Source organism: Osmerus mordax, chromosome 24 (assembly GCF_038355195.1).
Source record: "Osmerus mordax isolate fOsmMor3 chromosome 24, fOsmMor3.pri, whole genome shotgun sequence".
Classification (NCBI taxonomy): Eukaryota; Metazoa; Chordata; class Actinopteri; order Osmeriformes; family Osmeridae; genus Osmerus; species Osmerus mordax.
The window spans coordinates 747,983-869,878 of record NC_090073.1 but is presented as its reverse complement, the minus strand read 5'-3'; the positions used below and the strand labels follow the sequence as shown (position 1 = coordinate 869,878).

Below are 121,896 nucleotides of genomic sequence, written 5' to 3'. Positions count from 1 at the left end.
TTATCATGTAAGCTTGCTATTAATAACAGTATATTGTGTGTGTCAGGTTAATAGATGTTCGGGGTCAGGAGGAAGTACTGGCTAAACGGTCCTTGTCATGACTACAAGGAGAGCTCCAACTATGAACTCTCTAGTGTGAGAGTTGTCATGTGTTGGGAGCAGTGAATCTTTTTCTCTGAGACTGTTGTAACGTCATTCCTGCCTGACTGTCACAATCTATGTTTACATTCTTGTGCCCTATAAAAGATGGTCCTCCGGCTTTCGGAGCGGAGAGAGACCTGGTTGAGACCTAAGCTTGGTGTTGTGTTGTCATTTATGGTCAGAAGACTGGTTTTCTCTCCCAATCTGCAGATTGATAAATACATATTAAAATCCTGAACTTAACTGAACTTAGTCACTCCGTTTATGAAGACGGACAAAACACTTTCTTCATCATTATGTACCCTTAGTATAGTTAGTCCTCATATTTAAATTTAAGATTCCTATATGTTTAATGTATGCACCTTCCTGTCAAAGCAAATTCCTTGTCTATGCAAACTTTCATGGCGAATAAAACCCATTCTGATATATAGCCTATTAAAAGAGCATTATTACCATCGCAATGACTTTTTTTCATATTCATTACTATTGAAATCAAAACATTTACTTACTTATGCATATTAATCAGTGTGAACTGTTTGTTTTTTTTAATAAAATAAAAATGTCTCTGGCATTGTTCAGAGGGCCGGTCCAAATGCGTGGGAGGGCTTTATTCGGCCCGTGGGCCGTAGTTTGGGGACCCCTGCACTACGGCATACAATGTCATGTATGGTCATAGGCAATTTTACAGCGGGTGCAGGATTATTTAATAAAATAACTTTTTATAACCCTTTTAAATAAAATTTAAATTATATATAATTGAAATTAAATTATTTTAGAACGTTAAGTTATGTCAGAGTTGTATGTTCTATCATGGTTTGTTGTACTCTAATGATTAATTAAACATTTTAAGATCTACTTTTAATTTTGAGCATGTTTTTTGTAAGTAAAAAAAAAAATGCACTTCCCTTTGCAGCCCCAGTTTTTTTAACCTAGAATCGCGTATGATTACGGGCACACCATAACACTAAATGCAACATAATGTCCACATTGATTACTTTGTATGGTAATCTTGTAGTGAGATGTCAAAAGTATGGTTTGGAGTCTGTCAGCACCAACATTTTTACTTATATTTTGGAAATCAAAGTTTACAGCCGGTTCTCCCATTCTAAAATCGCTGCGACACGACAATCAACAAAAATGCTGCAAGACACCAGATGGCTGAGCGGTTAGCAACAAGCACTTTGTAGAGATGGCTTCCAGCTACAGTATTATGTCTCTATCGTGCTTTCAGACCCTTGTTGACCCTACATTCTCCCTCCCTCCCTGATGTGTGATGGTAGGACTCTGAGAAAGGGACAGACTCTTGTGGACTGGACCATCATGCTTCCAGATGTGGATGAAGTCCTCAGAGAAGCCCCAAGGCATTTACCCACAGCTCAGCAAAAACCTGCCGTGAGATATTCTAGATTACACTATGCTATATTACACTACACTAGATAACAAGATTACGATATATTTGGTGGCCAAGCAGCGAAGCTGCGGAGCCACTTAATTGTTTCTACCTTTTCTTATTAGGATTCCTCCGTCAGGAGGAAACCTATTGTTATTGTTAGTTTTATTAGAGTTCCTCCAGTAGAGGGAACCCTATTGTTATTGTTGGCTTTTTTATTGTGCAATGGGAGTCAATGGCAGCCCCTAGACCAGAACTGTAAAAAGTTGTGAAATTTGGCATGTTGAAACTGCAGAGCATTAGTAACTACCATACCAAACATGGGCCACTTAAGACAGAAGGTGGCGCTACAGGCCACGCCCCAATTTGACAATTTTCAAAGTGATGCCATTTGCATCCCATTTGTCCCAAAATTCTAGCCTGACGTTGTCATACTCATAATTATAGTCATAATATGAGTCTGATACCGCTCCGCTGGGCTGTGAGTATGGGGCGTGTTTCGACCGAACTCGGACAAAAAATGCCGGGGCCAAGTTCGGCTGGCACCCAGGCTACCACTTTTTAGGTCATTTAGTACAATTTAAAGTACACTTAGTGTATTTGAAGTTTACTTTTGAATACTGTAAAGTAGCCTGTGTAGTGCACTTTTAGTTTATGAAGTATACTTCAAAAGCACTTTCAATTACATTTACATTTATTCATTTAGCAGACGCTTTTATCCAAAGCGACTTCCAAGAGAGCTTTACAAAGTGCATAGGTCACTGATCATAACAGCAAGATAGCCAAAAAACATCGCGAGTAGCCAAAACATGAAGCACACATTGTGAACAACCAAAGTAAGTGCCAAAGGGAAGAACCATAAGAGCATGTAGTTAAACAAGTTACAATTAAACAACATGAACCGCTATAAGTGCAAGTGTACCTGTGAAAAAAAAAAAAAAGCAAGCAACAGTAATAAAAACAATATATCACAGCGAGAACAGAAATTTAAAACAGTTACCACTAACCACAAGAGCAACAAGTCTCTAAGCAAGAGTCATTGTGATCTTTGAGGAAACTAACATCGGGTCAAGCGAACCATTCCTAAGTACCGTTGTACTCCCGGAACAAGTGCGTCTTGAGCCTTTTCTTGAAGGTGGAGAGACAGTCAGTATCTCTGATGGAGGTGGGGAGTTGATTCCACCACTGGGGGGCCAAACAGGAGAAGAGCTTGTGTTGGGACCGGGCGGTCTTGAGAGGTGGGACCACCGGGCGGTTGTCTGAAGAAGACCGTAGGTGACGGGTGGGGGTGTAAGGCTGCAGGAGAGACTTGATGTAGACGGGTGCAGTCCCGTTCACTGCTCGGCAGGTCAATACCAGGGTCTTGAATCTGATACGGGCCATGATAGGTAGCCAGTGGAGAGAGATGAGGAGCGGGGTAACATGGGAGCGTCTGGGTAGATTGTAGACCAGGCGGGCCGCTGCCTTCTGAATCCTCTGAAGAGGGAGGGTTGCACATGCTGGGAGACCAGCGAGCAGCGAGTTGCAATAGTCTAACTTGGAGAGGACAAGTGCTTGGACTAGCAGCTGGGTGGAGTGCTCAGACAAGTATCTCCTGATCTTCCGGATGTTGTAGAGGGTGAATCTACACGACCGGGAGACCGCAGCAATGTGGGCCGTGAGGGAGAGCTCGTCGTCCATGGTAACCCCAAGGTTCCTGGCAGAGGATGAAGGGGTCACCGTCGCAGATCCCAGGGTGATTGAGAGATCGTGGGAGATGGAGGGTTTAGCCGGGATGATGAAGTTCTGTTTTGGCGAGGTTCAGCTGGAGGTGGTGCTCGGTCATCCAGGCGGAGATGTCTGTGAGGCAGGCCTCAATCCTAGCTGAGATCCCCGGATCGGTCGGGGGGAACGACAGGTACAGCTGCGTGTCGTCAGCGTAGCAGTGGTAGGAGAAGCCATGGGAGGTGATGATTGGTCCAAGTGAGGTGGTGTACAGAGAGAAGAGGAGGGGTCCAAGGACGGAGCCCTGTGGGACACCAGTGGAGAGCTGTCGAGGTCCTGACAGTTTGCCTCCCCAGGAAACCTGGTAGGATCTTCCCGACAGGTAGGATGAGATCCACTGGAGTGCAGTGCCAGTGATGCCCATCTCAGAAAGTCTGGCGAGCAGGATCTGGTGGTTAACCGTATCAAACGCTGCAGAAAGGTCCAGCAGAATGATGACGGATGACCTGGAAGCCGCTCTGGCAGACTGGAGGGCAGTGGTGACTGAAAGGAGGGCAGTCTCTGTGGAGTGGCCAGTCTTGAAGCCCGATTGGTTGGGGTCAAGCAGGTTGTTCTGAGAGAGAAAGTTAGACAGTTGGTTAGATACAGCACGTTCAATTGTTTTTGAAAGGAAGGGTAGCAGTGATACCGGTCTGTAGTTCTGGAGGACGGCAGGGTTAAGGGAGGGTTTTTTGAGTAGAGGGGTAACTCTAGCCTGTTTGAAGGCAGAGGGGAAGGTGCCAGAGGTAAGAGAGGAGTTTAGGACATGGAGAAGAAAAGTTATGATGGAGGGGGAGATGGTTTGAAAGAGAGGGGAGGGGATAGGATCAAGGGGACAGGAGGTGGGGCGATGAGAGAGAATGAGGTCAGAGATTTCTGCCTCAGACAGGGGAGAAAAAGAGTTTAGACATTTAGTTGGGTCAGTCATGGAGGGTGAGAGGGTAGGAAAGGTGGGTTTAGGGAACCGACTGCTAATGTCGGCGACTTTTTTCTCAAAGAAGGAGGAGAAGTCGTCTGCTGTCAGGTTGGAGGGAGGGGGTGGGGGAGGTGGGTTAAGAAGGGTGGAGAAGGTAGAAAAAGGTTTGTGGGGGTTTGAAGCGGAGTTAATTTTGTTCAGAAAGTAGAGGGTTTTAGCACCAGTTATGTGAGAAGAGAAGGATTTGAGGAGGGAGTGATACTTATCAAGGTCCAGACCACCTTTGGACTTGCGCCATCTCCTCTCGGCTGCCCGAAGGGTGGACCGTTCTTCACGAATAACATCCGTAAGCCACGGGCAGGAGGGAGAAGATCGTGCAGGCCTGGTTGACAGGGGACAGAGAGAGTCAAGTGATGCAGTTAGAGTGGTTAACAAGGTGTCTGTGGCAGTGTTAGTGGGGTGGGACGAGAACTCGTCAATGGGGGGGAGGGAGGATGTTACAATAGAGGAGAAATGGGAGGGGGATAGGGAGCGGAGGTTGCGCCGGAAAGTTACAAGGGGAGGGGAGGTAGAAGGAGTGAGATAGAGAATTGGATAAAGTAGTGATCAGAAATATGCAGTGGGGTTACAGAGGTAAAGTCAGTGATACAGTTACGTGTCAGGATGAGGTCTAGCTGTTTGCCTGCCTTGTGGGTCGCCGGTGTGCTCAGCAGCGTCAGGTCGAAGGAGGTCAGGAGAGACACAAAGTCGACGGCCTGCGTTCCTTGGAGGTGGATGTTGAAGTCCCCAAGGACTATCGGGGGTTCCATCATCCGGGAGGACGCTGAGGAGCATGTCCAGCTCCTCCACAAAGTCGGCTAGCGGGCCTGGTGGGCGATAAAGAACAATTAAGCATGCTTTGATAGGATCAGTTAGCATCTCATAATGGTGTTCAAATGATTTGGCAGTAACAGGGAGTGGTGTGGATGTGTATTTAATATGTGGGGAAAGAAGCAACCCTGTCCCACCACCCCGCCCGGTTGAGCGGGGTGAGTGAGTGAAGGAGTGGTTGACGGAGAGAGCAGCTGGAGTTGCAGTGTTCTCAGGGCGGATCCATGTCTCTGTCAGCGCCAGGGAATGAAGAGAAGCATGAGATGCAAACGCTGGGATGAAGTCTGCCTTGTTCACAGCAGACTGGCAGTTCCAGAGCCCTATAGAAAGAGGGCAGGTGGAGAAGATCTGGATAGGTAGTGAAGGTTAGAAGTTGACCGTATATACTTTGTGATATATCTACGTCTACGAGTAGTGTAATGAACAGGAATGCTGGAGAAACACATGCTAGCTATGAATATGTTCTAGGTAGAATAGAATACAAATAGGGTGATGCTTATCAGAAGAGGTGATCCGCCTCGCAGGCCGTCCTCGGTGGACTCCCGCAGGTAGACTCCCTGTCTTTGTTCGACCGAGTCTTCGTGCACCGAGGCTGCCAGACGAGGCTGCCTCTGCAGTGCTACTCGCCTAAATATGCTAAAGATGCAGCTGACAATGGCCCTAATTATGTAAACAAAGCCAGGGTCTCACTCGGCGGCAAGTACCCTGAAACTCGATCTCTAGCTAGCTACCTATTGACCAATTTAGCTGCTATACCCTTACCCTCTGTCCAAGAGGCAAAGTTTTAGCAAAACACAAATGAATGAAACAAACTCTGGTTACTTACAGTCAGATGGCAGTCACGAAGTACACTCAGTAAGACACTATTCGCTCTGAATCTGATTACAGAAGTCAGGGCTGATTTAACCAAATTCTACAATGGCCCTAATTATGTAAACAATTAATGTAAGTATTTCAAGAAGTAAACGTAATGTCCATTTATGATTTACTAATATTTAAATGTTTAAATATCCCTCAAACGCCGCCAATCTTGCGTCACTTGACGAGAACGGGGGCCCTCGCCAAGTGACACTGCAGATTATTAGCTGAAAGAAGATATTTCCTGAGTATGCACTCGTGTTGTAATAATCCAGCTCTTCTTATCAAACGTAAGTCATTTAACTCATGGTTACAATGTTAAACCAGCACAACAATGACAATTGCCACGCAACAAAACAATACATTGTAAGCAGACACATAAAAAAAACGAAATTCATGAAGTTACATTTGTATTTCGAACAAACGGCAAACTTATCAGCAAATTCGAACACTATTTATCGCCTTGCATCATGTGAATTGACCAGCCAATGAGCCACGCTATCTTCAATTTTTCACGTCGTTATTTCGTTCTTCAGTCAGTTTGACAGTATAACCTTCAAATGCATAATGCAACCCTTCTGTCTGCTTCTTTCTCAAGTAGCTTTTTCGTTTTTCCCATTAATACTCTGATAATTATTAGCATAGTATAAGTGTATAGGGCTTCAAAATGTTTTGGCAGTAATTAAGGTTACAGCTTCAGCAGCAAAAAAAGATTCAATGTGCAATGCATAATAGATTTTCCTCAACATGAATAATTAGAATATACAAGATGGATCTAAAAAATGTAACTTGTAATGTACTTTTGACTTTTTGCTGTATAAGAGGGATAATGCCCGACGAGGTGTCCAATATCACCTAATAATGGACGATGCGGAGGCCATTATCAGGTGATATTGAACACCTCGTCGGGCATTATCCCATACTTATACAGCAAAAACATGGTCACTTTTTTTACAAACATTAATTTGTTTCCATGCGTTTTGCAAAAGAAAATCTAACGTTTTTCCGGCTTTCCTTTGGATGAGCTATTAGCCCGAAAGCTAACATTATGCTAGCAAGATTAAAAGGCAATAACATTGTGTACGGTTGACACAGTAAATATAATTTTACAGTATGTTTGACAAGAAGATTTGCTAGTTAACCAGCCATGTCACTGTCCCAAAATCAATATCAAGATTTTCACGAACAAAGTATCGGCCATATACTAGTACTAGGCTACAGTACGGCTGCAGCCTCTGGAGCGAGTTGAATAGAAAATGGATGTGAGATGACCGCATCAAAGTTGACATTCTCCAAACAGTAATTATAATTTGACAGTATGTTTAACAACAATACTAGCCAGCTATCGAGCCATGTCATTGTCCCCAAATAAAATCAATATTTTTAAGAAGAAAATAATAGGCCATGTGTCGAGTTGCGGCTACTGTCGTGTTGGCTGCAGCCTGTCTGAAGTAGATTGACTAGAGAGGTGAATAGCGAATGGGATGTGAGATGAGCGGTTACGTGACACTGACATAGTAGATTCAGAAAAGTAACATTTTTCAAATAGGTTAAAATAAATATTCAAGTCACTCATTGTTGTAAATACAAGTTGGCTTGTTAGTCTTTCAAAATTGTAAATGGAGGCTTTGACGTTTGTGTTGTTATGGTTACTTATTTCAGACACTTTGTACAGGCTCATGATACTATGTAGCCAGCGCAATAATTTAGAACGGTGAAAAGACAGTTTTGCTGCAATTACGTAGTAGGTGTCTGTTATCACCCGATAATGGACACCCCTGCAGCCAATCAGAATCGAGTATTCACCCAGACCATGGTATAATAAAAGAAAACGTACATCCTACTTCAGAAATGTATATATTTTTTGGTTTCTAAGCATACTTCTTATAAGTATATCAAAAGTGAACAATTTACTAAGTATACTTCTTAAAAGTAGGGCTGCACGATTAATCAAATTAATCACAATCACGATTTCGGCTTCCCACGATCAAATTCGCGTGATCGAGCGATATAAAAAATGCGTCATTCCGTTCATAGAACTCTCCGTATTAAAGTTTTTTTTTTTTTTTTGGCAAAGCCAATCTAGCGCTCCGTAAACCAATAGGTGCGTTCGGCTGCGGCTGCATGAAACGACCAGCGAGAGTTGCTGCTTACAGTCGGGGAGGAGTTATAAACTGCTCCGTAAAGTCGGAAATGTTGTCATTTTATGTATTGGGCTATGTTAAACTCTTTCTCCAATCTGCAGGCTGCAGCCGGCTGCGGCGCTGCATGAAGTCGAATACACCTACTGTCTGATCACGTGCCTCCATGATACATTAGAGTTGTTCCCTGCCCCGCGCAGCTTAGTTTCTAGATGTAGACAGTCACAGAGGACAGAGTAATGTGAGCAGTCAGTCATAAGGCTTTAAACTATCTTAACAAAGAAAACAAAAGAATGTCTAACGTAGCCGAGGGCCTTGTCCCGAGAATCGGATCGTCATCCATTGTGTGGAAGTATCTTGGGTTCAAGGCAAGTGACACAAAACAAGAACAGGTCATATGCAAACAGTGCCGTAAAGCAACACAACGAACCTCTTTAACCACTTAAAAAAACACCATAAAGTTCAATACGATGAATGTATGAGGGCCAAGAAATGCGTTGCAAAGACTAATCAAAACACAATATCAACTGAGGCATCCATCGAAGCGAGCCTCTTTAGCGCATCACCATACCCATCTACCTCCCAAAGACACAGTGAAACAACTAATGCAGTCGCATTTCATTTGGCCAAAGTCCGTCCGTCCGTCAACTGCCGCTTGGTCGGGTTGCGGGGGCAGCAACCCAAGCAAGGAGGCCCAGACTTCCCTCTCCCCGGCCACTTCCACCAGCTCTTCCTGGGGGACCCCGAAGCGTTCCCAGGCCATCCGAGAGACATAGTCCCTCCAGCGTGTCCTGGGTCTTCCACGGGGCCTCTTCCCAGTGGGATGTGCCCAGAATACCTCACCAGGGAGGCGTCCAGGAGGCATCCTTATCAGATGCCCGAGCCACCTCAACTGGCTCCTCTCAACGCGGAGGAGCAGCGGTTCTACTCTGAGCCCTTCCCGGATGACCGAGCTTCTCACCCTATCTCTAAGGGAGAGCCCGGACGCGCTGCGGAGAAAACTCATTTGGCCGCTCGTATTCGCAATCTCGTTCTTTCGGTCACTACCCACAGTTCGTGACCATAGGTGAGGGTAGGAACTAGTGGTGGGCATAGATTAATTTTTTTAATCTAGATTAATCTCACTGTTATCTTGGCGTTAATCTACATTAAAATGGCTCATTTGAATTCCGCCGAAGGCATTCAGAATATGTGTGCTACCCAAATAATGACTAAAAGTAAGTATTTGAGAACGGGTTTCTCAAGCCAGGTGGCGCATTAGACCAGGAGCTCATCTCCTGTTTCCAAAATGCATCACAAACCGCTTGAGACAGCTGTTCTACTATGATAATTGGTGATGAAAATAAATTATGTTCAATAAGATGTACTTGTGTTTATTAACTGTTTATTAGATTAGTTAGCTTGGCTGATAGAGCTGTGCTGACGGGCTTGCCTCGGTTGCACTCAAACATCGTAGTTTGACGACGACTCTTCCCCTGCGCTACATCAGTGCTTGGCCCGGCATCTTCCGCATTAACTAAGGGATGCTTTGCGTTTAGGTGGTATTTGAGAGTGGAAGAACTCCTACAGTAAACTAATTCCGCATAGCACAAGGTGCAAACAACCTTAGTCTTGTTGAGGTTTCCATTGGGAAGCTTCTTAAAAATACATTTTCCCTGAAGCAAACCAGGCGGCTTCATAGCTGCATCCATGTTAGCACGTCACGTTTGATGTGATAATTTCATACACAAGGCATACACACAGGTTCGAAGACTTGCCCCTACAGTGCAATTCGGCTAGGTATACATCCGCGCTAAAATATCAAGGTGAAAGTCATCATAGCTTGCGTAGTATAGACCCAGCTCCCAACCCTATTTTGAGAATAGATTAATGGCGATCTTTTTTTAATCGCGCGATAAGAGTCTCACTGCGTTAACGGCCCACCACTAGTAGGAACGTAGATCGACTGGTAAATAGAGAGCTTCGCCTTTCGACTCAGCTCTTTCTTCACCACGATGGACCGATGCAGAGCCCGCATCACTGTGGACGCCGCACCGATCCGCCTGTCGATCTCGCGCTCCATTCTTCCCTCACTTGTGAACAAGACCCCGAGATACTTGAACTCCTCCGCTTGGGTAAAGATCTCCTCCCCGACCCGGAGATTGCACTCCACCCTTTTCCGGTCGATAACCATGGCCTTAGATTTGGAGGTGCTGATTCCCATCCTAGCCGCTTCGCATTCGGTTGCGAACCGCTCCAGTGAGAGCTGAAGGTCACGGCCCGATGAAGCCAACAGGACCACATCATCTGCAAAAAGCAGCGACCTGATCCTGAGGTCACCAAACCGGACCCCCTCCAGGGCTCCAGACTAACTTTTTCCCTTGGTTGCACTAATAAATAAAATAGAATGTGCTACTGTTTAAAAGTGCTTCCCTGAACTGAGACCTAATATTTCATGGCTCAAAGTCTTATAGCGGGTCCCCCCTTGCTGTCGCATGCCCTTCAGATGGCCAACACCTGTAATTTGGCTTTCTTGGCCTTGGCTAAACCAGCTTGCCACACTCTCCCTAGAATCAACATCCTAGCTCCATGGGTTAGCTCCATGGCCCAGCTCCGTAACTCAGGGGTGGGCAATAAATTTTGACAAGGTGCCACATGAGAAACCTGAAATGTGTTGGAGGGCCGCATCAACGATAACTTGAACTTAATTCTGCTCACTATTCATTTTCCCCCATTGTAAAAAGCAGTAAAGTATATATTTTGATTAGCTGTTACTGGTTATCAGAAGAATAAGGATATTCTGTAAATATTTATACAAATATTTTACATGTTGGTCAACTAGGAAAAGACTATCGAAGTAACAGTAAAAACTAAAATAATCATTACATCAGTGTTTCATTTTATTTGTAACTAGTTAATCTTCACCAACACTGAAAAGTTGTTTTGCAGTATGTTAAAGATATGCAATTGATAAACTTTATACAAAAAGCAATACTTTTTTGCAGTTCATTTTGTTATGTGAGAGGAATCCAGTGGGCTTGAACAAGTGCATCGAAATCTGGCTGAATGTCTGAGGTGGATATGCGAAGGACAGCTGACAGGTGATGATCCGAGTGTGCAATTTAACTATCAAACCATCAGCCCGCGCCCACTGAATCAGTCAAGTTCTTATGTCCGTGTTAGTTTTTTTTCTTGAGTCCCTTAGTGCCGACTCAAATTGTAATCCTTCAACACAGCGACCTGTTCTCCAAAACTAAGAACACAGCTTTGACTTTGACCTCAGTAAACAGATACTTAGAAGTCCATGTCTTGTTAAAAACTCTTCATTCTGTATCAACCTTTCGTTTTTCATTTTCGAGGGCTAACCACCTAACTCTCCTGTCGGTGAGGTTGCGCAAGCGCACATATGTAAATTGCCTGATCACTAGTGTTTCAGGACGACATATTTACAACCGCTCAATACATTTATTTATTTTAAATTTTTGATTTACCTCACGCGGGCCGGATTGGAACAGCCTGTGGGCCGGTTGTGGCCCGCGGGCCGTACAATGCCCAGGTCTGCCATAACTGATTCTCTGGTGCTCAGGTCGTAATTTCAATCACACAGCACGGAGCAGTGTAGGCCTACAGGAATATCTGGACCACAGCCAATCAGAGGCAAAGACCCGCCCCATCTCTGTCTCTGATTAGTTTAGACCACGATATGATCCAACCATGAGTGCGAGTTCCGTCAAAGAAGAAACAAACGCTTTGTTCCTGGAGAGGCAGCGGATGCGAGGAGGTTAGGTGCACCGGTGCGACCTAGTAAACATTTTAGTCTCACCCGTACAAATTTTTGTCGCATATGCGACCAAATTGGTCGCACTCTAGAGCCCTGCCCTCAACGCCCTGGCTGCGCCTAGAAATTCCATATAAGTTATGAACAGAATCGGTGACAAAGGGCAGCCCTGGGGGGGGAGTCCAACCCTCACCGGGAACAAGTTTGACTTACTGCCGGCAATGCGGACCAAACTCTGACACCGGTCATACAGGGACCGAACAGTCCCGATCAGGGAATCCGGTACCCCGTACTCCCGGAGCACCCCCCACATGAGTCCCCGAGGGACACGGTCGAACGCCTTTTCCAAATCCACAAAACATGTGTAGACTGGTTGGGCGAACTCCCATGCACCCTCCAGGACCCTGCCGAGGGTGTAGAGCTGGTCCACAGTTCCACGGCCTGGACAAAAACCACATTGCTCCTCCTGAATCCGAGGTTCGACAATCCGACCGACCCTCCTCTCCGGAACCCCTGAATAGACTTTCCCAGGGAGGCTGAGTGTAATCCCCCTATAGTTGGAGCACAACCTCCGGTCCCCCTTTTTAAAGAGGGGAACCACCACCCTGGTCTGCCAGTCCAGAGGCACTGTCCTCACATTACGTTTGGGCCTGCCAGGCCTGACCGGCGTCCTCCCCCACCATCGTAGCAGATCCTCACATTACGTTTGGGCCTGCCAGGCCTGACCGGCGTCCTCCCCCACCATCGTAGCCAACTCCCCACCAGGTGGTGATCAGTTGACAGCTCCGCCCCTCTCCTCACCCGAGTGTCCAAGACATTTGGCCTCAGGTCCGACGACACGACTACAAAGTCGATCATCGAACTGAGACCTTGGGTGTCCTGGTGCCAAGTGCACATATGGAGACCCTTATGCTTGAACATGGTGTTCGTTATGGACAAGCTGTGTCTAGCACAGAAGTCCAACAACAAAACACCGATCGGGTTCAGATCGGGGGGTCCGTTCCTCCCACTCACGTCCCTCCAGGTCTCACTGTCATTGCCCACATGAGCATTGAAGTCCCCCAGGAGGACGAGGGCATCTCCGGGAGGAGCGCTTTCCAGCACCCCCCCCAGAGACTCCAAAAAGGGTGGGTACTCTGAGCTGCCGTTTGGTGTGTAAGCACAAACAACAGTGAGGACCCGTCCCCCCACCCGAAGGCGGAGGGAGGCTACCCTCTCGTCCACCGGGGTGAACCCCAACGTACAGGGGCCGAACCGAGGGGAAATAAGTATTCCCACCCCGGCTCGACGCCTCTCACCAAGGGCAACTCCAGAGTGGAAGAGAGTCCAGCCCCTCTCAAGGAGACTGGTTCCGGAGCCGATGCTATGCGTCGAGGCGAGGCCGACTATATCTAGCCGGAACCTCTCTACCTCGCGCACCAGCTCAGGCTCCTTTCCCGCCAGCAAGGTGACATTCCACGTCCCTAGAGCTAGTTTCTGCAGCCGAGGATCGGACCACCAAGGCCCCCGCATTCGGCCGCCGCCCGTCTCACACTGCACCCGACGCCCATGACCCCTCCTGCAGATGGTGAGCCCACTGGAAGGGGGTCCCACGTTGCCTCTTCGGGCTATGCCCGACCGGGCCCCATGGGAAAAGGCCCGGCCACCAGGCGCTCGCCATCGAGCCCTACCCCCGGGCCTGGCTCAGGGGGGGCCCCAGTGACCCGCGTCCGGGCAAGTGCAACTGGGAACCATTGTTATTTTTCTTCATGGTAGTTTTTTTTTGAGACACTCTTTGTCTGGTCCTTCACCTGGAACCTGTTTGGGCCTTTGGTGACCCTACCAGGGGCATAAAGCCCCCAACAACTTAGATCCAGGATCATTAGGACATGCAAACCCCTCCACCGCGGTAAGGTGGTGACTCAGGGAGGAGCATTTGGCCAAAGACGTACCAAATAAAAACGGTGACAAACGAAGGCTTAAAATTCTTGATAAACGATACGTGATCCCCTCGCGCAATTATTTTTCCAAGGTGGCACTACCTGCGATGTACAGAAAACGCAGAGGGGAAATAAAGAGTTAATGTGGTGACCTGCCTTCGCTCATCCCTCAAGACAGAAAATGTTGACAGGCTAGTGTTTCCTTATAAAAACCTGTAAACTAGTCTTTTCTCCATAGTTCTGAAATGTTCTAATTTGGTTACATTCTGTTATGGAATATTTGTTTTTTATTGATTTTATATTTTGAGTTTTATTCACATCCATTATGCAGGGACAATGCATTGTGATGATCACATTTGTTTTGGTTAAAATCAACAAATAATCATGATAATTAATCGTGATCTCAATATTGATCAAAATAATCGTGATGATCATTTTGGCCATAATTGTGCAGCCCTACTTGAAAGTATATCAAAAGTGAACTAAAAGTGTACTATCCATTTTTAGTACACTTATAGTATACTTTAATATACTTTTTTTGTAAGGGGAGCCATCTAGCTTGCCCTATTTAACTTGTTTGCTAATTGTGGAGGACGGCAATTTTTAGGTAACCAGTACACGTATGTATAGCTACCTGCTGTCAATTATAATTTGCCATAGCCTTACCTTCAAATGCTTCTTCAAGTTTGAAGTTGAATCTTTTGACGCAGACAGCAGCTTCACCCTAGGCAAACATAGCTTGCATTGAACTGTTATGTTTTTGCCTTTTTTTTCCCGTTGAAACGCCGGGAGAAAAATCCAGTGTGTTGGTGCGACATGTTGCGTTGTTGTTAGGCAGCCATGATCAAAGTTTTAACAAGCTAGTAGTGTCTGTTAAGCACATGTGAAAATGTTGCAATTAAAAGGATAAATGTAAAAAAAAAAAAGACTACTCCCAAATGTCAAAGTAATCTTCAATATTTTTTGGAAGTATCTGTAATCCGATTATTATTTTTTAGCCAGTAATGTAACAGATTACAGTTACAATTATTTTGTAATCAGATTACAGTAATCCAATTACTTGTAATCCGTTACTCCCCAACCCTGGTTGAGTGCCAACTTGGTACCGGTTGTGACATCACTATTGTGAAGTTTGAGTTATTGTGATGTATGTGGTCCTCTGTCCCTTAGCTGTCCTGGGGATTGAAGCTAAAGAAGAAGCTAAAGACTGTGGCTCCCCACCTTGGCAAGTTCAGACCCAGTGTCGGCCAGTGCTGCCAGCAGTGTACCCCTGACAGCCTTGTGAGTGAGCGAGCGAGATGGAGTTGGTGGAATATAGAGGGATGGAAATGGTGGAATAAAGATAGAGGGATGGGAGTGAGAGGGATATCAAGGATATGGAAAGGGATGAAGAGTAGAATGTGAGTAACAAGTGTGTGTTTCAGGGCAGGAATTATGGACAGACCTCTACTTCCCTGGGCTTCCAGAACCTTTTGAGTGTGAAAGAGACGCACACCAGGTAGAATGGTGCAATACTACAAAGCAAGTTCAACATAACCAGGATATCGTTTTTTTTTGCTGGGTTCGCTACACCTACCAATCACACAGTTCAACTTTTTTTTTGTCAGGTGCAGAGAACAACACAAGTTCAGACTGGGCACTGAAATTCTTGGAAAATCACACAGAAGTGTGATTTTCACAAGCTAGCTATTAGGGCTGTCAACGAATATTCCATATTCAAATATATATTCGAATAGTGGTTAAAAACAGAAATTCGAATGTGAAAATTAATATTAGAATGTAAAAAAAATAAAACACAACCGCGGCAGCAGCGGCGCGTCTGTCTGCTTTGCAGGTGGGCGCGCGCCTCAGCGTCATTGCTGACAGTTGACTTGCGTGGAAGATGGCAGAAAGTGCAGAACCCATCTTGACCGCAGCAAAGAAAGTGATTGTAACCCCAAAAAATCTAAAGAGTGATGTCTGGAAATATTTCGGATTTTGGTCAGTTGATGGTAAACTTGTTGAGCCTACAGCTAAAGTAGTGTGTAAGCCAGAGTTAGCTTACCATTCAACAACTAGCAACTTGAGGCTACATCTCCATGTTTACCACAGCACAGCTCACTCGGAGCGTTCAATGTCGGTTCTATACTGTAAAACTTCAATTAATGTTAATAATATTTGTTTCAATCACTGAATGAAGCCTGCCATATTTGGGACAATAATCGCGATTTTAAATTGCTTGCACAAAACTCTTGATCAGAACTCGGCATTTGTTTATTGTTGTCGTTCATTTTACACCGCTATGCGCAGAGAGCGCGACGGTGCGGGGGAGAGAGAGAAAGAAAGAGTGCGTGTGTGCGAGCGAGAGGCCAAGGTCTGCGGTCTTGGCCATTAGTTAATTGACTTCTTTTTGTGTAGGTAATATGTTGTTAAATATGTTTAAACTTAAATAAATTAGGCCTACCTACAGTATACAAGTAGTTGTATCTCGTTGTATTAATTTGTCCTGTTATTGACGTGCCTAATGGGCAACCAGAAATTCGAATATATTCGAATATGTGTTTTTTTTAAAGGGAATATTCTAACGTCATTTGAGCAATTTTGACAGCCCTACTAGCTATGAACGTTTTCACGTGGAAAGGGTGGTGTTTGCACTGCATCAGCGTTGCTCAATGCAAGCAATACCACCCCAAAGGGGGCGATCAGAGAACGTCGGTGGGGCATTGCAAAATATGGGGGCCGTTGAAGTCTTCTTGGGGGGCGTTTGTATGACCTGACTTGCAACGCACACACACCTTTGTCCTTTGATGTAGGTACAGAGGCTGGCTGGTGAGAAGGCTGTGCTATGTGCTGTTTGTCAGGGGACGCAGGGTGGAGCCCAGTACTGCTACTGACAGGCTGGACAGAGTATGGAAGAGTGACAGGTAAAGGGGGGTGGACCCTGGAACAGTGACAGGTGAGGGTGCAAACTCTGCAAGAGAACAAGTGAGGGAGGGGTGGATTCTGGAACAGTGACAAGTAGGAGGGTGCAGAGTCTGGAAGATATGAGTGTGTATAATGTGTGGGTGTGTAAAAAACCTGTGTTTTTCAGGGTACAGAAGGCTCTCTCCATCCCCCACACACCCTCTATGTTGGAAGACATTCAGGAGCCATTTACTCGTCTCTCCCCTTACCACCTCCTCATCAACACCTGCATCTACCCACCTCTTCTTCGGTATGCGTGTGTGTAACATTCGCCATACAACCTCGTCATTAGGAACTAGCTTATACATTCTGAACTTAGGAGATTTCATAGATGGAAATCATATTCAAGCTTATCTTCGGATTTTCTCTTTGTGATTTCCATCCTATTTCTGTCATGAAATAGTGCCTTTGTCATCCTCTTTGAAGTCTGTCCAGTGTTTCCCACAGATTAGAAAGCAATTTGGGGGGTGGGGTGGGGGGGGGGGGTGGTACCATGTCAGACCGGGGGGGTTCAATATAATTCCTTCATTAATCATTCTTTACACAGAACTTTATTATATTAAATAATATGAATCACACGCCCAACCCAAATTACACATTTAACACCCTATACAAAATTCACACCCCATTCAAGTCCTATCTGCCAGAAACGGAAGAATAGAAATGTGTTCCCTTATCCTGAGACCTGCTTTCTTACCTGCCTGTTTCTACATCTGTTTGTCCACCTCACCTGTTGCTTCAGCTGGCTCTCTCACAGCAGCATGTTGAATGCTGTCCTCCTCTCCTACTCTTTCTTCAATGCCTAACGAATCTATCTCTTTCTCTCCCTGACCCTGTTTTTCTGCTTGAGCAGCACTGGTTGAAGCCTGAAAATATTTCTGGGGAAATTGTGGGGTGTAGTAGTTACTGCACTACTGCAGAAGTGTAGTAGTTAGCTAGCTCTACAATTTACCGGGGCTAGGTCTGAATCTATGAGAAAAACGGAGCTGCCAGCTGTAGGTATGTAGCAACGCTAGTGCTAAATAACTATTTAGCTGGTTGGCTCCATGACGCCGGTAAGTAGGGCACGTGAGATTACTCACCAAAAGAACAAAGAGGAACCCACTTGTCTAGCAGATTAAGACATGTTCATAGGTACCTAGCGAAAAGTAACCTCAACTTTCCTAGACTTTAAGCTATGGTACTAATGCTGAGGGCTCGCTGATATCGCTGTCTGTCTAGAACGGCGTATCTATGCGTCGTTGCTAACGTGTGCTGACGTTGTGACTGTGTGTCTGTGAGAGAGACGTGTGAGTGACCGAGAGACAAAGAGAGAGCAGGGAAAGAAAATGCAGCTGAAGGAATACGCTGCGTGTTTTAAATAGCATAAACAAAATGTTAAAAAGAATAACGAAACGCAATATGTGGCGGCCGGTGTTGATTCTGTGGCGCACCGCCACAAATTAGTCTGTGTGGGAAACACTGCTGTCCATCCTCCTTGTGCCAAGTCTGTCTCTTACTGTCTCTTACTGTCTCTTTTTCTTCCACCCTCTCCAGTTTAATAGGCTGGCTGGTGCTGAAGCTCCTAAAGTGTGTATTCTGTAGTGTTCAAGTTAACCTGAACCACCTGGCTTCCCTACAGAGAGCTGCACAGCAGGTACACATCACACACACACAGTCTCACTTGTATGTTTTAACACGTCTAGAGCATGATAAGAGATCTGAAGTGTGTGTGTGTCTCAGGGTTGCCCCCTGGTGTACGTATGTGAGCGTCAGAGTGTAGTGGATTATGTCCTGCTGCCCCTGGTCCTGTTCTGCTACAACCTTAGGGTGCCGTACACGATCTGCCCTCTGCAGATACACACATTCTGGATACGGTACCTGTGCACACACCACCTCCTCTCTCTTTCGTACACACAGATACCACACCACCTCTCTCTCTTTCTGTCTCTCACTCAAACGCACACATCCTCTCACCCACACCACCTCTGTAACACACAAACACATCCTCTCTCACACACACACACCTTACTCACACACACACGACAACTTTTTTCTCTCTCATTCACACACACCCACACCTCCTCTCACAAACATCTATAGCATTGTAAGGTAGTTGTTGTTCCTGTCTTCTCAACATGGATAACTTGTTCCAACAGGTCTGTCCTGCAAAAGCTGGGCGTGGTTCTCCTCCCTATTGGTGCCAACAGTGAAGAGGATGCTCATATTAACAGCCTCCACTCACCAATCATGACCTCAGTAAGTCTGCCTCCGTTTGTGACAGAGACCTGAACACACACCAATACACAGAGGGCAAGAGCCTGGTACAACCCTACACCCTGACTCCAGGTCCCTCTTTGCTCTGCAACACTGACAATGCTGCTGCTCTTTTGGCTGGGATGGACTGAGTTGATAGTTTATTGAATGTAGCAGTGAATTGTGATGGGGTCTGTATCGGTAGCTGTTCCTTTGTAGTTTGTGTCAAGGTCTGCTCCTTTCAATAAGCCTAGCAGTTGTTTCACCCTCCTCCTCTCCCCTGTTCCCCTTCTCTCTTATCCTTCTCCTCTCCCTTCACTCCCCTGTTTATTCTCCTGCTGCTCCACTGGTTATCCTCTCCTCCTCTCCCATTGCTTTCCACCATTACCATCCTCTCCCCTGCTCTCCCCCATCCTCTCTCCTACAGGTGTTGGGGGAGCTGTTGTGTGAGGGGCAGGCCGTGAGTGTGTGTGTGTCTGGGCTGAGTGGGCAGGGAGGGCAGTGGTTGGCACGACTCCGTCAAATCATGCTGGAGGGGGCTGTGCCCACTGTCTGCCTGGTGCCCGTTGGCATCTCTTACGACTGTGTTCCCCAGGACAGCACAAAGGTATGGAGCTTACAAACACACTCACACTCATACATACTCCCACAAATACTCCAGGTGTTCCAGGTGTGTGGTCTGTCTGCAGTAAGATGTGTACATGTGCCGCAGGTGTAGGTGCTCTCTGTAGTGAGGTGTGTGTGTGTGTTCCAGGTGTGTGTGTTGTCTATAGTGATGTATGTGTGTGTGTGTGTCCCAGGTGTTTATGCTTTCGGCACTGAGATGTGTGCACTGTCAGCAGTGAGGTGTGTGGTCCGTGTGTGTGTGTGTGTGACGACGGGCAGGAAAAATTGGACAGACCTCTACTTCCCTGGGCTTCCAGAAACTTTTGAGTCTGAAAGAGACACACACCAGGTAGAATGGTGCAAAACACACAAACACCTGAGGCCTATACTACAAAGCAAGTTCAACATACCCAGGATATCATTTTTTTAGCTGGCTTCGCTACACCTACCAACCACAATCACACAGTTCAAGTTTTATATTGTCAGGTGCACAGAACAACATAAGTTCAGAAGACGAGCAAGAAGCGGATTGCCTGTAGTCAGGGTTTCCGCGGGGTCTTAAAAAGTCTTAAATTCTGAACTTAAAATTTAAGACCTTAAAAAGTCTTAAAAACGGCTAGATTTTCATCCGAGGTCTTAAATGTAATCTAGTCAGGTCTAAAAAAGGTTTTACCCAAGTCACACACTCACTCACACACTTTCTCTCTCTATTTGAGGGCAAGTTTGTTTGACCCTATTTTCATTTTGGGGATAAGGCACGTTGTTGGGTGTGGAAGGTTACTTATGTGATTGACCTATGTGTAAAATGGTAACACTTTAGAATAATGGTCCGTTGTTAACAAGTAGCTATGCAGGAAGTAATAGGTAGTACTACATTAACACCGAATTTAATACTATTAACTAACATGGAACCAAGATTAACTAAGCAGTAAGTAATAGCAAATTTATGACAAAGGTAGTTCCTTGGTAGGTATTTGGTTATTACTAAATAAATATATCCTCTTGAGAACTACTTGTGAACTATGACCAATTAAGAAAGAATAACCAATTAATTACTAATCACAAAAGTAACATGTCTAAAAAGTTAACAATTTGGTTGTTTTACTCTTAACATGGTCATAACTTTTCAGAAGCTTGTGCCTCAAATGGGTTCTTTGTGGAAACCAGTTTATGAATATTATATCCCCCCAAATACGTTAGCTACAGGTTGAGATTGTGACTACTCTTACCAAAGGATGGACGTATGTTCTCTGTTTATTTCAAACTTAAACATAGTATAATACAAATAATGATAACTTGTTTAACATTTTTAATTAGGAAGTGATGCTGACACGCTCATGATTGGATTAGTTTACTATTATGAGCTCTTAAGTGTCAGTTCAATATGTCTCAGACTCCAAAGACCTACCTTTTATGTTACAGTAGCCGCCTGAGAAGGACATCTCTTTAGGATATGAATATAAACATTGATGTTCTCTTGTCAAAAACAATTTGCATCCTGCATTTATGTTGCGATAAGCGTAAAACCACATCTTCCAGATTAATGTTTGTTAGAATATCACTAGTGCCTCACAGAAATGTATGCCTGTACCGTATGTGTCAAATATAAAATTAGACTTATTAGACTTACTTGTGAAAACCAGTATAATTCCTCACTAATTATCATGCGTTACCTTGTCATCCTGCAGGAACTACTTGTGATGTGGACCATTATTTTAAAGAGACAAACATGTTAACTCCTCACTAATTACTCAAGCGTTACCATGTCATCCTGCAGGAACTACTTGTGATGTGGACCATTATTTTAAAGTGACAAACATGTTAACTCCTCACTAATTATTCAAGGGTTACCCTGTCATCCCGCAGTAACTGTAATCTGGACCATTATTTCAAAGTGAAAAACATGTTAACACGTCACCTTGCAAGATTTACTACATAAAACAACTGCAATGATTGGGTAAAAAAAGAAAAACCTACATAATGCAAAAATGCACATGGGCATGCAAGAATAAAGAATTTTGTAAAATATGTCTGAATGAAACATTTTTTGTTTGGCACAATGATGAAACCTAGCATTTAAACAAAAAATTCTGTATTTTGGAATGAAACATACACATTCAACAAACTGTGATGAGAAACTGAATCAAACATAATGGCTAAACAAGTATTATAGTACATGGCTAACCCTAACCCAAATTAACATATAGGCCTACTCACTCTGTAATGAGTGAGTAGTAAATATCCAGCCAAATACTGGATATTTACCATCCATAAAAATGTGCCAAAGTATTTCGCGCTCCAAACTCACTCATTGACGTTGCACCAGAGTATAGGTTTAGGGAAAACATGACATGGATTTCAGGACAAATAGGTTTCGGTAAGCTAAATCGACTGGATTTGGAAAATGGACCGGCCGGGATTTGATATTTTCTGAGCTGCAGAAAGACGTAATAGCAGTCACATCGAAATTGCCCGCATAATCATACAGTATGATCAAATATTGGGGAGGACGTGTCCCATAATCATACAGTATGATCAAATATTGGGGGGGGAAGTGTTATAATGTTAATATTCATAAACTGGTTTCCACAAAGAACTAATTTGAGGCACAAGCTTCTGAAATGTTATGACCATGTTAAGAGTAAGAAAAAACACAATTGACATTACTTTTGTGATTAGTAATTCATTGTTTATTATTTATTAATTGGTCATAGTTCACAAGTAGTTCTCAATGAGGATATGTTTATTTAGTAATAATCAAATACCTACCAAGGAACTACCTTTGTCGTAAATTAGCTATTACTTACTGCTTAGTTAATCTTGGTTCCATATTAGTTAATAGTATTAAATTCGGTGTTAATGTAGAACTACCTATTACTTCCTGCATAGCTACTCGTTAACAACGGACCATTATTCTAAAGTGTTACCTGTAAGGTAAAATTTATGCTTTTTCAATGACTGAATTCATTTAAATAAAATGTTTTTTTCAGAATTTCTTTGATTTGATTTGAATTTTGGTAATGCGTTGTGTAGGTCTTAAATTTCGATCTTTATGGTCTTAAAAAGGTCTTAAATTTGACTTACTGAAACCTGCAGAAACCCTGGTAGAGAAGTTTTATATCACGTTTTGTGTGTATATAGGACAATTAATATATATATTTTGTAATTATTTTAGGGGGAGGGAGGTCATTTTCGGGGCCGCCCTGCCAAAATGATGATAGGGGAAACACTGAAGTGTGTGCAAGGTCTGCAGTGAGGTGTGTTTGTGTGCCAGGTGTGTGTGCTGTCTGCAGTGAGATATTTGTGTGTGGTCTGCAGTGAGGTGTGTGTGCGGTTTGCAGTGAAGTGTGTGTGTGTTCCTGGTGTGTGCACAATTTGCCGTGAGGTGTGTGTGTGTGTGTGTGTAGGTCTGTAGTGATGTGTGTGCTGTCTGTGTATGTGTGTTGCAGGTGGGTGTTCGGTCTGCAGTGAGGTGTGTGTGGTCAATGCTCCAGGGCAGATACAGAGGCAGTGTCAGGGTCCACTTTTCCCAGCCCTTCTCTTTCCAGGTGAGGAGCCTTTCTCTACAGAACCTTGTAGATTTGTCTTTTTACGTTTTACATCTGATGGTATGGATTGTGTGTATGTGTGTGAGTAGGAGATGTGTGAGTCTGGGAGGTGCAGATTGGATGGAGGGCGTCCCCTACATAATCTGCTGCTTCCTGCCATCCTAGAGAACAGGTAAATCAAATATCAGTTAGTTAAGAGTGAAGGATACACACACTTGCCTGCAAACACACACACACACACAAACTACTGATCCATCAACACTTTATCCTCCCATCTTAGTATCTTTTGTTACTTGGGCTTCAGGTCCTGTTGTAATATTGGTTTCTTTAGACAAACACAGCTAAGCAGCCTTAAAGATCCCATGACTGTTTTTGCTGTTTTTGGATGCTTTTATATAGGCCTTAGTGGTTACCTAATACTGTATCTGAAGTCTCTTTCCCAAAATTCAGCCTTGGTGCAGAATTACAACCACTACGAGCAGTCCCACAATGAGCTTTCCTCAGGATGTGCCGTTTCTGTGTCTGTAGCTTTAAATGCTATGAGGAAGAAAGAGGCGGGGCTAACTGCCATGCTTTGGTCGTTTGCAAGCCATAATGTCACGCTTGCACGGTTGTAGCAATTGTTTTTCATTGGTGGGCCAAATTCTCTGTGCGGGCAAAGCAGAGAAAGGGGAGGTAACCTTCCCTATTGTGACGTCACAATAGGGGGATTTTCAAAACCGAGCGTTTGAGCTCTCATTTTCTTAAAGGCGGAGAAGAATACCCAGGGCTTGGTTTACACCTATCGAAATTTCTAGCCACTGGGGGACCAAAAGGCAGGCTAGGGGAACTCATATTAATGTTAAATAACCTCCTAAAGTGAACATGTCATGGGACCTTGAATAATGCTCACACACACTCACACTGAAGTTCCACTTAAGCCTTGAGAATACCTCTACATACACATTCTTGCTCATGCGATGCAAATTTTGCATTTGATAGACCGGAACCCATTAACCAGAAACCATTAACTAGTAAATTTGTAAGAAAAAAACTCTGCCCTCACACACGTATGCTCATGCTTATGCGTACACGCTGAGGTTCCGGGGAGGGTGTATCCCAGCAGTCCAACTTTGAGAAGTAATTTGTATTCACACACTCGTGGACAATTGATCAGCTTCACAGAGGTCACAGTGGGAGCTCAGCACCACTTAATATACTTTCTCTTCTCTCTCCTTCTTTCCTCCCTCCCTCCTTTCTGTGCAATCCATCCAGAAAGGAATCCATATTTGGTCAGAGGAAGTTGTCGTGGGTCCTTCCTCCTCAGTACATGCCTGAGTTGAGCCAATCAGAGCGAGAGGTGGGCATGACCCTCACCCTCCACCTCTTGTACTGTAAGTCTGCAAGGTTTGATACTCTCTCTTTCTCTTCCCCCCCTCTCTCTTTCCCTTCACTTTCATTCCCCTTAACCTCTCTTTGTTCCCTCTCTCTGATATGTGTGCTATCTCCAGTGAGGTGTGTCATTGTGTGTTCCAGGTGTGTGTGCTGTCTGCAGTGAGGTGTGTGTGTCCGGTGTGTGTGTATGTGTGGTCTGCAGTGAGGTGTGTGTCTACCGTGCTTGGATGTGTCTGTACAGTGCGTAGATGTCTGTGCTGTCTGCTGTGATGCGTGTTCCAGGAGTGTCAGGGTTCTTCCTTCATTGAAAAGACTAAAGGCCGAATTATACTACTCCGACTCCGTTATGGATAGACGGACGGAGTCGGACGGATTTGTTGAATTTATAGTACACCGAAGGCTGTGGGTGCTGAAAACAATTCACCGCCAGAAGAGTAGGTGGCACTGCACTGCGATGCTAGCTAGGTTATCGAAAAGTCTGAGCAAATGTACAAATTAGCCGTTTCATCAATAAAATAAGCACATTTTCAGCAACTACACTGCCCATTTCTCGTCACATTTGAATTCAAATGCTGATTTACATGTACTGTTTAGCTGAAATATGAATTGTAAAAACTTACAGCAATGGCGGTCAAAGGATTCTGTTTGTCACGGCAACCCCACCCTCGCCCCTGACGCAAGCGGTTCTTAATACGGACCAATCACAGCCAAGGGGTATCCGTAAAATGACGGATAGTCAGGAAAATCAGGAGGTGCACATAGAGCTCTCCAAGGGGCTCGGAGAGGGCGTTCCACATCGGAGAGGGCGTTCCCTGTGTCCGTGTCAACTGAGTAGTATAAATCGGCCTTAAGGCGGCCAGCCTAAGGCTTTTCTAACACTGTGTTCTAGCAGAAATGGCGCAAACACACGACCCACCACTTAAGCCTATTTTTGAGCCAGGAAAAGTGTGTGCTGTCTGCAGTGCAGTGTGTGTGTTCCAGGTGTGTCTGTTGTCTGTAGTGACCTCACTAGTGTGTTCCAGGAGTGTCCAGTGTATGCGTTGTCTGCAGTGAGGTGTATGTGTGTGGTCCTGTGTGTACTCCCCCTCCTGACCATCCCTGATACCCTTCACAAAAGCAGTGTCATCAGAGGAAGGGGGACAGTATACATTATCTTTCTTTTCCCCCTTTCTCTCTCTCTCTTTCCTATTGCTTTCTTTCCCCTCTCCCTCTTTTCTTCCTTTCTTACCCTCTTTTAATCCCTGATCTGCTCAATCTATGCCATGTGTATCCTGTACAGAGTAGATGTAAACACTTGTTTCCTGTCAATAGCTACTACTTCCTGTATGGCTTTGATGTGCACCAGCCTAATGTCCTGTCTTCTGCTGCACAGACACCGCAAGGTACCACTCTGTGTGTGTATGTGTCCAGGGTGTGTGTGTCTAAGCAGTGAGTGTTTGGGGACCTTGTCTTGGGTATGGGTGAGAGTGAGGGTCTTGGAGAGAATGAATGTGGGTGAGTGTAAGAGTGAGAAAGAGGGTCTGGTTGAAGGTGAGGGTTAAACATTGTGCCCCCCTTTCCCCCCCTTCAGGGAGTTAGTGTGGAGACTCTGTGTCGGGACCTGGTCTGGCTCATTGAGGAGGTCCTGTTTAGGAACAAGGATGTGGGCTTTGGGGGCAGTCTGGTCCATGTGGTCCACCATGCACTTACTCTGCTCCAACCCTGCCTGCTCCTCACCAACTTTCCCTCCAGGTACACCTGGGTGTGTGTGTTTGTATATGTGATAGCATTTAGTGTGCTGTATACTTCAATTCAGTCAAGTCCCTCACATTTTGAGCTAACATTTTATTGGAATGGAAATAGGTTTGACTTTGGCGGAGTGGTTCTATCTAAGGGGAAAACTCCCTGCCTTTGATCAGCTAACATAGCACAAGTATAAACAACTAGAGAGGGTACAATTTCTGGGGAAATTGTAGGGTGTGCTTGCTTGCGTCGGTTGCACAGGGGTCCGTTTTTTAATGACATTTTTACAACTAATATTTCTGTATATTTTATATAAAAATGCATAGGGCCTACTTATTATTTATAAAGATTACATAGATTTAAAAGCATCTTTTTTTGCTGCTCATTTACAACTCAAAATACGAGTTAAGTGTAGAATGAAATATGACGTCTTTTCATTTCCCCTGCAAGAGGCAGCCTCATAGCTGAATCAACGAATAAATTTGGCAGACCGGTGTAAAAATTGACCTAATCTCTATGAGTTAAACGTCCTTTTAAGTTTTCCCTTCTCGTGATATTTTCAGGCATTTAGCCTACTCATATTGCATTCATTCATGAATAAAGAACCCCCTTTGAAGATTATTCTACAACGTTACCGGCAGTAGAAGATGGAATCGCGATTCAAACATTACCATCTGCTAACTGAAAAATGCCCCCAAAAACGTAAATAAGCTTGACATGTATTTAGTGGAAAATCGCTCATTCATAAAAAGCTCACTGGTAGCGATCATTGTCAGTAACAACGCAAAATGCGATATAGCCCTGTGTGGAGAAGCTGCCCCGGTAAATTCTACTACAGTACAGTACTTGACTACTGCTGTGTTGGTCTTGGTAGCGATTGCGTTGGTTGAATTCGATTTAACGTTCCCTTGTACGGTTTAGGCTGAAATTAATTATTTTCATGAACAGATTGACAAAGTTTAGGCTGTGGCAATGAAGTTCAGGTTAGTAGTCAGATAGTTTCACCTATTGAAAGACTTGATTTAAGTAAGGGGAGTGCCGAACATGTTCTGTCGCCGTTTGACTTCCTAAACAGCTGTGTCGATGTTTTTGTAGTGGGTCTCGCGTAGGCTACAGACTACAGCGTTGCAGTGAGCAACACTGGTTTGAAACCACAGGTAAAGATAATTTCACCAACAAATCGTTTACTTGTAATGTAATGTCATAGTAAATCCTACAAAGAAAACAAATGTATTTGTGAGGAATGTTTATTTTAACGATTGAAAATAGATGCATCATAGACCACTGTGGTATGTGTTGCCCGGGCAACAGAGGCTAATGTCATGATGCTAATGCTTCAGTGAAATAGTAGACTACCGTTTCCGAAAGTAGATGTGGGCCTACTTCCTTAATAATATCAGCTAATATTGTACATTACATTTCATAATTGTGTTTCACATCACAAAGTAAAATGAGTAAATAGTTATCATCCTGGCCTCTTTGCTTGTGGCGTTTCTGCAGCTGCCTTGCAGTAAAGCTATAGTTATCCTAGCTATCCCCCAAGTTAACAGATGCGAAACGAATGTTCTGCTACAGGTAGTCACGCGTGTTTTCGTGACATAGTGACGTTAGTAACGTCAGTGACTGTGGCTAGCAAATTAGCCACCGTTAGATTCACTTTTCACCACAAAAACGCAATTTCTACTTAAACCATGCAACGGAACGTAAATAAAAATACAACCAACGCAATCGCTAACAAGACGAACCTTTTGACACCGCCGTTGTGTATGTAGTCCAAATATTGACTGATCCTTAGGGGGGCGAAAATAAATAATAATAATAAATAAATAAATAAATATATATGTGAGAGAACAAAGGTTGTGCCCTTGCCGAAGGCAAAGCACACCCAATAACAAGTCAAGAACTGTAGAAAATGAATGCCTCAGTGGACAGGAAATCACATCCAACTTAGTGTTTTGCCATTTGAACAAGAAATTTAATGGGTGTAGCACAGAGAGGAACTGATCAGCAAATAACCTCAGTAAAGGTTCTCTCAACTTCCTAAAGTTGAGAGAAGAATAGAAAAACCTCAAGAGAAGTTTAGTGAGGGATCCCCTCCTCCAAAGATGGTTGGTAAGGCAAAAATATGCAGACTGTACTTGGAGACCATTTTTCCAGTAGATTGAAACACATTTAACAACCTAGTTTGGCATTTAAGAACGTCCAGTAGAAAAGATACAGAAAGACCATATGAAGGAGGAGTGGAGGGTGGCAGCAATTGCACAATTTGCAGGTATATAGCTAGCAATGTATGAATAGTAAGAATGTGTGTCCTGTTCCGACAATGCATGCAGTATCTGTCGCCTAAAGAGGAAGACTTATGACCTTAAATTAACACAACTGCAGGGATTGTGTGAGTCTGATGTCAGCTGATGACAGGATGGGCAGCACCAGTGCCATATCAGAACTTCAGATATCGCAAATATCGCAATGGAAATAGAATGGGAAATCTCTCTGCCTTGGAGTAGCTAGCATAGTACACATGCATACAATAACAAGGCAGGGAGCATATATATAAATATATATTTATATTGGATATAAATCCTCCAAAATACAAACCACACACCAGAGAAGTATTCTACGTGGAAAGGATCTTATTATGTCCCACTGGGTTACTAATGAAGAAAATAAGGTGGTTTCAGAATATTCTCAAGGTGATGTTAGCATTATGTGGTTGTGTATTCTTTGTGTATCAGGGCACTACAATGGTCGCATTTGCGACCATTTGACATGCCATTGCGACCGTAATTTTTAATGGGTCGCAAATGTATCATATTTTGTGCTTACCTTAGGTTTTAGGCAATATGCTATGATTTATTATGAGCATTTATTAAAACAGTAATGTGTGTTTTAAGAACACGTTTTAAAACGTGCTCTGAGCATTAGGGCTGTCCCCGACTAAGATTTTCTTTGGTCGACCAAGACTCGACTAAACACTTTTGAAACTTTTTTTTTTTTTCTATCAATGTCACAATGTTTTTCATCAAACCCTTTTGTGTGATGTTTTACCTCACTAAATAATATGAAAGAAATACATACGTAAGAAGGGAGATTGACAACTAGACAAACATAAATGTACAAACATTTTCCCGATCTGACTCAATGTAGCTGCTGGACATTCCAGCTATAAAATAAGCTAATTACTAATAATAAGTCTCGTGTCACCAGTCTTGTTACCAAATGCCGATTATAATACAAAATGCCTGATTGTAAGAGATAATACATAATAACCAATGTACTACAAATTTAAAATATTGTTTGTTTAACATGCAAATCATCAGAGCGCGCTGATCACTGCCTGAAAACGTGCAGCATGCAAACTTAAGTAGAAGCTGAGTGGGGAACTTTGCAACAGAGAGATTTTTTTGTCTTGGCCGGAGAAGATAATGTCATTCGATTTGGATGTGATTCTTATAATAGGCATATTCATTTTTCAACCCAGTGCGTTAGCATGAGCGAAGTAGGCCTAGGCCAACTTACGTTTTTCAGGTGGTAGGCTATAGAGCCCGACCGATAAAGGATTTTTAAGGCCGATACCGATCCAAATATTTGGTGATTTAAAAATCCGATATTCCGATATCGGCCGATATAAAAAATATTTTAAAATCCAGAAACGCGTAACAAAACAAACTGATTTCCCTAACAGTAGTTATTTGTAGTTTACATTTAGTCACTTTTAGCGTTCCCCGAGGCAAGTAGGGTTAAGTGCCTTCCCAAGGACACAACGTCATTTGACATTGCCGGGAATCGAACCAGCAACCTTCTGATTAATAGCCCGATTCCTTAACTGCTCAGCCATCTCATGTACAGAAATGTACATAGGAGCTCATGAAAGAAGAGCTTTAGGTTTTGAATAACTGTGTGTATATGATATATCCAAAAATGTAATATAATGGTAAAAGTGTTTGCAACATGAGAGAAATGTTCGCTTTTGAGACGTGTTTGTGATATTTTGAATGCAGTGCTTCATTTTGCAAGAGAAGCGAGGCATTTTGCATTTTGTGTGTGCAGTTCTTGGATTTGTGTGTTAAGTTTTGAAAAAAAGAGGACAAGTAAAAAAAAAAATGTGTAAGCATCTGAAAAAAACTAACACCTGCAGGGATTGTGTGAGTCTGATGACGCAATGCGCAGTTTGCGTGCCATGCTTGAACAAGCTTTGCCCATTTACATTCAAATGTTTGTCTTTCTCCCTCTTATTCCTCTCCTCCTTGTTCTCATTCCTCCCCTACCTCTCCTCCTTCATTTCTCCATCTAGGAAAAACCCCCTCATCACCCCTCACCCCTCCCTCTCCACAACCCTCACCTTGACCTTCTATGCCCAGAAGGTCACAGCAACCTTCATCCTGGAGGCAGTTGGAGGTGAAAAGGACTTATTGCTTCTTTAACAAATATCTCAAGGCCCCCACAAAACCAATTGAATAAACTTGTGTCTTTAGCATGTGCAGTGTCGGCCATGCTGTCGGAGGTGGCAGGCAGTGAGATGGGCTTTGGGACCGGGGAGAAAGGTCAAGAAGTCGGAGAGGATCTGGAGTTTGACGTGGTGCTTTGCCAAGAAGAGCTGACAGAGAGGGCTCTGCAGCTCTGTCTCCTACTGCCACCTGGGCTGCTGCCTGTGAGTGGACACACACTCTGTCTCGACATAAGAACAAGACAAAGTTGAGCAGCATGGTGTCTTAGTGTCTCTTTCTCAAATAGAAATACTATTCCTTTATATCTGTCACTCTCTATCCCTCTGTCTATCTTCAGCCTTGTCAGTCTACTCATAGTTTTGCTCTGGATGCAGTTGACAGTCTGGTGCGTTGTGGAATCCTTGTTATGGAGGAGGTAAGTCATAGACACAACCTCTCTCTCACACACACACACACACACACACACACACACAGAAAACTCAACATCAGCATGTTGCTGGTGCATGCTCCCTTCTTTGTGAGCAGGTTCCCAGAGACACACCTCTGTGTGACTTCTGGACCAAGCGGAGTCCTCAGACCTGGAGCTCCTCAGACAACCCTGACAGTGACTCTGACCATGAGGAGCAGGACTCTCGCTCATACAAGGTACTCACACACACATGCAGCTTTACACACACACAGGCTTCAAGATAAACACTCACATGCTTCTACAGGGTAGTCACACGCTCTTACAAGATGCAAACACACTCAAAAGGTGTACACGCGCATACATGCTCCTACAACCTAATAGACACACAAACATGCACTTCTACAAGGTACAGTACACAAACACACTCATACAAGGTACACACACAAACTAACACACACGCTCCTATATGGTACACACACTCAGACTTCTACAAGTTCATACACACGCCCCGACAAGGTACACACGCTCCTACATGGTACCCATGTAACGTGTTTTGTCTCAAGAATCAATGAAATGCTGCTACAAGGTACACAAAGATACACATGCGCTCCTACAAGGTACTGTACACATAAACACTCTCCTAGAAGGTACACATGCACACACGCTCCTACAAGGTGCACATACAGACATATGCTTTTTTTTTTTGGCTCTCGACGAAGGCGGTCGCATTTTTCTCTCCTCCCCTCCCTGACCTTCCCTGCTTGGCTGTGTCTTGTCTTGTCTCAAGATACTCTCTCATCATCACTCTCCGAAACTAGAAGCATGGAATTAATTAGCTGGTCTCTCTATGCTATTGACACCATCTTCTCGAAGAGAAGCTCAGGTTCGGGGGAACCTGAGCTTCCCCCCCCCCCCCCCCCACCGACATCTGTGGTTTGGTCTCTGCCCGGGTCATGACCAAGGATGTCTCCTGGCCAACACAACAACACAATCTGCATAGGGAGAATCGGACTGATTGTGGCCTAGGTCGAGGGCGCCAGCCCAGACCTACTCACACATTAACTTTCACCTACTACAGATATCACCACCACCCCACCCCCATCCAACGCCTTCGCCTGCTTGTTTCCCCAGGGTGGCTGGCGGGTCTGTGTCCAGCGCCTACCATGGCTGCAGGTCCACATGCTGCTTGTCTACCCCCCCCCACTCCCCGTTGCAAGTCACGTGTTTTTGTAAATGTTGTTGTGCTTATGTGCTGAGGTTTTTGTCTGTTCCCACACTGTACTCCTCTAGGAGCATTGTCTGGGTGTTGCCTTTTTCTCTCCTCCTCTCTCCTCATGTTATGCTGTAACTTTCTAGTTGGTGCCGAAAATGGCTGCCTAGGTAGGCTCTCCTGCCAAAGTAAATTCCTTGTCTGTGCAAACTTTCATGGCGAATAAAAACCCATTCTGATTCTGATACATGGCACACAAACACTCATGCTTCTACACAAACATACAATGTACTCACTCCCTTCTGCATGGTGTACACACTCATGCTCCTACAAGGTACACACACATGGTACTTACACACTCTCCTACCTGGTTTGGTGAAAAATATGTACTATGTCTTCAACCAATTCTCAGTTTGAAACAGCACTGAAACTCAACAAAGTTTAATGCAAAGTGTTTATTAGAATTCAGAGTGACAGAGATTCCAACAAACGTGAGCAAAATCCCGGGATCAGACTGGATTTTTTCTCCGGACATTTCTCATATATTTTCCCAATTATTTGATGATGTTCTGCAATTGGTACAATACTTGTTGGTCACCGAATGATTTATGTATTCTTACCCTGCTGGTTTCCTTGTCCTAGGGAGATTCAGATCAGGTGCTTTTTGCATAGAAAACTCCCATTGTTAGGCCTGCTCTGGCCTTGAAGGCCAGCTGCTAGGTTCTGGGCATAGGGCCATAAATGAGCCACATGAGATAGCTGCGTTTTCTATGACAGAAGCATATACTCATAGTCTTCTCTCACACTCAGCCCTTAATCCAGATCTTTACATTTTGGGCTTAATATGTTTTAGTGGCAATAATAGTCAACAGCTTTGCATCTGGTTTTCAGTAATATAGCATATGCTAAAAAGGTGATTAAGAGTTTCATTTTAAATCATATAAATCCATAATCATTACCCACTTTCATTCACAGTATGTTTTTTTCCCACAACAAATGTGCCTGTGCTTAAGCATAATATCCTTCTCCACTCCTCCCTAGGTCAGCCAGCCCTCTCAGTGTCCAGAGATGCTGTTTTTCCTCTGCAGTCTGCTGTCTGGCCAGCTGAGGGCGCTTTGCTGGGCCACAGAGGGACTGCACCTCCTGTACACACCTCTACCAGGTGAGCTGTGTGGTTTTGGATTTGTGTGTGTTAGTGTGTGTTAAACATGTCTGTTTTTTCCAGAGCCAGTGTGTTTGACTCGGGTACATTCCCATCTGTGTGAAACAGCCGAGAGAGTGAGAAATCACTACGGTGAGGCCACACACATACACACAGAATGACACTAGATCACTCTGACATTAAGCTAAAGGAAAAACTTACTGCATTATTTCAAGATGTGTGTCTTTTCCTACAGAGTGCTGCTCAGAGGAGGTGGCATGCACCACAGTCAGAACACTGATAGACCTTGGGGTGAGTCATGATGTGAATGGGAAAGAGACAGCAAAAGTGAAGACTAGAGGGCGCCAGTGGTTCACCAAACCAATGCGTGCACCAATGTAGGCTGAGGCCTTGCACCGGCCTGGGTTTGAATCCGGCCTAGGCCCTTAACTGCATACCTTCCCCTCTCTCCCTCTACCCGAATTTCCTGTCCTCTCCAAAAACTCAGTTTCTGTCATAAATAATCATTTTTAAAAAGCCAGAAATGCCACCAACAATATATCCCCCCCCAAAAAGTGAAGATTAGAGCTCAGGCGTGTGACATGGCTTTCTTTTATTGTATTCAATGTGTGTGTGTGACCAGGTCCTGGAGGAGCAGCTCCAGGGAGGGAGAGTGTTCCTCAGGGTCAGTCTTCTCTTCCAGCAACTGGACAACCAGCAACAACTGCAACGCTTTATCTCACAGTACCTGTTTGACTAACTCCCACACACACCACTCTCACATAAGTTCATATGTACTGTGTACCACTAACTGATAGATATAAACCCTAAAGACATAAGACGTGTTTATTATTGTCTCTGTTTACCTCAAGCGTTCCCGCTTTGGACCAGAAGGGGTTGTTGTCCCATAGTTCCAGCATCATGATAGTATAGTGGGGCCTGGTTACATTACTAATCAAACTTTCAGTTCAATATTGAAACAGAAAATGTCAATACTGTGGAGCAATACTGTGGTCTGTGGAGTATCCATGCAGAGAAGGGCCGTTCATGATGAATGATGCTTTCATTTCCTCATAATTGGACCCAAGAAATGTTTGAAAAGTGATTTAAGTTTTGTAAACAGTGTTGTGTGTTCGGTTTATCTTGTTGTGATACCGTGTTCAACTTTGATTAAAATCAGTTTTCATCCAGTGAATGTCATGTTCAATCAGTCATCCTTTAGCCCTCATTCCTGGAGGTTTATTTGTTCCAGGGGAGGGTTAGGGTTGATCAGGGTTAGGGAGGAAGGTATGAGAGATGACTGGACCTTTTCTCAGTTTATCACTAGTCCTGTTGGACTGGCAGATTGGAATGTTTCCTACAACAGTGGGTTTACTCTGAAACACCACTACCATCTAGTGTTGCTCTGAAGTACACACACATGCACACACCGTATCAATTCATATATACAATGATGAAATATTTAATCATTCAAACTATAATTGTTTCAAAGAATAATTAGCTGTTTTCTAAAGACAATACTGCATCTGTCACCTCTGTTGTTACAGGATGAGGTGGGCCAGTTGCTTCACTTGTCATCTGACTTAGTGGTATTTAGCATCACAAAAGAGCTTAATCAGCCTCGCAATCAATGCTGTCTGACAATGGACTCCAATCAGTGTCAGACCACGGTGTTCCGTATTGCCCCCACCTGGTCGATCTGACACTCAACCACATCTCCTTTCTAGAACACAGAACACAAAATAACTGATTATAGCCATTTTTGTCTTTTTTTTCTTTCTCAGGTCTGCTCTAGAAAACAAAGACAAACATGGGCATGTGTATAATCATCATTATATTTTTTTCAGTACAACCCAGTGGTGTATTCCAGAAAGTGGATTTAACAAATTGTGAACCTAACCCTGAACTCCGAGTAGATTTACCCTAAAATGGAAAACGGACTTTTCGGTTCCAGAACATTTACATTACGCCATTTAGCAGACGCTCTTACTCAGAGCGACTTACAGCAAGTACAGGGACATTCCCCCCGAGGCAAGTAGGGTGAAGTGCCTTGTCCAAGGACACAACATAATTCTCTCGGCCGGGAATAGAACCGGCAACCTTCTGATTAATAGCCCGATTCCCTAACCGCTCAGCCATCTGACCCACGCACATGAAATTACAGTGCAATTAAAAAATTATATATATTATGTTAATTCATTATGCAAATTCGGAGGGGCCCCCAAATCAATTCTGCTTAAGGCCCCATAAAGGCTTGGGCCGGCCCTGTCAGTCACACAGTAACTTAACAAACTTAACACATAGAGAAAGCAGGCGATCTGCCAGCCCAATTTATGAGCGGGCAGAGCGGCCCACCGGGAATTCTCCCGATTGCTTGCATCAGCAAGGCACACATTTCTTATTTTTTATTTATAATTTTCCCACTCTTAAATATTTTTTTATGAAATTCATCCCCCTGGCTATCTTGACACTTAAAGGTCTGACACAGTTGAGTCATTATGGTACCTCATGTTGACCAGTAGACTGTGCCACAAAAAGTATTTCCAGTGACAAGGGAAGCAAGTTGTAGGGGGGGGGGGGCACATTTCGGCAAGCTCATATCTTCTACTGCTCAACATGAGGCCTTCAGAATCAACAGAGCAGGCTCCCGTGCGCGTAAGTGAACGGAGACAGTCAGTTGCGATAGCCAATCAGATCTCGAGTCTGCGACACCAAGGTCAGCAAGAAGGTCTAATGCGGAATTTGACATGTACATGTCCTGTGATTGGCTAAGCACTCGTGAAAGCCTGAAAGAGGGCAACCTTTAGCAAGGCAATCCACCTAGACAGTAAATAAAACACTTGAAGCCCTCGAAACGGGAATACTAAAAATGACAAAATAAATTTGGATCATCTGCAATTTATAATGCAAATAACGTGGCACATTGGCGCAGCTGACTGAATTGACTTCAGTCACAGCTGCGCCAACATGTTCAATTGTTTTGCTGTTGCATATTCTCAAAAACAAATGCAAATAATCTGTTTACTTTGATTTTCAATTAATAGTTTGTTTCGTTATCGTCTCGTTGGTGACTTTTATGAAACGGCGACAATGCGCAGTTTATTGCACAAACTTGTTTAAGCTCACATAGCGTACTTTTGGTAGACAAACTTTGTTGACTCATCTCTTAAAATCGCCTTTTATTTTTGAGTTTTGACAGTATCCGTGATCTTAGTTTTCCTAGTCTTAATTGTGCAACCTTATTGATTTGAAATGCTCCAGAAATTAAGTGTTGCTCGATTAGCCTATATTCAGTTGATGTAATGTGTAAGTGTGATTCTGTATGGATTCTCGAGCCGTGGTGTCATATTGATGGTATTATGAGATGTATTAATTTAGGTAAGTATGATGTCACTGAAGGCCTAGGCGTGAAATGCAGGCCCCCCACTGGTTCTGAGTGCACGTCCATGGTGTGTAACATTAGCAGTGTAAGGGCAGAGAATATTTAAATAAAATCAATGATGGAATGTGACGTGAAACGGAATGAAAGCACATCTAAATCGCAGTCTTAAAATCCTCTCTCAATTTAAGGCAAAGCGGATTTTTGGAGATCTGTCGGCTGAACCAGTAATGGACACCCCATGTATGCTAACTTTATCAGGCTCAGAAAGTGGGATAGGTAGAAATGCTGATTTTTTTAAAGGAAAACCTGCCAGAAAGCAGGTTAGGTTCACAGTCAGTTACCAAGGACACTGACCCACAGTTTGCGTTTGCGTTCTCTTTCTAGAACGGAAATACCCAGATTTTGCCTCATTTCAGGGTTAACCAACTCAAGATTTTCACTAAACCCTCTTTCTGGAATACCCCCTGAACAACAAGGTTGGAGAACTAGAATCACCTTAAGAAAGACTGGAGGATTCCGGAACACGCCCACACCTGGGGGGGTGCCAGTTAGAAACACATCACCTGGGGACAAGGTCACAAACCTGACACACACAGACACACCGAACCGTGAAAGAATGTAATCACACAATCATCTATGTCTATCAGCCAAGTTTTTGTTGAAACCCAGGTCCCAGGCCAACAGCTTACTGTGAAACCCAGGCCACCAGCTTCTCTGTCCTGAAGATCATCTGGTCCGTGTTGCTGTCCTGGACGGTTGCTCCATTAACCAGGCAACGGATCCCCAGCATGTGAGGGTCTGACCAGTATAGACATCACAGCATTGTACAGTACAGATGCAGACCTTTGCTGTAAAGAGCTTGAGTAGATTTATAATTTCGTCTAAAGTTTCAGGTTATCTAAATCCATGTTTCTCAACTGGTGGGTCCAGACCCAAAATTGGGTTGCGAACTGGTGTGCAGAGGGACGTGTGCTTTGGCTCCGTCAAAAAACCTAACTTTTATTTTAATAAGTTACTGAACCTAGATATTAAAGAATGTTTTATAGGTCATCCTGAGGTCACTCAGCCCCCCACATATTCCGAATGAACCCAAAATAGTCTCAATCATTTGTGCTTCGTTTGTGCTGGTTTGTGCTGTTACAATTGTCGTTTGTGCTGCAGTGGTATTTTGTGCTGCAGGACGTAACCAGCCCCCCCACTTGCTCCAAACTGATTGTACAGTATAGTCGCAATCCTTTGTGCTGGTTTGTGCTGCAATTATTTTAGTTTGTGCTGCTGTCATTTTTTTTATATTAAAGAATAGGTAAAGGCCAATCTGTTGTCACGCTTCTCCCATGTGCTTTCTTGTAATTGTTAACACTTACGTGAATGCACATGGGAGAAGAGTAACAGCACAAACCAGCACAAACGGAGCACAAACGATTGTGACTATTTACAATCAGTTTGGAGCAAGTGGGGGAGCTGGTGACGTCATTGCCCATAATTAAATGTCTAATATAAAAAATACCACTGCAGCACAAACGACAATTTTAATGGCACAAACCAGCACAAACGAAGCACAAACTATTGAGACTATTTTGGGTTCATTCGGAATATGTGTGGGGGCTGGTGACGTCATCGCCCATACTTAAATGTCTAATAAAAAAAATACCACTGCAGCACAAGCAACAGTTTTAACGGCACAAACCAGCACAAATGATTGAGACTATGTTGGGTTCATTTGGAATATGTGGGGGGCTGAGTGACCTCAGGATATAAAACATATATATACCTATAAAACATTCTTTAATATCTAAAAAATGAAAGCAGCACAAACTAAAATAATTGCAGCACATACGGAGCACAAACGATTGAGACTATTTTGAAGATGTTTTGCGTTGGGTGGGGGGCAAACTTCACGCAGTTCGCCCGCATTCTTTAACATAAATGTCAAGGTGTCAATCAAAGCTGCAGCGCACTGTACTGTACACATTTTTTGTGAAATAAATTTTAATGGTTCGGAAATGATATCATTTTGGGGTTGTGACTTAATTGCCAAGGACAAATGTGGGTCCTGAAGTTAGACCAGTTGAGAACCACTGATCTAAATCAAACTATTCCTCCCAGTCTTCCTATACTTTTCTTACCATTCACAGCATCGCTTGTCACTAAAGCAGGGCCAAGAGGACAGAAGCTGTCAAATGTTTTTCCCAGCAACCACTGCTTCCCGTTGCGTTTCATCTGCCAATCACGAGCGGTGACGTCGTTAGCCACGGTGAAGCCTGCCACAAATGACATGGCATCCTCCTCCTTGGGGGGGATCAAAACAAGATAAAAACATTGATCTTGTTTTGCTAACACAAACTTCAGCTGCCCCTTTACAATATCCAGTGACATCCACAGAAAAAAAGGATGGCAATAAATATATAAATATAGCATCATATGTAGCTGAATCAATTTACCTACATCAATAAATAAATAAATGTACTTATTTCAAAATGGCGTTTTTGTAAAGACAACATTTATTTATTTCATGGGACTTTTATTTCCTAATGCCACATTTATTTATTTTTTGAGACTTTTATTTCCTAACGTCACATATATTTCTGTGCTGTATTTATTTCCAATCTCACATGCAAACGAGAGGGGCGTGTTTATCTTCAGACCAATGCAGCTGCACAAGATCAAAGGCAGATAGGGACACCAGAGCCTGTCTAAAGGAGAGCCTGTTCACTCCCTATTAAAGGCCATATGGCAGGTTTATTTTTCCAACGAATTTGCGCCATTTGCTTGTTGGTAATAAACATTTAAACTGTTATCCATTGTATTTGATGTTGTTGGGTCTCACAAACCTGAATAAAATACAAAAAAGTCGCTACTTTTTGCAATGATTCTTCTTTCCCCCACAATGCATTGCATTTTTTTGTAGGGCAAGTGGAAGAGAAATGTACTTGCCCCACTGGACAAGTTTAAAATCAAACTAAATAAAATGCCATGTTACTTGCATTGGCCAACTTGCAAATACTGAGGATAGCCTACCTAACTCAACCAGTTGAGTTAGCCAATGTCGTTAGCGATGCTAGCTAACGTTAGTTTGCTAGCTGTATATATTACATTTACATTACATTTAGTCATTTAGCAGACGCTCTTATCCAGAGCGACTTACAGTAAGTACAGGGACATTCCCCCGAGGCAAGTAGGGTGAAGTGCCTTGCCCAAGGACACAACGTCATGTTGCATGGCCGGGAATCGAACCAGCGACCTTCTGGTTACTAGCCCGATTCTCTAACCGCTCAGCCACCTGACAGCCATATAACATTTCACTGGATCTTGCAGCTGTTTGATTGACTGAAATTATTATGAAATGTTATGTCCTACTAGCCATTTGCCTACTTTTGCAAGCCACAGTATTTCCAAGCCCTGATAGTGTAACTGAGAAGACACAGTAAATAATTCCTCTTTCAAGTAATAAGCCCCCGTTCAAGAGTTGAGCATTAAATTAGCTGCACGGTCTGTGGAGATATTGGGACGAATCTGCAATACAGTACATAACAGAAAGTGTTTCATTCTGCATAAATTGTGTAAATGTTTAATGTAACAACACCTCAATTGTTATCATTCGTATAATATTACAGCTCATCTTCGTTGGTCAAAGGCACAATCTTTACCCGGACGTGACTTTTGTGCATGGAAAAGTGAAACGTAAATGTAGGCTACTTGTCCAAAGGACAAGTGCCTCAAAAAGTTAATGTCAGGCCCTGAATGATCACTGTCACTAGATATAAAGAAAACGTTGACTTTCACTCGGTGCTATTCACTGACAGTAAAAAAAAAATTGTACATGTGCACTGCTGTTCGTAGACTAGCTCCAGAGCTCGTTGCTGCATTGCTAAATGATAGCAACTCACCAGAACTCTTCACCAATTCTCCACTCATTCTCCTCGGACCATCCATTTAATTGGCTTTAACGGCCATCAGGTCTCGGCAATTCCTCATTTGCCCTCTCATGTCTACTTGGTTCAAAATGATACGGCTGCGGGCCATCATACACTTTAGTGGTTTTTGCCACCTCTTCTTCATCCCAGTCAGTACTAGTTCTAGTACTAGGCTGAGGCTACTCTCCTCCACGACTCCCCAACGTGACATCATCGCCGATTTGCGCTAATATGCTAATGCCTACACCAAAAACGTCAAAAACTGGTCTTTAACACCATTTGGAGACACCATTTGGAGATATTTTAAATGATATACATATCTTGAGTGCTTCATGTACCCATTAATCAACAGTAGTGTTTAACCTTCCATATGGCCTTTAAGCCCCATTGTACCAAATTTTGTTGCAGTTACAACAGAGTTCCACTGGGAGTGATCGCGGTCCAGTGCAAAATGAATGGGAGTCTATGGAGCTAAACGGCTACATTTGTCTCTTTTGCCTGATTGTCGTTGACAAATCTCAGATTTGATTGTTTGCATGTTCAACATGGATTATAGGTTGAAAGTTGAATGAACGAGTACTTATGTCCTTTCGATTTCTTACAGGGTGAGTCGTTGTTGCCCATCACACGCTAGCATTCTGCTAATGAATGCTGATTGGTAAAGGACTGACTACGACCAGAGATCCCGCCGAAGCGGAACCAGAATGTCAGAGCATTATCAACATTAGCAAGTCAAAACTCTTTCTAGCATGTGTATTGACCATAGACTTCTATATTAATAGACACAGCTAGATTTTTCTTCCAAGATGGCATCCCCATTCATTTCTATGAAAAGTGCTCAGTGGCGCAGTGAGGCAAGCGCGAGCGCGAAATGGACCGTGCCATCTTTCCAGACCGACTCGTCTGGTCTTGTGCAGAAGCTTGTTCCTAGCTCCGCAACTCATGCATGCTTGCAACTAGCTGTACACGTCATACTTTGCGACAACCAGTCGCAAGCTTGTGAGCTGGAGCTAAGCATAGATATATATACATTTTTTTTTTTACATGTTCAAAATAAAGTACTACTACTACATGACTCAGACTTACCATATAGCTTATGGCTACATTGTTCTTTTTGCTTCGTGTTTTTAGTTTGACTGCTTAAGTAGCATATTGTGTCGGATTACAGAAACTGTAAACTTGAATATCTGGCTCTGTCGTTGTTCTATCTCGGCAAAGCAAGCTAAATTAAGTTGAGAAAATCTCAACTCGAATCGCGTTGCTACCCACAATGCACCACGCAAGCGATTCGCCTGGCTCCATTGAAAATGAATGGAAAGCATGTTGTAGCGTCGCTCGCGTCGCTGCAGTGTGAACGTTAGCTCACACGCTCGTGATTAGTTGTCGCAAAGTATGACGTGTACAGCAAGTTGTGATCGTTTAACCCTTGTGCTGCCTTCGGGTCACCCAAAGGTTCATAACGAACCATCGTTGTGTTTACCCAATACAAAAACAAATAATTTTCTTTTAACCTTCGCAATGTGGGGGTCTGAGACAGCCCAACGGTTAAAAGAAAATGCTTCACTTTGTTTTTGTATGCGGTAAAGTTGTCGCAATACGACGGTGGGTCACAATGACTGATGGGTCAGAATGACCCGAAGATAACACAAGGGTTAAAGGGGTCATTGATTGCAGAACCGAATTTACCTTGTCACAGTTGAATAACGACAGTTCAGTGGGTAAAATGGACATACAGTGAACCCCAAAGTCCATTGACACCTCTTTCCTGTGTAAATCTCACAATAAAAAAATGTAGCTGTAAAATGTTTTTGCCTTTTTTGGCTCTGGTCAGTAGAATGTGTGATGATTAAGTTTACTGGCAATGGGGCTAACGTTATTTCATGTTCCTGACTGTGTTTCATTCAAATAAATAACCCATATTGTCATGTAAATCTACAATTCAAGATGCATGTTTGTCCAGATCTATTTTTCAGCAAGATAGCTGGAGCTAACTGAAGCTGAGTTGAATCACGATAGTTTGTTTGCTAAGATGTAGTGCTAACGTTACCCACCTAAGTCGTCGATCCTGTTTGCTTCGACAACAGAAGTGGAAACAACTAACGTAATCATTTCAAATGATATCTAGTCAATCTGTTGAAAACAGTGTTGTGTAGACACAATAGATTTATTTGTACGTTTTTATTGGAAGTCTCCACCTTCATGTTTCAGTGAGTGTTGGCCGTGTTGTGTCTTTGCTCCGCAGCTTCACTCGTTGTAGACCAACCAATCAGTGCACAGCTCATATATATGAGCATACCATAAAAGGAGAAAACCTAGAGTTTTTTCCCGGGACAAATTCACTGGAAGCATCAGGGGGCATTGAACAGCACCCGGGCCATTTTCAGCCCAACCAATGTTACATACCCTATTCAGAGACCTTAAGGAACAGTGTGAAATACCCCCAAAAAACATTAAATCGCCCCTTTAAGAGCCTCGGAGCATAGTGAGCCAATGTTCTGCGCAAGACCGGACGGGCCGGAAATGGAAAGATGGCGCGGTCCATTTCGCGCTCATGCTTGCCGAATTGCGCCATTGAGCACTTTCCATAGAAATGATTAGGGACGCCATCTTTAAAGATCCTGTAAAGCCAATTCCATGATTTGAAGTACATTATATACGTGTGAAATTAGTTCCTGAAAGCATGTGCAAAGCACGAAAACCTTGTCACACTGAAATGTGGAGTAAGACCGTAGAACAGTTTCTCTTCCGTTTTCAGATCAGGTTTTAATGGGCGGAACCAAAAAATTACCTATCTACGTCATTTTGACCCATCTACATAAGATCACTGAATGGTTCCTCCTGCTGTACTGTTATTGTAGCCTACATCAGCTTGCTAGCTAGCTAGCTTCAGGATGTCTCCCTCCACCCGCAACTGCATCTTTCCTGGATGCAAGAACTTCAGCTGCGCTGCAAAGCTATTTAATTTCCCTATTGATGAGGAAAGGAAAAATAGGTGGATTGATTTTGTGAAGAGCCACGCTGATGGAAAGCTTCGGATAAACTCCAACAGCTGCCTCTGCAGTGACCATTTCACGGCGGATAGTTTTAACATGGACCAGAGACAGACGGGGTTCAGGGACACACGGCTTCTCTTGCAGCGCGGAGCCGTACCGAGCATCGCCCTCCCGGCCGTTCCTCCTCCGGTCGCACCTGGACCATCCACTGCCGCCAGCAGTTCATCACTCAGTTCTGTGTGCTTGTTATATTATACTAGATAACTTTTCCAGAGGTATCTCTGCTATTAGTTAGTGCAAACCGCTAACTTGATATTAGGCTACTCTGTGTAGAATGATGGTATTTTGGTGAAATGGTAGCTAATGTGCTAGAAGTAGTTGGAGAGCTCACTGTCTGCTGTCTCTGGTGTACATTTTTACTACTGTGTTACAGCTCAGGAGAACATTTCATTTATATGCATCTGTATGTTTCACTCATTGAACAAATACATTCTAATTCTATACTGTTATGTTCGGCTTGACGTAGCGTCCATTATCTGGGTGGTAGGTAGGCAGTGAGGGGCGTAGCTTCAGCTCCTTCAGGCGACACGCCCCCCCAGTCTCAAGCAGAGAAGAGTGCTGATTTTCTCAAGATTTCAAAGCCTAATTTAACATACTTGTCGAGTTTTTTTTCATTCGAATTTGGATGGGTAGTTAATAACACATTCTTCTGTGGTGTGGTGAACTTAAAACTCGTTTTCAATTCCACTTTACAGGATCTTTAAAGAGCAGGCTCGCTGTGTCTACTATATATCATGGTGTACTTGTCTTTCTACAAGTTGTTGTGGGATAAACCTGTAATTTAAATGAGAAACCTTGCCAGTTGATGGGGTGGAAGTGATCTTGGGGAACACCCTGGCTGGAAACCAGGTTTGGCCTGCTCTACCATCTTCCCTGGAGGTTACTTCTACGCCAGAAGGGGGGGAGCCCATCGCGTGTGGGGACCCAGTGGTGTTTCCGGTCTGCGCGGTGACATGGGCCATGGGCCGTGCAAATGCTGGAGACGGTGAGGTTGTTGTCGATACATCAGAGTCAGTTTCTTTCCCTGTGCCTGCTTTCCCTTTATCTGTTTCTCGCAGTGAGCTGGGGAGAGACCAGAAGGACGATCTTACACTGAAGAAGTTGTTTGACCAGGTTCTTCCCGTGGAGGACATGGAGAGTTCTGGCCAGGGGTACTTTATTCGGGAGGGGTTGTTGGTGAGAAAATGTCTGCCTCAAAGTGATAATTTTGTGGGAGAGGCTGTATTTCAGATTGTGATGCCGGTAAAGTTCAGGGAGGTTGTGTTGCAGGTTGCACATGATGACATAGCGGGACATTTAGGGGTTAGGAAAACCTACGACCGAGTATTGAGGTACTTTTTCTGGCCCCGGTTGAAGACCACGATTTCGGCCTATATAAAGACCTGCCATGTCTGCCAACTGACTGGTAAGCCTAACCAGACAGTTAAACCTGCCCCGCTGTATCCAATCCCTGCAGTCGGTCAACCTTTTGAACGATTGATCATCGACTGGGTTGGTCCCCTGCCCCGTTCCAAAACCGGTAGTACCTATTTGCTGACGGTGATGTGTCAGCCCACCAGGTACCCTGCTGCGTACCCTCTACGTAACATCACCACTAGGTCGGTGGTGAAGGCGTTGACCCAGTTAATTTCCATTTTTGGCATCCCCAAGGTAATACAAAGCGATCAGGGTTCTAACTTCACCTCTAGCATGTTTTCTGCCATCCTAAAGCTTCTCAGAGTTAAACACTCGTTGTCTAGCGTGCCTACCATCCACAGAGTCAGGGGGCCCTGGAGTGTTTCCATTCTACCCTGAAGTCGTTACTGCGAGCGTACTGCTTGGAAATGGATCGCGACTGGGAAGAAGGTTTGCCATGGTTGTTGTTGGCAGCTAGGGAAGTGACGCAGGAGAGCACAGGTTTTAGTCCAAACGATTTGGTATTCGGCCATGCCGTTCGTGGATCCCTGGCTGTGTTACAGGATGATTGGAAAGCCTCTGGGCCTCCAGTGAACCTGCTGGATTTTGTAAATGGTTTTCGGCGGAGGTTGTATGAAGCTGGGAAGATGGCCAAGGTGAATCTTGAAGCCTGTCAAACTAATATGAAGCGTCTGTTCAACCACCGTGGTGAATGCCGGGAGTTTAGCCCCAGTGATCAGGTACTTGCATTGTTACCGGTTGTAGGGTCTCCTTTCCAAGCCAGGTTTACTGGTCCGTACTCGGTGGTTCGCAAGGTTTCGGATCAGAACTACCTGATCACTACACCATCTCGGAAAAGGTCAATCCAGTTGTGTCATGTCAACCTGTTAAAACCTTATTACGTCCGTTCCTCTCCTTTAGACTCCATACCAGAGGTGAAACCCGTGGCTTTGGCTGTGGGGGTGGCCGACTCTCCTCCTTTCCTGGCAGGGGGGGTTGAGGAGGAGTTGTCCTCACCGGATGACTTTGTGCTCAGAGGGAGACTAAGGAACTCTGAGTCCCTTTTATCACTCCTTCAGGGTTGTACTCGTACACCGTTATGCCGTTTGGTCTGCGTAATGCCCCTGCAACCTTCCAGTGTCTGATGAACAGGGTTGTTTCCGGGCTGGTCGGTTGCGCGGTGTACTTGGACGATCTGGTGATTTACAGTAACACCTGGAATGAACATTTGCAGCGGATTCAGGCTCTGTTCCTACGCTTAGCGTGGGCGAGGCTTACAGTAAACCTGGCCAAGTGTGAGTTTGCCCAGGCCACCGTGACTTACTTGGGGAAGGTGGTTGGCCAGGGCCAGGTGCGTCCCATACGAGCTAAGGTACTGGCCATTGACCAGTTTCCTTCTCCGGTCACCAAGAAGGAGCTGGCCAGGTTCCTAGGGATGGTGGGGTATTACCGAGTGTTTTGTGCTAACTTCTCCACCGTAGTGGAGCCCCTAACCCACCTGTTAAGCTCCAAGGTTCAATTAGTGTGGTCCCCTGGTTGCCAGAGAGCTTTTGAGGAGGTTAAGTATTTGCTCTGTTCTGCCCCAGTGTTGTCTGCTCCCCAACTGGACCGGCCGTTTGCCTTGTATGTGGATGCTAGCAAGGTGGGGGCGGGGGCGGGAGGCATCGAGTGTCCAGTCAGTTTTTACTCCAGAAAGTGTAATTCTTACCAGTTGAATTACTAAGTAATCGAGAAGGAGGCATTGGCGTTGGTCTGGGCGTTGCAGCATTTCGAGGTTTATGTTGGGACGGGTCCTTTGGTTGTCTACACTGACCACAACCCACTTACCTTCTTACATTCCTTGCAGAACCAGCGGTTGATGAGGTGGTGTCTGTTTTTGCAGCCTTATCATCTGGATGTCCGCCATGTGAGGGGCTGTGAGAATGTGTTGGCTGATGCGCTGTCCCGCGCGCCTTGTGCCTAGGTGACCATGCCGTTTCTGTCTGTTTTGTCCTTTCTGCTCCTGTGTTTTAGGACATGCAGTAGGGGTGCTGTGGTGGGAGCCATGCGGTTGGATTGGGCCTGGACGGACTAGGGGCTGTCCTTGGGACACCGGTGGGGCCTGGGGACCCTGGGGGGGTCCCTCTTAAGGGGGGGGGGGTTTGACAGCCCTCCCCTTTCCTGCGAGCCCTGCTGATTGGGTTGATTGGACGCACCTGTACCCAGGCTTCAAGTACCTGCTCCAGGGATGGGGGAAGGGGGCCTGAGCTGACCCCCAGTTTGATAATGTGTACTCTTTGTCATCCACCATGGGAAAAACATTAAACTATTGCTAGCCGTCCAGTTTTGCCTACGTCTCTTTTCCGATTGCATCCGTGAGCCAGATGTAACATATACTTTTTGTTTTGGCATGTTTTGTGATAGTTTCTGTATAGGTTAATAGACAAATTATAAATTTATGAACATTTGGCATTTGACCCAGGTTCTGTATGCTAGCTAGCAACGTTCTTCATTCCAGTTACCACTTTCTTGTTGCTAGCAGACAAATGATAATGTAAATTGTATTGTATTTTGCATGCGCAGATTTGGAAGAATTACACCTGTGAGACAAAGTAATTTGTTTTTGTGCGTCTTCCACTCAGGTATGTTGCTCCAAATATGAAATTAGATAAGTTGTGTGTTCTGATGTATTTGTCATGTTTGAAGGAGATTTGTATTATTTCTGTAAACAAATCATCCTGATGTGAAATTGAGCAGTAGTTGTAGACCTGACTGCACAAGATTCTGAAGAATTACACCAAGACTTCCAGAGTCTGAGTGTTTTCCACTCAGACTCCTACTGGAATACATTGCAGAATAACCATTGTTACATTTACATCAACACGAAATGGTGCAAAATTCTATGGTAGTTTCTAATTAGGCTACTGTTCATCGCTGATGGAGCTTATGACTGTCGTGTTCACACTTATAGTTTGGTTCTCTTGGATCTCTTGGTCCGGACCAAAAAATAAAATTATAGCCTACATTCAGTCCTGGTTAGCTAACATGACAATCGCATCAAAGTTCGTTTTCATCGAGCCAAACCTGCCAAGTGTGAACACACCCAGATGCAGACTATTTTATTTACCACTGGAATTTATAACGGTCCTGTGTAGACTACATTTCCCTAAGTGCAAATGCTAAGGAGGCACTCCGTGAACTATAGGGTCATCAGCGAACTGGTCTAATCCGCCCCCACCTCGGCTACTAGAACCACATCTCTCCTATTCCCCGAATACAGACTGCTTGTCAGACGCTCCAAACCGGGTTTGAAGCAAGTGGCTCCTCACTAGAATTGTGTAAGCTACTGGTCGGTAATGCACTGTGTCTTGTCCCGCATATTGTCTTGTTTGCACGTGCACTGTAAAAACGTGTAGGTCTTATTTAGTCCTATGTAGTCTCATGTGTTTCATGCAGCACCATGGTTCTGGAGGAACGCCGTTTCATTTGAAACATTCATGTAAAATCACCAATATGAAAATGAACTGTTTGTATGGCTAATTAGTGGATACTCTGAAACTAGTTTGAGATCAAAGGTCACATGATCGGAGCTATTGAAATTAGTAGTATGGGCGGGGCTGTCATAATAATTTGTTTTGCAATAGCATTTCTGAGACATCGGGAGCTATTAATGAGTCAACAGGTCTAGAGCTGACTGTGTAGTTGGGTGGCTACACAGTTTGGGCGGTTACACAAGTTGCGTGATATACAGTTAGGTCCATAAGTATTTGGACATTGACACAATTTTCATCATTTTGGCTCTGTATACCACCACAATGGATTTGAAATTAAACAATCAAGATGTGCTTTAAGTGCAGACTTTCAGCTTTAATTTCAGGGTATTTACATCCAAATCAGGTGAACGGTGTAGGAATTACAACACGTTTTATATGTGGCCCCCCCCTTTTTAAGGGACCAAAAATAATTGGACAAACTAACAATCATAAATCTAATTGTCACTTTTAATACTTGGTTGCAAATCCTTTGCAGTCAATGACAGCCTGAAGTCTGGAACCCATAGACATCACCAGACGCTGGGTTTCGTCCCTGGTGATGCTCTGCCAGGCCTCTACTGCAACTGTCTTCAGTTCCTGCTTGTTATTGGGGCATTTTCCCTTCAGTTTTGTCTTTAGCAAGTGAAATGCATGCTCAATTGGATTTAGGTCAGGTGATTGACTTGGCCATTGCAGAACATTCCACTTCTTTGCCTTAAAAAACTCTTTGGTTGCATTCGCAGTATGCTTTGGGTCATTGTCCAACTGCACTGTGAAGCGCCGTCCTATGAGTTCTGAAGCATTTGGCTGAATCTGAGCAGATAATATTGCCCGAAACACTTCAGAATTCATTCTACTGCTTTTGTCAGCAGTCACATCATCGATAAATACAAGGGAATCAGTTCCATTGGCAGCCATACATGCCCACGCCATAACACTACCTCCACCATGCTTCACTGATGAGGTGGTATGCTTTGGATCATGAGCAGTTCCTTCCCTTCTCCATACTCTTCTCTTCCCATCATTCTGGTACAAGTTGATCTTGGTCTCATCTGTCCATAGGATGTTGTTCCAGAACTGTACAGGCTCTTTTAGATGTTTTTTGGCAAACTCTAATCTGGTCTTCCTGTTTTTGAGACTCACCAATGGTTTACATCTTGTGGTGAACCCTCTGTATTTATTCTGGTGAAGTCTTCTCTTAATTGTTGACTTTGACACAGATACGCCTACCTCCTGGAGAGTGTTCTTGATCTGGCCAACTGTTGTGAAGGGGTTTTTCTTCACCAGGGAAAGAATTCTTCTGTCATCCACCACAGTTGTTTTCCGTGGTCTTCCGGGTCTTTTGGTGTTGCTGAGCTCACCAGTGCGTTCTTTCTTTTTAAGAATGTACCAAACAGTTGATTAGGCCACACCTAATGTTTTTGCTATCTCTCTGATAGGTTTGTTTTGATTTTTCAGCCTAACGATGGCTTGCTTCACTGATGGTGACAGCTCTTTGGACTTCATATTGAGAGTTGACAGCAACAGATTCCAAACACAAATACCATACTTGAAATTAACTCTAGACCTTTTATCTGCTCCTTGTCAATGAAATAACGAACTTCCTTTATGAGGGAATAACATACACCTGGCCATGGAACAGCTGAGCAGCCAATTGTCCAATTACTTTTGGTCCCTTAAAAAGGGGGGGGGGCACATATAAAATGTATTGTAATTCCTACACCGTTCACCTGATTTGGATGTAAATACCCTGAAATTAAAGCTGAAAGTCTGCACTTAAAGCACATCTTGTTTCATTTCAAATCCATTGTGGTGGTATACAGAGCCAAAATGATGAAAATTGTGTCAATGTCCAAATACTTATGGACCTAACTGTATGTGCTTACAAACTCACAATGAATAGAAGGGTTCGAATGACGGCACAACAAGTGTTGGACTTGCTTAAAAATATTAATGAGATGGAATCGGAGGGCAAACAAGATGATGATTTGGAGAAAGGTGATGAGAGAGGATGGAAGTGGCGATGATATTGAAACTGATTCTGGGTCAGAATCGGACTCTGAAATTGAGTGTGCTGGGGACACATTTCAAGAGGTGGCGAGAGACGGCACAGTATGGGTTGAACAAACTGTTGGCAACCCTCGGGGTAGAGCACGAGAGGGCAATATAATGAGAGAAACCCATGGGCTGACATGTTATGCCAAACAAAATATTAGTCCATTGAGCAGTTTGAAGTGTTTGACACATATGGACAAACATTCGAAAATACATGGAAGCAAAAGCTGAGCGAAATCATGCTGGGAAGTTCAAAGTGACAGATGCCGAAGTAAAAGGAAACTGGATGATAATTGGTCGGCCGACTTGGGAAATCCTATTTTCATAGAAACAATGTCTCAACAGAAATTCAGAGATATCATGCGCTATCTGCACTTTGATGACAAGAACACAAGGGCTGCCCGCCTTGTGACAGATACATTTGCGATTATATATGGGAAGTATTCGATAAGTTTGTGAAAAACAGTATTGCTTTTTACACGCCCAGTGAGAACATATCTGTAGATGAACAACTTTTACCTACCAAGGCCCGATGTTGCTTAACACAATACAGGGCCAATAAACCGGACAAATTTGTTGAACGCACAACCCTATTTAGAGAAAGATAAAAGGAAGTCCTGCTGGTCAGCAGTTAGCGGACAATGGCTGGGTTTCCCAGATTCGTTAAGAAGCTCTTAACGCCAAGAGCTTCTTAGGAGCGCTCTTAGAGCGTTCTAGAGCGTTCTTAGAACGCTCCTAAGAAGTTCTTAGCGTTAAGAGCTTCTTAACGAATATGGGAAACCCCGCCAATATTGTTATGTGTCTGGTGGAGCCTTTCCTGGGGAAAAGAAGAAATATGACGGCAGATAATTTATTCACCTTGTTGGCACTCGCAAACAACCTTCTGGCAAATAAAACCTCTATTGTTGGTACAATGAATACAAAAAGACGAGAGATGCCCCCTTGTACACAGGCACAGCCTGAAAGATTTTCCACTAAGGTGTTGAGAGCTGGAAAAGTCTCAGTCACGATTTACCAGGCTAAAATAAAGAAAAATGTATGCATCCTGAGCATAATGCATCATACAGTTTCTACTGATAATGGTGCAAAGAAACTACCCAATACAATTTCCCACTACAACAGCACTAAATATGGCATGGATGTTATGGACCAGATTGAATGGCTATATTCGGTAAAGAGAGGCAGCCGCCGTTGTCCGGTAGCTGTATTGTACAACATCTGAGACCTGCCTGCCATAAATGCCCATGTTTTGCACAAAGAGTGCATGAACGTAACAATAAGCAGATGGAAATTCATCCTTGAGCTGGTGAAGGAGCTGTGTGAGCAGCAGAAAATGGCAGTGGAGGCACGTAAGCGACTTTTGCCTGAAACTCCTTCCCCGTCTGCGAAAAGGAGAAGGGGTCAAGTCAGCAGCAGAAGTTCAGGGAACAAAACTGAGCTCTGCCAGACATGTAAGTGACTTGTCTGTGGAAAATGCAGTAAGAATGCACCAAAGACGTGCTTGGAATGTTGACGTGAACTCGAGTTGACTATGTTGTAGGTAACTTGACTTGACACCAAATCTATTGATTTGCGATGCGGTCTTTAGGAGGGGGGATGGGATACCCCACTTACCAGACACAGCCTGAAAGGTATATTCTTTACTAGCTCAGGTGTCAGGTGGCTGAGCGGTTAGGGAATCGGGCTAGTAATCAGAAGGTTGCCAGTTCAATTCCCGGCCATACAAAAATGACGTTGTGTCCTTGGACAAGGCACTTCACCCTACTTGCCTCGGGGGAATGTCCCTGTACTTACTGTAAGTCGCTCTGGATAAGAGCGTCTGCTAAATGACTAAATGTAAATGTAGCTCAAACAGACAGAACCTGTCTGACTAACCTATTTCTTATATTTAGTTGGTATGTTGGCCCAAAGGGAACAAATCTTATGGCATCTGCCAGGAATGTAAACCGAACACACTAAAGATGTGCAAAGCTACTTGTGAAACATCTTGAAAGGAACTTTGAGTTGGTTGCAGATATTAAGGGAACCAAACTTATGTCATCTGCAGATGTTGATTTATTTTCTTATTTATTTCCAGTTGTTCAGTTTCAATAAAAGGGCCCATCCTGCGGGGGTCATGGGGGTCGGGTGCAGTGTGAGACGGGCGGCGGCCGAAGGCGGGGGCCTTGGCGGTCGGATCCTCGGCTGCAGAATCTAGCTCTAGGGACGTGGAACGTCACCTCGCTGGTGGGAAAGGAGCCAGAGCTGGTGCGCGAGGTACATTTTGCTGAATGATTGAAGGGCTAGACATCAAATGTTCTAATGAAATAATCACCGACTAACAACACGGAAATGAATGGCAATTGAAGAAGGCACGTTCATTTTCCGACCTTGCCTTAAACTCTGTGCAAGAAGCGCCATCTAGTGACCATTACATGCCAAACCATTATACAGCCCTAATGTCAGGCGGGGGAGCGTCTTGCATGGTTAACCTAGTTTGGATTGTGTGAGCCATGTCACCCGGGAAGAACCCCCAATCTTGTTGTGAGCTATTTAGTGTGTCAGGCTAGTGTGGCAGGCCGGTTGTTTTTGGGGTGCAAAGTGTGCAGTCATTTTGAGTTGGCGTGCAGTATTATTTTAAATTTATTTCCTGCCATTTAGTGACGGCTGGGTTCGTTGTTGGCTTGGGAAGTGTTCTGCTGATTTCTTGCGCTGATTATGAATTATGCCAATGTCCTGTAAATGAACCAATAAAATAGCTTATCATATTTAAAATATATATATAACTACTGCGTAGTGTGTGTGTGCCGACCTCTGACCCAGACCATACCAGCTATACAAAGGTGGTGGCAGCGTTTCCCACAACAACCTGGTAATTGGTTCCCCCTCCTTTTGGGCGGTTCTGGTTCATTACAATATTTTGAGGTCGCACAGACACAATTTCGGTAGCATATGCAACAAAAATGGTCGCAATTTCTAGCCCTGTGTGGGATGACATGATTAGGGTTGGGTACCGAAACACGGATCCACTATGGAACCAGTTCCTACGCAACCTGTAGGAATCGGACCGGATTAGAATGCACATTTCGCTTCCTCATTTCGGTTCCACTTAATGTGTCGACTGAAATATTTTCCCTCTGTCGCTCCGAAACGGACGTAAAATATCAATGTTTTGTGGCTATCTTGCTGTTATGATCAGTGACCTATGCACTTTGTAAAGCTCTCTCTTGGAAGTCGCTTTGGATAAAAGCGTCTGCTAAATGAATAAATGTAAATGTATCACACTTTCTCTGTAGTCTACCGTTAGCTAGTAAACATATTAGGCTACACTAGCTCTGCTAGTCTATCGTTAGCTAGCTTTTAGTGCATTTAAAATGCCTAAAGCGAAGCGGTCGAGAGTGTGGCTTTATTTCACAGCCAAGGATTCCCGACATCGCAAAATGCAATAGTTTCAAAACTATTACGTGCAAAGGGGGGAAGCACGTCAAATGTATTGAAACGTGCGGCGACACACGGAATACTTCTTAAAGCAGAGGGATGCACCGTGTTCGACAGCTTGCGGACATCAGTCCCTGGTCCCGGGACCAGGGAGGGCCTCCCCAATTTGTCTGCCCTTTCAGCCTCATACCTGTTTGTACAGGCCTCTTCGACACCATCTGAGAGAGTTTTCTCCTGTGCAGGACATGCCATAAGTCAGTATCTGATATGGTAATTTTTCTAAAAAGAAAAAAGAACTGCTAAAATTTGAAGCTGGTTTAGTTAGCATACCAACTCAACATTTATTTTGTTGTTACTTGTTAATAGTGTAACTGTTATTTATTGTAGTTGTGTGTTAGGTGACTTAGGTTTACTTATTATAGGCCTATATTTAAGTAGGCTACTTTAAACCATTAATATATTGTTACATTTAAGTAATGTTCCATTTAGAAAAAACTATAAAAGAGCCTTTTTTTGATTACTTTAATTTTTCAGTTTTTCAAGGATCGGTTTAGAAATCGTTTAGGAACCTGAATAGTTTTAAAAGTACCGGTTCGGCATCGGAATCGTATAAATCCAAACGATACCCAAACCTAGACATGATCTGCCTGTCCCCAAGGTACATTAGATTCCCTTGCACCACGTTTTAACAGGCCAACATTAAAGCGTAATTTGCAGAGAAAACCGTTTCCCAAATGTAATCAGTGCTATCGACTGCACATGTTACGATAAGGGCACAATGAGTTTATTCATTATCTTTTGTAATTGTTTTATTTATTTTTATTTACTCCAACATTCAAATAACTGCTAGCCTAAGGCCACCAAACAAGATGCTCATCCTATTTTGCAAATTAAGATCTCCATTTCACATTCAGAAAAGTTAATATTTTTTTTTGCCTTTGACATTTCTTAGAATCATTCATTGTTCACAATGGGTTAATTGAGAAGTTGAGTGAGAAACCTGACAAAATATGGCTGTTTCAGCAACCATGTAAGTTAAAATATGGGAGTTGACAGGGTGTGGACAATGAGCTTGTTCACGTGTACACAATCACAAGTTAAGTGGAATCTATTAAGACAAATGTGTTCATAAATCTGAGAAAAACGTTGCATACAGAGCTTTCCTGTTTTGTCCGTATGCATACTTTTACAGATTAATTTATACAGAGTTTGATACATTTGGCCCAGGTGTTGCTCAAGGCTTGTTCTTCTCTTTATTTTTCAAATGTTATATTGAGGGGTTTAAGCCCTGTAGAGGGTGAAACCCTATTGATTTTGTGGGAATGTGTTTTTTATTTAAAAAAATTATATTCAGAAATGTTTTCGCAAATTCTCGTGAGACGGTAAATCATACACACATGACATTTTGGAGATTTATTGGCGATCCACTGTTCTGCGCAAGACCGGACAAGTCCGAAGTTAAATACGTCAATGACCATATCTCAGTTTTGCGAACTTCAATGCAGTGACGATCTGCATCAGGTATCAGACTCACCTTGATGTGTTTCCCTCTCCGTCCAATCACAAAGGCTAGCTCCACCTCCCAGTCCACTTCCTTCAATCAGAAATGCAGAAGAAAAGTATTGAGCTCCCTCCTGGTCCCCGCTACTCTGTGAGCCCAAATCTGGGGAAAGCCACACCTGATACAAATGTATGCTTCTTCCAATCTCTTGTTTCTACTACACCTGCACCTACTACACCTGCCAGAGTAGCTCACTCTCACACTTAACCATGAAGTAATTACATGTCTTAATCCTCTTTCTTGCTCTCCTTTCCTCTTCCTCCAATTTTTCTACCCATCTATCTCTCTCCTTTCTTCCCTCCTTCACCTGGCTCTCATCCGGCAGTGTGATGTTGTCGTAGGGGCCGGTGATGCAGCTGGAGAATTTGCTGAAGATTATTGGCTCCTTGGGGATGGGGGCATTCTGCTCCAGGCAATGGTCCCGGTAATTCATGCCCACGCACACCACCTTCTGTGGGGTCAAGACCGGGGGTAGCAGCCTCACCTCCGACCTAGCCACTATACACTGGCCTGAGGACAGGGCCCTAGGTGGGGAGAAAGGTAGGTTGGATAGACTGGATCTAAGGTAATGAGTTCACTACTATGTGTCTTAATATAATCTTTTCTGACTGAATAAGCAGACAAATAGGCAGACAAAAACATGGACTTGGAAGGGTGGGGATGAGGGCATGGTGATGAGGATCTGTCAGAAGTATACTATGTACCTCTGAGCACACTCCATGCCCTTATGGCCCATCTCTAGAAACTCTATCATGGTGGAAGGCATGGAGGCATCGAAGGCCTTGAGGTCCACCACACCAAGCCCTTCCCTCTGCTCCACGCCCACCCTGACTCCACCGTCATCATTGCTGAACTGGAACTGCACCAACCGCATTGCTGCACCAGGTAGATGCTCCACCGTCCTGTACTTTGACAGCCTATCAGAAAATCCTCTCAAAATCTGCAAGGTGAGAGGATTAGTGTCCTCTACTGAGATCAAAGGTTCAAAGGATACAAAATTATTGAGGAGGGAGAGAATCAGTGTAGAAGACAGAATGAATATGGAAGCAAGCAGGGAGAAGCTGGAAAAGTGGACATGGAGATGAAGATCGAAGAGCACTTATTGAAGTTATATGAAGTGCCCGAGGACACAACGTCAGTTGGCATGACCGGGAATCGAACTGGCGACCTTCGGATTACTAGCCCGATTCCCTCACCGCTCAGCCACCTGACTCACTGACTGAAGTTAGCCTATTAATATAAATAGCCTACAGTATCCTCCGACCAGCGGTGGCGCTAATACCTCGGATACACATGAAAAGAGGGGCCTGAGGAGAGAGTTCCGGTTTAGAGGGGCCTGGAGAGGGACCCTATAGGGGTTATGCGGAAAACACTTCCGTATTCGGTAAAACAGACATCATCACTTCCGGATATGTACGCTCTATGCTGACATGGTGCTGTTTTACACAAGATACCTCCAGTTTCCAATTTTATATCTCGGTGAATTCTGCACCAAAAAGGTCGAGGATGGCAGACTTTAGAAGAAAAAGCGATTCCCCAATGATCTGTCGACTCTGAATTTTGATTCGGGTCGTGATAGTCTTATTTGAGTGAGAACGGCTCTGCCGTTAGACTGCATAGTCTTACGGTGCGTTTACACTGCAGCGACGCGATGCGAGTGACAACATGTTTTCCATTCATTTTCAACGGAGCCAGGCGAATCGCTTGCTTGGTGTATTGTGGGTAGCGACGCAACGCGATTGAGTTGAGATTTTCTAAACTTTATGCAAATGAGGAGCGATTTTTGCTAGCGATGGCCAATGGCAGTGTTTTCTTGTTTCTCGTAACGTAGCAACCATGGTAAACATTTCTAGCTTTCAGTTTTTAAGATGGAGGAGAAACTAATCGCCTGTGTGGCTGCATATCCAGTCCTGTACGATACGTCTCTGTATTTGTACAAAGACATTAATAAAAAGAATGAGGCCAGGCGCAGGTTTGCCAACGTTGTCGGTGCTCCTGGTGTTTTTTTTGTACTTTGTACTCTCGAACAAAGTTACGTTCCAGGGAGTTCCAGCCGGGCTACTACTATAAGCCCGGCTGGAACTCCCTGGTCGTATCGACAGATTAGCAGAGACTTTGAGTACTATAATAAAACGTTTTTACACATGTCAACGTGTATGTCTATTTAACAGTTTTGTATTTTGTATACAAGTTGTATTTTGATCGATGTTGCGAGTACGTAAACCCAAGTCTGCACACTTGGCCATGACAACTACAACAGTGACTTTAGAGAACTACAATTCTACATTAATCTGTTTGATATGCCCCCGCGCGTGGTGAACTGTGGGAAGGCGAGCGATGGCAAGCGATTTGCGTCGCTGCAGTGTAAACGCATTGTTAGGCTACTGTAGGCGACCACGTCTCGTTCGCGTCATGTCACAAAGTAAATAATTTTACATGTCAGTCAATTTTACACCAAAAAGGTTGAGGAGGGCAGCTTTCAAGATATATGGGAATTCTGCATTTAGCCAGGCGGTACGACATCAGGTCATCCGGACATTTCACACTGAGATACGCAGTACAAATCACTGTTCGGATTTTCCCACATCTGGTACTTAAACAGTTTGGATAAATACATGGTCTTCAAAGTGAAATAATTTAAACGCCCAAAATGCTCATAATGATAATAATGTTATTGATTGTGTGAACTAGCTGGGTTTGCCGTTTGGTTAGCACAGCAGCGGAAATGATTACATCTGTTTTCCGGTTCGTTTCCTGGGCACTCCGCATAACGCCTATTGGCTCCCCGACGCCCTCAAATGCTGTTTAAGGAGAGTCTGCCCACTCCCTATTAACCCCCATTGTACCGAATTTTGTTGCAGTTCCACCAGAGTTCTGCTGGGAGTGATTGCGGTCGAGTGCAAAATAAATGGGAGTCTATGGAGCTAAACGGCTAAATTTGTCTCTTTCACCTGATTTTCGTTGAGAAATCTCAGATTTGATTGTAGTTTTTGCATGTTCAACATGGATTATAGGTCAAAATTTGAATGAACGAGTACTTATGTCCTTTCGATTTCTTACAGGGTGAGTCGTTGTTGCCCATAACACATAGTGAAGGACTGATTACGACCAGTGGCGGCTGGGAAGCCTCCGCAGCCCCCGCGAGGCGGGGGGGCCCCCAGGCCCCGCCCTGCATAGCAAAAAACAGACTAGGCCTATATAAAAAAAGATATATTTAAAAACGTAAAAAACTTTGAGGCCGCTCATTGAGAGTCCCAAGTTTCAACTACCGGGTAAAGGAATCCCGTAATGTAGGAAACGTAACAGATCTTCATCCACTTCCATGGGCTAAATAGTCTCAAAATCCCTAAATCCCTATATTTTACATGCACTACTACACCATTACGCCTCTTGAACGCGCACATTTCAAAAATTCTAATCTTTACGTTTTTCTAGATGACGGTAGAGACATAGCCTAAGTAAATGAAAATATGCAAGCGGTGCTCAAAAGCGCAGCAATGAACTGTTGTCTGAACAAGCTCGAGCAAAATACCCAAAGATTACACACTTTAGACCAGCCAGAGAGGAAGCTATCATCAGCATCTCCACAGACGAAACACTACCGCAGCAGCAGGTAGCTAGCAGCACCACGTCTTCACCAGCAACCAATATACTTGCTTACTTATTGTCAAGAATGAATGTTTTCCTTTCCCTCCATTGATTGTGTTATTTCAGTGGCGGTGCTGAACTATCAAAAGGCTATAGCGCTGTCTTTGGTTTTGAACAGTGGCGGCTGCTGGTCTTTCAAACAGGGGAAGCTCATTTTCGGCGGCCTACATCATATACATTTTCAGTTCACTGGCTAGTTCACCCCTACGACACTAGCCTAGCCTACTGTATGAATGAACGAACGATCTAACGAAAAAATAGCCCACTCCTCCATTCAACCCCAGAGATGCTGAGCGTCCAGGGCGGGACATAATTGCAGCATTTATCCAATGACCGTATATTTTCGAAGCACTGAAAAAAACTGTTCAAAGCAGCGCCCCATTGAAGTCCATGGAAGCTGAGCTTCAACAGGGAAATGCACTGTGGGCTACGGGAATGTATGAGATGGAAATCAGTCAGTTGACCTGCTAATATATGTAGCTGATTCTGAACGATGATTCTTCGATATGAACGTGTTCTAACGCATTTAAAATGTTAACACAATAGTAAATATTTGACCATGAATTTTTTTGAAATGTTTGGGGAAGCTGAGCTTCCCTTGCAGTCTTAAAGAAATTGCCACTGGTTTTGAACAATGACAAATAGGCTGCTGTTGTGCTGAGGCAATTGTGCTTTTGTTATTTTTAAACTTTTTTTATTTCTCTCTCACATTGCTGAATATATGCTAAAGGTAGACAGCAATCAGTCTATTGGCAGTTGTATAAGATAATAGATGGAGATACATTTTGAGTGGATTTAGGGGAGGGGCCTCGAGCTCCAACTTTGCGGGCAGGCCTCTGCAAAGTCCCAGCCGCCACTGACTACGACCAGAGATCCCGCTTGATGGCATCCGAAGTGGAATCAGAATGTCAGAGCATTAGCAACAACATTAGCAAGCCAAAACTCTTTCTAGTATGTGTATTGACAAGGAGAGCCTGAAGGCCGATTTATACTTCTGCGTTTTTATGGAAACGGAGACAGGGAACGCCCTCTCCGTCAAGGAACGCCCTGTCCATGCCCTCTCCGAGCCCCTCGGAGAGCTCTACGTGCACCTCCTGATTTTCCTGACTGTCCGTCCGTCCGTCATTTTACGGATACCCCTTGGCTGTGATTGGTCCGTATTAAGAACCGCTTGCGTCAGGGGCGGGGTTGCCGTGACCAACAAGAGAACAAAATCCTTAGACCGCCATTGTTGTAAGTTTTTACAATTCATATTTCAGCTAAACAGTACATGTAAATCAGCATCTGAATTAAAATGTGACGAGAAATGGGCAGTGTAGTTGCTGAAAATGTGCTTATTTTATTGATGAAACGGCTAATTTGTAAATTTGCTATAACTTTTCGATAACCTAGTTAGCATCGCCTGTCTGTGTTGTGATGCCTCGAGAGAAAAAAGGAAGTGACCAGAGCTTGCCATAATGCGATATCTCTGGCCGTACAATGTGTATGACGTCATTGACATTTTAAAAGGCTTTGTAGACCAAGGCGACTTAAAAAAAAATCTAAAACCCAGCAGTGTGTATTTTTTTGCCTCCCCTTTCGAATTCAACATTCAAATTACTAGACAAAGAATTATATCCTGAGAAAAGTGGATTTTGAGGGGTAAAGCTCCATAGACCTCCATTCATTCTGCACTCGACCGTTAGCGCCTTCATATGGAACTAGAGTGGAACTGCAGAACCCGGAAGTTTCCCGAGAGTGGGAGTTCTCCCCATATTAGACATTCTCTGGTAGAGACAGGTGCATATCGCGCGTCCTGATTGCGTCCCGGGACGGGAGGTGTATGTGCATGGTTGAGGGGGAACATCATGCGGGAACATCATGCCCCAGAACTTCTATCTGGTGGTTCCTACAATGTACGAACAACTACATCTATCGCTCCTATGTCATTGCCTCTCGTTCTTTCCTTCTGCAATGCTATTGGCTAAGCCAATGCATGGCCATCACATGCACGAGGGATGCAAACTCATGTACCATGGTTGGCCAAAGCATGCCTCTCATCCACTCTCAAGTAGTTCTTAAGAGACACGTACAAGGGTTCTCCTTACGAGCATGTTCGAAAAACGCACATAAGAAATAACGATGGTTGGTTATTTTGTTCGTAGAGAACCCTTGTAACAACTAAGATCCATCGTTATCGGGAAACGCAGTTTAGTAAGCAGGCTTACTACGTACACTTATAAAATGCAAGTCAATGTGGAAGTAATACAAGTATTCAGTAACGTAATGGAATACGTTACAAAATACATTTTTGGGCATGTATTCTGCAACGAAATACGTTTTCAAAGTATCCCAAGAATGTCTACTCGACCCACAACTGCAGATACATTACTAATTAATCAGAGAAAGAGCAACAACAACGGCACACAAGACTTCAGCAGGGCAAATGTCGCCTACCTGATCACACCGCTCTGTGCAAAAACTAAAGCGCCTTATCTCCTGCACAGATAAAGTTCAATGCTGACTAGGGAATGTTCCTTTTATGGTATGCAAAGCAGATTATACATACTTGACATTGCACTTTGGACTGAAACAGTCACTCACCTCTTCCCCTCTTATCTGTTGGAAAAGCAAGGCTCTGTCAACGGAGGGCATAGTTCCTGGTTCAGCCTTTTGTAGGGCTAAATGATGTATCCGTAGTACCGTAACCATGAAACTGATGTTACAATTGATAATATACAATTATAAGTACAACTTTTCATACGAAAGCCACTGGGTATTTTGATTGGGAAGAAATGTTTAATATTTCCGATAAACGCCTACAACTCCCATGATACACTCTGTGTGAGATTAATGCGTCACGTGAACAAGGGAGTGTAAGTCAGCTGACGTTTACTTCTTCCTGTGGAGACGTCGCAAGGCCAACAATGTGCACTCGGTAAGAGACTGAACCTCTGATTTATCATAAACAACTATGAATTTAACTCTTTTTTTGCCTTTCGTTTTTTAATCCAGCATAGCTAGCTTGATCTTCTGAGGTGCATCTAAAGGAAAACGATGGTGCTTGGCTGAGGGTGGGTAGATGTTCACCCGTTAAATCTCCAACAATGAAGCCTAGAAAATGAAACACGGTGGTCCTTCACATAACCTCAGGATCCACATTTGTCCTTGGTCATTAAGTCACGACCCAAGAATATTTAATTTTTGAACCATTAGCCTATATAATTTATTTCAGTTGAATGCGGGCGGCACGGACTGAACCTACGCACCTTTCAAAATAAAAGCGCAATCGGATGTTCGGTAACTTATAAATAATAGTTTCGCGTCCGCGATTTAGTCTCAACTGGTGGGCACGACCCAAAAGTGGGTCGCGAACCACCAGTTGAGACACACGGTCTTAAATGAACCCTCGGCCTAAATATATGGATAACTTAGGCCTACGTGCTAGTACAGCAACCAGCACAAACCACCACTGAATATTATCATATACTAAACGGTCTATATTTTGATGAGCTGTGGTAGTTTAGTTACTAAGCTACTTAGCTTAGTAACAGGACTATTCTGGGATGGTATCGCCCAGGAGAGTTAGTGAAACCTGAGTATTTCAGGTTTTTATCTCTCTGCAGTGCTAGCCTTCCTATTATTGGTCTACAAAGAAGACAGAGAGGAAGGTAGACTTTGACCCACTTTCTGACTCACATGACCTCTTCCTGTCAGACTACAATGGCGCTCCAGTCCTATGCTTAGACACGAGCAGTCATCCTCCACAGGCTAAACATAGCTTGTTTGACTGAACCTTCTACTACAGCATTAAAGTGTGCTTTGGTTTGATGAATGTTTTTATTTCCAGTGTCCAGCCAATTGAGTGGACCACTGACTGCAAGAACCAAAAGTAAGTAATATTATAATGAATGTGTGTGTGCATGTGTCTCTTTCTAACCATGTTTTTCTTAACCCCTCTCCAGTTACGATGGCATCTTGTTGGTCACCCAGAACCATGAAACTCTGCCCCAAGAACTGGAATGCTTGAAAGCACCTCTGCAGGACTACAGCTCTGTGGGTACACACAAACAACAACATGACATATTTATACCAGTGTATGTGCTATGTGTGGTGGGGAAGAAAAACAACAACTCTACCAGGTATCAAGAAAGGTGAGACTAAGACAAGCCATTTAGCCACATTAGCCTTTATTAATGGAACACAGAGTGCTGGAACTGGATAACGACACTAGTGGTCACAATGAGTAGGGCTGTCCCCACTCAGTCGACTAGTCGATTTTCTGGTCGATATGCTCTTGGTTAAGATTTTTTTAGTCGAGCTGTCATATGGCAGTATGAGATCTGATTCCCGCTTGTGTAATCATTGCTGAATTAACGAAATGTTCTACAGAAATTGTAGATTACATTATTTAAGACAAATAAAGCAACTCTAAATTTAAATTTTTTTAAGATTTTTTTTTTTTAAGATTTAAAGAAAGGGTGTTACAGTTTTCCTTTTCGTTAATCTGCGCTTTGTGTTTGTTTTGCACACGGCACGAGCACAATTGGCTGCCGAACTACAAACTCTGCCATAGCCTACTTTGTCGGTGTTATTAGTCAAAATGGCAAAGAAATCTGTGGTATGGCAGCATTTCATTAAACTACATTTACAAAGTACCGGGTGACTCGAAAAACGTTGAATGCAAACTCTGCCAACAACGGTTTATTTTTCATAGTTCGACGTCGAATATGATGTAGCCTACCACCTGAAAAACGTAAGTTGGCCTAGCCCTACTTCGCTCATGCTAACGCGCTGGGTTAAAAAATGAATATGCCTCTTATAAGAATCACATCCAAATGGAATGACGTTATCTTCTCCGGCAAGACAACATCTTTCTCTGTTGCACCGTTCCCCACTCAGCTTCTAAGTTCGCATGCTGCAAGTTCAGGCAGTGATAAGCGCGCTCTGATGATTTGCATGTTAAACAAACAATATTTTTAATTTGTAGTACATTGTAAGAGATACTAAATACCATCGTCATTCGGTTACAACAGTACTGGTGATACGAGTCTTATTAATGTAGGCTATTAGCGGCTGAATCTGCAATGTCCAGCAGCCATTGAGTCAGATCGGGAAAATGTTCGTACGTAAAAAAATTTTTAAAAAGCATTTCGATTAGTCGATTTTCATTCATTTTAGCTGAGTCTTGGTCGACCAAAGAAAATCTTAGTCGGGGACAGCCCTAATGAACAGTTCTCTACAGCCTGTGTCCAGTCGTCACCTCTGAGTCTGCCGAATGTTAACATAATTAGTATCTTGTCTATGGACAGAATTTACCATCTCTTCATACAATGTTAATCACACAGTCTTGTGCTCCAATGTTTTTCCATTTCACAGAAAGAAAGCAGAGGTCAGTACATTTTTAGTACTCGTGCACAGTGCCCGTGATGCAGTCGTTGATTAAGATTTCAGTGAAACACACTAATACAGATTCCTTGAACTATAGATAGTGCATAGTGCCCGTGATGCAGTCGTTGATTAAGATTTCAGTGAAACACACTAATACAGATTCCTTGAACTATAGATAGTGCATAGTGCCCGTGATAAAATTGGTGGCACACACACCCAGATAGGGCACAGTGCCCACGATGATGTCGGTGACACAGATTTCTGGAATTATAGTGTGCCCCTGTGAGCAGTGCCCATGATGCAGCTGGTGATGACAGTTCTTCTCAGTGCTTTTGGTACCTATATTTCTCAGATCACAATTTAAATTCTCTGTCATCTCTCAAGTACTTGTTCAACAACCACATCTATTCTAGTCAAATTGCCAATGCTGTGGTAGTCTACATTCATGCAAATGGTTATGTAGCCTTAATTTGTTTTCTGTTTCCTACGTTATAAATTGCTTATGTTATGTTGATCAAAATGTACTATATTGGTTCTGTTAAATTGTCTTACCACTACAAAGAGCAGTTTTGACATCAGTAAACACATTCATTTATGCAACAAAATTCACTGATCTATACTGAAAGTATATCCACTATTTTGTCGTTCTGTTTGCAGATGTAAATTTAGGGAGTCAGTTGGCTGAGCGGTGAGGGAGTCGGGCTAGTAATCCGAAGGTTGCCAGTTCGATTCCCGGTCATGCCAACTGACGTTGTGTCCTTGGGCAAGGCACTTCACCCTACTTGCCTCGGGGGAATGTCCCTGTACTTACTGTAAGTCGCTCTGGATAAGAGCGTCTGCTAAATGACTAAATGTAAATGTTTGCTAGCCAGCCCCTTTGAAAGCAGATGATTATCGGTTGTAAAAGCGAATTTCCCTATTTTCCTTGCTTAGTTTCATTTAATTGCGAATGCCTTTGTTAATCGCATTAGTTCCATCACGGTACTGCACTCCGTTGGATTATAAAAAGGACACCTGCAAAATATGAACTTCGCAGAGTGCCCAGTTCTCGAGATATTCGTAGGAAACTCGCTGTAGACCAGAGTGAAGGGGCTGGGACGCGAAGAGAGAAAGCTAAACTGGAGGCGAATTATTTTCATTTTATGTCAATGCTTATCCAAACAATGTCAATTGTGACACTGCACTCCGTTGGATTATAAAGAGGACACATGCTGAATATTAACCCCCCTCCCCCTCAGGTTGACAGTGGTCTAGGGGAGGAGGTTGTGGTGTTGAAGGTCCCTGGTCTCCCTGGTAATCGCCTTGTGTTTTCCTCTACTGGCCCTGTTATCCGTGACTACGATGACATCAGGCGCTTCAGTGATGCTGCCATTAGTGGTATCAAACGGTCAGTGACCTGAGACTGCATTGTCTACTGGTCAGTCATGCCATCTAAGACTACCTGGTACTGAAGCAGAGAGTTTTAAACATGTAATCATTTCTGTCTTTCTCCTTCAGGGCCATGAAAGCAGGTATGCAGCGCCCTCTTCTTATCTGTCCATGCCACAGCAGCTACAAGAGGAGCACCCTGGTGGCTGCCCTGGGGGCATTGCATGCTCTCTACATGGTGAGATGCATGCAGACACGCACATGCGCACACATTATCTACACTGTACTGTCCGATTGGATGCTCAGAGCAGTGTGTACCTGTGTCCCCCAGCCTCTGGAGGTGAGGGAGGCAAGTCTAAAGCCCAGCCCATACAAAGTGTGTGTCCTGGGACTGTGGGTGGCCCAGCAGGCCCAGGGACAGGTACTGGTGGACCTGGCCTCTGCTCTTGAGGGTGGCAGGTGAGACAGTCATCAGAAATAAGCTGTGATTTGAAGAAGTAATTCACAACATGTAAAACCAGAGTCTTGGTTACTGGATATTTTTTATGTGTGTGATTGTTTAACCACACTTTACCTTTATCTTTCTTTCTCTCTCTGGTCCTCCTTTCTTCTCTCCAACTGTCTGTCCATCCCCTTTCTCTCTGCCTCTCTCACCCTTGCCACTTCTCTCCATTTCACTTCCTTGCTCCTGTCTTTCCCTCCCCCCTCTCGCTGCCCCTACCCTCTTTTCTCTGCTGCCCTCTCCACCCTCTCAGGCTGGTGTGCCGGGACATCGGAGGGTCAGATCCAGAGCGTATGGCTGCTCCTCGTGTGACTGAATATGTCCAGGCTCTCTTTAAGGACAGCCCTGTTCAGGTACCAGAAATGCAATTAACACTTGGTCATCCTGTATCGAATTCTGACCGCATGTCAGCCAAAGTGTTTCCTATTAATTATCTAGACCAGCCAGCCCCAATTAGCGGCCAGATCCGGCCCGCAAGAGCCAAATGTCTGGCCCACGCTGACAGCTTTAACTTTCTTCATGCTGCCAGTTTTAACCCTTGTGTTATCTTCGGGTCATTCTGACCCATCAGTCATTGTGACCCACCGTCGTATTGCGACAAATTTACCTCATACAAAAACAAAGTGAAGCATTTTCTTTTAACTGTTGGGCTGTCTCAGACCCCCCACATTGCAAAGGTTAAAACAAAATTATTGGGTGTGCTCAAGCCTTCGGTGAGAGCACAACCTTTGTACTTACTGTAAGTCGCTCTGGATAAGAGTGTCTGCTAAATGACTAAATGTTCTCTCACATATATATTATTCTTTTTGCCCCCCTAAAACTCAGTCATTATTTGGCCTACATAGACAACCTAGGTGTCAAAAGTTTCGTCTTGGTAGCGATTGAGTTGCTTCTATTGGGATTTACGTTCCGTTGCATGGTTTAGGCTCAAGTTACGTTTTTGTGGCGAAAAGTGAAGCTAACGGTGGCTAATTTGCTAGCCACAGTCACTGACGTTACTAACGTCACTAACGTCACGAAAACACGCGTGACTACCTGTAGCAGAACATTCGTTTCGCATCTGTTAACTTGGGGGATAGCTAGGCTAACTATAGCTTTACTGCAAGGCAGCTGCAGAAACGCCACAAGCAAAGAGGCCAGGGTGATAACTATTTACTTATTTTACTTTGTGATGTGAAACACAATTGTAAAATGTAATGTACAATATTAGCTGATATTATTAAGGAAGTAGGCCCACATCTACTTTCGGAAACGGTAGTCTACTATTTCACTGAGGCATTAGCATGACATTAGCCTCTGTTACCCGGGCAACACATACTACAGTGGTCTATGATGCATCTGTTTTCAATCATTAAAATAAACGTTCCTCACAAATACATTTTCGTTGTAGGATTTATTATGACATTACATTACAAGTAAACGATTTGTTGGTGAAATGATCATTACCTGTGGTTTCAAACCAGTGTTGCTCACTGCAACGCTGTAGCCTACGCGAGACGCACTACAAAAACATCTACACAGCTGTTTAGGAAGTCAAACGGCGACAGAACATGTTTGGCACTCCCCTTACTTAAATCAAAAGTCTTTCAATAGGTGAAACTACAGTTAGGTCCATAAGTATTTGGACATTGACACAATTTTCATCATTTTGGCTCTGTATCCCACCACAATGGATTTGAAAAGAAACAATCAAGATGTGCTTTAAGTGCAGACTTTCAGCTTTAATTTTAGGGTATCTACATCCAAATCAGGTGAACGTTGTAGGAATTACAATACATTTTATGTGGCCCCCCCCTTTTTAAGGGACCAAAAGTAATTGGACAATTGGCTGCTCAGCTGTTCCATGGTCAGGTGTATGTTATTGCCTCATATAGGGAGTTCGTTATTTCATTGACAAGGAGCAGATAAAAGGTCTAGAGTTCATTTCAAGTATGGTATTTGTGTTTGGAATCTGTTGCTGTCAACTCTCAATATGAAGTCCAAAGAGCTGTCACCATCAGTGAAGCAAGCCATCGTTAGGCTGAAAAATCAAAACAAACCTATCAGAGAGATAGCAAAAACATTAGGTGTGGCCAAATCAACTGTTTGGTACATTCTTAAAAAGAAAGAACGCACTGGTGAGCTCAGCAACACCAAAAGACCCGGAAGACCACGGAAAACAACTGTGGTGGATGACAGAAGAATTCTTTCCCTGGTGAAGAAAAACCCCTTAACAACAGTTGGCCAGATCAAGAACACTTTCCAGGAGGTAGGCGTATCTGTGTCAAAGTCAACAATTAAGAGAAGACTTCACCAGAGTAAATACAGAGGGTTCACCACAAGATGTAAACCATTGGTGAGTCTCAAAAACAGGAAGACCAGATTAGAGTTTGCCAAAAAACATCTAAAGAGCCTGTACAGTTCTGGAACAACATCCTATGGACAGATGAGACCAAGATCAACTTGTACCAGAATGATGGGAAGAGAAGAGTATGGAGAAGGGAAGGAACTGCTCATGATCCAAAGCATACCACCTCATCAGTGAAGCATGGTGGAGGTAGTGTTATGGCGTGGGCATGTATGGCTGCCAATGGAACTGGTTCCCTTGTATTTACCGATGATGTGACTGCTGACAAAAGCAGTAGGATGAATTCTGAAGTGTTTCGGGCAATATTATCTGCTCAGATTCAGCCAAATGCTTCAGAACTCATAGGACGGCGCTTCACAGTGCAGATGGACAATGACCCGAAGCATACTGCGAAAGCAACCAAAGAGTTTTTTAAGGCAAAGAAGTGGAATGTTCTGCAATGGCCAAGTCAATCACCTGACCTAAATCCAATTGAGCATGCGTTTCACTTGCTAAAGACAAAACTGAAGGGAAAATGCCCCAAGAACAAGCAGGAACTGAAGACAGTTGCAGTAGAGGCCTGGCAGAGCATCACCAGGGACGAAACCCAGCGTCTGGTGATGTCTATGGGTTCCAGACTTCAGGCTGTCATTGACTGCAAAGGATTTGCAACCAAGTATTAAAAGGGACAATTAGATTTATGATTATGTTAGTTTGTCCAATTATTTTTGGTCCCTTAAAAAGGGGGGGGGCCACATATAAAATGTGTTGTAATTCCTACACCGTTCACCTGATTTGGATGTAAATACCCTGAAATTAAAGCTGAAAGTCTGCACTTAAAGCACATTTTGATTGTTTCTTTTCAAATCCATTGTGGTGGTATACAGAGCCAAAATGATGAAAATTGTGTCAATGTCCAAATACTTATGGACCTAACTGTATCTGACTACTAACCTGAACTTCATTGCCACAGCCTAAACTTTGTCAATCTGTTCATGAAAATAATTAATTTCAGCCTAAACCGTACAACGGAACGTTACATCGAATTCAACCAACGCAACCGCTACCAAGACGAACACAGCAGTAGTCTAGTACTGTACTGTAGTAGTAGAATTTACCGGGGCAGCTTCTCCACACAGGGCTATATCGCATTTTGCGTTGTTACTGACAATGATCGCTACCAGTGAGCTTTTTATGAATGAGCGATTTTCCACTAAATAAATGTCCAGCTTATTTACGTTTTTGGGGGCATATTTTCAGTTAGCAGATGGTACTGTTTGAATCGCGATTCTATCTTCTGCCGGTAAAGTCGTAGAATAATCTTCAAAGGGGGTTCTTTATTAATGAATGAATGCAATATGAGTAGGCTAAATGCCTGAAAATATCACACGAAGGGAAAACTTAAAAGGACGTTTAAGTCATAGAGATTAGGTCCATTTTTACACCGGTCTGCCAAATTTATTCGTTTTGATTCAGCTATGAGGCTGCCTCTTGCAGGGGAAATGAGAAGACATCATATTTCATTCTACACTTCACTCGTATTTTGAGTTGTAAATGAGCAGCAAAAAAAAGATGCTTTTAAATCTATGTAATCTTTATAAATAATAAGTAGGCCCTATGCATTTTTATATAAAATATACAGACCCCTGTGCAACCGACGCAAGCAAGCACACCCTACAATTTCCCCAGAAATTGTACCCTCTCGTTTTTATTTGTTTTTGTATTGGGTAAAATTGGGTAAACACAACGATGGTTCGTTATGAACCTCTGGCAGAACCTCTGTGACCCGAAGGCAGCACAAGGGTTAATGCAAACTACCCAGAAAAATCTGACCAGCGCAAACAAAAAATTGCAAGCATGTTAACATCATACAAGCACTCGGTTTTAACTGTGTAAAACAACATCGGCACAAGAGAGCGCAACAGCTGCCTCGTTACACGTTTCTTGGAAGCTTGCAAGAGTCCTAGCTCTTGCAAGCCATTTGCCGATTGCCGAGTTAATTAAACAATGTGCAATCGACATGGCTGCCTAAGTTTTAAACCAAGTGTTTTTCCAGTTTACTCACCGATTTTAGGAAACAGAAGCATTTTCACTATAGCAATAGACTCGTCCTGTGACCGAACCGACATGGAACAGCTGTCTGCTGTGTTTGCTGGACTTTTTGTTTGCTGACTTTGCACAGAATGTGCTCCAGGGAAATTTCATAATTAAATGTCGGTTTTGGAATCATTTTGTTTCAAGAGAAAAATGTTCTCTTTGTGTGACTCCCAACACCACTACTAATAATGATAAAATCATAATAGAAGTAACATCCGCACATAAAACTGTCGCCCCCCAAAAAAACATGTTGGCCCTTTGTTTGGCATGCCTGACCAAATTTGGTCCTTGTGGAAATCTAATTGGGGAACCCTGATCTAGACGATGGTGGTCATAGTTGGTCATAGTCCTGTCGTAGTGTCACACTTCTCATGATAACACAATGTTAGATCTTTAATGTTATGAGCCCTGCTTCAGCAAAGTACCTCTCACTTCTTGTCGGGAGTGGTTGATGTGATGACGAGTGCCTTTTCAGACCCATTTCCTAACCCATGGGTTAAAAATGGAACTGAGGTTCCAGACTTAATACGCAATTGTGAATTGGTCTGGCAATATCAAGCTAATTCGCCTGGGACAGTCAGGCACACAGCACTTTATTTTTAGTTGCAACTAGCAGCTCTACAGCTCGGCCCATCCCAAAAAGTTGCATGCGGTTACGTGGTCGCAGCTATTATGAACTCACACTTGTTATTTAAGTGTGGTCTAACCCTAAACCCAATTGTTAAGCGGCCAACTGGGAAAACACCCGGTGTTCCAGATGGCCAGTCCGTCGCTGGTCGGACACCATGTTCTGTAAGGAGGTCTGACCTCATGTTCTTCCAAAGGTGGAGGTGGTGAGTGAGCTGAAGGTGCTGGAGAAAGAATACCCCTGTCTGGCTGCTGTCAACCGTTGTGCCAATGGTAGACTACCACCAATCACCCATCAGCAAGCTTTTTATCAATTAATCCATTACCAGCAGTGTTGAGTGAAGTTTCTCTCCTGAGTGTTGTTGTAATGTGAGTGCATATTCGTAGCGGTGCCCCGTCACCAGGCCAGAGTGGTGAAGCTGCAGTACTGTGGAGAAGGCCCGATCCAAACCACCCTCATGCTGGTGGGCAAGGTGAGAACACTGCTGCTTTAGTACCTGGGACCCTGGCCCACCACATAAGACTTGGGACTCACTCTGACCCAAATACAGAGCTGAGACCCCAACACCAACATAAGTATATCACCTCCTGTTATGCTCTAATCAAGTTGTGTATGTGCACGTGCCTACATTAGGGAATCACCTATGACACGGGAGGAGCAGACATCAAGGCTGGAGGCATCATGGCGGGGATGCACAGGGACAAGTGTGGAGCAGCAGCTGTAGCTGGCTTCTTCCAGGTCAGTTATTGTCAGTGAGGCTGGTCTATTACCTCCACTGTTACCTGTAGTAGTATGGGTAGTGTTGTTCTAACTGGTAGTACTGGTGATGTTGATCTAACTTCCTCTCACTCCAGGTCCTGGCCAAGATGAAGCCTAAGCATCTGAAAGTAGTTGGCTCCATGGCCATGGTGAGGAACAGCGTAGGGGCAGGTCAGTGCTCTTTTTCTTTCTTTTTTAACTCCCTCTGTCTTTCCATGTTGTTTGATTTGTCCCTGTGTGTGTGCGCAGACTGCTACGTGGCTGATGAGCTAGTGGTGTCGCGTGCAGGTCGCAGGGTGCGTGTGGGGAACACTGATGCAGAGGGACGCATGGTTATGGTGGACTTGCTCTGTGAGATGAAAGAGAAGGTCAGAACACAGACTATTCAAATGAGGGGATGTCACTTTTTCCTCCTCACACACCTCAGGAATTCCCCCTCTCTCTAGGCGGTACGTGAGGTGTCTCCTCAGCTCTTCACCATCGCCACTCTGACTGGCCATGCCATCCGTGCCATGGGACCCAACTACTCTGTGAGCATGACCTCATGTCAAACTGAGGGGCTGCTACATGCATAAACACACAATGAATGCAGCAAGGTTTTAGTTCTTTTAGTTCCCAGAACTACCTTTGAAGCTACTACTAGAAGGTTCCTGCAGAACATTGTTTGCCGCATTTCCACTGCAGGAATTTACCACATGATTAGGAAAATTAGTCAGCTGACGTGTGCATCGTACATAAAATAGAATATAAATAGAAAATGGAATGACATTAATATAATTTTTAGCCTTGTGAAAAATACACTTTTAGTGCCGGTCGCTGATTCCAGTTGCTGTGGGCTCGTCCCGTAATTTGATACTAGAAAACATGAACTGAAGTCCTGATACGCTGATTTACATTTAGTCATTTAGCAGATGCTCTTATCCAGAGCGACTTACAGTAAGTACAGGGACATTCTCCCTGAGGCAAGTAGGGTGAAGTGCCTTGCCCAAGGACACAACGTCATTTGGCACAGCCGGATTCGAACCAACAACCTTCTGATTAATAGCCCGACTCCCCCCCCCCCCCCCCCCCCCCCCCCCCGATTTGTGTGCTTTGTTACATATTTTGGAGAATAAATTCAGTGTATATCTATGGGAGATACATTTTAAGGTGCATGTTAGACTACTAAAACAGAGAATTTTTTATTTGATTGAAGAACTGTCCTTCTCTCCCTTAGCCTGTCTGTTCCACTACCCAGATAATGCCGCCCTGCTACAAGCATGTTAATTTGTTCTCCATGTTTAATGTGTGTGTGCTTGCCGCAAGAAGGGTCCAGATGCAGCATGAACAGATTATTATTGTACTTATTTGCTGCCTCAGAAATGACAAGATGGTTGAAATACTAGAATGCTGCCAAGAGTACTTGACTAATCTTAAATGTTTGACGCTGCAAGCCCCACCCTAAAGGTTCCTGTATTTTGGAAAGTACAACCCCTGTAGCAGGAACTCAGTTCTTGCTTTTTGGATTATGGTTCCTACGGTGGAAACGCAGTGAGTTCCGGGGTTATGTTTTTGTAGTGGAAATGCGGCTTTACAATGTTTGCTAAACATACACACACACACTTAGTCTGCCATTTACACACACACTGTCTGCTACACAGACACACGTTTGTCTCACACAGGACTGCCATTATCTAGAATAGCATCTGTGATGTCAGACAGTGATCAGAGGCTGTTCCCTACAGATCATCATGGATAATGGACCTGCCCATTGCTCTGGGAATGCCCTGCAGTGGCAAAAAGGTAAGCTGCTGATGTGCCCCTGGTGGTAGTGCTGGGGGAAGTGTTTGAGGTGTACACTGATATATTGCTGGTGTTGATGTGTCCCTGGTGGTAATGTAGCTGGGGAGGTGCTGGGGGACATGTTTGAGGTGTCCAGTATCAGACGCGAGGACTATGAGTTCCACAAGGGCAAGTCTGAGTACGAGGAGATCCTGCAGAGCAACAACCTACCTTCCTCCGCAACCCCCCGAGGTCACCAGACCCCTGCGGCTTTCCTCATCATGGCCTCTGGCCTAGACAAGGTACACACACGTGTTGCTTGATGATGTTGTTATTATTATTGATTGTAGTTCATATGATAAACTGTCACTCTTTACCTCAGTATGGGCAGGACTCAGACCAGCCTCTACCCTACTCCCACATTGACATCGCTGGCTCCAGCGGTCCGTTCCCTGGAGTTCCCACTGGTGCCCCCATTCTCGCCATGGCCACAAACTACATCCTGCCCAGTGCGTAACAACACACCATCCTGCCAGCATCTCCTAATATAGAAACAGAATCAGTAGAATGTTTCTTGATAAGTGACCGTCCACGTGTAAAAGATGCCAATTGCTTATACAATGCACAGAACACAATAGTGGATTTGAAAACATTCCAGAACACTTTTCTCTCCGAATAATGTTTTCTTCCATGAACTCTTCTAGACCCCTGCTAGTTCCATCCGTCCTACTCAGCCCAGCAGTTCCTAACATGTGTTTTCACTGTACTCAGGGAAGAGGAGATCAGCACCTAGTATTTATTCCATCCATTTTCTATGTGTGCTAGTTTCAAACTGGAGAGTGTGGCAGTGCATTTTGTGATTGTGTGCAAGAAAATATCAGACACTCCAATAAAATAATTGGTATGTTCCTTCAAGTATAAAGTCTTGCCTCATTTAATTGGTGGCCAAGCAGCAAAGCTATTGTGTTTCTACCTTTTTCTTGTTGTAATTGGGTGTGCTTGCGTCGGCACACACTGTTTTCTCATATTTAGAATTCCTCCGGGAGGAGGAAACCTATTGTTATTAGGGTTTCTCCGGTAGGATGAAAGTACCATGTGAGTCAATGGCTGCCCCTAGACCAGTAATGTAAGAAGTTGAGAAATTTGGCATGTTGAAACTGCAGTGCAGTAACTACCATACCAAACATGGTCCACGTAAGACAATAGGTGGCACTACAGGCCACGCCCCAATTTGTCAATTTTCAAAGTGATGCCATTTGCAGCCCATAACTCCCAAGCTTCTGAAATATAGTACATATGCCTTATTTCTCATGATAACCTATAATGGCCACCATATTGGATTTTTCTGTACAATAAAGATTTGTCCTAACCTACACAAATCTCCTCATGAACCATAGCTCCGATTGACTTGAAATACGAAACTGATTTGTAGGACATATGTCTACATATAGGGTGAAAAGCAATAAGGAATATATTACAAAATGTCCAAATTATTAACATAATGGTGAATTTGCACCTGTGGCACATATTTAAATAAGTGCCACCAGTGGTGGATTTAGTGATTTGGGGGGCCCCCCTAACTCCTATTCTCACTCATTTCAATCCATTTAATAATTATTGGGTGTGCTTTACCTTTGGCAAGGTCACAACCTTTGTTCTCTCACATATATATTATTATTGGGTGTGCTCAAGCCTTCGGCGAGAGCACACCTTTGTTCTCTCACATATATATTTATTATTATTTATTTCCCCCCCCCTAAAACTCAGTCAATATTTGGACTACATACACAAGGGCGGTGTCAAAACTTTCGTCTTGGTAGCGATTGAGTTGCTTCTATTGGAATTTACGTTCCGTTGCATGGTTTAGGCTTCAGTTACGTTTTTGTGGCGAAAAGTGAAGCTAACGGTGGCTAATTTGCTAGCCACAGTCACTGACGTTACTAACGTCACGAAAACACGCGTGACTACCTGTAGCAGAACATTCGTTTCGCATCTGTTAACTTGGGGGATAGCTAGGCTAACTATAGCTTTACTGCAAGGCAGCTGCAGGAACGCCACAAGCAAAGAGGCCAGGGTGATAACTATTTACTCATTTTACTTTGTGATGTGAAACACAATTATGAAATGTAATGTACAATATTAGCTGATATTATTAAGGAAGTAGGCCCACATCTACTTTTGGAAACGGTAGTCTACTATTTCACTGAAGCATTAGCATCATGACATTAGCCTCTGTTGCCCGGGCAACACATACTATAGTGGTCTATGATGCATCTGTTTTCAATCTTTAAAATAAACATTCCTCACAAATACATTTTCGTTGTAGGATTTATTATGACATTACATTACAAGTAAACGATTTGTGGGTGAAATTATCATTACCTGTGGTTTCAAACCAGTGTTGCTCACTGCAACGCTGTAGCCTACGCGAGACACTACAAAAACATCTACACAGCTGTTTAGGAAGTCAAACGGCGACAGAACATGTTCAGCACTCCCCTTAAATCAAAAGTCTATCTAACTGCTAACCTTAACTTCATTGCCACAGCCTAAACTTTGTCAATCTGTTCATGAAAATAATTAATTTCAGCCTAAACCGTACAACGGAACGTTAAATCCAATTCAACCAACTCAATCGCTACCAAGACGAACACAGCAGTAGTCTACTACTGTAGTACTGTACCGTAGTAGTACAATTTACCGGGGCAGCTTCTCCACACAGGGATAGCGCACTTTGCGTTGTTACTGTTGTTACTTATTGATCGCTACCAGTGAGATTTTCATGAAAGCGATTTTCCACAAAAAAAATGTCAAGCTTATTTACGTTTTTGGGGGCATATTTTCAGTTAGAAGATGGTACTGTTTGAATCGCGATTCAATCTTCTGCTGCCGGTAACGTCGTAGAATAATCTTCAAAGGGGGTTCTTTATTCATGAATGAATGCAATGAGTAGGCTAAATTCATGAAAATATCACGAGAAGGGAAAAACTTAAAAGGACGTTTACGTCATAGAGATTAGGTCAATTTTTACACCGGTCTACCAAATTTATTCGTTTTGATTCAACGATGAGGATGCCTTTTGCAGGGGAAATGAGAAGATCAATTTCATTCTACACTTTACTCGTATTTTCAGTTGTAAATGAGCAGCAAAAAAAAATCTATGTAATCTTTATAAATAATAAGTATGCATTTTTATATAAAATATACAGAAATATCAGTTTTAAAAATGTCATTCAAAAACGGACCCCTGTGCAACCGACGCAAGCGAGCACACCCTACAATTTCCCCAGAAATTGTACCCTCTCTAGTTGGGTGTGCTTTGCCTTCGGCAAGGGGACAACCTTTGTTCTCTCACATATATATATATATAATTTTTTATTTTATTTGCCCCCCTAAAACTCAATATTTGGCCTACATAGACAACGTAGGTGTCAAAAGTTTCGTCTTGGTAGCGATTGAGTTGCTTCTATTGGAATTTACGTTCCGTTGCATGGTTTAGGCTTAAGTTAAGTTTTTGTGGCGAAAAGTGAAGCTAACGGTGGCTAATTTGCTAGCCACTAAAGAATATATTGTGCTTATTAAAGTTATGCATTGTGCTTATTAAAGTTATGAACTTAGAAGTGTGCCCAGGCTTAAACATTGGGTCTCACACTGAGTGTGGGAAGCAGGCTGTTCTTTGTGTCTCTATCTTTTCATTTTCAGAAACAACCTTGAATCTGGGTGGAGATGGCACCCGAGCAGGTGGGACGCGGAGGCAAGAACAACTCCCTGATGCACGAGAGAACAAGCTCAACCCTCTTTTCATGTTTCTGTTTTAATTGCACTGTATATTATATGCTGGGGAGGGAAAGATAGCCAGTTGAACTTCGTGAACCAGCCCAAACTCTGTTGCGGGTAGGGAAACGTAGACAACCCCAGAGCTCTGTACTTGTTGATTTCCAACTGCTGCATTAAAGCTGATATTATCGGACCTCTGCGACTCCAGACCACTCTTTCTAGAACACAGATTTGTGTCATAGAATACCATCATTACTTATTGGAATAGACACAAAGATTTTGAATCCTTCACCACAGTCACTGACGTTACTAACGTCACTGCGTCACTAACGTCACGAAAACACGCGTGACTACCTTTGGCAGAACATACGTTTCGCATCTGTTAACTTGGGGGATAGCTAGGCTAACTATAGCTTTACTGCAAGGCAGCTGCAGAAACGCCACAAGAAAAGAGGCCAGGGTGATAACTATTTACTCATTTTACTTTGTGATATGACACACAATTGTGATGTGTAATGTACAATATAAGCTGATATTATTAAGGAAGTACATCTACTTTCGGAAACAGTAGTCTACTATTTCACTGAAGTATTAGCATCATGACATTAGCCTCTGTTGCCCGGGCAACACATACTACAGTGGTCTATGATGTAGCGTTATCTGTTTTCAATCGTTAAAATAAACATTCCTCACATATACATTTTCGTTGTAGGATTTATTCTGACATTAGAAAACGATTTGTTGGTGAAATTACAATTACCTGTGGTTTCAAACCAGTGTAGCTCACTGCAACGCTGTAGCTTACCCGAGACACACTACAAAAACATCTACACTACACAGCTGTTTAGGAAGTCAAACGGCGACAGAACATGTTCGGCACTCCCCTTACTTAAATCAAAAGTCTATCTCTAGTTAATAATAACTAGAGAGGGTACAATTTCTGGGGAAATTGTAGGGTGTGCTTGCTTGCGTCGGTTGCACAGGGGTCCGTTTTTTAATGACATTTTTACAACTGATATTTCTGTATTTTATATAAAAATGCATACTTATTATTTATAAAGATTACATAGATTTAAAAGCATCTTTTTTTTGCTGCTCATTTAGAACTCAAAATACGAGTGAAGTGTAGAATGAAATATGATGTCTTCTCATTTCCCCTGCAAGAGGCAGCCTCATAGCTGAATCAAAACGAATAAATTTGGCAGACCGGTGTAAAAATGGACCTAATCTCTATGACTTAAACATCCTTTTAAGTTTTCCCTTCTCGTGATATTTTCAGGCATTTAGCCTACTCATATTGCATTCATTCATTAATAAAGAACCCCATTTGAAGATTATTCTACGACGTTACCCGGCAGAAGATAGAATCGCGATTCAAACAGTACCATCTGCTAACTGAAAATATGCCCCCAAAAACGTAAATAAGCTTGACATTTATTTAGTGGGACATGGCTAATTCAAAAAAGGTTTGTTGGAAGCGATCATTGTCAGTAACAATGCCAAATTTGGTCTCAGTCTAGAACCTTGCGTGGAGAAGCTGACCCCGGTAAATTGTGCTACGAACAAGCTAGCCTACAGTAGCTGCTGTTGCTAGCCAAACTTCACTGAGTAGCAGCTGCCGCATCATTGGATACCAGTGGAGAGGAAAATGACGTTTCCTTCAGTAGTTTCAGTTTGGCAACTACTTGTTTACTCTCCTCATTTTTTGTCTTTCTCTTTTGTGCTCCGCTCGGGGAGTTGCGTTTCATTTAGCAAATTGGTTTTTGCATTCACTTAAAGATCCTGTAAAGTGGACCTGGAAACGAGTTTTAAGTTCGCCACATCACAGAATAATGTGTTATTAACTACCCATCCAAATTCGAATGAAAAAATAACACCGACAAGTATGTTAAATTAGGCTTTGAAATTGTGAAAAAATCAGCAGTCTTCTCTCCTTGAGACTGGGGGGGCGTGTCGCCTGAAGGAGCTGAAGCTACGCCCCTCGCTGCCTAGTGCCTACCTCCGACCCAGATAATGGCCAAGCCGAACAAAACCGTATAGAATTAGTATTTATTTGTTCAATGAGTGAAACATACAGATGCATATAAATGAAATGTTCCCCTGAGCTGTAACAGTAAAAATGGACACCAGAGACAGCAGACAGTGAGCTCTCCAACTAGGCTACTTCTAACACATTAGCTACCATTTCACCAAAATACCATCATTCTACACCGAGTAGCCTAATATCAATTTAGCGGTTTGCACTAACTCATAGCAGAGATACCTCTGGAAAAGTTATCTAGTATAATTATAACAAGCACACATAACTGAGTGATGAACTGCTGGCGGCGGTGGATGGTCCAGGTGCGACCGGAGGATGAACGGCCGGAGGGGCTGTTCATCCGCGCTGCAAGAGAAGCCGTGTGTTGGTAAACCCCGTCTGTCTCTGGTCCATGTTAAAACTGTCCGCTGTGAAATGGTCAGTGCAGAGGCGGCTGTTGGAGTTTATCCGAAGCTTTCCATGAGCGTGTCTCTTCACACAATCTATCCACCTATTTTTCCTTTCATTATCAATAGTGAACTTAAATGGCGTTGCAGCGCAGCTGTAGTTCTTCTTGCATCCAGGGAAGATGCAGTTGCGGGTGGTGGGAGACATCCTGAAGCTAGCTAGCTAGCTGATGTAGGCTACAATATTAGTACAGCAGGAGGAGCCATTCAGTGATCTGATGTAGATAGGGCGAAATGACGTAGATAGGGCATTTTTTGGCTCCGCCCATTAAAACCTGATCTGAAAACGGAAGAGAAACTGTTCTTCGGTTTAACTCCACATTTCAGTGTGACAAAGTTTTAGCGCTTTGCACATGCTTTCAGGAACTCATTTCACACGTATATAATGTACTTAGAAGCAAAACACTACTGTCTCATATTACATTTTTACATTTACATATTTAGCAGACGCTCTTATCCAGAGCGACTTACAGTAAGTACAGGGACATTCCCCCGAGGCAAGTAGGGTGAAGTGCCTTGCCCAAGGACACAACGTCATTTGGCATGACCGGGAATCGAACTGGCAACCTTCGGATTACTAGCCCGATTCCCTCACCGCTCAGCCACCTGACTCCCTAGGTATTAACCAACTGAAATGACGTGCTTTGCTGCGCAGTTGCTGCAATCGATGGAATAGTCCACAGTAGTATCGGGTGGGAGGGGAAGCCTGCGTTGACACAAATAGAATAAACGCTCTGTTGGTATCTTTGTTGATACTTTTGGGGAAGGTTATGACTTTTAATTGATTTGTATTATTATTATAGTTATTATTGATCATATAGTATTTTTATGGAGTCTTTCAAGGGGCCCCCTGGCAGCTGGGGGCCCCAGGCGGTTGCCTACTTTGCCTATTGGGTAAGTCCGCCCCTGAGTGACACATTGACTTAGGAACTTGATCTGTTCCATACATTGTTCCATACACGAGGTAGACACTACAAAATGTTACCACGTGCAAAGGCAACTTCATATCTTTATTTATTTAATGAAATGGAAATACGTTTTTGCTAACGCTAAAATATTGCTGTATACATCCACTATACATTATTCGATACTCCGATTCAATCACAAGTTCAATGGAAGACTCTTGACAATGTTTAGTACACAAATCTGAGAAACAGTTGAATGTAAGATGAAAAGTAAATTTATTGTGAATATTTGAAATATGCATGCTTGGCTAATTGCTAGGGCTTCTTCCAATGAAGCTAGGGCGTCTTCCAATGAACATCTCCCTTGCCCCACAGCACGCGTGCTCCAAATTCTCACAGACACATCCTGGCCCCTGACGCACATGCAAGCTTAGGGAGACGCACACACATCCAAGGTTTTTTGAAAAGGGTGGGCTGACCAAGCCCCCACCCTCACTCCTTGGTTTTTACAGAAGGCCTTTGTGGATCTTGGTGTTATTGCATTTCCGATTTTGTATGCAATGGTAAAAAGTTGTCCAAGTTCTGAAACATTGAAAGTATAGGCCATGAGTTACTACCACTCCACAACTGGCCCACCATTGCCCATAGGTGGACCTACAGAGCATACTGACTGGTTGCATCACAATGTGGTATGGGAGCTGCACGGACAGGGACCGCACAAGGCCCTACGTAGTGTGGTCAGGTCTGCTGCGTTCATCATTGGCAGGAAGCTCCCAGCCCTACAGGACACCTACCACACACGATGCCTCAGGAAAGCTGGCAAGAAGAGACTGTTACCACCCATCCTTAAGTCTTTTTACTCCGTTACTTTCTGGCAGGCGATACCGAAGCATTCGGTACACGACAGTGTTTCCTCTATGTTGATTTTGTCGTGGCGGCACGCCACGGTATCAGAAATATGGCTGTACAAAAAAAAGGCCGTCTATCAGCAGTGATTGTTAGAGTGCATGTCGCAGAATAGCACGGACACGCGCTTCACACTGCAGTTGGGATTGCGTGTGTGAATCCTTGAGAACTGTAAATTGTAATTTATGTCATTTAAGCCTGTTATTGTATTCGTCTATAGTTCTTGCAAATTTAAATTAAGTTAACTGGTGATGTTGTTTTGTATTCTTCCACTGCTAGCTAAATTGCAAGTCTGTGGTTCGATAGCGATTGCTGCCCTCGCTGACGTTTGTATCTTAGGTGCATTATTATGCTGAAGTAAGGGGGGGTGCAAAACACCTGGGAATACATACATTGATTAGAAAAAAGAATACATATTTTTTATTTTTTTTGGAGCACCGAAGACCCATTTTGACCCAGGACAAACCCTGGAAATGGAATAAAGAAATGATGCAATAATCTTTTCTCCATTTTGAGACATCAAATTATAATGCAGTCTGACATCTTATGTAATTGCCTTATTTGATGATGGATTCTTCAATTACGCTAGCCTCAAAATATAACTGTTTACTTATGTAACTGAGTGTTCATTCTCATGAAATCCTGGTTTCATAGATTTCAAATATGAAAATGTTCAAAAGCCATAAATAAGGTAATTTTCTTTTGAAACATAAAAAACAAGGTTTTAGGTAATTGAGACTATTAATCTCAAAACATAATGTGACAATATATCACATTTATATCACATTTTACCAAACAGGTCCTAAGAAAATCTCATTACCGCAACTCTCCAAAATACCAAAAACATTGGAAAAACACATTATTTGTATTTTTGGAAATTAATTATTTATAGGCCTGTACTGAGTTACATGAAACTTTGGTAAAAAGATTTTTTACATAAATGTATTTATTTCATTTGACTGATCTTTCTCATTACCGCAACACTTCCTATGATCTACAATCTGTTTTTTGTAATATTTCAGGGAAACCTGACACATTTCAAGTTCTGCTGCAAAATTGATATAACAAAACAGATATATACTTCAAACTCAATTGAAAAGCTAAATATGATTTGTTAATTAATTAACTTCTCAATTGTTTCGGTAATGATATACATGTTTCGGAAATGAGGTTGATGATTGCGGCAATGAGAATTAGTCAAATTGATTTTTAAAATTCCAGCATTACATTTACATTTTACATTTAGCAGACGCTCTTATCCAGAGCGACTTTACAGTAAGTACAGGGACATTCCCCCCGAGGAAAGTAGGGTGAAGTGCCTTGCCCAAGGACACAACGTCATTTTGCACAGCCGGGAATCGAACTGGCAACCTTCCGATTACTAGCCTGATTCCCTAACCGCTCAGCCACCTTTGAAAAGTTCTGCATCATGTTCTACAAGGACCCACTTTCCCACGTCTGAAACTGGTTCTGGCCCTACATTCTCCTTCTCTGTCTCCACATTTTCTCCTTCTCTGAAATTGAACTCTTTCGGGAAAAAGCAGCCACATGCACAGCCACAAAAGCAGGACACTTCTCGGGTCTGGATAACCCCTGGTTTTGTCGATGTCAGCAGAAAAGAAAGTGTTTTGGGGTGAGATTCAACTCAGAGATTGAACTTAGTGACACATCATCAATAATTAGATTTGAAAACATATCTTCAAAATGAATATTCCTGACTGCTGGATGCTCCTCTCGGATGGCCTTCAGCACAGGATCAAGATGAGCCCATGTTGCAACGGCATTATGCTTCAGGCACACTGACAGGGAGGCAAAAGACTCCACACATCCACCGCTCAGGTATTTGACCCCAGTATGAAGCGTAACCTGCTGGTTTCCCCCACCAAAGTGGGTGTCTTTCACTTCCCTACTGTACTTGCAACTGTAGTTTTCACTGTAGTCAATGTGCACAACCACATCCTTCTCGGTCAGGCTCTCCCGGAGTGACTTAGTCTCTGAAATTGGTGCTGGATGTAAACAGATGGATGGTGAATTTGTTAACATGCTCCTGAGCAAGGTCAGCAAGTTTTTCTATTGAAGTGTGCTTCTTTTCAAGTATGGTATTTTTGACTTCAATCTCTTCCAGTGCACCATTGCTGCCTTTTTTTGTCACTGGAATGGTACGGGTGACCCACTCATCCCAGGAAATGATGTTTCCTTTGGTAGACTGATCGATGGCTGTAGGGAAGGTTTGTTCTTTACATTGCATGCACCTTCTGTACATGCATTCCATGTTTTTGTACTGCAGACACACGACTCAATGATCTGCTGTACATTAGGGGTTGCAATGATGCCCAGTTGGTGAAGTTTCCTGATCTTAAAATTGATGTTCTCATGGCTTTTACACGCATGTTTCTCTTTGTGAGATATTTGGTTTGATAATCCAGAAGGGCTTTAGTCTGCAGAATTGAGCCCTGGACATCTTATTTCGTGGATACTGACGTATAAACTTTGAATGGAGTCTCTCCAATGTATCATTTAAGGCCCTCTTCCGGTATACTTGACCTTTCTTGCGGGCCTCACCAGTTTTGCCATTAACTATGGTAGAGTTGTCATCCTGGTGCAAGAAACGACTGACAAGATGTCCCATCAGCCGTCTCTGGCTGTTGTTGGGCAGGGTCTTGGGGTCTCTCCGGTGGGTAGCTTTTTTGTGACTAGTGGTTTGAGCTGGACCTCTTTTTTTCTCCCTCAACTTCGACCTCAGTGAGGTTATGGTTGCCTTCTGTTTTCTTCCCGCTTTGGGGGTGGAGGTCTGCACTGGAGTAACAATAAAAATCTGCAAAATGTCATGTTAATATGCTAATCAATTCAAAGATAGACTTGTAGTTGGCGCTACAGGCACTACAATGACCAACTAAAATGGCACTATCAGATTTATGTATATATATTTATATTCTAATTTATACATTGGGGGCCTACTATATTTCAGATGTAATCATAGAGCTGTAGGTGGCGCTATATGCTTTTACAATACCTATATAAAATTAAATAAATATTTACATAACTCACTTAAACAACAAAAACTAATTAAAAACTTGATGAATTATCACTACCGCAACAACAATTATCATTACCGCAACAGGCATCACAGTGTTGCGGTAAATGAGATGTGTGTTGCGGACGATGAGAGGAGCTAGCATATTTTGCTAACAATGGAGAAGCCACTAAACAAAAAAAAATCATGGTTCATGTTAGGAACTTAGCTACCTTTATATTGATCAAATATTTATAATAAATTCTTCTTTCTAACAAGTAATATTTCATGTTGTGGTAATGATAATCAATGATGTCATGTACAGGGGTTAAAGAGGGAAGTTTTAAAGTATGAAAAAATTGAAGAGACTTATATTACCTGGTATCCATCTTGTAGGTTCTCTTCTTTGTGATGCATCTTGGGAAATTAAAACTTTATTAAAAAAATACTTGTAGTCTTTACAGGAACAAGAACAATGTTGCGGAGGATGAGAACTGCACCCACGGACACCGGGTTTTTCCACGCATTTTTTGGGGGGGAAAGTAAAACTGTATTACGCAGCCTATTTTATATTACTACAATACATAATAAACAATATACATATTGTTTTATTAATTTTATTCTCATGTATTCAATCAAAAATACAGTAAAAGAACCACTGAAATGAATGGGGACACGTTGCAGTATTGAGAATTTTAGCAAAAAATGTATTAAAATACAATAATAATGATCTTTTATGCATAAATCACACGCTATGCATGAAAGAGCACAACATTATCTTTAATATTATGTTTTAAAATTTGACATTTATTTTGAAAAGATCACAATCATTGGTTTCGTGAGAATCAAGTATGTATACTTTATGAGTGGAAGGTGTCTTTAAGTAGCCTAAGCTTATTGATTTAGGGGAAATAGGACGAAAATATGTGCAAAATTACATGAGCTATTAGACTATTAATGGGGGGGTTCGGACAGACCAGCCCCCACTGCAAAAAAAAAATCCTAGAGGAAACACTGCACGAAGACTGGACTACATTTCTTTCCAAGGGCCATCAGGCTTTTGAATGAACATTGATATGGACATTGATACACTGTCGACACTTCTCACTAGCCGCTTTACACACTTTCAGCCACTGGTTGCACTTTCAGCTACTGGTTGCACTTTAAGATACTGGTTGCATCAGCAATATTGCACTAACTGTACCCCACTTGTCTTAGATTAGTATAGGTCATAGGCGGAAATCCCGGGGGGACACGACCCCCCCATCCTGGGAAAAATATGATTTGTCCCCCCCAATAAATCACTGTAAACGTAATGAAATGTAATTTCAATAATATTAATTATACGCAATGAAAGCGCTTAGCTGATTATGGACACAATGGCGCATTTTATTGTGCTATGTGTTACAGCAGTAATTTTGGTGTCCCCCTCAGGAATTGCTCTTGAGAAAATGTAATATAATTGTCCCCCCCCAAAGTTGATAGCAGATTTTCGCCACTGGTATATGTTAGTAGGTTTGTATAGGTTAATATGTGTATTAGAGGTTTAATATACCGTATTGTACAACCCCAATTCCCAAAAAGTTAGGACATTGTGTGAAATAAAATACAAAACTGAATACAATGATTTACAAATCTCATAAACCCATTATGTTATTCACAATAGAACATGTAACACATGTTAAATGTTTAAACTGATGAAATGTACAATTTTAAGGAAAGAATAAGGTAATTTTGAATTTGATGGCAGCAACACGTCTCAAAAAAGTTGGGACAAGGCCATGTTCACCACTGTGTAGCATCCCCTCTTCTTTTAACAACATTCTGTATCTGTCTGGGAACTGAGGAGACCAGTTGCTGGAGTTGTGAGGAATGTTGTCCCTTTTGTGTCTGATACAGGATTATTGCTGCCTAAACGGTCCTGGGTCTTTGTCATATTTTTTGTTTCATGATTCACCAAATGTTTTTAACTGGTGACATTTCTGAACTGCAGGCAGGCCAGTTCAGCACCCGGACTCTTCTATAACGAAGCCATGCAGTTGTAACAGATGCAGGATGTGGTTTAACATTGTCTTCCTAAAATATGCAAGGCCTTCCCTGAAAAAGATGTTGCCTGGATGCAAGCAAATGTTGCTCTAAAACCTGTATATACCTTTCAGCATTGATGTTGCCTTTCCAGATGTGCAAGCTGCCCATTCTATAGGCACTAATGCACCCCCATACCATCTGAAATGCAGGCTTTTGAACTGAGCGCTGATAACAAGCCGGTTGGTCCCTCCTCTTTAGTCCGGAGGACGCAGCGTCCAAGGTTTCCAAAAATAATTTATAATTTACATTTGTCTGACCACAGAACAGTTTTCCCATTTTGCCTCAGTCCATTTTAAATTAGCTTTAGCCCAGAGAAGATGGCAGTGATTCTGGATGATGTTCACGTGTGGGTTCTTCTTTGCATGATAGAGCTTTAACCTGCATTTGTGGATGGCACAGCAAACTGTGTTTACAGACAATGAGTTCTGGAGGTGTTTCTGAGCCCATGCAATGATTTCCATTACAGAATCATGCCTGTTTTTTATGCAGTGCCGCCTGAGTGCCTGCAGATCACAGGCATGCAGAATTTATTTTCCCCCTTGTCCCTTACAGATAGAGATTTCTCCAGATTCTCAGAATAATTGTATTATATTATGTACTGTAGATGATGATATATTCAAAGTCTGCAATTTTACGTTGAGGAACATTATTCTGAAATGGTTCCACAATATGTAGATGCAGGTTTTTGCAGATTGGTGAACCTCTGCTCATCTTTACTTCTGAGAGACTCTGGCTCTCTAAGATACTCTTTTTATACCCAATCATGTTACTGACCTGTTTGAAATTAACCTAGTTAGTTGCAAAATGTTCCTCCAGCTGTTTATTTTTAGTAACACTTACTTTTTCCAGCCTTTTATTGCCCAACTTTTTTGAGACGTGTTGCTGCCATCAAATTCAAAATGACCGTATTTTTTCCTTAAAATTGTACATTTCATCAGTTTAAACATTTGACATGTTTTATATGTTCTATTGTGAATAACATAATGGGTTTATGAGATTTGTATATCATTGTATTCTATTTTTTATTTTAGACACTGTCCCAACTTTTTTGGAATTGGGGTTGTATATTATTTTGTATATTAGGAGGTTTATTGGGTGTGCTCAAGCCTTCGGCGAGAGCACAACCTTTGTTCTCTCACATATATATTTATTTATTATTATTTATTTTCGCCCCCCTAAGGATCAGTCAATATTTGGACTACATACACAACGGCGGTGTCAAAAGGTTCGTCTTGGTAGCGATTGCGTTGGTTGTATTTTTATTTACGTTCCGTTGCATGGTTTAAGTAGAAATTGCGTTTTTGTGGTGAAAAGTGAAGCTAACGGTGGCTAATTTGCTAGCCACAGTCACTGACAGTTACTAATGTCACTACGTCACTAACGTCACGAAAACACGCGTGACTACCTGTAGCAGAACATTCGTTTCACATCTGTTAACTTGGGGGATAGCTAGGCTAACTATAGCTTTACTGCAAGGCAGCTGCTGGAACGCCACAAGCAAAGAGGCCAGGGTGATAACTATTTACTCATTTTACTTTGTGATGTGAAACACAATTATGAAATGTAATGTACAATATTAGCTGATATTATTAAGGAAGTAGGCCCACGTCTACTTTTGGAAACGGTAGTCTACTATTTCACTGAAGCATTAGCATCATGACATTAGCCTCTGTTGCCCGGGCAACACATACTACAGTGGTCTATGATGCATCTGTTTTCAATCTTTAAAATAAACATTCCTCACAAATACATTTTCGTTGTAGGATTTATTATTACATTACATTACAAGTAAACGATTTGTGGGTGAAATTATCATTACCTGTGGTTTCAAACCAGTGTTGCTCACTGCAACGCTGTAGCCTACGCGAGACACTACAAAAACATCTACACAGCTGTAGGAAGTGAAACGGCGACAGAACATGTTCGGCACTCCCCTTACTTAAATCAAAAGTCTATCTAACTACTAACCTGAACTTCATTGCCACAGCCTAAACGTTGTCAATCTGTTCATGAAAATAATTAATTTCAGCCTAAACCGTACAACAGAACGTTAAATCCAATTCAACCAACGCAATCGTTACCAAGACGAACACAGCAGTAGTCTACTAGTACTGTACCGTAGTAGTACAATTTACCGGGGCAGCTTCTCCACACAGGGCTATATCGCATTTTGCGTTGTTACTGACAATGATCGCTACCAGTGAGCTTTTTATGAATGAGCGATTTTCCACTAAATAAATGTCAAGCTTATTTATGTTTTGGGGGGCATATTTTCAGTTAGCAGATGGGACTGTCTGAATCGCGATTCCATTTTCTACTGCCGGGTACATTTACATTTACATTTTGGCATTTAGCAGACACTCTTATCCAGAGCGACTTACAGTAAGTACAGGGACATTCCCCCGAGGCAAGTAGGGTGAAGTGCCTTGCCCAAGGACACAACGTCATTTGACACGGCCAGGAATCGAACCAGTGACCCTCTGATTACTAGCCCGACTCCCTAACCGCTCAGCCATCTGATCCCCCTACGTAACGTCGTAGAATAATCTTCAAAGGGGGTTCTTTATTAATGAATGAATGCAATGAGTAGGCTACATGCCTGAAAATATCACGAGAAGGGAAAAACTTAAAATGACGTTTAAGTCATAGAGATTAGGTCCATTTTTACACCGGTCTGCCAAATTTATTCGTTTTGATTCAACGATGAGGCTGCCTCTTGCAGGGGAAATGAGAAGACATCTATTTCATTCTACACTTCACTCGTATTTTCAGTTGTAAATGAGCAGCAAAAAAAAAATGCTTTTAAATCTATTAATCTTTATAAATAATAAGTATGCATTTTCATATAAAATATACAGAAATCAGTTGTAAAAATGTCATTCAAAAACGGACCCCTGTGCAACCGACGCAAGCAAGCACACCCTACAATTTCCCCAGAAATTGTACCCTCTCTAGTTATATTATATTTTACTTTATCATAGGTGTAATCCATGTTCTGAGTACTCATATGTCATGTTATGCCAGGTTGGTTTGCGGTGTCTTGTCCTAAGAATTTCAGTGCCCAGTCTGACCGTTTGTTGTTCTGTGCATCTGACAGTAAAAGACTTGAACTACAGGCCACGCCCCAATTGTCAATTTTCAAAGTGATGGCATTTCCACCCCATCAGTCTAAAATGTCTAAACTTGCTATACATGCCTTATTTCTCATTGGAAACCATACAGTGGTGATCCATACAGTCCGCCATGTACGGTTAACATTTTGAAAAACATATAAATATCATCCTATGAACCATGACTCCAATTGACTTAAAATCCGGTATGTATGTGTAGGACACATATGTAGTTATGCTAGTTTGAGACCACAATAGCTATGGCAATAAGAGTGAATGCAATTAGGAGGGCGGCTTTGTCCACATAACATTTTTCTTGTTGTTTGTTTATAATTTGAATATACTAAATGTGTACAGTACAGTTAGTTCCAACCAAGTAGGTTTAATTTCATCGGACAAGAGGCATTCCATTAGTGCTTCCAAGAGGCATTCCATGAGTCCATGAGAGAAGAGTTCCGGTTTTGATGGGCCTGAGGAGAGTGCTGCAGTTGGACCCTATTGGGATATTTTGGCTTCATTTTGGTCCAAACAACAAAGTCGCAGCACTGGATGTGTACGTGACATACAAACATTTGAAGCAGAATTTGGTGGTAATATTCATTACTCTTCTTGAGCTGTATCGCTACAGCTCAAGAATAGTCATGCCTAAGCAAAACTGTGTGTCTTCACTGCTCCCTGTCAGACCATCTCTACAGTTGCATCTGGCGATGCCCCAAGATGTGGGTTGTCTGGCCGCACAACAAGGCCGCAGAGTTTCACAATTCAAGTTGTGATGCTGTGTTTTCATTATGTCTGTGTATTGTTTTCTGGCTGTGTCCTCCATATCCTTTCCCCAAAGTACTGCTGGCACACGGGACATATCTTTTTTGTTGTAGTGCATTACCTGTCTGAGCAGGTTTGTTTGGGCTATCTCGGTTCTTACAGCACATACTGTAGGAACTGTATGGTGCTGCCAATTATCCCGCCAGTTCTATATGTGTGCCAAGCCTGGGAATGGGCCTGATTTTTTCTGGTAAGCTCAAGGTTAACACACTGCTCTTGAGTTAGTTCTTGCCTCAGTTTTGAAAAGGTGTCTTCACTCTCTCATATTTCATTCAGGCAGAGGCCTCTCGGATTGGCATTATACAGAGCTACGGTGGCTCTGGCAGATCTGTGGTCTCTGTGTGAGATTCTGATGCAAAATCTGTGTCACTGAAGTCCATGCTAGTGAGCACAGCTGCATTAGGTGTTTACGTTATGTTTTCATCTGTCAGCTCTGATCTCATAAAATAGTTATGTTAGATGACTCTCTCTGTTAGTACAAATGGAAATCACGTGTCAAGTATCAGGGAGTCAGGTGGCTAAGTGGTTAGGGTAGTGGGCTAGTAATCAGAAGGTTGCCAGTTCGATTCCTCGATTCCATAAGGGATAAGAGTGTCTGCTAAATGACTACATGTAAATCAAACCTGTTTGTCCAAGACCTGGGACCCGTTCTCCGTACGTCGCTAACTCAGTTAGCTGGATTTGATTGTTGACGATTTGTCATGATCTTGGATTGTTTGGTTCTTCGAAGCTCATCCTGGACTTGCTGTCATAGCAACAGGAAGTCCGTAAGCTTAAACCTGCTCGGGAGCAGGTTTATTTTATGTAAACAGGATTAGATAGAGGCTTTATAAGCAGAGGTGATACAGGAAGTCTGTCACAGCCATGTCTTGCCCGTTTGGACTACAGGAACCTGTTGTGGAAGGTGCAAGGATCGTTCTCAGAGCTTTTCGAATTAATCACGTATTGCGTGATAATGAATATTTTATCAAATTCTAAAAAAGTACAAATATGCAGTTGAGTAAAATCTCTTAGATGGTGCGTGACTATGTACCACATCACAAATATGGAAGCAAAATGGCCTGGATCTGTTCATGACTCCAGAATCTTCAGAGAGTCACATTTATGCACATTATTTGAACGTGGTAAGAAGAAATATAGATGTCATGGTCCTTGTATTACATACACTCATGCGGGTCCTAACAGAACAGCATTTTCCACTATACATGTGACTATGACGGAATCCTGCTTGGAGACAGGGGCTATGCCTGCAGGCAGTACTTAATTCCCCGACCCAAACCCTGGACCACAAACCTGTTTCAATGCAGCTTTTTTTATGCAACAAGGGCACACATTGAAATTACCTTTGGCCAACTAAAGGCAAGATTTCAGTGCCTGAAAGGTCTTAGGCTTGCACCTGACAGGGCCTGCAACATTATTGTTGCATGTGCTGTGTTGCACACTATAGCCACCATCCGAAAGGAAGTAAGTAAGTAAGACTTTATTTATATAGCACATTTCATACAAGAATTGTAGCTCAAGGAAAGGACCCCTGTGGTGGAGGTGCAGCCAGATGATCACCTCCAGCCAGTGCACCTGGACCAAGCTAGTGGCAGAGCTGCACAACACAGAATCGTGGAACACCATTTTCAATAAGGTAAATCAAAGACAAGACAAATATGCTTAGTCCCTTTAGTTTTATTTAAATTATTTCATACATTAGTCATCTTTTGCCTGCAAACATAGATATTGTTAGGTAGGGGCAACAATAGTACTCTGTGTGAAATGGTGTATTAGCACTTACTCTGCCAGTTTCTTCTTCTTCAAGTTGTCAATTTCAGTTTCTCCCCTTAATTTTTGTTTTTTCAGGGAATAATACTCAATCTTAACTTGAAGACTCCGTTTATAGAGGGAACGGATGTCTTCCTGTGCCAGTGGTGGACCAAAGAATGAATACATGCCTCTTGCAACAAAATTAAAAAGGAAAAGTACAACACCTCACCTCTGTATGACTTCTGTGTGTAGACTCTTCTGTGGGCCTTTCTGTGGATGTGGACCCCTGTAACTCACATATATATATATATTAATTAAGTCAAGTTAATTATGCACTTACAGGTACTTCCTCCAAAGGACAGTCATCTGACAGGGTTTCTTCACTGTCCTGTGTAATTGAAACAAATGGGCATTACAAAGGGTTGCACTTTCTTCTCTTTTGATGTAAAACGTTAGATTTACATTTATTCATTTAGCAGACGCTTTTATCCAAAGCGACTTCCAAGAGAGAGCTTTACAAAGTGCATAGGTCACTGATCATAACAACAAGATAGCCAAAAAACATCGCGAGTAGCAAAAACATGAAGCACACATTGTGAACAACCAAAGTAAGTGCCAAAGGGAAGAACCATAAGAGCATGTAGTAGAAGTCATACAGAGGTGAGGTGTTGTACTTTTCCTTTTTAATTTTGTTGCAAGAGGCATGTATTCATTCTAGAAAAGTATACTTACTGCACATGCTTCAGCCAGCACTTGGAGCGGCTGTGTCTCAGGGGGTAGAGAGGGTTGTCTGTTAATCGCAAGGTTGGCGGTTCGATCCACGACTCCTCTTAGGTCATGTGCTGAAGTATCCTTGAGCAAGACTCTGAACCCCAAGTTGCTCCCGATGGGCAGGCCGCGCCTTGCATGGTAGCTCGCTGCCGTCGGTATGTTGGAGTGTGAGTATGAATGGGTGAATGAGAGGCAAACATTGTAAAGTGATTTGAGTGCTGCTAAGGTAGAAAAGCGCTATATAAATGCAGTCCATTTACCATTCACTTGATTAGGAACAGGTAAACGTGTTGGGGCATTATGTAAAACTACAAGGGGAAAACAATATCATTACAATGAACCACTGGAAAGAATTTGATCAATATGGCAACATATTTTTACATGAACTCTAAATAAGTTAAAACATCATTAATATTTAACAGTTAATATTACTGTGACAGCCATTTGGATTGTACTTAATTTAATGCAGCAACTAATTATTGTACAGTGTACTAAGAGAATTGAAAGCTAATTTACCAGTAATGAAGGTATTGCTGCTACTGGTCCCTGGATGTGGGTCTGAGGAAGAGCTGCCCCCTGGGATGCCCTCCAGAATGGGTCGATTCACATTCAACCCAAGGGACAGCTCTTCTGCCGGGGTAAAACATGGGGGTGCAGGACCACCACCGGTTTTCTTTTGTTCAGCCTTTTTCTTGGTTGCTGTTACAAACAGACAAACACATCCTGTAACAGTATCTTTTTAAAAGATACTGAGAAAAGTAGAAGTGGTAAATATTACCATTTTGTAGAACGTTCTTGTACTTCACTTTTACTTGTTCCCATTATCTTGTGGGTCCCGGGGTGGCTCTGACATTTAAGTTGATAAAATAATTATGAAATTATTCAAATACAAACATATATACTGTAATGAGTGATAAAACATCTATGGTCACCACTTACGCATTTAATTTATCTGATACCTTTTGCCAGCCCTCACTCCTGGCTTTTGCAGACTTCCCTTGCGTTTACATTTCCTCTTCAAATTGCTGTTAAACCTTCAAGCAATAGCTCTTGCTCTGTTGACGAGAAAAACTGGGCACGCTCTTTGGCCATGGTGAGCAGCCAATAGCAGCGTTGCTGATCAAGGTTTCTACTATCGATGCATATCCCCTTTTAACGCATGAAGACACAATTATCCCAGACAACTCAATCCAGCTATACTAATCATAAACAACAGGTGTGTTCGAAGAACCGAATTAACCAGATCATGATTAGCACGATGATGTCATCTTGGATGTGTCATTTGATCTTGGATGTAATAAGCGACACCCAAATATATCATATTTAATCTTTGACATTGGTCTTTCTACGCTTTGCTCTGGCTGGCTGAAGATGTGTGTCTGTCCTCTTAGGCTTTCTGAAGCTGATTTCACTCAGTCTGGATGGCTTCACTTCTCTCTTGGATGTGTGGATCCACAAATTAGTCCCTTCAGTACAATACTTTTCTGTCTTTCCCATCCTGACCCACAGCTCAACCTTGAACATAAGTGCATCTGCATGGCTGCAGCATGACCCTAACCTGCAGAAGTGGGTAAAGAGATGTATTTCTAGATAACTAATGTATTAAACACATTGGTTTAAATTGTGCTTTACTATGTCCATAGCAACAGCTGTATTATTCAGCAAATGAGCAGTGACGTTAAATTATAAATGCCACTGACTGGATTGGGTAAGTAATAATGGAAAGATATTAAGTCAATTCACTTTAAATACACACCCAGCCATACAGGTGCAGTTTGCTGTCAGAATACAGTTGTTTGTCTTATTGACAATAACCCAGGTATTGTGCAACTCAATCTTCTTGCCCTGTCTTTGGCTAGGCAGAACCTCAGTTTTCAGCATTACAAAGTTTTGAACATTGTTATCATGGTACTTGATGTCTTGTACATGACCACAGACTTGTAAGCTTTTAACTTATCCCGGGTTTAAACACTTGGGGTGTCGATCAGATAATTTTGTATTTCTGGCCACTGAAGGCTAGGCCATTTCATTTCGTCATTTGACCATTGACAGGGCAAAGCATATGGGTCTGTAAGATTTATCCCATTTACTAAGGTTAATTTAGTTGCCTGTCACTGGGTGACAAGCTGTCGTAGTATGCGTACATTTTAAAACTAAACTATTCGGAATAAAATAGGCTATAATATATTGAGTCGGTTAACTGTCTTTCTCTCTGCGTGGTTTTCTGCAACCATAAAGCGCGCGCATCCCCAATGTTTACAAATAGATAATTGGGTCTGAGGGGCCTGAGTAGAGAGGTCTGCAGTTGGCGGAGCTGCCGTGCAAGGCGCTAGCCCTGTCCATCGGGAAGTAACACAAATTATTTGATGAAATAGAGGTGATAGAAATGCATGTTGATGGGAAAATATAATGATAAGGTTTAAAATGGATGTGAAATTTAAACATTTGAAATTACGTGGCTTTGTTTTCATTTCACAACAGTTTTTATAAAATCGCTTTTAAATTATTTTAATCACTTGATTATTTAAAACTATTTTTCATTTCGCATCATTCCATCCTCTATTTTACAATGCATTTTCATCACCCCCCTTTTGAAGAAAAATAAATATCTATATGTATATATTTACATTTAGTCATTTAGCAGACGCTCTTATCCAGAGCGACTTACAGTAAGTACAGGGACATTCCCCCGAGGCAAGTAGGGTGAAGTGCCTTGCCCAAGGACACAACGTCATTTGGCACAGCCAGGAATCGAACTGGCAAGCTTCAGATTACTAGCCCGATTCCCTAACCGCTCAGCCACCTGACTCCCTAGGGTTAAGACTAACCCTCCCTAGGGCTATTTATTGCAAATAACATATACAATGTTAAAGAACAAACGTCTTACATAAGATACAAACAATATAAAAATGTTGGTAGGTCTAAGATTTCGGTCTAAGATTTCCACCACTTATGAAATGTAAGCCAAGACGGAATAGTAACAGAGCCTGTTTAAGGATATATTAGACATTCTCTGACATTCTCTGAACGTAAAGTCTAGTTTGGAATGTTGGGAGGAGTCCGTTAGCAAGCGGATATGACGACAGACGTAAAGGCATTAAAGCAACACGTGAGCGCGCGCTTTCAGTATTCTGTCCAAACCTCAACAGAGCAGGAAGAATATTCTGTCCAATTTCTGCCAAATTGGAGTGTACTTCCTTCGCACTTTGCTGAGTCACCAGGAGAGGTTTTTTTGTACCAGCCAGCTACCAAACTACGGACAAGCGACGCGTATTGTGAGGACATTCTAGCCGTTTTTAGAAATTAACTTCTAGAACCGACACAACTCATATCACCATGTTTGAGGCTCGTTTGGTCCAGGGCTCTATCCTGAAGAAGGTTTTGGAGGCTCTGAAAGATTTAATCACAGAGGCGTGTTGGGACGTCAGCTCGTCCGGCATCTCACTCCAGAGCATGGACTCTTCTCACGTTTCCCTCGTCCAGCTCACCCTTCGCAGCGATGGCTTTGACTCATATCGCTGCGACAGAAACCTCGCCATGGGAGTCAATCTGACCAGGTACCTAACTAGCCATGATGGCAGACCATGTGTTAAATCGTAGCGTTAGGTGAGTTATTTGTTTGATAAACGTTGGCAATAAGCAAATCGTTGTGGATAGATGAAACATTGGAATGTGTTTGACTTTTCGCAACTCTATTGCCTTCTCGCTTGCTATGTATGAGATGTCCGGATATGTCCCAGAATTGTAGCCGTCTGAAGCTTTCTGTACATGAGAATTTTTACTCGTTAGTGGATGTATGTGGTCATATTTTAAATGAGTATAGTTGGTGTTAAATTTGTAATTTATATTTAAGGTCGGTTAAACACGTTGTTGCTTGTGGGCAGGAATAACACTAGGTGTGTTCGACTTCTTGCAGCGGCGCCGGCTGCAGCCGGCTGCCTTGAAGCTGAGAATGCCATTGGTTGCTTCAAGTCAGCCGGGCTGCAGGCGACGCCGGCGCTGCATGAAGTCGAACGCACCTACTAGGTCCCGCTTTCACGTGACGTAGTTTGAGCGCCAAATTTACTGCCTGGTTTGTAGTTGGCGGGAATTAGTCACTGATTCTGAACATTCACTGAGTGAATGTTTGGAAACGATATTGAGCCAATACTCTTACACTAACATTGAAACACCCTAGTTTCCCATAGATGGGTGAGATTGTGTTATTTTGTAGATGTTTTTCCTTTCTGTTAATTAGCCAGCATTTCACGTTAGGACCATCTGAACATGGTTTGAAGGAAAAATAACAATTGATGTAAATAAAGAATTGTAGAGAATTATACTTTTATCTTGGTTCACAATCAGATTGACTAGTATTGGTTAACAATATATTTACTATTGCAAATATACAGTTTTCCTGTGCTGTTTCTGGAGTGTGGTCTGTTCTTCCCAGCATGTCAAAGATCCTGAAGTGTGCTGGGAACGAAGACACCATCACCCTGAGAGCGGAGGACAACGCTGACACGCTGGCCCTTGTGTTTGAGACGCTCAGTAAGTCTACACACACACCAACTTAAGCTTTGGAGCTGCATACTCTCTCTACCAACAGTGGTTTATCATGTTCAATGCACCTCTCTCCCAGACCAAGAGAAGGTCTCAGACTATGAGATGAAGCTGATGGACCTTGATGTGGAGCAGCTGGGGATCCCAGTAAGTCACAGTTCAACCTGAATTAGTTAAATATGCTATAACACTACTTTAGATTCTAGTTTCACTACTTTAGATCTTCACCCAAAGTCCTGCCCAGTCCTGTACTATGCTAACCCTCCCCTCAGGAACAGGAGTACAGCTGTGTTGTGAAAATGCCATCGGGGGAGTTTGCTCGTATATGCCGGGACCTGTCCCAGATTGGGGATGCGGTCATGATCTCCTGCGCCAAAGACGGAGTAAAGTTCTCCGCCACCGGAGAACTGGGAACGGGCAACGTTAAGTTGTCCCAGACCAGCAACGTGGACAAGGAGGAGGAGGCTGTATGTATTACACATACACAAACGCACACACTGCCTTTATTGTACCAGCTTCATGTTTCATCAGCTCTGGTGGAGGGTGAGAATGTTAATGCTGATTTTGTAGGTAATCTCGTCTTCACTGTTATCTATGTCTTCCCTCAGGTCAGCATTGAGATGAATGAGCCGGTCCAGCTTATCTTCGCTCTCAACTACCTGAACTTCTTCACCAAGGCCACGCCTCTGTCCAAAACTGTCATCCTCAGCATGTCTGCAGACATCCCTCTGGGTCTGTACTCTTTCAGAGCCTCCTCATGTCTCTAGCCCCTTGCTCCCTGCCTGTCTAACCTGTGTCATCTCTTCTTTCAGTGGTGGAGTACAAGATTGCTGACATGGGCCACGTCAAATACTACCTGGCTCCCAAGATCGACGAGGAAGCGTCTTAGGAAAACTACAACAGACAGAGAGCAAAAGGGTGGTGGGGGCAGTCGTTTCTCAAGATGAATGTTAGTGGCGTTTCTTTAGGTTTTTGTATGTTGGATGTGTCTGCTATGAAAAGCATATGAGAGATTAATTTCCACACATGGTCATATGACTGCCTCTTACTACTGTTTTAAATGCTTAATTCTCGCCTCCAGCTCTCATGACTGTGTGGGTATCTGTTTCTCCTGGCCTTTTCTGAGCACCTGTTACCACCACTGCAGAACATTAGGCAGGTTAAGCTCATACTGCATCAGTGGTATAGATAATGTTCTATCCCTCCATCCATCTCTATGGAAACACTCATTCTGACTTAATTCTGTAGATATATGCCTGTAAATATGTTGTGGTCACAAGGTATTAAACCACCTGTTTTTGTATTCATTAATTCAATGCCCCAATAAAGAAATGTTTCTGTTTGGATTTGTTTCTGTGGTGCTGTACTTGAATGTATCTTACTGTTCACATGAAAAGAAATGTGTACTGTCATTATAGGGTACAATTTGCTAGTCCTGGGTTGGAACACCTCAATTCTTTGTGTCATAAATTCAACACGGTCCTACAAACATTCTTCAACATATATTTGGGTGCACATCCATAATTCTACCATTCCACTTAGACCTGCTGTCAGGAGGTATTAAGGGTACAAGTTGACCAAGGCCCACTGGGGGCTCATGCAAAGGTCTGGTTGACACTTAAATGTGATCAAGCAACAATTTACTAACTTTTAGCACTGACAATACAATGTACATTAATTGACATACGATTATCATTAAAACACATTGAAACTTATTAACCAGACGTCCCGTTTTTTGGGGACAATCCCTTTTTTTGGTAGCCTATCCCTGGCCGGTATAGAGGATTACAGGCGTCAAAACGTAATATATAGATATATATAATTGGGTGTGCTTTGCCTTCGGCAAGGGCACAACCTTTGTTACCTCACATATATATTTATTTATTGTGAGAATGCTGTTAAGCATTCTCACTATTGTTTTCCTGTTTCTCTTTATTGGGTGTGCTTTGCCTTCGGCAAGGGCACAACCTTTGTTCTCTCACATATATATTATTATTATTATTTTTATTATTCTTTTTGCCCCCCTAAAACTCAGTCAATATTTGGCCTACATAGACAACCTCGGTGTCAAAAGTTTCGTCTTGGTAGCGATTGAGTTGCTTCTATTGGAATTTACGTTCTGTTGCATGGTTTAAGTGGAAATTAAGTGTTTGTGGCGAAAAGTGAAGCTAATGGTGGCTAACTTGCTAGCCACAGTCAATGACGCTACTTACGTCACTAACGTCACGAAAACACGCGTGACTACCTTTGGCAGAACATTCGTTTCGCATCTGTTAACTTGGGGGATAGCTAGGCTAACTATAGCTTTACTGCAAGGCAGCTGCAGAAACGCCACAAGAAAAGAGGCCAGGGTGATAACTATTTACTCATTTTACTTTGTGATATGACACACAATTGTGATGTGTAATGTACAATATAAGCTGATATTATTAAGGAAGTACATCTACTTTCGGAAACAGTAGTCTACTATTTCACTGAAGTATTAGCATCATGACATTAGCCTGTGTTGCCCGGGCAACACATACTACAGTGGTCTATGATGTATCTGTTTTCAATTGTTAAAATAAACATTCCTCACATATACATTTTCGTTGTATGATTTATTCTGACATTAGTAAACGATTTGTTGGTGAAATTACCATTACCTGTGGTTTCAAACCAGTGTAGCTCACTGCAACACTGTAGCCTACCCGAGACACTAGTGTGAGTAGCTAACAAAAACTCCTCAGCTGTTCAAGTCAAACGGCGACAGAACATGTTCGGCACTCCCCTTACTCAAGTCTTTCAATAGTTGAAACAATCTGACTACTAACCTGAACTTCATTGCCACAGCCTAAACTTTGTCAATCTGTTCATGAAAATAATTAATTTCAGCCTAAACCGTACAACGGAACGTTAAATCGAATTCAACCAACACAATCGCTACCAAGACGAACACAGCAGTAGTCTAGTACTGTACTGTAGTAGTAGAATTTACCGGGGCAGCTTCTCCACACAGGGCTATATCGCATTTTGCGTTGTTACTGACAATGATCGCTACCAGTGAGCTTTTTATGAATGAGCGATTTTCCACTAAATAAATGTCAAGCTTATTTACGTTTTTGGGGGCATATTTTCAGTTAGCAGATGGTACTGTTTGAATCGCGATTCCATCTTCTACTGCCGGGTAACGTCATAGAATAATCTCCAAAGGGGGTTCTTTATTAATGAATGAATGCAATGAGTAGGCTAAATGCCTGAAAATATCATGAGAAGGGAAAAACTTAAGATGACGTTTAAGTCATAGAGATTAGGTCAATTTTTACACCGGTCTGCCAAATTTATTCGTTTTGATTCAACGTTGAGGCTGCCTCTTGCAGGGGAAATGAGAAGACATCTAATTCATTCTACACTTCAGTTGTAAATGAGCAGCAAAAAAAAAATGCTTTAAAATCTATGTAATCTTTATAAATAATAAGTATTCATTTTTATATAAAATATACAGAAATATCAGTTGTAAAAATGTCATTCAAAAACGGACCCTTGTGCAACCGACGCAAGCAAGCACACCCTACAATTTCCCCAGAAATTGTACCCTCTCTAGTTATTATTATTATATCAACTTCTTAGTTCTTCCGCCGTTTTTTGGCCTTTAACTAGTTCTGCATACTTTCACCGATTCCTACAATTTTTGTATCAAAACGTTCAGTTCCTTCAGGAGATGTTGGCTATGACTTTTGGTATTTCTCACTTTTATACTTTTTAAGACATTAAGGTTTTTGTGCAAATTATTCTCCCATTAAAAGTAATGGTAAATCCTTTCAAATCATTAAAAAGCTTCCTCCTCTTTCAAACGTAACTACTTCAGCATACTTTCAGCTAGAGACACCATTTAACCTTTAAAATGTTCACAAGACATTCAGCTATTCCCAAATGATTCAGCTTTTTCAAATATTCAGCCAATTTTGAATTATGACAGTTTGAAATACATTAAAATGTTTGCTCCTTCTTGATTTTTATGAATGAGCAGCAAGCAGAGTGGCACACTCTGCTGGCTGCTCTTTTTCTGATATTCAACTAAATTGTCAAACAAATTCCTCTAACGTTCATATAGTTTAACTTACAGAAACAAGTTATACCTTAAAATGTAGGGAAAATTGTCCTCTTTCAGCCAATGTAACTACTAAAGAGCTCACATTTACAGATTTTCAGCTATGAGCCTTGAAGCGAGAGCAGCCTTTCAAATTCTCTCACTAACTTCAATGGAGAGGTGGGTAAAATCCGTCAGAGAAAGCAAGAAGGAAGACGATTTCGAAACTGCCGGTAGAGACATATTTCTGACCGCACATACATATAAAGGACATCTCTAGTTTCGGCAGAGTCTTGGGTCTCGGAAAATATCCTCATTTTATTGATTGGACGTGTAGTTTTGCGTCTAGGTCAACTTGTTTGAGGTGTGGATGCTAGGTAAATGTTCGTTTTTCTCTCTGTCTAGCTCGTTAGCGATCACAGCTTCTCCATCGCCGTGGCAACCAAACAAACACACACCAGGAAAGCAAAAGGAACACGTTTTTGAAACTGCAGGTAGAGTCGTATTTCTGACTGCACAGACATATAAAGAATATCTCTGGTTTCGGCAGAGTCTTGGGTCTCGGAAAATATCCTTTTATTTTGGATTGGACGTACAGTTTTGCGTCTAGGTTATCTTGTTTGAGGTGTGGATTCTAGCTACATTTCTCTTATTCTCTGCCCTCAGAGCGTTAGCAATCATAGCTGCACCATCACCGTAACGACAGACACGCACTACTCAGTCTCTCACACAGGTGATTGGTACGTTTACTTGACCATGAGAAACCCGATTACTAGCAATTGTCGGTTTATACCAATAATACGATTACTCCGTTTACATGTGTAATTAGTTATGCGATTACTCAATAAACGCGTCTACATGATTCTTTTTTATTAATCGTTGTATGCTCCACGGCCAAAACTTGCACCATCATCCTTCTGCAACAAAGTGTCGCCATGTCTTCCTGTATCGGCTCTACTGCTGTATGTTTCATTCCATCAACACATTGAATCCTACTAAGAAAGCCGAGCAAACGCATAGGCTACATCTGCTACTGCTAATACTATCCCAACTATAATTTCAGCTGTTAAAACGATAATATTCTTGTTACGACTAGCTAGCCTACTTCTTCTGTTTAACAGTTCAGCTTTCAGCTTCTCCCGCATTGTAGGCTATTTTAGCTGTTAGCGTTGTTAGATGATGCAGTTCAGATTCCACACTGCCTCTTTTGTGTGACTCACACATTTTTGAAATTAATTTCAGCTTGTGGGTATTTTCTCATTTCTCACTTTTATACTTTTTAAAATATTAAGGTTTTCGTGCAAATCATTCTCCCTTTAAAAGTAATGGTAAATCCTTTCAAATCATTGTTGGAATGCTGCTCCAGCCCCTTTCAAAAATACCTTTCGGTTACTTTGAAGCTTCAGCTTATAACTTTCTACTAAATTTTCACAATTTTCCGCTTTTTTAGCATGGTCAGCTATCCCCATTCAGGTTTTCAGCATTCTCACTGCTGTTTTGCAGGAACAGCCGTTTCTATTTATTGTTTATTTTCGCCCCCCTAAGGATCAGTCAATATTTGGACTACATACACAACGGCGGTGTCAAAAGGTTCGTCTTGGTAGCGATTGCGTTGGTTGTATTTTTATTTACGTTCCGTTGCATGGTTTAAGTAGAAATTGCGTTTTTGTGGTGAAAAGTGAAGCTAACGGTGGCTAATTTGCTAGCCACAGTCACTGACGTTACTAACGTCACTACGTCACTAACGTCACGAAAACACGCGTGACTACCTGTAGCAGAACATTCGTTTCGCATCTGTTAACTTTGGGGATAGCTAGGCTAACTATAGCTTTACTGCAAGGCAGCTTCAGGAACGCCACAAGCAAAGAGTCCAGGGTGATAACTATTTACTCATTTTACTTTGTGATGTGAAACACAATTATGAAATGTAATGTAAAATATTAGCTGATATTATTAAGGAAGTAGGCAGTGGCGGTTCTACATTGAATTACACCCAGGGCCAGACGCCCTTCACCCTTCACCCCCCCCACCCCCCCCCCCCCCCCCCATTGAAATCAAAAGGCTGTTATGGTAAGACCGATTATGTTCTATACAGCTAAAACAGCCTGGGGTCAAATTGACACCAAACATAATAGAGGGATAAACATGCCCTTACACGCTAAATGTCTGTTATTACATGCTATATTAATATAACTTTTAGGGAGGAACACTTTTAGTTATGACGTTAAACTATACTTTGTCACGAAATATAGTTGAAGCAAATAGCAAATGTTCGTCTTTGAAACTACCTACAGATTTGAAAATTCCGTTGGCTAATTACAGGGCCTAACCTAAATAATGAAAATAAACCAGAGAGGGTACAATTTCTGGGGAAATTGTAGGGTGTGCTTGCTTGCTTGCGTCAGTTGCACAGGGGTCCGTTTTTTTATGACATTTTTACAACTGATATTTGGTATATTTTATATAAAAATGCATAGGGCCTACTTATAATTTATAAAGATTACATAGATTTAAAAGCATCTTTTTTTGATGCTCAGAACTGCTCTTTTTCAGAGCTCCTATCAAATTGGGAGCCTATCAATTCGACGTGTGAGCGTATTCTTTTGTTTTCTGATTGATTATTTACAACTCAAAATACGAGTGAAGTGTAGAATGAAATATGATGTCTTCTCATTTCCCCTGCAAGAGGCAGCCTCATAGCTGAATCAACGAATACATTTGGCAGACCGGTGTAAAAATTGACCTAATCTCTATGACTTAAACGTCCTTTTAAGTTTTCCCTTCTCGTGATATTGCAGGCATGTAGCCTACTCATATTGCATTCATTCATGAATCAAGAACCCCCTTTGAAGATTATTGTACGACGTTACCGGCAGTAGAAGATGGAATCGCGATTCAAACAGTACCATCTGCTAACTGAAAATATGCCCCCAAAAACGTAAATAAGCTTGACATTTATTTAGTGGAAAATCGCTCATTCATAAAAAGCTCACTGGTAGCGATCATTGTCAGTAACAACGCAAAATGCGATATAGCCTGTGTGGAGAAGCTGCCCCGGTAAATTGCACTACTACAGTACAGGAGACTACTGCTGTGTTCGTCTTGGTAGCGATTGCGTTGGTTGAATTGGATTGGAGCGCAGCGATCTGACCAGCAAACGAATTATATAAACATCGTTTTCAAGCCATCCAGTGAAAGGGTGTATTGTTGACTTGTTGTAGCACACGAACATAGCACATAGCAGCGGGACTTCTCGGCAGTTCTTAATTGAATGTTATCCCCGGTAAAGCGGAAGTGCCAATACAACGGAAGTGCAAAAAGATGAAAAAAGTGGGCGGAGCTGAATAAGGTGAATAGACCAATTATCACCCTACGTCACACGACTGTCAAGTATGCTCAACTGCGCATGTCGGATGCAAAAGACGAACTTCTCCCGGGTATAATACACTGGAGTGTCGATCAGGTCATCATCTCTGGCCACTGGATTTCAGGGCTTGACATTAACTTTTTGAGGCACTTGGACAAGTGCCTTTACTTGTACATTTACATTTCATTTGTCCATGCACAAAGGTCACTTGACCCCGATACCTTTAAATAGCCTGACCAAGTGATCAGGCAGAACTAGCGTGGCTAACGGAGGTCAATTTCTCAGGCAAATGACGAATGAAAGAAATCCGAGATGCTGGCTATCTTCAGCAGGCTCGTATCTACATAAAGCAGTCCTCCCTGACGTTTTTATTGTAGAATAGAGTGAAATATAACATTGTGCACACTGCCAGTGAGCGACCCGAGTGACTGAGGCTAACAACGTCAAAACAATGTAACGGGGACACAGTCTCACTCAGATTGCCAGTTTTACACAAATCACAAAAATAATCGGACCAGCTGGCTAAAAGCAGAATTCCCATATCTCTTGAAAGCTGCCCTGCTCGACTTTTTAGGTGTAGAATTGACTGTAAAACTGTACAATTATGAACTTTGTGACATGACGACATGGCTGCCGCCTAACGCCTGGGACACACTGCCTGCGATCGGCTGCGATCTGCTGCGACGCGCCTCGAAGCGCCTCCTTTTTTCTTTCGGTGCCCATGATATCAAATGGGACCGACCACACTGGCTGCGAAGCGCTGCGATTGCCTGCGATCGCCTGCGATCTGTAGCGATCGTTTTGGCAGCTGGTCGAATTTTTTCGCGAGACGCTTTTTCGGCTGCAGGGTGATGAAATACACCATATTAGTTGATATATTTGAATAAAAAAACATGTTATTAAGATTTTACTCCATTAATTGTAGACTACGGTGAACATTTGTAAAGTTGTAGACTTTATAATTACACAATGTTGGTAACGAACGTCCTTTACATGTGGTTCCCTGATGAAAACGAATTACCTCAACTTTTTTGGTCTTTTTAAATCGAACTATTTGTATAATCCGTGTACTTCTCTAGCCATTATAAAGGCTATCCTTTCCCGGTTTTCTGCAGCCACATTGCGCGCGCATCCCGAATGTTTACAAACAAATAATTGGTCTATAGACCCTTTTTGGAACGTAAACAATAACAGATCCGTTTAGAACGCAAGGCCCATCCGGCTAGCGCGTTTTCCTACATTATCGCTATTCCATCGAGTTAACATGACTAGGGCATATTACCATCAACTAGAAAGTGCATTTCCTCCAGAAAATGCGTTGGAATGCTGAAAGATGAATTATTTGTTTTTAAATTGCTGAAAATAGGCTACAGAAATTAGAAAATACCCGCAAGCTGAAATGAATTTCATAAATGTGTGAGTCACACCAAAGAGGCAGTGTGGAAGCTGAACTGCATCATCTAACAAAGCTAAGTGCTTAAATACAATGCGGGAGAATAAGTTTGAACGTTGTGAAGCAATCGAAGAAATAGTTGAATTTCAAGAGGCAGTGTGGAAGCTGAACTGCATCATCTAACAAAGCAACAGAGCTTAAATAGCCTACAATGCGGGAGAAGCTGAAAGCTGAACTGTTAAACAGAAGAAGTAGGCTAGCTAGTCATAACAAGAATATTATAGTTTTAACAGCTGAAATTATAGTTGGGGTAGTAATAGCTGTAGCCTATCATTGAGTGCGTTTACTCGGCTTTCTTAGTAGGATTCAATGTGTTGATTGAATGAAACATACAGCAGTAGGGCCGATACAGGAAGACACGGCGACACTTTGTTGCTGATGGATGATGGTGCAAGTTTTGTCCGTGGAGCATACAACGATTAATAAAAAGAATCATGTAGTAATCATGTAGCGTTTATTGAGTAATCGCAAAACTAATTACACATGTAAACGGAGTAATCGTATTATTGGCATAAACCGACAATTGCTAGTAATCGGGTTTCTCATGGTCAAGTAAACGCACTCAGTGGAATAAAACAGAATAAAACAGTTCCATTAGCAATAGTAGTAAAAGAGATATTAACAGCACCTGGGGGGTATTCGTCGTAGCTCGCTAAGCGGTTTAGCGAGCTAATTTTCAGGCTAAGATAAAAAACGCCCGTTTTTGGTTCGTGGAAGCAACTTTCGATAAATCACCATAGTAACATAACAATTAGCACTAACCTGCTCCAGAGCAGGCTAACGTAAGTGTAGCTGGATAAGCTTGCCACACTCCCAGAAAATAACATGGCAGCTCCCTTTTTGAGAGACACAGTTGACCAAGGAGCTATATTTTAGTTCGATTAGCTTTCCATACCAATAGAGTTCTTCGCGATTGCCAAAATCCTTTATTTCACACGGATGAGCACGGATAAGCTCATAATAAAGCATAAAGCTTGCTGCGGCGTGTGATATTTGCAATGTACGGCCCGAGGTCTTGCAAATAAATGAGTCCTTGTTGGCTGAATCGATATCGCTCAAACAAGAATTCATCCGGTTTCACATACACACCCATGTAAATCTCAGAAACGGTTTGAAAAACTCATGAAACACAATCAGTGATATTAAAAAAAGTTGAATAGATATCAAAAAGCTGAATTTAATCAACATTTTAAAGTTTAAATGGTGGCTGTAGCTGAAGGATTGAGGAAGAAGAAGGATTTGAAAGTTCAAGAAGTTTAAGAGGATTGAGAGGATTTGAAAAAAAACTCAATTGGAAAACCATGTTAAAAATATTATGAATATTGATTTATATTAATTCAAGCATAAGAGGTACAAAGCTGAAAAGTCATAGCACCCATGGCCTGAAACTGCTGAATCTTTTGATAGCAGAACGGTTTTAATAGCTGAAGATTTGAAGGCGCTGAAACGTGTCGCGGAAGAAATAGAATAATATTAATATGAAGAAGTTGAATACAGATTCAAAGAACAATACTTGTTGGAATGCTGCTTCAGCATTCCAACAATAATAATAAAGAGAAACAGGAAAATAATAATAATAAGGAGAAACAGGAAAACAATAGTGAGAATGCTTAACAGCATTCTCACAATAATAATATATATGTGAGAGAACAAATGTGCTCTTGCCAAAGGCAAGCACACCCAATAAATATATATGTGAGAGAGCAAATAGTTAACACCCAGGCGTTTGTGGCGTTTCTGCAGCTGCCTTGCAGTAAAGCAGTTAGCCTAGCTATCTCCCAGAAGTTAACGAGCTGCTAAACTAATGTTCTGCTAGAGATAGTGTTAAAGATCCTGTAAAGTAAATTCCATGTTTTTCTTCTAAGTACATTATATACGTGTGAAATGAGTTCCTGAAAGCATGTGCACTAAAACTTTGTCACACTGAAATGTGGAGTTAAACCAAAGAACAGTTTCTCTTCCGTTTTCAGATCAGGTTTTAATGGGCGGAGCCAGAAAATGCCCTATCTACGTCATTTCGTCCTATCTACGTCAGATCACTGAATGGCTCCTCCTGCTGTACTGTTATTGTAGCCTACACAGCTTGCTAGCTAGCTTCTGGATGTCTCCCACCACCCGCAACTGCATCTTCCTTGGATGCAAGAACTCCAGCTGCGCTGCAACGCCATTTAAGTTCCCTATTGATAATGAAAGGAAAAATAGTTGGATGGATTTTGTGAAGAGCCACGCTCATGGAAAGCTTCGGATAAACTCCAACAGCCGCCTCTGCACTGACCATTTCACAGCGGACAGTTTTAAAATGGACCAGAGACAGACGGGGTTCACCAACACACGGCTTATCTTGCAGCGCGGAGTCGTACCGAGCATCGCCCCTCCGGCCGTTCATCCTCCGGTCGCACCTGGACCATCCACCGCCGCCAGCAGTTCATCACTCAGTTCTGTGTGCTTGTTATAATTATACTAGATAACTTTTCCAGAGGTATCTCTGCTATGAGTTAGTGCAAACCGCTAAATTGATATTAGGCTACTCGGTGTAGAATGATGGTATTTTGGTGAAATGGTAGCTAATGTGTTAGAAGTAGCCTAGTTGGAGATTTGGATGAGCAGTTAATAACACATTATTCTGTGTGTGGCGAACTTAAAACTCGTTTCCAGGTCCACTTTACAGGATCTTTAAGGATTGTGTAACTGGGTAGTGGAGATTAATACAAGGTTAAATATCTGACCAAGTTATTTGTAGTCTAATGTAAGTAATGATGCAATCACAAGATACACAATGAAAACAACACAAGATGTTCGAAGTCTAGTACAATGAATCAGTCGATGATGCAACAGCAGTCTCACAGAAACAGTCTCAGAATAGAACAAACGAAGGCCTTCGTTGAGAAAGTGGTCGTGACAGAGATCAGAGAGAGTTCTGCCCACACCAAGTTCTGTCTCCCTGTCCTCGGGAGACAGGTCTTGTACCCCCCAGAGAGGGAGGTCTGTGACAGGCGATTGGTCAGAAGACCGTGGGTTGGGAATGTGGTTGTCCAATTAAATGTCCAGGGCGTTCATGGTGGCACAAGGTGGGCAGTCCAAGGATCTGGTGATGTTCGGAGAGGGAGGGGGCAGAGAAGACCCACAGGTCTACTCAGGGAGGGGGGCAAACAAGACCCACAGGTCTGAGGTAATCCAAGGGAGGGGGGCTCCAGGGAAGGGAGTAGATTGCCCCAAGGAAAGGGGGGGGGGGGGGGGGGGTCGTGTCTCCAGGAGAAGGGGTGAGGCAGACCAGGCCAGGGTCGATGATGTATGGGGGAAGGTGGGGCAGGGTCTCTAAGGGGATGCAGGTGGGGCAGGGTTTCCAAGGGGAGGGGTAGTGTGAAAGGGGGGACAGGGGCAGGGTCTCCAAGGGGAGGGGTAGTGTGAAAGGGGGAACAGGGGCAGGGTCTCCAAGGGAATGCGACCTCAGAACAGAGTATATCCAAAGATGGTCAGACCGGCTGATCTGACCCGTCCTTAAGCAGAGAAGAGTTACTGTCCCAACATTACCTTATCTCCCAAGTTGACACTTTTACTCCAAAGCGCTGAGAGGCCCTTTTGTGCTCACTGCGGTCCCTGAGCATCACAAACTCGCCTCCCAAAACGAGCTGCCTGACATCGGCATTCTTGCCCACACACCAAAGTTACAATTTAGCATGATCTTACTTTACACAAATACATTTCAGCACGACCTTACTTGCACAGAAAGCATCCTGTTGCATGATCTCATATGTTCTTTATTAAATCAATTGATCACAATTGGATACATGTTTTAGTATAGAGCATTACATAATATATGTGTATATCCTGTTGATGTTCCTGTATCGCCCGCGTTACAAAAATGCTGCCCCCCCCTTCCTCAGTTACTACGCACTAAATTCTAACAAATATATTTTTTAGAGGCTACACATGTTATACATCATTGGAAAGCTACGATTCTTGTGCTTGTAGATATGTAAACCATTTCAAGATCGAGTCACAACAACAAGTTTAGTCAACGTCTTTGTCCAGTCACCACTTTGGTGATGTTTAGAAAGCCAAACGTCTCTACTTACCCTCAAAGGTTTGGTGTCGTCCAGGTATGCAACCAACACATCAAAACTTGATCTGCGTACATTCCCAAGGGTTCAAAGTATCTAACCATGTAAAGTAATTCTCCAAATACAATGTTTTACGTTCATGAATAGCCATTATCCTTTGTTTCATTATGCAAGTTAGCCGACGGAAGAAACAACTTGCTCAGATAAAAGTGCACATTCCTCCGGTTAGAAACGGAGAAAATACGATATGGAGGGATCAAAATGTCCGTTGAACCCTCCCCTTTTGATTGACACCTTGTTTGACCCAATAGGACCTTCCATGCCCCGTTGACAGCCCTCTAAAGCCAATTAGGTCTGTGCGTCCTGCCCCCCCCCGCCCCCCCCCCCCCCCCACACTCTTTCTAAACAAATTTCTCGAACTGGCTTCAGCTGGCTCTGAAATGAGCTCGTTAGCCTTGTAGCTGAAAGCTAGCTGAAAATGCCAATACCTCATTTGTATGTGTCTGTGGAGCCGTCAAAATAAAAGTCGATTGCGCAATAGGGTTGAAAGAATCAGTTTTCTTTGTGCGCCAATCCTGGGAATCAGATAAAGCACTCCAATGTGTTCATGCTTCAATTTTTGTGTTTCAGTAATACTAATTAGGGATTTAGCTATTATATATGATAGTTCTAAGTACCACCTTTCATTAGAGATAACAATTATGAAAAATAATACCTTTTATCCTGAGTATTTGACCTTGGTTACAAAGGGTCATTTTGGAGTCTCCAAAAGGCCCTTTTAGAAAATGAATGGATGTACTCTTATAAAAACATGTGTCAAATATGAATATATTGTGGTATTATGTTTGACTTTTGATTTGAATTGGGTAAGGCTTCAACCTGTGGTCCAATTTAGTCTTCCAGCTAATACCTACCACCTCTAGGCCTCTTCAGGCCTCTGTTTTCAAAACAAAATCTAGACGGAAATAGAAATTTTCACTTTCCTTGTGTTCAAGCTTCTATTACTCAACACTAGTAGGACTGACAGGGGTCCTGACAACAGGGGACATAACTTCAGAGTGTCAGCTTTCAAAAGAGATCATTTACATGCATGTACTCCAAATGGTTCAAGAACAGCTTCCAATTTACTTTGGGTATGCTGTTTAGGCGTTTTCAGGCAAATTTAACTGGATTTTGAAGAGGATATATGTATATAAGGTAGTGATTGGTATAGCAGCATTTATTAGCAGTATATTTATCATTCCTTCACAATAGTCACGCGAGTTTTCGTGACGTTAGTAGCGTCAGTGACTGTGGCTAGCAAGTTAGCCACCGTTAGCTTCACTTTTCGCCACAGAAAATTAATTTCTACTTAAACCGTGCAACGGAACGTAAATACAAATACAAGCAACTCAATCGCTACCAAGACGCAACTTTTGACACCTACGTTGTCTATGTAGTCCAAATATTGACTGAGGCTTAAGGGTGGGAAAAGAAAGAATAATAATATATATGTGAGAGAACAAAGGTTGTGCCCTTGCCAAAGTCAAAGCACACCCAATAATAATAATAATAATAATATGTAGAAACACTTAAGGTGGCTTCGCCGCTTCGCGGCTTGGCCACCAAAAATATCCCATTACTGAGTACACAATGTTGACATACAATTCAACAATAATGATGAGACTATGCAGCGTGGCCAAGTGGTGAGGACACACTGGACACAGTGGGAAAACCCTAATGATGTTATAGGGGAAAACCCACCGTCACTCCGCAGAGTGGACATTCGACATCCATGTATCCACGGCAGACCTGGACATACTCACAGGCCCCCTTCACCACATAAATACAACTTTAGCCAAGCTTTTAGAATTGTAATAAAATAAAATAAATTTGAAACAAATAGAAAAAACAGAAATTAGACAGGATATTTTAAAGTTCTCATAAGATCCCTCCTTTCATTGATAACTTCAATCAATACCCAATCTCCTTGTTTGACTCCTCCACTCTTTGGTTTACTGCTTCACCTGGAACAGAATTTAGCAGAAGACACCTCTTTTCTAGTGAGCATTAGGTTTAAGTTGTGGAATTATGATCTTCGATAAGTCAATTCAAATGTTGTTAATGCATCTAGTACAGGACTGGGAAAGACTTCAATCCACTGTAAACATATCTATAATTACCAGGCAGTATTGACCCTTCAGTTTTCTTATTTACATTTACATTTAGTCATTTAGCAGACGCTCTTATCCAGAGCGACTTACAGTAAGTACAGGGACATTCCCCCGAGGCAAGTAGGTTGAAGTGCCTTGCCCAAGGACACAACGTCAGTTGGCATGACCGGGAATCGAACTGGCAACCTTTGGATTACTAACCCGACTCCCTCACCGCTCAGCCAACTGACTCCTTATTGTTGAGCAGACACATGTAACAGCATCTAATAAGACAATACATCATCATTTGATATTCAACTCATGAGCGAAGCAGGTTCAGGCAAGGCACTCGGGCAGCGCGTGTCATACCACCCATCGCCGTGCCCTCAGGCCATAGGCGTAGCTCGATAGGCGGCGCTATAAAGCCGCTCCATGCACGCACACGCATTGTCGAACCTGCCGTCTGCGTTGCTGCCATTGCTTTGCGGTCCGCGGTTTGATCGTCTGTCTGGTCGTTGTCTTTGCGTTGTCTCCCTTTCGTCATGTCCTCCTCGGATCTGGACGATGCGGGTGGTTCTGGGGATCTGGTGGATTGTTTCGATCAGCCCCCTGAGGAGTCTCCTTCGGAGGATCTCTGCGCGGATGGCGAGGACTCGGGGATCCGAGTCAGGCGTAGTTCGCGTTTGGCAGGGAAAACGGCTACCATGAAGAACTGGCCGGTGTACAAGATCCTGGACGCCCTGTACGCCAAGGGAATAACACCACCCCTTGGATGCAGCCACGAGGATCTGTTTGTGTTCTTCCTGGAACATGGCTCGGCTGCTCCATCCGCACCCCTGGGTGCTCCCCCGGGAAAAGCGTCGGAGAAAGGAAGCGGGGCTCCGCTTCCCGTCCTATTGCCGTGCTGCCTGCGAAGAGGGCTCGCTTCCGGGAGCCAAGCCCGTTCACAAGCGCCCCCCGTGATCCTGTGCTGGCCGCCCTCTCGGACATTCAGCTTTCCCTCGGCGACATGAGTTCCCGCATCGCCGTCCTGGAAGCAGGAGTGTCAAGGGATCCCGTTCCGACCTTCTCCGGATTCGTGGGTGCTCCTGCGGCCTCCGACCGAGACGTGGTGCCACGGAGGAGCCTGGCCTCGGCTGTACCGGCTGCGGCCTCCGGTGTACCGTTCTTGTCCCCCGCGGCTGGCGTGTCCGTACAACTGAGGAGCCAAATCCTTGCGGGTATGGATATCAACTTAGTCCAGATATTGCTTGGTGCGACTGACCTTCTGGACCGGCGTGTGGTCGACTGCGGGGAAGTGTCCGTGTTCCTTAAGGGCAGCGACCCCAGAATGTCCAAGAACTTGACTTTGGCCGAATTTTGCGTGGCATTCGGGGTGTACCGTGACACGTTATGCGAGGCGTACCCCGAGCGTCGCGTCGAAATGGATGACTACCTGGCTCTTATTTGTGATCTGGCCCTGCGCTACGGTGGTAGTTTGTTCTACGAGTACCACAAATGTCTGTCCGCTAAGGCGGCCTTGCACCTCCAGAAATGGAATCAGCGGCTGGACTGGTCAGTGAGGGACCTAGATTTGGTGAGCCGTGTGTTTACCGGGCACATGCCGCTCTCTTGCTCCGTGTGCGGATCTCTGGCTCACACTGTAAACCTGTGTCCCAGAACCGCATATGCGCCCGTTCCTACACCTGAGGCAACCCTGCAGGCCGTGTCTAGAGGTGGTCGGAGGAAGGTACCTGCATGCTTGCAGTTTCTGCGGGGACGCTCATCCCCGAGCTGTGTGCCCTCGTCGGGCCCGCCCGGCTCTGAAGGGCAAGTGAATAAATTGGTGTCAACCCCTATTAACATTGAGAGACTCAGAATTGCTCTGGACAAGCATCCAGATCGGTGTTTTGTAACGTACCTTTTGAATGGTCTGACTCATGGGTTTCGTGCTGGTCTATCTGAGCTGCCAACTGTCAAATATGAATGTAACAACCTGCAGAGCGCACTTCGTGAGCCGGGGGTCGTGGACACACTCCTTCAAAAAGAGACAACTAAAGGGTTCATGATCGGGCCTTTCGATGAATCCCCTTTCTCCTCGTTCAGGGTTAGCCCCATAGGCGTAGCCACGCGCAAATATTCAGGCAAGAAACGCCTGATAGTGGACCTGTCGGCTCCGCACGGCTGCGCGGTGTCAAGTATCAACAGCCTTATACCGCGTGGGCCTTTTTCTCTTTATTATGCCAGTGTGGATAATGCAATTCATATGATTAAAATCGCAGGCGCGGGTGCTTGGCTGGGCAAAGCGGACGTGACCGATGCGTTTAAGGTCATGCCACTCCACCCCTCTCAATGGCATTTGTTCGGTGTGCGCTGGCGCGGGAAGCTGTATTTTTCTGTTCGGTTAACTTTCGGCTGCCGCAGCAGCCCGCGCATCTTCGACACGCTGTCGGAAGCGCTGTGCTGGATCCTGTTAAATGTGCTAAAATTGCCTTTTGTCCTGCACCTTCTGGATGATTTTTTTGTGGTGGATTTTCCTTGTTCGCCTCCGGCCCGTTGCATTTCCGTGTTGCGAGAGACTTTCGACTCACTGGGCGTCCCGTTATCTGACGAAAAAACCGTAGGGCCGCTGACCTCGCTCGAGTTCCTTGGCATTCAGCTGGACAGCGTACAAATGAAGGCCTCGTTGCCCGCGGAGAAACTCGTGCGCATCCGCTCCGTAATGGGGGCCGCCTGCAGTGCGGCGTCCATGAGTAAACGCGAATTGCTGTCTCTGCTAGGGCATCTAACCTTCACAATGCGCAACATCCCTCAAGGGCGCGCTTTCGTTTCTAGGCTCCTCCACCTATGCAAAACCGTAGAAAACCTGCAGGACACCCTGGCGCTCGACGTCGGGTGCAGGTCGGATTTATCCTTTTGGGCTCTCCTTTGCGCCGAATGGAATGGCATTTCGTTTTTCTATAACGATGAAGTAGAAACGTCCGCCGCCCTGGAGTTCTACACCGACGCTGCCCCGTCCGTCGGGTTCGGGGGTTACCACGGTCGTGAGTGGTTCTGTGCTGCATGGCCCGAGGAGATCCTGTCTCTTCCGCCGGAGCACCATTCAAGCGCGCTTCACGAAATATACCCAATCGTTATATCCTGTCTTTTGTGGGGGCATTTATGGTGCAGGAAAATGATCACCGTGTTCTGCGACAACGAAGCAGCGGTCTGCATTATTAATAAGGGGAGGTCTTCGGTGCCATTCATTAACCGACTGGTCAGACGCCTCACCTGGACAAGCGTCCTGGGCAATTTTGTATTGCGCGCAGCCTACGTCCCTGGGCTTGCCAACCAAAGCGCTGATTCCCTATCTCGATTCAAATTGCAGGACTTCCACGTGCTACTCCCTCACTCGTCACCGACCGGCCTGGCATGCCCCATGTTCCACCAAGCCGTACTAGACTAGGGTCGGTTGGGTCTGCTGAGGTGCTACAACAGCATGTTTTGTCTGCGTGTCGCTACATGAGGTTGGGTGTGTGCTCCTCCACATTAAAATCATACGATTCTGCCTGGCTTCAATTTTCCACGTACTGCAGTGCTTTCTCTGTGAGCCCTTTGCCTGTGAATCTGTCCGTGCTGTGCGCCTTCATGGTGCACTGCTTCGAATCCCGTAAGCTGCAACCATCGTCCATCAAGGCATTGGTGGCAGGTGTCCAGTTCCACCTTCGGTGCGTGGATCCTTCTGCAGGCAGCCTTCTGGGGAGCCCGGCTGTCCGCCTCCTCATGAACGGTCTACGCAAGCAGAGGCCCGAAAGGAAAAACAAACGTCTCCCCATCACACTCCCCATACTGCACAAACTGGTGTCTGCTCTAAGACGGGGATACTTCGGGGTGTACGTCGACGCTCTGCTCGAAACGGTGTTTCTCACGGCATTCTACGGGTTTCTGCGGTGCGGCGAATACACCACTAGATGCACTGCCTTCGATCCTTCTCGAGATCTCACCATGTCCGATTTAATAATGGGAAGTGGGGTGTTCACCATAGTCCTGAAACACAGCAAAACGGATACAACATGTAAGGGCACTCCCATTGTGATTGGTCAAACTAACTGTGCCTTCTGTCCATTTTCCTCTATGTGCCGGTACCTGTCATGCCGCCCTCGGGCAACACCCGATGAGCCCCTATTCGCCAGCGACGCGGTTGGGAAGGCCATGACCAGATCGTGGTTCACCCAGCGGCTCCGGAACCTGTGCGAGCACTGTGGCCTGTCTCCGGAGCTGCACACAGCGCATTCCTTCCGAATCGGGGCGGCCACCTCGGCCTCTGCGAAGGTGCCCATGTCAACGCTGAAACTGATGGGCCGTTGGTCGTCATCGGCGTACGAGCGCTACGTGCGCCCCAACGCATCGGACGTTGTGGATGCTCAGAAGCTGATGAGCGCATGAACGGACACCCATGTGTAGACTGCGAGAGCCATGTCTGTACAGCAGTTTCGCAAGAAATAAAACAAGTAACAATCAGTCATTGGTCAGTGGTCCAACGTAGACGCTCAAGCTGAGCGGGTCTGAGAACTAAGCGACCAACGCGGTCTGCACGTATCCGGTGGTTGGGTGGCTTCGTACATTGCTAAAGCTAGAATGTCTCTTCGGATCTCCGTGCAGCAGTGGTGATCCGCAGACGTGCTCGGATGCGCTAGTGGCCATCAGAATCCACGTTGCTTGCTTGGAGATATCCGTTGAGATGCCCTGGTCTCCCAGGGAACGGCGGATGCGCCGCCGACACATTTTTTCTCACATCCTCACGTAACACCCATATTTGGTGCACGAACACAGGCGCCTTTGCGTACATCCTGGGGTCTCCGACGGGCGCTAGAGAACGGGTCTCTAGAGGTAGCATAAATCTGCCCCGTGCAGGATGAGAAGGCTACCGGATCGTTAGTGCTAGAATGTCTCGTGGGAACTCCGCCGCCAGTGCGAATGCAAGCTGCACGCTCTATTGTAAGCGGGGAGTACCTCAGGAGATGCCCGGACACCGGCCGGGATCAGCATGTGGAGGCGTGGCGCCTGTGTGCTGTCACATTTATTTTTTGTTCCTTCCCACTAGATAACGTATCCCCGTTCCGGTATGGTGCTGCCTTCCCGTACATCCATCTTCGCGTCGGATAAGAAGGATACCGGAGTGATGGGCGGCGCGGGGGCGGTTGCGGGCGCACGTCGCGTTGAACGCTGGGTCTTGACGGGACGTGCGCGTGGGCCGGCTCCGCGGACCGCACATCGGATGGTATACGACGTTAAGGATACGCACACATAGCCGTAGTCACTGTAATGGTAGCATGACCGGGCATCCAGAATTTTATCACCAGTAAATGGTGGGATGTCATGCGGTCTCAAGAGGAGCGACGCTCCGCTCTACACATAGTATAGACTGGCGGAGTGTCGGTGTTTGGGGATTTAACTCGTTGCTCCCTGCCTCATGTCTTTCATATGCAGTGAAGGCGGGGAGCGCTTCCCCATGTACATCCATTCCGCCAATGTAAAACCATTTGTCATGTGTAAGAATAAATGGTGAAATCAATCATGTGAGTGTCTTGACTGAAATGAGCGAAGCAGGTTCAGGCAAGGCACTCGGGCAGCGCGCGTCATACCACCCATCGCCGTGCCCTCAGGCCATAGGCGTAGCTCGATAGGCGGCGCTATAAAGCCGCTCCATGCACGCACACGCATTGTCGAACCTGCCGTCTGCGTTGCTGCCACCCACCACCGTCCCCTTCTCCCCCATGTGGTCTGTCTGTGCTCCCCGTGGGGGATTTAACTCGTTGCTCCCTGCCTCATGTCTTGCATATGCAGTGAAGGCGGGGAGCGCTTCCCCATGTACATCCATTCCGCCAATGTAAAACCATTTGTCATGTGTAAGAATAAATGGTGAAATCAATCACGTGAGTGTCTTGACTGAACTATTAGTCATGCCTAAAAATGACTGTTTCTGATCTGTTTCTTTGTTCCCTTCTTTAGAAAATCAACTGTTAGTCTAATTTCTTTCACTCCAAAAAACCTTTTCTGTCTTTTAAAACAGTTAAGTTTAAGACCTATATTGTTTTAGATTCAATATTTTACCAAATCACACCTGTTATGTTTTGAGTTTGTTGCTGGGCTAGCGGCCAGTGTGACAGAGTCGAGGATGAGATACAGGCTGGACAGACTGGTCAGGAAGGCGTGACTGTTGTGAAGATCAAGATACGGATGCGGGGCAAGCTCTTGGCCATCGTGGGTGGTGTCGATCATCTCCGCCGTGTCCTGGCAGGACAGTCCATCAAGCTCCGTAGCGGGCAGCTTAGCTATTAGCTACTGCATCTTATCTACACTGTACATCATGGCCTTGTTGTGTTGTCTGTTTGTATTGTATCGTGTTGTCTGTAGCCTGCATATTGTCTGTGGTTGTTGTGGTATGAGAGCTGTGAGAGATACCTGACCATACCTGAATTTCCCCACGGGATTAATAAAGTATTTATCTATCTATCTATCTAAACCATCATAACCACAATTTATCAGACTTGATGAGTCTTCCCAAATTATTTCAGAACGGAATGTTATAATAACCCTCTTCATAATACTAATACCATTTATTAATACAACATTATCACAGTCTAACTGTTTATCCCAAACAGTATGCCAGGCTCTGATAAAACTCAAATAAAACTTAAAACCAAATTACAATTAAACTCCAAATAAAAATACATTTAGTTATTTTCTCTTTCTCATTATTTAACCAAATTACATCTAATACCTTTATCAAAACTCTTAAAAACCCTAGATTTGACTATTTTGACTTAAAATGTTATCCCATATACCTTCAAAGTATATTCATAGATTCCTCTTCAAAACATCAGTGTTTAAACCAATCACCTCTTCACATCCACAAAACGTTCTCTTGTTTCATTTCATAACCTTCCATGATCCTCTCCAAACCAATCTTTTATGTAACTTTCTAATCGCTTCCTCATAATTTTTCACATACATTTCCTCAAACCATTCTTTGACCAACACAGCTGGTTAGCGTTTACCGTCTATTCACTTAATTTTGCTCTAGTATAACTCTTCCAATTGCATTAGAATCAATTTATAAGCCAGGGATTCAATTTCTGCATTTTTACTGAATACCATCACACATCACAGATTTTCCGCCTATAAATACAAGTTCTGGTCGGAAAGGCTTAAAAAAAAACTCCCTGTTTGGCTAGGAATGATAACAAATGTTGATCACGCATTTGTTAACCACCAAACTTGGAATTCATCTTAACGAACACATCTCTCAGCATTAATACTCACATAATTATGCAGAACTATACCCTCTGGGATCACCTTTGTAAGATCTCAGGTAACGGGACTCTTTTAGCCCCCACCTTTCTCCATCTCTCCTCGGGATTTCTTTAACTTCTTGGTCAAAGAAAAAACCACACCACACTCCTCTCTATTTTTATTCAACTCAATCTGACTCCACACAAATATTACAGTTCAGGGACTCTAATCCTTTTAGGACTTTAGAGGACACTTAACCTCAGGGACTCTAACCCTTTACACAAAACAAGTTCAGGGACTCTAACCCTTGGAGTGGATCTTAACTCTCCTTTTTTATAAACACAAAACACGTAGGCCTACAGGGACTCTCACCCTTTTTGGAGAGGACTCTAACCTCTCCTTGACAAAGACAAAACACGTACAGGGACTCTCACCCTTTTGGAGAGGACTCTAACCTCTCCTTGACAAAGACAAAACACGTACAGGGACTCTCACCCTTTTGGAGAGGACTCTAACCTCTCCTTGACAAAGACAAACCACGTGTTAGGACTCTCACCCTTTTGGATAGGACTCTAACCTCTCCTTGACAAAGACAAAACACGTATAGGGACTCTCACCCTTTTGGAGAGGACTCTAACCTCTCCTTGACAAAGACAAAACACGTGTAGGGACTCTCACCCTTTTGGAGAGGACTCTAACCTCTCCTTGACAAAGACAAAACACAAAAACGGTTGATTTCCCACCACTGTTGGTGTGATTAGGTACGATGAAACATAGTAATCGTCTAGGACTTAAATTCTTTGTGTCTATTCCAATATGTAATGATGGTATTCAATGACACAAGACTGTGTTCTAGAAAGAGTGGTCTGGAGTCGCAGAGGTCCCATAATATCAGCTTTAATGTAGCAGTTGGAAATCAAAAGTACAGAGCTCTGGGGTTGTCTACGTTTCCCTACCCTAGTTTGGGTTGGTTCACGAAGTCCAACTGGCTATCTTTCCCTCCCCAGCATATATTATACAGTGCAATTAAAACACAAAGATGAAAAGAGGGTTGAGCTTGTTCTCTCATGCATCAGGGAGTTGTTCTTGCCTACGCGTCCCACCTGCTCCGGTGCCATTTCCACCCGGTTTCAAGGTTGTTTCTGAAATGGAGAGATTAAGACACAAAGAACAGCCTGCTTCCCACACGCTGTGTGAGACACCATGTTTAAGCCTGAGCACACCTCTAATTTTCATAAGTCATAACTTTAATAAGCACAATACAT

At 43.3% G+C, this 121,896-nt stretch overlaps 4 protein-coding genes across 12 annotated transcripts; 3 read left to right on the top strand and 1 right to left on the bottom strand.

Annotated features, from left to right (window-relative positions):
* The first annotated feature begins 1,461 nt into the window (after positions 1–1,461).
* gpat2 (glycerol-3-phosphate acyltransferase 2, mitochondrial) lies at positions 1,462–34,660 on the top strand. The gene is made up of 22 exons (XM_067227871.1): positions 1,462–1,533; positions 14,906–15,016; positions 15,160–15,233; positions 16,528–16,638; positions 16,806–16,928; positions 18,215–18,314; positions 18,401–18,534; positions 18,817–18,916; positions 19,341–19,520; positions 22,969–23,067; positions 23,157–23,239; positions 24,322–24,440; positions 25,753–25,823; positions 26,012–26,172; positions 30,458–30,561; positions 30,639–30,814; positions 30,949–31,026; positions 31,137–31,256; positions 33,272–33,392; positions 33,456–33,524; positions 33,628–33,683; positions 34,015–34,660. Exons 1-22 carry the CDS (start codon positions 1,462–1,464, stop codon positions 34,129–34,131), a joined length of 2,379 nt encoding a protein of 792 aa, XP_067083972.1. The 3' UTR covers positions 34,132–34,660.
* A 145-nt stretch (positions 34,661–34,805) lies between these two features.
* On the bottom strand, positions 34,806–63,099 carry fahd2a (fumarylacetoacetate hydrolase domain containing 2A). 7 transcript variants are annotated; one of them, XM_067227896.1, is made up of 8 exons: positions 62,975–63,099; positions 56,365–56,600; positions 55,968–56,184; positions 55,634–55,693; positions 38,880–39,042; positions 37,443–37,551; positions 37,249–37,336; positions 34,806–35,094 (listed from the first exon to the last, which is right to left on the bottom strand). In XM_067227896.1, exons 2-8 carry the CDS (start codon positions 56,532–56,534, stop codon positions 35,032–35,034), a joined length of 870 nt encoding a protein of 289 aa, XP_067083997.1. In that variant the 5' UTR covers positions 56,535–56,600; positions 62,975–63,099; the 3' UTR covers positions 34,806–35,031. The 7 variants fall into 7 exon arrangements, with proteins under 7 accessions (XP_067083997.1, XP_067083994.1, XP_067083998.1 ...); XM_067227893.1 differs by lacking the exon at positions 62,975–63,099 and adding an exon at positions 61,892–62,125; XM_067227897.1 differs by lacking the exon at positions 62,975–63,099 and adding an exon at positions 61,892–62,119 and having other exon boundaries at positions 56,365–56,592.
* Positions 62,174–75,034, top strand: zgc:152830 (uncharacterized protein LOC767682 homolog). Of its 3 annotated transcripts, XM_067227892.1 has the most exons (17): positions 62,174–62,225; positions 63,138–63,179; positions 63,253–63,343; positions 65,917–66,065; positions 66,176–66,284; positions 66,378–66,505; positions 66,802–66,901; positions 71,796–71,871; positions 71,986–72,071; positions 72,233–72,337; positions 72,454–72,529; positions 72,608–72,726; positions 72,805–72,888; positions 74,083–74,140; positions 74,240–74,421; positions 74,502–74,628; positions 74,824–75,034. In XM_067227892.1, exons 1-17 carry the CDS (start codon positions 62,215–62,217, stop codon positions 74,832–74,834), a joined length of 1,554 nt encoding a protein of 517 aa, XP_067083993.1. In that variant the 5' UTR covers positions 62,174–62,214; the 3' UTR covers positions 74,835–75,034. The 3 variants fall into 3 exon arrangements, with proteins under 3 accessions (XP_067083993.1, XP_067083991.1, XP_067083992.1); XM_067227890.1 differs by lacking the exon at positions 62,174–62,225 and having other exon boundaries at positions 63,118–63,179; XM_067227891.1 differs by lacking the exon at positions 62,174–62,225 and having other exon boundaries at positions 63,118–63,179; positions 74,502–75,034.
* Positions 75,035–96,890: 21,856 nt separating this feature from the next.
* Positions 96,891–99,636, top strand: LOC136932615 (proliferating cell nuclear antigen). The gene is made up of 6 exons (XM_067227788.1): positions 96,891–97,307; positions 98,183–98,280; positions 98,372–98,439; positions 98,565–98,759; positions 98,901–99,024; positions 99,105–99,636. The coding sequence occupies exons 1-6, from the start codon at positions 97,087–97,089 to the stop codon at positions 99,179–99,181; spliced, it is 783 nt and encodes a 260-aa protein (XP_067083889.1). The 5' UTR covers positions 96,891–97,086; the 3' UTR covers positions 99,182–99,636.
* The last annotated feature ends 22,260 nt before the right edge of the window (positions 99,637–121,896 follow it).

Excerpts from the sequence above, each read along its gene's own strand:
- gpat2 (XM_067227871.1), top strand. The coding sequence starts at position 1,462 with ATGCTTCCAGATGTGGATGAAGTCCTCAGAGAAGCCCCAAGGCATTTA. Across the intron at positions 31,257-33,271 it reads AGGACTCTCGCTCATACAAG|GTCAGCCAGCCCTCTCAGTG; the intron begins GTACTCACACAC and ends ACTCCTCCCTAG. Across the intron at positions 33,684-34,014 it reads GAACACTGATAGACCTTGGG|GTCCTGGAGGAGCAGCTCCA; the intron begins GTGAGTCATGAT and ends GTGTGTGACCAG.
- fahd2a (XM_067227893.1), bottom strand. The coding sequence starts at position 61,999 with ATGGTTACGGTACTACGGATACATCATTTAGCCCTACAAAAGGCTGAA. Across the intron at positions 37,552-38,879 it reads GACAAGCGATGCTGTGAATG|ACCCTCACATGCTGGGGATC; the intron begins GTAAGAAAAGTA and ends TATACTGGTCAG. Across the intron at positions 35,095-37,248 it reads ATCCTCCAGTCTTTCTTAAG|AAAGGAGATGTGGTTGAGTG; the intron begins GTGATTCTAGTT and ends TCTGTGTTCTAG.
- zgc:152830 (XM_067227890.1), top strand. The coding sequence starts at position 63,118 with ATGAATGTTTTTATTTCCAGTGTCCAGCCAATTGAGTGGACCACTGAC. Across the intron at positions 72,072-72,232 it reads CCCTCATGCTGGTGGGCAAG|GGAATCACCTATGACACGGG; the intron begins GTGAGAACACTG and ends TGCCTACATTAG. Across the intron at positions 74,141-74,239 it reads TGCCCTGCAGTGGCAAAAAG|CTGGGGAGGTGCTGGGGGAC; the intron begins GTAAGCTGCTGA and ends GTGGTAATGTAG.
- LOC136932615 (XM_067227788.1), top strand. The coding sequence starts at position 97,087 with ATGTTTGAGGCTCGTTTGGTCCAGGGCTCTATCCTGAAGAAGGTTTTG. Across the intron at positions 97,308-98,182 it reads ATGGGAGTCAATCTGACCAG|CATGTCAAAGATCCTGAAGT; the intron begins GTACCTAACTAG and ends TGTTCTTCCCAG. Across the intron at positions 98,281-98,371 it reads CCTTGTGTTTGAGACGCTCA|ACCAAGAGAAGGTCTCAGAC; the intron begins GTAAGTCTACAC and ends CCTCTCTCCCAG.